Source organism: Phaenicophaeus curvirostris, chromosome 1 (genome assembly GCF_032191515.1).
Source record: "Phaenicophaeus curvirostris isolate KB17595 chromosome 1, BPBGC_Pcur_1.0, whole genome shotgun sequence".
NCBI classification, from domain to species: domain Eukaryota; kingdom Metazoa; phylum Chordata; class Aves; order Cuculiformes; family Cuculidae; genus Phaenicophaeus; species Phaenicophaeus curvirostris.
In genome coordinates this window covers 35,022,660-35,166,838 of record NC_091392.1, presented here as the reverse complement: position 1 = coordinate 35,166,838, position 144,179 = coordinate 35,022,660, and the positions used below count along the sequence as shown (strand labels likewise).

Sequence of the window (144,179 nt, the reverse complement as noted above, 5' to 3'; positions counted from 1 at the left end):
CTAAAAGCAATATGGAAAACACCTGATCAGCTGTGTTATTCTTTGCTGATACCGAAGCACAGCTTTCTGCGTGGCTCACCCCATGCACACTGTGAGCACACACCAGCACAGCCTTCCTGGGGACTGGGTATTTTGGAAGGAGGGACGATCCTTGGTTTTGTCCTTCAATCAAGGAAGGGAAATGAGTATTTAATTTCCTAGCTCTCCGGCTTTGTCACCAGCAGTAGGATTTGTTCCTAAGAGGGTTGCAGAACCTGCTGATTAGTGGCCTTGCTGGTAACACCAGCGGAAAGGCTGGTAATGTCAGCAGTGCAGAGGAGGCAGACCTGAGGCTTTTCCAGCCTGCAAGCAGAAATGCAGCATCTTTGGCCCAGGGATCAATACAGACGGCCACTTGCTTTGTTTCAAACGACCTGGATCCACCCTACTTTTTTCACCTTATTATAGGACAGCAGTGAAGCGCATGTTAATATGTGGTCTCCTCTCAAAGGCCAGTGCAGCTCTGCATAAGGAAAAGGCACAAATCTTCAGTACAAAGGCTTGTGAAACACTCTGACAACTGACAGCAGCAAACTGGTATGGTTGCTTGGTGCCGTATTCAAATGCGGGTTTTGTTTGGGGAAGGGCAGCTCTGCTTCCTTCATGATCTCCTTCAAGAGATCAGTCCTCCTTAGACCTAATGTTAGTACAGTGAGTCCAGATATATTACTCATCAATTAAAAATTCAGTAAAAATAAGCTGTCATTAGCATAATCCTTCATACTGGGAAATGTGGAGTTGACAGCTTTGCCATCCTGGCCCCTGACAAAAGCCCCAAAGACTGATGACTGTGGTGTTAATTGATTGGTGTCATTTATAAGTAGTCTAACAATCCTGAATAATTTATTTTGCAGTGACATATGCTGAAAATGTACAGCTGCACAGATATTTGCACAGCTTCGGAAGAAATGGTGCTAAACAGGGCGTAAGGCAAAGATTAAGATTCCGCGATCTCCTTAGGAGCACTATCTCATGTGCTCCACTCTCTGGTGCTTTTATTATGGCAGAAGTATATAGATCTGACAATAGCAGTGTATAGATCTGGGTGGTCAAGACATATAGGCTCGATATTTTCTTTCACAGCAGATTACCCGTAATGAATTTTAAAAGCGAGGAAGGTGGATGCTGAGCAGGAAATGTGCAGCGCTGGGGACAGCCTTGCCCAGCTGCAATAAAAATTTGACCGATGTATTTCCACAATAAGGGTGCTGCTGATGGGGAAAAGTCTAACAATTTAATCTCTCTCTGGCCAAAACGGAATGAAAAATCTTGCCGTTGAGTGACTGCGGAGTGGATTTTCCAGGGGTCACTTAGTGGGGAGTGACTCTTACTAATTTGCATTGTTTTTACAACTGCATGAATAGCCCCAGCTGATATGATTTGAAATCTAGAGGAACCACCCCAGAGCATCAGAGAGATTGAAGAGGCTGGTGCTGAAAGCCAAATCTCTTCACTTACAGATGCACAAATGAAAAGTACCCGTGAATTTGCTTAGGCAAAGCTGCCAGTGAAGTCAATGGCTGATGAGCTGGGCTTGTTTCAAGTCCAAGTCACTGCTCGCTCAGGGTGAATCCCACCCCCACAGGCCAATCTCTTCTTTTTGTTCCCTGAAGCTCAGAAAGCTTTTCCCTAAATTCCAATTTACTGAAACGTTTAACTGCCTTGCTGGGAGTTGCTCTGAAAAAGGTTTATGTGCTGTAACTGAAAAGCCTAATCCCATGGAAGTTCGTAAAAGAACACAGAAATCAACCTCAAAACATGCATGATGAAAGGATGGGCTTCTTACAGCATCATTGCTGTGCTGTCCTATCAGATTTAAAAAGTAGAGAATTATATACTTGAGACCCAATTAATGTGACTAGCTTAAAATTGCGTTTGTACAAAATATTTGTATTTTAACAAGTGTTGCAGGGCAGGGTATTTCTTTCAGAACATTAGTTTTTGAAGTGAAGTGATCATGTGGAAATCCTAACTTTCACTCCACAAAGTTTTTAGGTCTTCAATCAGCTCCTGGAACAGAGCCTAAAAATACAACCAAATACAGCTAAATGCCTCAGAAAGTAGAATGGCAGAAAAAAAAATGTGCAAGCTTTTATTTTAGAGGGCTTCTTTTTACCCCTCCCTCCCAACTTCGACCTTGTTTTGAGGCCCAGAGGGTGATCTTTCTAACCCTGAGTGTGATAGCTCTGCCTTCTCTGTGGGGCTTTTCCGTCTGCATTCCCAGCTCTGCTTGTTTGAGGAGAAAGCTGACTGCAGGCAGCAGATCCCATCTTACTCCAGAGAAGTCAACAGCAGAGCTCTCTCTGACTTCAGTCAATGCTGGATAGCATCCAAAGAGAGCAAGGGCAGGAGGGAATAGACTTGTTTTCATTATTCAAGTTGGTTGTGTAAACAGAGCTCATTTCTAACTGAGAAATATGTGACTTTATTCCTATCATTTTTTAGAAAAAGCATTTACCAAGAAAATAATCATTACTACACACTGATTGCTCTTTTTTTCCCATTACTCTGCACGTCAGAGCATGCATTGGTACAAATACAACCAATCTGGGTAAGTGTTTTAATACACAGGGGAGTAAATTGTTTGGGATGAAAGAAATTCATTATTCACAGTTTGTAGGGCTGAAAGTCTGGCTGTTTTAATGTTACTGCCGAGTGAAAAAATTAAAAGTGCATGCTGCGACAGGCTGAATACATCTTTAGAGTCTATTCTAGTAGAGCAAGCATATTAATTAGATTATTGTTCAGTCTTTCAGTAATGCTGAACCCAACATGGCTAGTAGGATAACTAAAGGTAATCAGCCAAAGAATAGCCGTTTTTCCCTAGATTCTTTTCTCATTAATTTAATACGCAATGGTGAAAACTCCTGGTTCCCTCCCGAGACAGGGAAAGCCTAAGTGATAAAGACAGACTATCTTGAGGGGTCACACATGAATCCAAGAGATGATAATGTGTTTGCACAAGGAAGCAGGGGAGCGTTAGGCTGTGGACTGCAGCAGCATGGGAGCCCCAACACCAGGCGACACAGATGAGATCCTCTCCTCCCCCTGTGGACACAGGGCTCCTGTAAGCAGCAAACACAGCCAGGCCTTACACAGACCTCGGCTATTCGGACAAGAGATTCTGCGATAAAATTAAAGGACCTCCTCAACTAGGCTTTTGCATCAGCATTTTCTTATAGGACCTTTATTTTTTCCATACTACCTCCCAGCTCCTGTATTATAAACGAAAGAGAGGAAACAGTCATTTACTTATTTGTTTATATTTCACTCCTACTTTGGCAAAGTCTTGCGATCCATAAAACTTACCTTGCACTGGCTGAAGCAATTCCTCTTCATGAATACTGTGGGAGTAACATCTTTAGAAATTAAACGTTTCCCACCCGGGCTTTTGTATGGGGGCTGCTGCCAGATTCCCCTTTGAGGCCTGAGGTCAAAACATTAAAGAGAAATTACTTCCAGTTCATTGAAAAGCTTTGTGGGGTGGCCTATGGTTCAGCACAGCTCTTTTTGTAAAGTTAGGTTTGCCAGTGCTGAGTTGGTTGGCTTCAAAGGAAATTACCTTCTAGGATTTTTTTTTCAACTAGCCTCAGTCTGTTTCTTTAGAAACAATAGCTGGACCATATAGCTATAAAGCTACAGAATCACTGTGCACAACATGCACTAGAGATGAGGTATAAACTGTAGAAGACCATATAGGTTTTTGACTGCCTTGGGAAAACTATAGCCCCTTATAAAAAGCCCAGACTGTAAGTTCCACCCCCAGCTCTCTGCCTTGCTCTCTGCCAAAATTTGCCACCTCTGCCACAGAGGTGTCAAGAGCAGCCAAGTTCCTCAGGCTCACCCTGGCTTGAGCTGAGCCCAGGCAAGTACAGATCTGGAGGAGATGTTCCAAAGGCAGCCCCCAGCTCCAAGTTTCTGTTTAGGTAGATCCTGTATATAATAGCCATCCCAGACCTGCTGCCTAGCACTCAGCGTCTGAGTCAAGCCCTTCCCTGCATCACAGCAGAGCTGCGTGTGGAACCATTATCCCTGCAGCTGAAAATGTCTTGGGAAAGGTGCTCCAAGAACCTGAGGTAGCTAAGTATTCATGGCATTTCCTTGTGCTGCTGCACAGGCGCTGTCAATATCACTGCCTGGCCCTGCACTGGGCTGTGTGTTCACGTGAGGGGGGTTAGACCTTGGGAGTGGGACTGAGGTGTCGGACAGAGAAACGTATCTCATCAGTATTTGAGCCTCCCACCCCTCACTCCCTTTCTGACCCAAGGGACTCTTTTGCAATTGTGCATAAAATGATAATAAGCTCAACCGAGTGAAAGGCCATTAACCTGGATGTTTCATGTCTCAGTTTTTGGGTGCCTAAGAGATGATGCTCAGCTATGCCTGATATTTACAGTTGGAAGCTGATGTCATTCCAACAAGCATCAGTGGAAACGTGGTGCATCGTGGTACCTGGAAAAACATGTAAACAATTCATGTTGACAACCAAAAGTAGGGGCTCCCAAATCCAGTGGTGATGGTAAAACTGAAGACGGCTGTGTCTGCTGAGGGCTGCACTGATGCTAAGCCCAGTGCTTTGCATTGAAGGTTACAGAGATGAAGATTGTTGTCCTTGTCTGTCTCACCAATTCTTGTTTGGGGGTTCTTGGTTATATTTAAATGGAAAGCCTAAAAATAATCAAGTGCAGAAGTGTTTCACTTTCATGACTCTGACACGTCGTCTTTCTCAAGCCCATCACAACAAACTGGGTTTGGGCTGCCAGAGGCAGAGGAGGATACGTGTCCTTTCTCTCCTTCTGCATTATGTTCTCTAGACTGTGCTCTTCTGTCTGCCTCTTGTCTGTGTACTGAAAAGTGCACCAACCTCTGTAATTTAAGTGTCCTGATCTGATGCCACTGGCAGTTTTATCTCCACCTCCTCACCCCAAAGTCTTTAGCATTTGCAGTGCCAAAGAGTCAAAGTCCTCTCCTCTCCTTCTGGTTCCCCCAGCTGGAGAAAAGGGCACAGGATTTGCTCCTTAATGAAGGAAAAACTAAAGAGGTGAAAATGCAGCTCCCAATTCCTCTCCAAGATTGTATCATTTCACAATAAGAGCTGCATAACCCTTCTTCAGCCAGGAGCTGCGTCCCTGGCCCATATCAGGTATTAACTATCATAGAATCATAGAATACCAAGTTGAAAGGGACCTCAAGGATCATGGGGTCCAAACTTTCTTGGCAAAAGCACAGTCTAGACAATATGGCTCAGTACCCTGTCCAACTGAATCTTAAAAGTATCCAATGTTGAGAAATATACCACTTTGCTTGGGAGAATATTCCAATGACTGATTGCTCTCATTGTGAAAATTTTTCCTTGTGTCCAATCAGAATCTCCCCCAGAATAAGTTGTAGCTGTTACCCCTTGTCCTTTCCATGTGACTCCATGTAAAACTGGAATCCCCATCTTCTTTGTAGACACCTTTTAAATACTGGAACATGGTGATAAGATTTCCCTTAACCTTTCTTTTCTCAAGGCTGAAGAAACCCATTTCTTTCAGCCTTTCCTCACATGGCAGATTTCCCCGTCCTTTGGTCATCTTTGTGGCACTTCTCTGGACCCTCTCCAGTCTGTTAACATCTTTTTTGTACAGTGGAGACCAAAACTGAACACAATATTCCAGGTGTGGCCTGACAAGGGCTGAATAGAGTGGAATAATGACTTATTTATCTCCAGTGATGATGCCCTTGTTGATGCAACCCAGCATCCTATCGGCTGCCTTTGCTGCAGCAACACACTTTCAGTTCATACTGAACTTGTTGTCCACCAGAAACCCCAGGTCCCTTTCAACAGAGCTGCAGTATCTAGAAGGACAAAATCTAGGAGGACAATAGCCCAAGGAATTTTGTTTGCTCAAGTAATGACAGACTATTATAGAGCAACTGTACGATACCAAACATGTTTAATAATTAAGCAATGAGATATGAGGAGAGGCAAATTCCAGCACAACTGTTGTATGCCATGGATTGTAGGATAAGGCCAAAGGCCAAGGAATTTTCATCAGAGGGTCAAACTACTTTGCATTTGAATCACCTATTCTGTCTAGTTTTCTGCACTCTGTAGCACTACAGCAATATTCTGTCATAAATATTTTAAGCATAAAAATTCTCATGGTCAGAAACCTTGGAATCTATTCTTCCAATTATATATGTGTATCACCAGCATGCAGAATGGTGGAATACGCCCCTTTGTCCATTATTAAGTCTGGAATTGATTTTCAGACTGCAGTTAACAGGTCTGAAAAACAGGTTTGCTGGTGGAATTACTGACAGATTAACTACGTCGATGCAAGGGACACCACCTCAATGCCACAGCTGCAAATTCTCAAATATTTCTCCTTATGCCATAAAAAAAAAAGAAAAGAACTTGAGATTTCAAGACGATGCTTGTTCTTATCAGTCACAAGTTTGATATGTGTTCTGTTTGCTTCACACTTGTCTCTGTGCTTTGGAACTTGAGTGCATTGTTATGAAATGTAATAATTTCCACAAAAACATCACACAAATGCAGTGTCAACTTTGAGATTTTAATCCTATAAAAATCAGGCAAAGCCAGAATGAAGATTCTCACAATAAATTCACAACAAGCTCTTTGTGGTATGTTTTGCAAGGACTTTCTTTACGCAGAAAACATAATACTGGGCAGTGTGACATGCTGTACAGCAAATATTTATTTTTGAGATAAGCATGGAGGCTTGGAAGGTCTAATGAGCTAATTGAAATAAATAAGGCTCTGCTGGAATGCGGGGCTGGATGCACGTGGCAGTGATGGGGAAGCTGCCCAGCTGCTCTGCCACTCCTTCTCTCAAAACCGAACTGTTGGTGGGCATGATAATCTAGCTTTAGACTGCCACCCCTCCCCACCTCTATTCTGGGTAATCCGTACCTGCAAGAAGCCATTTCTGGTGTTAATAGGCATGACATACTAATATTTAAGAGAGTAGCTACTTAATAAGTCCCATTAAAAGTAGAATCCTACTCTTTGTAATGGCCAGAATATATTGTTCAAAAGGAAAAGAGCAAGCCTAAAATTTAAATGTTGAATATTCTGTAATATAGTCATAGATATCTGTCATGTTCACTAGAGATACCAAAAAATGTAATTGAAATTCCTGCCCTCAAAAGCTTCTACTTAGCAGCAACTTGGAAGTTCAGGATGCACTGGAGACCAAACCATAAGAGTAACAGGCAACCTCGTCTCAAGCCAGAGATCCATCATGCACAGACTAACCATGGCTGGGTTACGTTAAGTGGAGACAGACCAAGCAGGTAAATGCTGTATGGTCATAAGTGTTGCCCTAGAGCTGCTCTTAAACATAGTGTAGATGAAGATCTGATAACCATACAGAGAGGCAAGGGTGAGGAAAGAAGGCACCAATTAAGATATGATCATCTGCCTGCATGGTTAGGTATTTGCATATCTTCCTGTGAGCTCAGCCAGCTGTGTGTGTACAGCATCTGGAATTAGGAGGGGAAGTACAGCTGGGACACAGTCCTTTCCTGATTCCTGCAGATAATCAGCTTTTGCCCTGAGGCAGTACACTTTGCCAGCCATCTTCTTCAAATCCAATTTTAAATGGACTGCGAGATCATGCTCTAACACTGCCTGGCCGGTACAGCATGTAAATGCATAAACTCAAGGTATAATCTGTATGTTACAATGCATTTCTGGCACTGGGGAAGTGCAGAAGGAAATCTATTATATTAAATAAGACAACAGCATTCTTTCTACATGGCTATTCTTCTTATTAAATGAAATATCTGGACTTTTACCATTTTCCTGAAGAAATAAGGGCCATTTCTCAGAAGCTTCGGGGAAATGGCTGCATTTTAATACAGTCTAATTGACTTTAATGGTTATCTCTGAGGAGTCCTGGTCATAAAAGCTAATTAAATTATACTGATCAACATATTCAAGAACCATTCTATTTCTCACCCTTGAAAAAAAAAAGAAAAAAGAAATATCTGAAGGCTTGTACTCATGATTAGGACACGTTACAATCTCCTGACACCCTTCTTCGTGCAGTTTGATTTGCTCAGGATTGCAGGATATATTTAACCTTCCTGAACAAGTGACTGTCCTAACTAGTTTAAGGAACATCAGTTATGTTTTTTTCAGATCTCTCATTCTGCAAATACACTGAAAGATCTATATACTCCATTTATAATTCTGCATTCATCTAGAAAATTCTCTAGAGAAGAAGTTACCAACAAAAAAGAGAAGCCAAAAGTAAATCATCCGAATCTACATGGCAGGGTCTTTACAAAGTAGACTTTCTGCATTTTCTTCATTCTCTTCCTTTTTTTTGGGTGGCTGGTTTTTGTTTCTACTTTTTAATTCAATGTACCTTGTGAGAGATTCTGACTATGTTGTAGTAAGTGTTTAACAGCATGCCAGCCCTGATACTGTAAAAGACAAAATTGCTGGGTTTTAATCTGTACTCCTGTTATTTTTGTGTATTTATTACACACACTGTGCCAGATTTCCAAGATATTTAAGTGTGAAACAAATCAGACATGTGCCAAGTAAAATTTCTGAAGCAGACAATATTTCTAAAAGTCTTAGTGGAAGCCTAACTCTATCTTTCAGCACCTAAACACCTTTCAAAACCCAGCCTAAGGCAGTAAGTAAAATTCCCATGTAGAGTTATGGCCATTTGCCCTGACAAAGGTTGCAGAAACCAGTTCCTCTAGAGTTAGTATCAACATATTTCAACCAATTTTTTAAAAAGCCTCCTGAGCCAATGCACCATTCCAACCTCTGTCCAAATGCCTTCATCCAGCTAGTACACTGCACACTAAATTGTTGCCAAGAACTGCCCAGTTGCAGCTCAGAGTCCAGCAGGCTCTCTTGCACTTGTACTCACCCCTTCCAGGGGTACAAAATGATCTACATTCCAGCAGCAAAGTACTAACGTCCCCCTTTTTCTCTTCTATTATGGATCACCTGAATAGCTCTGACCCTCTCTTTTACCTTCCACCAACCTGTCTTTCCTACTCTCAACTTCTATGGCTCCAAGTATCCTGGGAACAGCTGTTAACATCTTCTGGTTTGTATCTCAGAACTATATGGCAATACAGAGGACAAGCATTGTCATTTCCACCTCTTCTCTTAATTCTGCCCCATATTTTTTTTCCCAGCTCCAAGGAGCTTATAAAAATACTCATAATGTGATTTTTAAAGAGTTCACAGAATCACGGAATCACAGAATCACTAGGTTGGAAAAGACCCCTATCAATCACTAAACCATGCCCCTCAGCACCTCATCCACCCATCTTTTAAACACCTCCAGGGATGGTGACTCAACCACCTCCCTGGGCAGCTTCTGCCAGTGCCCTGTGACCCTTTCCATGAAAAAATTTTTCCTGATGTCAAGCCTGAACCTCCCCTGGCAGAGCTTGAGGCCATTTCCTCTTGTCCTGTCCCATGTCACTAGTTCATTAGTTCATTCAGTAAACATAAAGTACTAAGGGAAGATATCAAGGAACCAATGCACTTGGCATCAACACCATCAAATCCCTTTCAGAAGACCCTCAGTACTGTGGGAGTTTGCAATGAATATGAAAATCTAAAGGTCACTTCCAACTGGAAAAAAAAAAAGAAAAAAAGAGAAGCTCATTTGTCAAAATAACCTACCTTTTTCTACAAATATAAAAAATTGACTGAAGTTTGGCAAAATGCCATGAACTTCCATAGGAAAATCTGAAGAAAATTATGTAGGACCTCTCGCTAGTTTAACCAAATAGTAAAATACTGGCCACTGCCTGTGTTTCACGCCCAGTCAGGCCACACTGAGCAACAGGAGCCACTTCATTATGTCAGTAGCTGCTGACCAGCTATTAGTCACGTTAGGCAGAAGAGCTGGGGATCTCCATTTCTTCAGCAAGGACAGACTGATAACAAAGCTCCATTGTGCTGGTGCCCAGCAGCCCTGCCTTGTGTGATGGAAAGATTTCAATGCCAACCTACTAGCTAAGGATCAGATTGCAAAAGAGAAAATCCCTTTGGGCTGAGAGCCTGTACAAAGCAAGGGCATTGTGAGACAAAGAGTAAGGGCTCCTGTCAAAACAGTTCTCGTCAACATGCACGTACAGCATCTTGGTGAAACCAAGTTCATGTGCTCTCTATTGCTTTCTCAACTTCGAATTACATAAAATTCAGGGTCCTGTGCCTTGTCTGAGAAATTACAGTTGTCTGGGAAAGCTAGACAACTGCCGATGCAAGAAGTCCCTGTTTACAAAGAGCCTACCCAGCAGTGCATCCTTGAGTGCCGCTGCAATCCAGCAGGGAGTTGTGGTCCCATGCTGACAGGACTTTGCCAGGGTGCTGCTTAGGCTGACACCTCCCTTGGGACCAGGGCTTGCTGGAGCAGGGCAGCTGGGTTCAGCCAAGGGTCCAGATCATCGGGCACCTCTGTGGTGCTGAGGTGAGTCCAAAGTCAAGCCAGAAAGCCAATACACAGGCCAAGATCAAGGGTGTTCATGCTTGAGCACAGCTGTGGTGGCACTGGAGATTGGCACCCCAGCATCACAGTTCACATAGAGGTCTAAAGGTCTGGCTTAATTGGAACCCCTGGGTAAAGGGTTGGTCCCTTGTGAGGCTGAGCAGGTGTAGTTAGGCTCTTAGCGCACCCACCCACAGCCTTGAGATGCTCTGTCAGGAAACCTTGTTTATTCAGCTGGTTTTAAGGATCTGGGCCTATTCCTGTGGTCTTCATGCCTGCCTTGTCTTTCTAGGATGCCTGTGATCTTTCTTGCTGCGTTCCCTGTAGGCACACAGAGGCACAACTGAGACTATTGCCTGCACTGTTGTCTTGTATCAGCGTTCCCTTAGGCATTTTCACTCCAGCTCCACTCTGACTTCTGCAGAGGCAGAGGTCCCTCCCATTCCAGATGAGCTGTTGGCTTTTTTGTGTTCATCTTGAAAAGAAAACAGCTGATACCGTCGTGAAGTTTAACCCAATCCAGAAAACCTTTAGCAGGGACTAGGAAGTCTCACATACCATCTTAGATTTATTTTCTTAGCATCAAGCCCCTCAAGTGCTAATAAATAGTAACATTTTGAGGGTCGGGCTTCAGTGATGAGTTTATGCACATAAAAGAGAAAGGATACTAGCCCTGCAAAAGGTCTGGTAATCTGGAACGTCTTTGGTTTTACCTGGAAGTCTGACTCCCCTAGTTTTGTTCTTGGCACGGCTGAACTGCAGGTACTGCTGAGAGCCACGGCAGCGTGCCCAGTACCTCTCAAGCGATTCCCAGTGACCTGATCAGGCAGGTCAATAATTATGGCTGAGATATTTAAATTGAGTAGCTTCACAGGCTGGTTATGTCCTTGTTCTTAGGTGGATTGCTAGGGAAGAGATTCACAACTTTTCTTATGAAAAATATCTGAAGCCGTTCACCACCACTGCCTTAACTCAGGAGGAAACTACCCTAGCTGGACCTTTTCCCCTTTAGCAAAGCCACTGATCTGTGTGTATTTGATCTAAGGACAGTTATATTGTATTAGCCTGTGGGATCTGATAAGTGGAGTGGACAATAAGATTAGTGTCTGTGGTGTTGACAGAAAGACAGTCCCTCCAACAAAGCCTGTGCAATGCTTAGTGAAGACTTGGAGAGTCCGTTCCCCACTGATCATATCTTGCTTCTACCTCCTAACCTCCCTCGCCCACAGTTCCAATTCGCTGTTGTCTCCTTCCCACAAAGCACCACAGTTTCAGTAAAGACTTTTATCACAAATGCTTTTCTGAATGCAAAGCCAAGTTGCTGAAGAAATGGTGAGGCAACCACAGCCAATGTTTTTATTTCTTCCAGAAACATCTTCTAATGCACCTCTCAGAAGAAGAGGAGGTATATCCTTTTATCATAACGGCTCTAATGTTACTATGAAGTTTATTGGTCTTCTAGAAAATCTATGCATCATCCATTAATGAAAGCAATACAAACCCTCAAGTTGTTGCCTGAGTGTACTGTGCCTTAGGGAACAGGGAATACTAGTTTTTAAAAAAGAATTCATATTTGGGAGCCTCCCTTCCTAGTGGAATTGGAGTATACCAGTCACTTAAACAGGAGCTAGGAGCCTAAATGCCATTTACAGTCTAATCCTTAGCTGCTGCTTCTCAGTTGATGGCCTGCCCACAGGGATGAATGGCATGGGTTTACTTCTAAACTCACTAAACCTGTAGTTGAAGGTGATGAGCAAGATTCTGTGCAAGACAGACATGCCTCCTGCATAATCCAGGCTGTTACAAGTAGATCAAACCATGGCTCATCTATTCTCTCTAGACCTCCATACCCTTTGTTAAGATTTTGGTCCTGATCACAAGGATGTTTCTAAGGGTAGATCTAAATCCAGCAAAAACTGAATTTAATGTATTAACAAACTGTCACAGCTGATTTCTGTTGTGCTGGAAGCCAAGGAATGGCAGTCTTTGCATGAGGCCTTCTTTAAGTAGCCCATGAGAAGACACTCCTGACCTCAAAAAAATTACAGCTTAAAGTTAGGAAAAGAGGCAGCAGGTAGACAGAAAATCAGAGATGAGAACAAGCCTAAGGAAGTGATGAAAGACATATTTGTCAATCTAGTAGGTCTCACGCATGTTCATGGAGGCAATGTGGCAAAAGGAGAGTTTTGAGGCAGGATTGGGGAAAGATTGTGAGGCAGATGTTTACAGAGAGCTTCTCCTGAGTGTTGGGGACAGCACAAACCAGAGCATGGAGGCACTATGCATGTGTTGAAAAAGCTATCAGGAAGCAATGGACACAGATATAGTGGGCTGGTCAAAGGCAGGAGTTGATTTCTCAGGCCTGAAGGAGATGGTAGGTAGGATGAGGGCAAGCCATGTTTTTTCCCACATCCCCAGCGAAGCACAGAGGGAAGGTACCCACAGAGACACTCCTTTCGAGCTTTACAAACACAGTCTGTCAACAACCAGAAAGCCCCCCTTCTTTTTGACCTGCCATGAGGCAAATATACCTATAAAGCTGAAATGGAAACAGATGGAGAGATAACGGCTGAAGAAAAGGACTTCATAAAAGCAGTGTAACGATGCATACAGTGTTTTTCAGTGCTTTTCAGACACCATCTACTCTGCCTACAATTCAATACGAAGATACTGGGGTTAACTTCTGATGTTAGTGAGGAGTTATCTAGCCATTGAGAATAAACTCTTATTTTCTCACTTATCCTTTGAATTGTTTGTGTTTATTTTTGTGGATCTTCCTTACCACGCTGTTTGCATTTTCTAACATTCAGCAAACACTTCTTGCTTTAGCTGCACTTTTTTGTATCAGTGCCACCACTTTTCTCATGATCTTTTGGTGTTTGTTCTCTGCTTTGCTTGGATTAAAGAAGAAGGTCTGGCACTTGCAGTCCCACCAATTGCTACTTGACTATTTACCAGTACCTACTTGTAAATTCCTGAAAGTTTTAGTGAGTTTTGCATAATCGTTCTGATTATTATCTCTATTGTCCTCTATAAAAGAGAACTTGTGCTGGTCATCACTATTCTGCATTCTTCCAGCTCCAGGAACAACCCTATAGTCAGACAAATGGCTGGGTTTGACCCTGTTGTTGACAGATGTCCAGGTTAAAGCATAGCCCAGAAGAGAAGAAGTGCGACTGGAGTCGCAAGGAAGAGACAACCTTACCTTGCTACACTAGGGACACCACATTCAGAACGTATTTCCAGACCTCTCTGAGAAACAAAAGAAGTCTGCCTGACACTGCCAAAGTCTGTGCTCTCTCTGAGGAGATGCTCTCTAGGGGTGAGACAGGATGAAATCCTGAAAAAAGTTATGTTGAAGTTCAGGCACAGATCAAAAAAAACCTGTTCTGAATACAATAGTGTTAACTGCCACACAAAGATCGACGGTGCTTTTTTATCTTCATTTTTCTGTTTATTACCATCATCCTAAAAGGCTACTGGAACTTACAAGCAAAAAAAAAAAATAATCCAGAATTATCATTATAACTTGTTCCTTCCTGACTCTTTTGGACTAACTGATCTGTACCATCTGTGCAGCGCACAGATATTTTTAGCAGTTAGAAACTACAGTGATGGGCCAGAAACATGGAGTTTAGTACATTTTGGTCAGAATCAGAAATTGTGCCATTCGGGTCAACCACATGCAATGTGAGTGTTCATGGTAAGACACATACACCAGCAATATATTTGTCCTCTATTAAAATCATATTATGTGCATTCATGTACGACAATTCCCTTTTTTTTTAACTTCCTATTCTATAGTTACGGTGACGCGACCGTCACAAGTTGTGGCAGTGTGGTAGGTCAGGACATTGGCTGATACAAGCTCTATTCCATTAGCTGAACATGAATAGATTGTATGAATTCACTGGGAAGCGTACATCCTAAGGCTCAAAAAGGAGCCCCCTCTCACTGTTCTGTGACTAGGTACTGATACTTAGCCAACGTTCCTTTAACTATAGGAGAGAGAACATTTCAAAGGGCAGTGTTTAAAAATGGCTTAGTCACTTCATGGGTTTTTTGACTTATTGGTTATGCCTTATGTATAACCTACAAGTATGCAAAAGGTGAAAACTCAGGATTCAGAAGTAGGTGACAGCAAGATCCTTCACCACATTTCAGTCCCTTTATGCCAAATACCATATTGACAGCACAACAAAAGAGATCCACAAACCTGGCAGCAGTAAACATTCACTTGGTGAAAGCACTGCTGAAGACAGTAGTAAAACCTGGACGCTTGTGCCTATACCTTCATAAGGGAATGTTAGGAAAGGGGATCAGGTCATGGCTGGCTCTTGATTATGTTTTGGTCTTTGGGTTTAAGCTGCAACATCTTTGAAAAGTCCTGGGAGCTACCCAGCACAGGCCACTAATGGTGTGCAGTCCGGGGAGTGCTCCCCAGCTTATGTCATTTATATCAAGTCTCCTGGAGATGCAGCACAGAATTTTACCTGCACATTTTGGAAACCACTGCTATACAATATTGACAAACAGCTGAATTATCTGTTACAAAGGATGAGAAAGAATTGGTCCAGCTGGTATCAGCATGGGACTGGGACTCAGGATGGTTGGTTACATCCCAGCTCTATCTTTAAAAGGGCTGTTTAATTGTATAATTCTCTCAGCACACATGCACATTGTCATATCCTTCTTTTAAGTAACAATGCTTGCCTGCTGAGAAGCTTATATAATTTCTAAGAAAGTCATTCAGATACTTGGCTGATGGGAGCTACAAGCATGAATTGCATTACTACAGGCCCACGTGGTCTGAGGCTATTTCCACTGAAACATTAAGCAATGATCTCATTACTTATTCTTATGACTTCTTGAGCTGAGCCATAACCCAGAGTTACATGTCTTATTTGATGATTTGACAAGATGCCTTGAAGTGGGTGCCAGGTCTCTCTCTACTTCCAGAAACCTTAAAAAGACACGGTTTCATGCCTAGAGGTCTACAAAACAAAAGGTCACTATTTTGGTGCCCATGGGTCAAAAAACAGATCTCTGTCCTGGACTCTTCTCAGGGCTTGTTCAAGTCTTGTGCTTACTTTGGTTTTTATCCTTCATCTCTGTTTCTTCACTGCTGGTCTGTGAGAGGGTCATCATTTCTTTCATCTGTCAAACATATTTCTCTTCCAAAAGTGTTATCCAGTACGTGCACCTTCTTGTAGGTGATGATCTCCTGACTTCTTGTTTTTCATTTGTAGAAACTCTTAGTTTTGAAGTTCTCCAACTTCAGTGAAGTGCAGCCTTACACACAATGTTTGCTTAATAAAGGCCCTTTTATTCCCCCTCAGTATTCCCACTGACTTCAGCAATAATCTCACTGCAAACTGAGATCAAAATTTGCCCTGCATTTAGGAGTGCCTTGACTTAGCTGCCAGTAGAACCACCATTTTTCAAATAAATATGTACATTTGAGTTGTATTTGTGGTTCTATGGGACACAATTACATGGATTCTTTTACCAGCTAAATCTAAATGATTCATATTTGGGGCTAAAGAGTTCATTGCACAATTTTTCTTGCTTTGCTATATTTTTATTGCTGAAATCGTTATGTTGAAGTATCATGTGTGTCAGAAGTAGTCAGCAGGCAACTTAATCAATCATGAGCATACAGTCCTGAACATCACATGGATTGTCTGAAGAAAGCACAGACAGCATCATCAGAAAGATGGCAACATCAGAAAATGTTCCTCTAAACGACTGGGAACTTTCAGGACAGATAAAGGTTTTTTTCACATTTAAAAATAACTTCCTAGGTAATCATTCTGCCCTTATGTTGAAGGATTGCTGCTTTGTCATTTCCTTATGTTTGTTTAGTGTATATGTTAGTATACACAGTATGTTGATAGATTATGGATTGTTTTCCTGACTTCAAAACTCTGAAGTTTCTCCTAGAATTTCAAAGGGAATATTAAAGTTGCTTTAAATGGGAAAGAGATACTATTGATATTGATATTGAATAGTATGAGCTTTCATGCCTCTGACTCCAAGTGAACGCAAAAATCATCAGACAAGCCACTCTTAATGTTGTGAGTTTCTTGATGTTCATGGCGAACCCATGAAAGTAGAAAAGCAAACTGCATAATCTTTTTACATAGTTAGCTACAAGAATATGCATTTCAGGGAACATGCACACACACAATCTAGACACCTCACCCCTAGTCCTCATGCTAAAATCTGCTGAGGCGGTGGGAAACTCCCATGCAAAGAAATCAGGTAGGTGTGGACCTTATCTTTGTGCCTTTTGCACATCAGCTCTGTTTTCCCAGTTGCAGACTCTTCTGTCTCCCTAAAATTTTTGTATTGAACTGTTAATATTTGTTGATACATATCCTATTTGCAAGTGTAACATTGTGCATTTATTTTATAAAATTCTTTACTCTTGGTACAAGAAAGATAGTGTTAAATGGATATTCCATTGACCACCTATGCAGTCAGGGCTTTAATTCTGCTTTCAGTGCAGTTTCAGTTTTCAACAGACACAAGAACAGATCTGCATTTGTGGCTGCTTTTTTGTAATTAAACCAAAAAGAGAGGAGCTGCCATTAATGTAATGCAGTTTCCCAAATCAATATTGTGGCTTCTTCCTCCCTGATCCGCTGAAATACAATTTCAGAAAGGCAGAGCACATCACCGCTTCGGGGGAGGAAGGCGTAGAGTACCTAATGTTCCCTCACTGTCTGAAAAAGTAGCATCTAACTTGGTGGACCTTAAAGAAGAGAGGCCAAGGGGAGCTGGTAGAGCTAAGCAGTTTTATAAAGTAAAGGACATCAGCTTAAGCCACCGTTGTGCCTGCGATGGATCGCTGATGGGGGAAGGTATTATCAGCCTCCTCCTTGTTTCCTCATTCATTATTTTTGGCTCCAGACCAGCCCCCCATTCCTCTTTACTAAGAATGCTAGATTTCCAGCTCCATAAGAACTTCATAAGAAGAACAACAGCAGCAAAACAATATGCATGCCTGGGTCTTCTACAAATAGTGAAGCTCAAGGATAGAAATTGTTGTGACATTTTAACAGAACAAAAAGGATTTCTAATTTAGCAAATGCAGTTATGTCATAAAATGTTGCAGTGGAAAAGAAATAACATACTTCGTAAATACATTTTCCAAGTTTTCCCAAAGTCAGCTCATGCTATGCATATTTCATCTTGTCATTTTGCAAGTTCAAGAAGTAATGTGAACTTTTCTGTAACAGTAGGGCCTGACACTGCGAAGTACAAAGTGTTTGAGAAACCTGAGGGGAACTATATTCCATCAGAAGATCAAATTCTATCAAACACTGCAAAACTGCACTAACTTTACCCTTTTCTTGTGCATTTTTAAAAGAAGATAGAGAAACTTGTGATTAAACAAAAAAATAAGCAATTAAATACTTGAATTAAAATCAGTTTTTCAGAAATTATTTTTTGTTATTGGGGCATTATTTTTCACAAGAATGAAACATCCAAAATCTCTGTGGAATTCATATCATGCACCTGTGCTTTTGGGCTTTAAGTCCCTGTGTCTGAGCTTCTCCTGAACAAAAGTCTGTGTCTACATCATGGATGTTTTCACCTGAACCTAAGTTCTCTGCATAGCCAATCCCAGTGAGAGAAACAGACCCTTCTAAGAAAGCAGTTAGTTTTATCCCAGACTAGACATCTAAAATAAGCCTAATAAATCAAGCTCATTTAAAGTGCCTTTCTATCTGTTGATGGTAAGGATAGCCCAAGATGCCAAGCTCAGATGTAGATGTTTGAATTGTAGATGACTCAAGTTAGGTGAGATAAATTCTGCCTCATACGTCTTCTTGATATTACAGGCTCTCTTGGAAGTAGAGGCTGGAGTAGGCAGTGAAAATACTGAGATATTTTTATTCCGACAACCAGAAAGTTTGGTCTTCCCCAGGCAGGTCTACTCACCATATGTCTTTACATTTGTTCTGTACCACAAAATTGACTTCTTGTTGCTCGGTTAAATACAACATTTCTAAGAAGCTAACATATGGTGGCATCACGCCGCTTTTCAGAAATGGGATGCTATGGAGAGCAATGGGGAATTCTGTTTAAAAATTGGTGTTAAGAGCTGTCCTCAAAAAATCTCTGCTAAATGGGGAAAAGGAGATGATGTTTTTGCCAAAAGCACCTCTACTTAAAATATTGATAAGTTACCTAACGTACTACGAGTTAGTTGTATCAGAAAATGCTTATGGTAGTTGTTGAGCGTTGTGCAGAGGATTTGGTTCTGTGCTTCCAAATGCATGAAAATTCTTTACACGTAGACAGTTGTTTAAGATGCAAATACATTAAAGCTGAACCTGTCAGGTCTAAAAAAATCTTTGCTTGCTGTTTTTTATTTCACATCTTTCAACTAACTTTAATTTAATTATTATTTTTATGTTCCAGGGCAAGGAGTAAATAATGTAATGGCAACCAGCTGCCTCACTGGCACCAGTCTCCCTGCTCCCTGAGGATTCAATACAGTCAGTAGGTGTCCCATGCTGTGCGAGCCAGCACAAAAGACATCAGAGACAGGAAAGTATCAGGAGGAAAAATGCCTCTCTGGTTCAGATTCAGCATGCTTTGGACCAAATTCTTGCCCTCAGGGTACAGAATGTGAGTCTCCAGAGTTGTGATGCTGCTCAAAGGCAACCCGTGCGTTGGGCACTGGCAAAAACAGAGGCTGCATCTACACAGCTCCCGAAGGATGAGGCTATTTTACAGGAGTTTCCTGAGTGTCACTGTTCCTCTCTGGACTAGGTCACACAGGTTGCACTGCACCACAACCAGGAGTAATGTGGTAGGAAATATCAACAAAGCTTTTTGCTCCTGTGTCATAATACTACTTACATCCTTCAGATAACTAGTGTCATCTTCAGAGCTTTCCACCCACTGCCTTAACCTCCCTACATCTGAGCTGAGGAAGTCTCAGCCACAGGATTCCCCATCTGCACCAGTCACACCAGACCTTGTGTTCAGAGTATCCGATCCCGCTTCGCACAGGCTCCCAAAGCTCTCCTGGCATGCCAGCATTGCCGCTGAATCATCGACGTGTCCTAGTCAGCCTGCTTAAAACAGCTCAGCTCTGAATTGTCTGGTTGCCTCCTCCGAGCTGCAACTGACTTTCTGCCAGTCCCACTCTCATTTGTAGCAACGGACCTCACCTCTGAATTTGCCCCCACACCCTCTTCGAGACACCTGTGCTCCAAAGGTCGTGCGACCATCTGTGGCCCCTTCCTCTGATAAGGTACCAGGGTTTTCCTACATTTGCACTATCAGACCATAAAACCTTCAGGGAAAGGGCTGATTACGTGTTAGGCACTGACCTCTTCCTGTACCACATCATGTACATTTACAGCACTATCAATTATTTAAAATAGCTCTGTCTTCAGTTCAGCCACATGCTGAGTTAAGCTCCACAGCCTTTGGGTAGTTTGAAAGCGATTTTATTTTTCTTCCTCAACGTTTCACAAATTGCTTGCTGCTCTGTAGCACTTGTTACTATTTGCTAAGGGAGATGATACGGTGCATTATCACTCAAGAGAAGTGTTTTCATGGAGATAGTGTTAGCTTTCTTCCTAAAAATTCAGATATGCCTACATGGCAATGGAAGCTGAAACCCTACCCCCAGAGGGGCCTTGACTTCATTAGCACTTTCATTTAGCTCAGGCAAGTAATTATTAATATCAACATGCAGTTCTAGCAAATCTAGCTGGATGTGCCACAAGGTGACAAGATGTAATAAACATAAAACAATATAGACTTAAAAGAAAAGAAAATGTTCCTTTCAGTTAACAAGGGACAGACAAGACAGCGACAGCAACAAATGGTGATGCACATAAGTAGTGTCATATTTTTTTACTTAATCTTGTTCACACACACAAAGTTATTTTTTTAAATGCTTTTTCCCTTGAAATGTTGGGGACCATTTTAATTATTTACTCAGGTTAATGAAGAAATTAAGCTCTGCTTCTTGGACTGTAAATACCAGGATGTTAGATGACACAAATGCTATTTTTACTTAGCTCAGGAATAGCAGGAGACTAATGCACAGCTCATGGGGCAGTGCTCTGCTAGGCTGCTGCAGCCAGCTCTGTCCCCACATCCACTCCATAGGCTCTCACATCTCCAGCTCTACTCAAAACCCAGAAACCTCGCTTCTCCTGGCAGCCCTTCAACTCAATGACTGGAGCCTGTCGGGGCGCACCCCACCCACTTTTCCGTTGCCTCCTTACATCTTCCTCCATAGGGCTTTCCACTCCCCCACCTGCAAAGTGATTCCTCCCCTCCCCAGCATCTGCTGGGGGCCAGAGCAACTCCCCTCATCTTCTCTCCTGTGCGTGCCGAGTGCTAAACCCTGACCCAAGGACACAGCAAAAGCCAGACAGGATGAGACAGACCTTTCTTGCACCGTGCAGTCTGTGTGTGTGTGTAAAGACTTTTACAGGAATGTCTGTGCTGAACATGATCAGCTGTTGCTTAGTCCCAACTCCCAGACTCACTCGACTCAAGAATAGGCAGAAGAAGGGACAAAATCCTGAAGCATAGTTCTTAAATTTTGTTTACATGTAAAAATCTCTGGCAATTCACACCAGGAATAACAGAGAAGAGTCTCTGTCTCCCTCTTTTAGCCTTTCTCTAGGATGTAGCAGATGTGATGTGGCTTGGGGCAGGGCTCTCTGGGGTATGGGTGACTAACATTGGTTGTGATGCTGCCTGGCTGCATCCTCAAAAGGAGTACAGAGAAAAGAGGAAAAGCCTGAGAAATTAGAGGGCTCCACCAGCTACTTAAATGGTGCTCTTCAAGTCATCTTCTCTGTTTCTTTAGGTATAGGCAAGTAGGGCCCCTTTATGTCATATGTCAAAGGCTGTCATCATTAGAAGTGCTTTCAAATATCTGAGCAACTAAAGCATCCTTCTTGTAGCAATTGAAGCCCATTTCATTTTGTCCGACTGGCATACTTCACACTTACCTTCTTAAAAGATTTAACATTTTTTTTCTTTTTCTGCCGTATCTCCAGTATCTCAATGTAATTTATAAATTCTCAACCTCTCCCCCAGTGTATTAACAGTCTGTCCTCAAATGGGGTTTTCTGCAAATTTACCAAGCTGTTTCATCATCCAAGATGTTAACACATCCTTTTAATAGTATCAGACCGAGAAAAACTCCATCCAAAGCTACTGCATACCTCTGTACAGTCTGTTGGTCAACTATCAATCGCTATTTTCCAGACATGGTTATACAACGAACTTGGCTAATCATGCTGTTTATCGCGTTCAGGGTCCCCAGTAACTTCACCACCGGTCCGGTGAGTTGACTCAAGTAAAGATGCATCACCAACTTTCAGGGTCACTCTGCTTTCCTAACAAACTCCTCATACTTTTGCTGCATTCCACACTTTCTCCTGTCCGCCACCTCCCTGACAGAGTCATCACAGCAGGACAGTTATTGCCACTGCTGCTCTCAGGAGCACCTACCAGATGGTTGAGCCACACACAGAAGACCTTATAGCACCAGGCTGAGGAACTCAGCAAGCTCTGTCCTACGTTTTGTCTAGGGGAGAGCCTGTAAGTCCTGGAGAAGTAGTTAAGAATGGAGTAAGCTTTTACACTTTCACCCCAGGAATCTGACTCTGGGTCCCTACGGTGAAACACCCAAAAGAAGAACTTAAGCAAAACCAGACCAGAGACTGCAAATGCTGAATGAGGAGAAAATCTTGCCACATCATTAAAAAGCTGCAGAAGCACAGCAGAAATAAGGCCTCTAAAGGCAACACTATAAAACTATACTTTTCATTTGACCCATGGCTTAGAGTTTAGGCAGCCTGGGGCTAGCAGCGCATGGTGTTCTTATCCAAGTTTTAAGTAATCTTCGTGGTGCATTTGCCAATTTTCTTATGGCTGACCAAAAAGATCCAGTTGAAACTGCTCACATCTTTCTGAGGTTGTTTTTAATCTGTTATTCCGTGAAGCCAAGGTTTTGCTCATAGTCCCTTAGCTCAAAAAAGGGAAGCAACAGAGGAAGAGCAAGGAAATACAAGGTTATGATTCATGTAGATGGCTGGTCCTCTATGTATTCCCCAAATCTCTTTTACTTGTCTACTGGCTTCATACTGGCCTCCTGAAAGTTGTATGTTTCAATGAGGAATTTGAGCAAAGGGAACAGTGGCCTTAGTGACTCCTTAAGGCAACGGTTACAATAATCTTCTCAGATGAGGAAAATACACATACATGTAACTTGATTAATATTATACAGGATAAAGTATTACTTTCAGAATGACTTCTTAAGTGGATTGCTGGGCATCCCCTAACAGTCAAAGTGGTTTTTTGTTAAAAGCAGTGTGTGAGGCAAATAGCACGACCTTGTAGAGCACACTGATTACAGGGCACACTGCTGTGAAATGCATGCAATATCAACAGTCGCGTGAGCAAATCTGTCCCGTATGGATAAAGTTGTATGCCTGAAGTATTTGATGGGTATAGCCCCGTAGCTGCAGCCACTGTGGAAATTGTTTTATAGCCTGTCTTTCCAAAGAAAATAATAAGCTTTTCTGAGAATAAAATACTACAAAAAACATGCCTTTTTTATCAAATTTTGGGTAAGAAAATAGTGCTTCTCTGAGGTATAATGTGAGGGTAATTGTGTGCTGGGAGAGCTTTTCTCAAGCTCAAAGTCCTTTTTCCTCCTGATCAGGGGTCTGTTCAGAAATGACTGGCTTTCAGTGACTCCAAGAACCAGACAATTATATCCTTCCTACAAGAACAAACTCTTCAGGCGTGTTTCTATGTGCCACATTCCTCTTCAGACAAAACGGTTTTGCAACAGGCAGTATTAAGCTAGTTAGCAAGCGTAACAAAAAGTGGTGGCATGGGCAAGCGACTGCTAGATGTGCCCAGGTTTCTTGTACTGCAGTTGCCAGCCTGCACTGTCATATCTTTACTGCTGCTGTTACCAGCATGAAGTATATTAAAATTAACACAGGTAGCTCATAGGTATGTCAGATCTGCCTTGAGCAAATATTTATAGTCTGTGTAGACACATCCAATTCAAAAGCCAAAAAAGAAGTGGAACAAATGTCTATAAAGATGCACTTTTCCTACTCTTTTTTGCATATTAGCAAAATAAGCTTCCTTTGTGGAAGTTCTTTTTATAGTCTTACTTAGAATAGACTGGCAAGTGACAGGCTGAGTCATATTGGGTTTGATCTCCCTTATATGGCAGCAAACCCGGAGTCACTCTGCTGATGTTCACTGGAATAAAACTAGGCTAAACTGGGATCAGAATTGGGCTCACAAACTTGTACAATAAGTACAATGATACATGTATTTTGGAGTTCACCCTCACCTAATTCATCACCATCACAGTGACAATAACAGCTCTCAGAATTGAACAGGAGTCCAAATCCACATGGAAGGGAATACACCAGAATTCTGAATACAAGCTGGGAATGAGATTTTCCTTTAGCATATGATGCATCAGAGTCTCAAACACACACTTGATACTTGCATCCCGTAACAGTAATGGGAGTAGAAGCATAAGTAAGGGTTACAAGATAATCTCTGACATAATTTTACTAATGCTTTACACTCATTTTTTTCCGACCCTCTAGGCTGTCATATAACTAAGTATTAAAAACTACCAGGGGATTCCTTGTGATTTAGCTCTAAAAGCTGGTTCATGAATCTTGTGAGCTGACTAGCTTAAAAGGCTGGTTGTTCCCTGACATGTAAGCAACATTAGAACAACATTAAACAGCAAATTATCTCATCTTCAGACAATTCCAGAGCATGTATTATTGCTCAATTCTTATCAGTTTTGTTAGCAAAGACTATACCAACTACTTTCTGTGGTGTATTCATTTCCAACCACTTTTATTGCAGTCCCTGCTGTTCTTCTTCATTATTTTTATCCTCTGTGGGCCATGCACCATTTTGCTGAATCCAATGTCTTTTTCTTAAAAGCCAGTTTTCTTTGCTAAGTTGTTAATTTTTTTATGCTGGCTTTGATGTCTTTCTTCAGCTTCCCAGTGCATCTTCAGAACCTCAATTCATTTCAGGCTTTTATTTCTGTTGATGCCTGCTCTTTAATTTACTGCTACATATACTAGCAATTTACAACTGTCTGATTTCTTTAATTTGAATCTTTCACACAATAATAAGAAAGAAAGTCGAGGTAGCACTGTCAACCTAAGTTAAAAAAAAAAAAAGAAAAGAAAAAAAGGAACATACCAAACAACATCTTCAGTTGCTTTATGTTTCTAAGACTTCATGGCATTTTTGGTCTTCTAATCTAAAGGTAAGGACAAAGATATGCAAATTACAAACAGCAACAAAAGTAGCCTTGAAGGTAAGTCCAGTGTATTTGAAAACATAATTGAGTTTAGCAATGAAGCTAATATACCCACTTTTTTTTTTTAAAGGTATTCTGAATTTCAGTTTAAGATGCCCAAGGCCATTTGAAACTCAATTTTAGGAGTTGTTTGAAGGTGAACTGTTCTGTTGGGGTAAAAACCCCAGCCCAGCTATGCAGTGCTTGCACAGAGTCAGTGTTAACACCCTTCATGGGGGTTACAGAAAGAGGAGAAAGCATAGGGGAGAAGGAGGAAGGAAGAAACAAAGGCTTATGGATATTAGGAAAAAATTCTTCACAGAAAGGGTCATTGGGCACTGGCACAGGCTGCCCAGGGAGGTGGTTGAGTCACCTTCCCTGGAGGTGTTTAAGGCACGGGTGGACGAGATGCTGAGGGGCATGGTTTAGTGTTTGATGGGAATGGTTGGACTCGATGATCCGGTGGGTCTCTTCCAACCTGGTGATTCTATGATTCTATGAAAACTATCCCATGATGGCTTCCTAGGTGTCCCCCGGAATACAGTCTACACCCCACCGTTCCCCTTTATCTCACTACAGAGTACAAAAATATAATTTCTCTGTTCTTTGTAGTTCATCTTTAAGACCGTACTCTCCTGAAGTTAAACTCTGGTTATTCTATGATTCTTTGTAAAGCAGTGGAACAGGCTTAGGCTTATATTTTGTGTTGATGTAAGCTATAAAGGCAGTATTTCCTGCATGTAGTTAAAACAAAGAATGGAGAATTTAGTATGCCTAAATTCACAACAAGAAAACCTGAACTTACTTCTAAAGGAAAAAAAAATGTTGGACGCCATTCTCCTTGTCATGTTCTTTAAACCATCATTTCTGTGTGATTCTTTTTAAGTTCAAAGCACTATGTTTTTTAGTAAATGAGACAATGGGGAAATGGTGAAAACAGTTTCCCTGGGGAAAACTATTCCCAGGTTCTTAAATAGTTTGAACGTATTGAAACCTTAGGGAGATGAAAGCATTTTCCATTATGTTTGTGCTTTTCTTCTTGCTTTTTTTTTAAATTATCTTTACAGAACATAGTATTGCGAGAGAGAAAGGAGCTTTCAGATCCATGACGCAGCTCTTGCTTCAGCTGACACCAGTCTCATCCTTCTCACAATGTTTTGGAAGGTTTCCCACCATTTTCAGTGGTGTGGCATGGTACCTCTTGCTGTTCTCACACTGGGCACTCATTCAGCTCCTTCAGGGCTTTGTAGATGTTTTGTGCCTGGTGTGTTGATTACGGAAGAAAATTCAGCACTAAAAAGAGCTAGGAAGAGTAGTTTCAGTTATGTCCCAGATTTTTTTTTAATATATTTCCATATGAAATGTGCTGGAAAATTTTATATATAGTGATAGACTCACAAACAGCAGGCAGGAAGAGACCTCTGGAGGTCCTCTAGTCCATCTTATTATCTACAGTAGGATTGACCATATCTATGCCACTTCTCACAAATGCTTCTCTAGCTTCCTCTTAAAGATCTCTAGAACTCAGAGATCTGCATCCTAGGACTTATACTCTAGTCCTTCACTATCCTTGCCATTAAAGATATTCAGTAATACCCAAACTGTGTGTTATGTGTACATTATCCCTCTTAGCATATTTTTCCTGGTCTTATCTGACATGAACACATAGGTTGGACAATTTCCTGTCCTCTCCCTGGCAGGCCTCAATGTATCTGAAAAAACACATTTGAAGGCTGACATCATGTCACTCCTCTCATTTCTCCACAGAAAATAACCTCGGTTCCTCCTGCCTTTCCTCAGTGTCTGTGCCCTCATGATTATTTCTTGACTCCGATCGCTCTTTTTGCCTTTCTCATGAAACTCTGCCATTAGTCCCCTACTTTTCTGAAGTGAGATATCCAAAAATGGATTCTGTTTGGATAAGAAAAAGATCCAGCTCTTGTCAGACCCTGCCTCTCCAACTCAGTATGGAATATCAATATGGAAAATCTTCATCAGCCACAGTAGAAACAAATAGTATTTAAGGGTCTGTTAAGCTCAGTTTTCAGGAAACTGCATTTTGGCCTCATTGTGTCGTTTGCAAACATTAATAAGCATTAAGTCTAGTACCACAAACACTAGTATAAGTGAGTGTTCTTCCAGAGGGAAAGAAAGTTATAGCTGCTGCTGAATCCAGACGTGGAATTTCTCTAACTGCCACCTAAGGGCCTCCACCACTGTGTCCCACTGTTAAAGGTCATTCAGCTTCCTCACACATGAAAAAAAGAGACACAGAAAATCTGAGATGAGAGGGAGAAAGCGCTGACCTGCTGTAACTCGATCAGCGTTGGTACGAAATGATGCTTGGATAGCAGTATTATATCTTCATTCTTTCCTTCTTTTACAAAACTCAATCCAGTTCACACTCAATTAGTATAAAGTTTGATGGAGACTAACTTTCAGAGCTAATCTTCTGAGACGGTGGTCAGTAGCTTTAATAACAAGGAATCTTGTGCTGTGTAGCTGCCCAGGGCTCCTCCTGTGTAGTATTTAGGATCCCATTCAAGAGCAGTTCCCCTTTGTCTGCTGCCTTCATAAATTATGGATACATCTTGCATTAGAGATTAGCAAAGATTGTTAAGCTTCCTTCTTTGCATGTGTAAGATTTGGAGGCTTTTGAAATATTGATATAGTTGTGCAATTTAGTGCACCTGTTATTTTCTTAAGCAAGAATTAAAAAAAAAATCAGAATCAAAAAATGTGAACCTTCCATTTTTAAGTTTATGGAAAAATAGTTGCATTACTAACTTTTGTAACATTCTTTTAAGAAGCCTCTACAAGGATTGCTGTAGGTTTCGAAGCAATTATGGTAGGAGGTCATGAAAAGCCTTCAGGAAATGCTGCCAACATACTGCACCATCTAAAAGGAAGAACACAGTGCTGGAAAGTTTTCAAACCTGAGAGCAGGCAAAGGAAGACAAATATTCAAAGTCTTCTTTACTTATTTCACTGATTTAATTTTTAATGTAATGCTTTGCAGGTACATCTTCTCTCTGAAAACATTCTCATGTTTAGCCTTAGTATTTCTTTTTGGAAAAAAACCCGCAGACAGTTCACTGCATGTTTTGGTGGAAACCAGCTTTATCAAAACCAGTGACTTTTATTTTTTTCTTTTGTGTGCATGCTACCAAGTTTAACTGCATAAGCAGTGACATTGTACTTGTTATTGTGGTTGTTTGCATGCAGTGAAGTCCTATTTCCAGCTCTCTGGCCCATCCCTTCCTCATATCCCACAGACAAGACTCCTAAGTGCAGCTTATTACAGGGATGAGTTAACTGGTAATTTCATTGTGCTCCGTGGCTAGGATCCTGAAATGCAGGCTGCCTAGCCAAAAAAAGGGTGAACAAAAGCTGAAAGACTGCATTAAATAATCATAAAACTTACAGGGTCTGATAATACATACAGTTATGGCAAAATTATTGCTTTTATGCTGTGGCCAACGTGCCATTATCCAGAGCTATGGTAGAGGGAGAAGAATAGAGGCCTGAAATAACCTAGCTAATGGAAAATTGCAGGCAATATGGTACTGAGCCACTCGGTGCCAAGGCATTTGAATGGTTTGTTGCGAAGTAAGCCAGGATGGCTGGTGCCACATTAGCGCTAATATGCCCTTCTGGAGCATGCTGATTCCTTCAGGACCACACAAGTGTGGCCTTTTGTCTGTGTTCCACGTTGCAGGGATGCTCGGAGCTGGCTAAGGAGCACAGTGCAGTTGTATTCAGGGCTCTGCAGGAGTCAGCTCAGGTCCAGCTGGACTTAACGCCTCGAGCTTAGTGCCAGACGCGCTAAACTGAGGCTGGCTTCATGCAAAACCACCTTAAGCTGCGGGGGTCTTGGACATCCAAGCTGCTTCTGTGCAGAGGAACCTTCAGTCTGGTGGGATTAAATAGTTCAGTGTACAAAATGTACAAAACTGACTAAGCTTCCTCAAAAACAAGGTTACTTGAGATAGCTGTGCCTGCAACACTGCCTAAACTACCAAGCCTGGCCAGATCCAAACCGCCTTTGTAATCATAATGTAATTTAGCCTGAAATCAGAGATCACTGAGAATGGACTCCTTTAAAGACAGATCATCCGAGACACACAACAGATATTATCTCATTGCATGTCAGTAAGAAGTCCACATCTGCTATCCCAACTGTTTTCCAAACTTCGGATCTTACTCCAGGCTACTTCATGAAAACAAGGCTAGAGCCTCCATCCTTGCCGTCCCCAACCACAGGGAACAGGAGGTTGAGGAACTCTTAACTTGTGAAATGGAAACTGCAAGACTGAATGTTCAGCAGACAAAGAGCAGAAATAATGGGACTGAGTTAACAGGGACCAAAATATTCTCGGTTTATGAACACTCAGGGATAGCACAAAAATTATCAAGAAAACAAAGCTATTTGGAAATCAGAAAGCAGGGGACAGGTACTATATCCCCAAATGGATGAGCTAAGGCATGACTGACTAGAATTACACATGCCTTTTTGAATCACTCATTTAGCAGCACTAGGGATGTAAAGAGAGCAAGAGAGACTGACCACATTGTTTTCTTTTGACTCGGAGGCAGACTGTTTGGACTGGAAGAGGATCAGGGCTTGCAACAAGCTTTTCACCCTTCTAAGATTCATCAGGTTACACACAATGCATCCAAAAGTGACTTAGCCTCTCTCATCAAAAATATGTTATGTAAGGAGAGTGGGAAAATACATAGAGAAATTACACTATTTGGAACTTACTTTCAATTTTCCTCTTGGAGACCTCTATTCATGTTACTCTGCGAGTAACCATTTGATTCCTCTTTTCCTATGAAGGAATGTGAAATAACCCACAGAAATCTTCCAAAACACAGAGACAGGGACCCCAAGTCAGGGAACATCAGCACATCCCAGTGTCTTGTTTCTAACAGCGAGCAGCAGTAAATGCCTAGAAAAGAATTTAGCAACAGAGCAAGTGCGTGATGTTGTTCCCAGAATATCTGTCAAGCACACAGCAATTTGTGGTTCAGAGGATTCCTGAACCAGACATAGTGATTTTGCATTTAATAGTCCCCAATGGATTCATCTTTCATTAAGTTGTCTAGTCATTCTGGAACCCATGCTAATTTTACTCATCTATAGCATTTTGGGGGGCGGAGGGGGTGTCACATCTTTGGCATTCTGACCTCCACGTTGTTGCTTATGGTTCTCAGTTTTGATCTTTGAAGGAGATATTCCAGGAAATATTTCAAGAATTGACAAACTGGTGTTGATGTTTGACCTTGAGAAGAAGAGAGGAGATATGATCCTCCTTCAGAAGACCAGATTAATGAATCTCTACCTTTAAACAACAAAAAAACACCCCACAATTGAGCACAATGGTAGCATATGTTTTTTACACGGGGAAAGGATTTGAGTCAGGTTTCAGGTGCAAGCCTATCATCATGTGGAGTTGATGTGGAGTTGAATCCATTAGGAAAGTTCTCAAGAAGTGATCTAAACTTGGCTGCATAGTGGAACTGTGCAGATGTACTGCTTTTTTACAAGAATTGAACTGAATTTATGCTGCAGTGTGGCTGGACAGACTCACTCCTATGGAGCTTCATAAGCAGCATCTTCTGTTTTCCACCATTCCTTCTCACCAAAGGAGACAGTTCCCTGCGTAGTTCCTCATGACATTCAAAAGAATTCACAACAGAAGCATGACTTCTATTATATACTGAGAAAAAACAAATCCTTTACGCCATAAGCTAATGGAGCATATCTAAAATAATACAGCACAAGCATTAAGCTCAGCAAGAAAAATTCTGTTTTGTTATCACTAGCTTATTGACAGAAAATTAAGCTGAAAAATTTGGCTGAGCGTACTTCTCTATTTTCTTCACGCCTGATTGTTGTGTTCAAACAAAGGCCTTCTCTTTTCGACACAATATAAATGCTCCTTGTTCAAATCTAGAGTTCATGACTTAAGAATTTGTTTCTAGGGAAATTGTTTTATTGTTATTGCCAGTGCTACTGAGAAGTAAAAAAAAAAAAGTTTTACTAAAGGATTTAGGAGTCTGTATTATATTACTACATACAGAAATTGGGGGAACATCAAAGCAGTGAGATGACTCTGGACAGCCTGGTCAGAAATAGCCACTGCACCCTGCTGGCACAGCCAATTTGACCTGAGGTCAGCTGGGAATTGTCACAGAGGTGCTGAGATTTGGACAGAAAGCTCTGGTAGAGAGGCATAAGTCCAAGATACTTACAAGGATATGCCACCTGATTTTGTGTAGGTAGATGAAATTACACTGGGGCAAACATGGACAGGGAGAAGAAAAGACCAGGGAGCATTTGTCCGTAGGACCTGTACAGAGACCTGGAGGAGGGAAGGGAAGTGCTTCAACAAAAAGAATCATAGAACCATGGAACCATAGAATAGTTTGGGTAGGAAGAGACCTTAAAGATCATCTAGTTCCTACCCCCATGCCATGGGCAGGGACACCTCCCACCAGACCAGGATGGCAAATGCCCCATCCAACCTGGCCTTGAACACCTCCAGGGATGGGGCAGCCACAGCTTCCCTGGGCAACCTGGGCCAGTGCCTCACTGCTCTCATGGGGAAGAAATTCCTCCTTATGTCTAGTCTAAATCTGCCACTCTCCAGTTTATACACATTGCCCCTAGTCCTATCACTACAAACCTTTGTGAACAGCCCCTCCCCAGCTTTCTTGTAGCCCCTTCAGGTACTAGAAGGTTTCTGTAAGTTCTCCTCGGAGCCTTCTCTTCTCCAGGCTGAACAACCCCAACTCTCAGCCTGCTAGAAGAGAAGATGAGAAAAGCAGAAGGATAAATAAATATGATGGATGAAATTCAGTATGACATGATCTAGCACAGAACTAACTAGGAACAGAAAGTGGTTGGAAAGGAATCCAAAGTCCTTTATAAATTTGCAAACGCATTCTGTGAAGATGCAGGTCAAGAAACATAATAATAATAAAAGGGTCAAAGACTCATACTTGTCACTGTAACATGTGCAAGTATGGTCCCTTACATAAAAGTCTATCTTCCCAGTGTATTGTTGTTTGCTGCAGTGATGAACAAATTCTGCTTTTGCAGTTCAGAGAGGGCAAGATCTGCTTCTACTTCCCATTGAGGACACCATAGCCCCAGAAGCAGTGGGATAGTGAACAGCAGTGGTGCAAGGAGGAGAGGGCCAGGATGGCTTCATAGATTACCATGGTCCAGCAAGAAGGGTTTTGCAGAGTAAGAATGGGCAACTAGACCACGGGGCTGTTGTTCAGCTGACTGAATGCTTCTCAGCAAGGCAATGTGAGGTGGGACCTGCAAGCAGCCATGGACCATAGCTATCTAGAGAGAGAACCAGAACATCTCATGTCTCTCTGAAGTCATAGAATCACAGAATCATAGAATAATCAGGTTGGAAGAGACCCACCGGATCATCAAGTCCAACCATTCCTATCAAAAGTCCACACTGAAAGGAGAGAAAATGCCTTCAACCACCACCTCCCCAAGCATCTCACCTAGGTTTCTGCACCCTCCATTTGAGTGGGTAAAGATTTTGCCCTGAGGAACAAATGTAGGTTGTTCTTCAGGCACTACTGTCCCGCTGTGCTGTTTACTGTAAACTTATATTCAAAACAGAGCTGGACTTTTGAACTGGAGGCCCCCAGGGAGGCAGAGCTACGCACCATTACTAAATTTAGAGGCTTCTCAGAGGGGAAATTGTAAAATGTTTTGCAAATAGCAAACTTTTCAGGATGTGGTGCACAAGAGTTGTTCCACATGCTCTGGCTCCTGCAAACAGATGATTGGGAAACAGGCAGTCATTAATCTCCTTCTGGGAAGACATATAGATTCCTGAACTGTTCACAGATGACTTCAGACACAGCCAGAATGAAAAGCCTGATTCAGTCGCAGAGTGTTTCACACTGGCACTTCTGCCTAGGAATTGCTGATCCCAAAGGAGGCATTTAAACTTTCTGCCCTAACAGATGAATCTATATAAAAGCTGCCACATTTCTGGTAATATTTGGGAAGGGTATTTTTACCCTAGATTTGGCACTACTTTTGTTTTTTGAGAAGCTTTATAGATATCATCAAAATTGGTAATATGCTATTTCAGGTAAATGTGGTATTTATGGCCTTTATCACCCTCAGTTCAGAGTATTTAATTATACAGATGTAACTTACTTTCTTCAAAGTCATTGTTCCGACAGCAACACATAGCCACCTCCTCGAATAAGTTAATATTACTTAATACTGGGATACATAGTGCTACTTAGGTTGCCTTACTACTTTGTGTCTTGCCATGGCTTGTTTACAAAGATCTGTAAGAAATCTGGCTTTGGATTTCTTGATTCTTCTGAGAAATCTCATCCACTGCCTTGCATTGACAACATCTGCTTCATGTAAGGTCTTTGAAGTTCACTGGGACTCAGCGTAACGAGTATTAACTAGGGGTTAGCTTGGCTGGTGGAACTTCACCTGCAGAACCTTTCTGACAAGCACTGCGGACACTGCAAGTGATTTGTGTATTTCCATGGATATTCAAAACAGTAAGTTCTAGCTGCTCTCAGGATCTACAAACTGGAATAGATAAAGAGGAACAGAAAAAGCCCAGAGCTATGCTTTCTCCTTTAGTTTTTATTCATTAACAACAGAGAAACTAGATGCAGTGAAAGAGAATGAGCGTAGTTATACCAGAATGCTTTACTATTTAGATAACACACTTATTTAACAACAAGAGATAAAATAGTATAAAAATCATCATTTTGCCTCTCTGATGTGAAAGATATGATGTAGACTGGTGGTTCAGAGTAAAACTAGGATAGTACATTATGAGACAACATAATTTAAGAGAAAATGTAAGTCTGTTGCAACACCATCTCTTGGCGTTGCACAGCAGGACAAGGGTTTCCTAAGACAAATTTGATAACCACCATAGAGGTTTTTTCTTTTTAGTTGCCTAGTTACAGAGTTTGTAAGCATATATTACAAGGTCAGCCCATTTGCAAGATATCCTAATACGTTAGGCCTGAAACTATAGCCTTGGCAATGTACCAGAGACCAAAGGTTTCTCACAGAGGGCTCTGATATACATCAGTTTCCAACAAAATCTACAGATTAAGACAATTTTTGGCATACAAAAAGGTCCACTCTAGACCCACATGGACAATGACCCAGTGTTTCTCCATCATTTAGTCATTAGGTTTCTTTGTGATTCAATCCTCTTGATATCTGTAATACACAAAATAAACTTATTCTTTCTTCATTTCTATGAAGACTTTTAAGATCTACAAATAAAAGAATCATATAACTGAACTAAATACTATTATCCTAAGTAACTCTACTGCTGTGTCTTATATAAATATATCTATACTCCGTGATCCATAGATTTGTTCTCTTTTTAGTAATAGTTTATACAGTTTTTATGGGGTTTTAATTATTTTCATTGTTTTCTGATGTCATGCAAGGATTCACTTTCCTTGGGATTTGGGTCTAGAACCTGAACTACCATGTTATCTTCTCTCCTATATGGTCAAGAAGGTAACCTTGAAACTGTGATGGCATCATCAACTCGTGCAGTAATGTCTTCCTGAAGCTGCAAACAGTCTGAGTTAGCACAATAAAGTGCCTCTTAGTATTCCAGATGACCATGTATATACTATGATTCTGTAGCAAGAGTATAAAATTTGTCTAAGAAAAATCATGCAGTGATTTTTTACATTAAAAATGTCACCTTCTCCAACCTCTTCTCTTCAACACTTTGTCTCCTCTTCTGCCCTACCATGACCTTTCTGAATCTGCCCTTTTTTCAACCCTTTAGGAGCGAATTAATTGGATGAAGGGACTCATCCTCCAACTATCACAAAAGGAAACACTGTTAAAGATCCCATCTGCAGCTGTTCTGGCAGAAGGCCACGCAATGCAGGAGGTAGAACTGGGCAGCCCAAGGACCAGCTGAGAAGCCGGAACCAACCGAATCCCAGCATGGAGCTCCCAAAGCCATATAAAGCAACCTCTTGCCTTTGAACAAATGGAGGGGGAAAAATAGACGCTGACTAAACATCGGCAGAGCCAAGACCCAGGGAGCAGAGCTTAAGCCAAATGCGAGGTGTAATGTAATAAACTCTTCTTCTGATATGAACTTTGTTGAGAAAAATCACCAGTTGGTCTCACTGTCAGCTTCAGCAACAGTCAGCTATCAATTAGCCATTACTGATTATCCATCCTGCTCTTGGTAACTCCTCAGACAGCTCTGCACAAGCCCAGGCTGGGTCTAGAAACAGTATGGTCCCCTGATGGGAAACTGTGTCTGCCTGGTAGGCATAAAGCTAGCTCACTGTTTCTTCCTATTGTATGTCTTTGTAGCCTACTTTAGATCTGTTTGTATTGCTCTTTTTTTTTCCTTCAAGCTAAGTGTTCACCTCTGTCTTCCCTGTCTGCATTTTCCTAGATAATTAGCAGCTGTGTGAACCATATTTATGGACAAAGGTGGGCATGGAGAGCTGGGAGCAAAGATTAAAGCCTCATTCTTTCACCTTAGAAACGGCATTTTGTTTCAAAAGAGTCCATGAATGTTGCTATGGCACTTGGGGATTGGTTTTGTGCTTTGGGTTCCACTGTGAGGCGACTTACTTAGAGCTTCTTTTAATTTCCTGACATTTTCAGTGGTGAGGCTAAACTATAAATTCTCAGATCCCTGAACTTTGCTCCTATTTTGTGGCTTGAGCTCATTTTATTGACTGATAATGATTTTGTAATAAGACAATTGTTTCTCTTGTTAGCAGTGCAGTCACTGCTGGAGGTCTGTGCCCAGCATAGATATTTAATCCAAGCTGGCCAGATGCTTAAATCAACCATGCACTTTAGCTGTTTCAAATGAAGACTATTCTCATTGAACTGTTTTCTATTAATTTTCACTGCTGTCTGACAGCTGCTGCATCAATATTTCCTTTTTGTAACTAGTTATTGCAAATCTGTATATATGAACAGTTTTTAAATACCAAAGGTAGCTGACACTGGCACTGTTTGCAGTGCCGAAGCGGTTAGCCAAGCAGGAAAAGGAGTGTAGCAGCAAAAATATGGGGGACCTTACAGAAATAAACTCCTGCCACCTCGAATGTCGTTTGAAGTAATGAAAGTCCTTAGAGTCACACAGTGATCACACAGTGTGCAAAACCCCCCCAAGCCCACCACAACCAACCATCCTTGGGAGCAGCTCCCTTGCACTTTCCTGGACCCCTCTGCCATCAAGTTAACTCTGCTGCCATGCATTAGCAGCCCAGATAGACCATAGGCTGCAAGGAGTAGGTGACACAAAATACTAGTTGCGAAGAGTAAGGTCATGAAGAAGTGAGGCTGCAGGCTAGGCAGCTCTCTCTACCAAGACACCTCCAACGGACAGGTCACCCACCACCTGCCAGCACGGCAAATGGGTAGCTTTTCTACTGGTAGTGACAGCTGAACCAGGTCTCACCGTTTCTTTTAGCCTCTCATTTCTGCCTTCACAAAACTCCGTCAGCAGGTCAGCAAAACTTCATGGCTGCTCTGTGACCACCAGATCAAATGACCAATGTGGACTCACAAAAGTTCTCCTGGATTTTGCAACATAATTCACTGTGCTCCCACCACAGCAGCTTCGCCAGCACTAGTCATCCAACAGCTCAGAGGGGCAAGAAGGCAAGAAGACAAGAAGAGCTGCAATTTAATTAAAGCCATCACTGACAGCAAAGGAAACATCTTTGGAGCCACTGCATACACACTGACTGCAGAACTAACCGAACACCCTCTGCTACTTGACCCTCTCTGCTAACTACAGACAGAACCTAGGAGACCTCCTCGGGCTGAACACCTAACTTTGAGATAGTTAGATTAAAAAAACCCACAGAAAACATGTCTGGGTTTTTGGTGAGAAAGTACCACATCCTGGTATCTTGCTTGCTAAGAAATTTTTGGCTACCAAACACTGTTTTTGATCATGCATCTCTCTTGGTGCCCTCTCGTTACCTAGTCTTTTTAAACCCCATCCTTTCAAATCATATTTTGACTTTTTCATTTACTCTTGCTTCTGTTGTACTTCTTCTGCCCTTTCTTTTATGTTTTTATCCTCTCTTTTTTTTCTCCTCTGGTTTCAGTTTTACGTGTTTGTACCTTGTTTTCAGTGCACTACTGCCTCATGAGTTGTCACAGTAACACCTTGTACGTAATTAGCTCCTGTGCTCTTCATCTTACTGTCACGCAGAGGTCTAATTGGCCTCTTTGTTTCCGCGCTACAACTCCACGACCAGGCCAAAGACAGCCTTGGTTGTCCCTTCTCCTTTGCGCTAGCTATGCTACCTTTCTTCACCCTTACCATCCACACGCCTTTAGTGAGGAAGGCTGGGAAACAGCTGTGGTAGCCCTTGAGCCAGGTGGCCTCCTGCTTTGGTAGCTCGTAAAAAATCTCAAAACCTAATTTGGAGCTGGCAAATCCAAAGCTGAGCTTCAGCAGTTAGGTAAGCACATGATTTTGGGCTGGTGTCACTGAACAGAACCGTCCTTTGGCCCTCAGAACCGAAACCTCCAAAAGATGGAAACAGAAGTAATTCCGAGAATTGAAGCAAGGATTGGCTGGGAAGAAGGGGGAGAAGAAATGGACACGATCCTTGGTGTTTGTGAAGGGACAGCTTGCTGTTCAATCTGATTTGTAACCATTAGCTTATAAAGAGGAACTTCTCAGTTCTGCTGTAAAATAAGCCCAAGGAGTTAATGCTCCCCAAGCTGCGAAGGGCCTATGCACAGCCAGCTGTAATCACACAGTGCATTGGAGACATTTTCTCCAGGTATTGTCACACATAAAAAATATCCCAAACTGTTTAGCTCCATTTAAGAAAGCAATCACACTGTCTTCATTCAGCTGGACTGGCAGGCCAGCACTACTGGAAAGGAAATTCATCTCCAGGATCTGCAAACGACAGAGCTGGCTCCCCTTCAAGCTTACTGCAGCAGCATTAGCTGCAGTACCTTTTGTTACATTCTGCTTACACTGTACAATATTGGGTAACTTGATATTTCTCCAAGTGACATTTAAATTTAAGTCTAGAAGAAAGCCGATTGTCATCTTTTGTGAAAACATTACGTGAGAATTTTTGACCCCTATGTCACTTGATGTAAATCACTTCTCTATATAAAAAGGTACCCTGAAAAGACTATAATTTTCACATAATTTTGGTGTGATTATTGTTCAACTATTTATGTGTGACTTATCATAAACATACTCCCTTGGAATTAGTCCATTTAAAACCACATTTCCATGATCAGCTTGCCCTTCTTACCCCTTCTTGACCCGCAACTTAGTAATTTCTTCTAAGTCATTTTAATCATCTTTTATCATTACAAGGCTGCTTAATAGGACAGTCTAGTCTTTCCTTCTGACTGCATGAAACGCTACTGCTGGAGCTTGATTTGCATGACCTAAATGATTTCTGCAATCACTGCTCTCCAGTTGTTTGTCCTGGAGGGACAGTGAAGGATTATTCTGCTTTAAAAGCATTTCTATTTAGCGAATACCTCATTTGCAATACGACATCAGCATTTACCACATTCATAATGCAGCTCGTCCTGATAATAAATTTCATTTCTGCTTCAATTTTCTTGCTTCGCAGAAGACTAGAGACAAAGATTGCATAATTGAGATCCAAAAGCAGGTAATAATTCCATCCTTTAGCACTCCAACTGCAGAATTGTAAGCCTGTTCAAAACAGTTAATCAACAGTTCGCACCATCCATCCTATCACAAGGACCTCACATGAGGACTTCCACGTCCCACTGCATAAAAAGGGAGGAAAACCGCTTTGCTGAAGCCTTGAAGTTCTATCGCTCATGCTACTGTTCCTTTCTGCCTCAGCTTCCCTTAATTTAAAAATTAAGAAAAAAAATTAAAAAACAGAGGCTTTTAGCACTAAAGGTGATACTTCTTCTATTTGAAGGACTGATTCTATTAATAGAAATCTCATTATGGAGTTAAATCACTCCTAGTTCAAACCCATTTTGGGGAATGAGGAGCAGAAAAACTGTGAGGTGAGGTGAAGGAATGGTGTTCAAGCCTTTTCCAGTTGCTCTCCCAGATGAGCTATTCTCAGTACCAATTGATAATATAGGTAATACTTGCTAGGCCAGGAGCTATTAAGCTCATTTCCTTCCCTGCCACCACAGAGGTGCGCTGAGGAAGAGTTAGGTGAAAGGAGGAAGGAGCAGAAGTTTCCCCATCACCCTGCAGCTAAGCAATACAAGAGGCACAATTTTCTTCGTAACAGTAAGCTTAATGAAAATTTGAGTTGATTAATGACCATAACCAGAAGGAACCAGTAGTGAAGACATTTATAAGTCACTGTATGCCTTCCAGTCTGGCTAAGGATTCTTAAATTAACTACTTCATGCAGCGATTGCTGTTAAAGGGAGGCATTTGTCTTGCATTGTTGATTTTGTTTGTTCATACAGGTCTTCACAGTAATCACCCATGTCATGTCATGTCATGTCATGTCATGTCAAAAGCAGCAATAGTGGATTTCTGTATTTTCTTGAAATAGCCTATGTCTTTCTTAAAGCAGGATAAGTCTTTGCCACATTTCTGTAATACCTAGGACATTGATATAGGACCCATTAGATCCCAAAACAATAGAAGGAGCAATTATTTTACAATCTTTGTAAGAATAATATAACTTCGCAAAATACTGCCTTTTCCCAGCTTCCATATCTAGATGATGCAACAGCATCCAGCTCCATAGTTCTTCCATAAAACAAGTCTGTTTCTGATAAAGGGAAAGAACTTCTCTAGGGAAACATTTATTTTTTTCCATCTGTTGTTGAATCTGAAACAGCGTTTCCCTCAAGACCACCAGCAACCCAGAATATTGCTGCTTGGAGCACAGCGCTCTTCCCTCCGCACTGCAGGCCTGCCTTTGTAGGGGATAAAAAAAGCAGCTGAGCCAGCGGACACTTGTTGAATTCTGAGCATTCTCCATCACCCACCACAAGCGGTGGAGGCAGCTCGGCTTCTGGCTGCAGCAGGGGCAGCACAGAAGGCGTATTAACAGAATAGACCATAAGGCATCTTATCAAGTTACACAAATGCTCACACACAAGTATAATACTCACACATGCTCACACACAGAAATAATAATGGCCCCAGAGAGATAAAAGCAATTTATAAGGTTTGCCCTTGCAGTGCCACAGCAAGTCAGGAGATAGACAGCTCCCTAAAACATGGCAAATGGCCATAACTGGAAGTCTCGCTATTAGCAGTCTGTTCCTCTGCTAAATTTGGTTTAAAGGGGGAATCACAAAATCTGTTGTTGAAAATAGCAGAATCCCCTATAGAGTCAATAACACTCTCAGAGCAGGTGAGGTTCACGGTGCATTGATGCAGCTCATGCAACATCAGGCAATACAAGGGGTCATTTACAAAAAGAAAGGTATTTGGCAGATAACTTAGGGTCTGTTGGCTGAAGCAGAAAAAGCAATCAATACATGTTGGCAATATTTACCCACTAACAGTACTGCCAAATGTGAATTTGCAGGAATGTATCGGCTGTTTTGAACTGATCTTTGACTTTGCCTCTTTGCAGACTAACGTGGACTGAAACTAGAATAATCCACGTTACAGAGAAAGAGATATGGCAGGAATGCACAGGGTCACCCCTATTATTTGTTCTTGCCGTAAGAGTCACTGCTGAAAAAATTAGGTCAGATACAATTTCCAAAGGGATTAAGTGAGGTAAATCAGATTGATAACAGAATACGAGTCTGAAAAACTCACTGTGTCAGACTTGATCACCCTTCCACCTGGAATAAAACCTAGATCTTTAAAAAATTAGAACAGAAATTTTGGATTTTAAAAGAACAAGCCTACATTTGGCATGTTATGTGTTTCCAGCTCTCTCTCTCCCTGCCTTTTTCCCTTCAGGCAGTGGCTTTTAGATGCACTCCCTCAGAAATACAGACTGAGACATCAAGAGTTATACGATGTGCTGCAAGTGGACAGTAAAGAACACCTAAACACCTACAAAGACAGAAACACATTCTATGGCAGTAAAAACAAGGACAAACATGATTTCTGCTTATTTAATTTGATTCCTGATTGCTGTTACAATCCAAGTGCTATGAAAACTCCACTGAAAAACAATAATAATTTCAAACATCACGTCCCACTAAGTTAAACCAATGATCCATCTCATCCAGTGTTCCGTCTTCAATGCGGGCAGTAGAAAATGTTGTTCATGGAGAGCATGTCTAGATACTTTCTGCAGTCCATTCTTCTCCACCTCCCATCAAGCAGAACTGATGTTTGAGGGACGTTAGATGGTGTGTTGCTGCCTAGTGCTATTAGCACCTTTACTGACTTTTTATCCGAAAATTTGCCCCATCTCTTTTTGACCTGCTGATACCATCTGCCTCCCTAGCATCTCGTATCACTTGTGTAACCTCCCATATCACTTGCGCAACACAAATCCTTTCCACTCTCTGTCCACGGCTTTGCAAGGAAGGACCAGCTGACTCACGGAGACAGACCTTGGGCCACAAATGCCAACATGTGAAGCCCTTCCCAGAACATCTTCTTTCTCATTCTGTAGAGGCTGAGAAATAGTTTGAAACTGAAAAGCTGGTTTCTGTGGGAGAGCAAAGACAGGAGAGGAAAATCAGCCACTTGCAAGTTGCCAACAGAAACAGGGCTCTCCTCTGGTCATATAGAACTTTAAAAAATGAAGCAACAAGCCTGAGACATGGAATAAATCAAAGGAAAAAATAACTATTGTTCCAAGGCTTTTGCTAGCATTTCTAATTGTGGAAAGAAATTAGAAAAATGTCAAGTGGAATCTCTCTGATACAACTGCATTAAAGGATAATTTCCATTCCCCGGATGCATGATCTAACTCCTAATGAAAGGTGTGTCCTGGAGGACAGAATTTCGCCTTATGTGAATCTAATGAACCCAACATCTTCAGCAGGCTTCTCAAATACGCCTTTGTTCTGCAAAGTGCTTTACTGTACTGTTTACATGAAAGAAGCTGTACAAAAAGAATGAGTCAGATTAAATGCTCTAGGGACAGATTTCATCTGACCTTCCCATGATACCCTAGTAAAAAATTAAAGGGAGGTCTTGTACAGGGAATATTTCTTTTTACTGTATGAAGCAGCAGGTCTGCTCCCTCACTGGGAAGGCAATGAGGGCTCAGGTCTAACTTCCCTCAGCACAGGAGGAGCTACTGAAAAGCTGAGACTATCTGCATTTTTACAGTAGTGCCCAAGGTACAGCCTTACCTTTCAGTAACACCTAGCATATGAAAGGATTGTGGCTTTCCCTACAACCGCATCCACAGGGCAGAGCTGCTTGCAGACCATGGGGTTGAAACGCATATAGGGAAGGTTGATATGACTGTACAAAATTGGACAAAAAAAAACCCCAAAATAAAATGAAGCTTTTAATGAATCACAGAGCTATACTGTCCCAAGCAGGTGATGGATTCTGAATAATTAAGAGCTTCATTCCTCTTAGGATGCAGATGTATTCATTTTTAAAATTTCCTGCAGTTGTACTGATACAACCTTATAGTCCACCTGCTTCTTAAAGACAAATCTGCATGGGTCCCTGGAAGACCAATTTCAAGACAAACAGAACAACAGGCACCAGGCTTAGAAGGAACAATAGTTGACATGTAGCACTCTCAAAGAACTGGGGCTAGGTCTGAGCTCTGTTCAGCAGCAGCACAAGGCAGATTGGGAGAATGATGGTAAGGCAGACTTTGGAGGTGCTGCGTGCTCCCTGGGGAATGAAAAGTATTTTGGAGGTGATTTTTAATTTAGTGGCAGAATACTTTAAATGTGCGTAGTAGAGAAGAAGATATGTTTTCTGCAGTCAAGTTAATAAATTAAGGTTCTGATTTCCATAGACATTCATTATGAAGGACTTGACTTAAGCTGTAGATAAGGCCAGACTCTGTTTAGTGGCAAACCTGACAGAGACCAGCATTTGTGCTCTATATTCCCCACTCCTCATGATCGCTAACAGCCAGATTTAAAGCAGCATGAAAACTACTGACTATACCTCAGCAGCAAAGCAGCACAACCATAAAGCCAGGCAGAAGGACATGCTGTTGCACAGCACACTGTGTAGCTGCTGGTTCTGGTCTGGTTGAGCTACCCCAGCTGGTTTGTGCCCTTGTACCTGGCTTTGGGACCCAGACGGGGAAAACCCTCGCTGTGCCTTGCACTTTTCTGCACACTGAGGAAGGCAACTAGATGGACCTCCATGACCTCATGGTCCTCACAGCAATGTCTCTGAACACCTCCCCCACATGCTGCCCTGGTCCTCCCTGGAGAGGTCTTGGTATCATAGAATCACAGAATTGCAGAATAACCAGGTTGCAAAAGACCCACCAGATCATCGAGTCCAACCATTCCCATCAATGACTAAACCATGCCCCTCAGCGCCTCATCCACCCATCCTTTAAACACCTCCAGGGAAGGTGACTCAACCACCTCCCTGGGCAGCCTCTGCCAGTGCCCAATAACCCTTTCTGTGAAAAACTTTTTCCTGATGTCAAGCCTGAGCCTCCCCTGGTGGACCTTGAGGCCATTCCCTCTTGTCCTGTCAAGACATTGTCCTTATATGATCTCTAGAAGGACAGCAAGGACAAGGCTCTCAATAGGCTGACCTCACAGCAACCATAATTTGTCTGCAAGTGAGGGACGGACATGTGGCACTAAATCCTGAGACCACTTCAGGCACCTGATCTGGTGCCTCCTCACTTGGCCACTGAGACTTACTAACGCTTAAAGGTCTGAAAGAGACTACCGGTGCCTGATGGGAATCAGTAGATTGCCTCTGAATTTTGGCTTTGCCCATCCCCATAACTCTATATTTTATACGGTGTTTCTACTGACAACTGTAACAGAAATGCGAACACCAAGCTGTTTGCTTTACAGGATAGTTTGCGGTATGAAAGGAAACATCAGCACAAGGAACAGGAAAGAACAGAAAAGAAATAGCAATCCAATTTGCAATCTAATATGCGAAAAAGAATGGGAAAAAAGGAAATATGTACAAAGGTGGATTGGGAATCTTGCAGGGCTCAAACAGCAAAAGTAATATGATGAAGTGTCAGAGGTAAGAGAGGGAACCAAGTAATTTACAGGGAAAAGATATAGTCCAAGAAGCAAGAGAGAGAAACTGATTTGTCTTTTTCTATGACTTGTCTTCATGCTGATAAAACTGCAACTATTTAGTGTATAGCACTAGTGGCGAACCTTACTCTAAGCTTTCAGGTATTTTCAGACATGTAGTCAGATTCCAGCTGACAACAGCTGAACAACTTCCAGGACATACACAGACAACAGGTCCATAAATAAGGTTCAAAAGCACCAGGTACCTTCCCGCACCACCCAACACAACAGTTCTGGATGCTGGGGGTATATGTGAGGAACAAACCACAGAAAGAATCAGGGCTCGCTTGCTCTTCCACCTGTATATCTTCCATCTGTGCCAAAGGCAGAATACAGAACCAGACAGATCACTGGTCCAGCCTCATAGGGCATTTCTTACATACTTGTGCTCTCAAGTCTTTTCAGAAATGTTGTATTAGATGACAGAATAAACTTCAATTTAAGCACACAATCCCACTGTATCAATTGTAGTGTCCTATGCTATAAGTGTACTGAGGGCATTCAGGAAAGCTTCTGTTGCACTTATACAAAGATTTGCAGAATGGCCACAACAGGCCACATTGCCTACTTGTCTTCTGATCCAGAGGAATCTTTTCAGCAGGTCAACATCTCAAATTGATCATAGGGAAAACTTAATGAGCACAATACAGAACATGTGGACTGGAGAAATCCAGAAGGAATACTAGATTACTGTGATAGGATAGGAGAAAGGGACAAAGTTTTCATTACTTGAAATAAAACAGGCATTTTCTTCCACCTCTTTTGACTACTAGTATGAACCTGAAAATTCCTGCTCTGCTCAAAAGAGTCGGTAGTTTTCACACAGGGATTTTTCCTTAGCATTGCTGAGTATCTTTGATTCTCATGTTAATACTTTATCAGTCAGTAAGAAATGAGTCATGTTAATACTTTATCAGCCAGTAAGAAATGAGTCGGCACCACTTTACAATTGGCCCACAGGTTCCTGTGTGAGTACAGAGTACTCATCATCTCCTACCATTGCACCCAGCAATTATCTTCAGGATAATTAGCATATGTATCCTGGAGATCTCCATCAAGACTCTTCTTTCTATTGTGGACTATAACTATTAGTTTGGGTCTCTGGCTGGTATGAACTGGCATAGCACCCTTAATTAATATCTTTTCCTCTGAACTGTGAAGAAGCCTTAGGAATAGATGTTGTTAAGGGATATTCAAGGCAGCTGTGCACTGAAGATTTGAGTCTTTTAAAACCTGATTATGCATTCCTTGTGCACTCATGGCTCTGAAAGTTTTAGCTTGGTCATAAATATGAGATCAGACCCTTGACTTGTTTAAATGGAAGAATATATGTTACATAGAATGCAGGTATCATTAAACTGCTAAACGTTGCACTGACAGAAATATTTTTTTAAAGACTGGACAAATTATTTTCAGACCTTAAAACCTCACAGTCAATATCTATGATGCTGAAGTGCTTGGTCTGCCATCATTCTCATTTCAATCAGTATAATTATAATGCATTGCTTTGTATCACTTAAATAAGTTCACATATCATCATCCTGCAACCAAATTATCAGTGGCACTTCACGGATCTATCTCAGCTTGAGACCAGCTGAGGTCATAATTATTATTTCTCTTTCTCTGTTTGTTGTAGCTTGGGCCTGCTTCGTGTTTGCAGCTGAAACACAATTACAGCCTGTTGTGGCAGCAGATCTATGCACAACCTGGGGAGCCAGCAGTGGGATCGGGGAAGTCATGTCCTCACTTCCTTTCAGTGATAAAAGCCTCAGGATAAAACGTCTGTAAAGCTGAGTGCTTCTGAATGAGTGGTTCAGAGGAGTGGAAGCAGGCTGGGATTGATGTCTAGACATTTATCTCTTCCTACAGCAGATTTGTGAGTGTTCACTCTGGGAAGAGGAGAGGCTTCAGAAGCCGTCAGTGTTCACAAACCACAATGGTAGAGCAGAAGGGTTAACGCCTTTCTGTGGCGAAGCCTTGTCTTTGCAAAAGCTCAGTAACTTCTGCCTTCAGATAAATGTTCACAATGTGCATCTCTCAACTTGTGGGGAATCTATTAGTAATAATCATAGCATTTCTGTACCTCATAAAATTTCTCTGGATTAAAGTAAAATAAGAATTTTAATTATAACAGCAATTCCAGTACAATTACAGTTTCAGGCACACATAATCCACTATAGTAATTTTAGTTAATTTTCTCTCTGCAAATAAGTATCACCAGTAATAGCTAGCATGTTGTTACAGTCCTCTCATAATCTTTCTCATCACATACACTTACACGTAATTGTTGTTGTTGTTTTATTATTATTATTGTTATTGTTATTATTACACAGCCCTATATAATATTTATACTTGCTATAGGTATGTATGTGTATTATGTTGTTAAAATAATGTGTATTGTATACGTGTACATGTATGTGCTTTTATACATATATGCACAAGGGAGAGAGAGACTTTGACATAAAGCGTGGTATTTTGAATCATACATGAATAAAAACTTGAGAAATAAAAAAAAAGGTGCTATGTTAGTTCAAATTAAATTCCTCAGAGACGAGAGAGAAGATCTCATTAAAAGCACTGCATAAAACATGGGCTAGACATAGATTCTGTTGGAAAGTCAGTGCTATAGGTATTCTACCAATATCCAAATTCGTAGTGATAAAGTATTTTTGAGGACAGATTATTATAAAACTTCCCCAAAAGAAACAAGTGTAATCAACAATCCAATTATATTTTCTTGTCTTTCCCTTATAGAATTGCTTTTATTCTTGCCATATTCAAATAGATCCCAACATCCAGGAACCCCCATCAGGCCATTTGTTTTTTCGTGGGGAAATAGAATGTGTCGTTCAGTAAATTAAACGGGAACATCTGATATTGCCAGATATCAGCAGCTTCACTTTTATTTAGATGCATTTAATCTGAAAATATGGTAAAGTCCCAGGAAACCAATATTTCCTTAGTTTTATGCAGCAGAAATAAACGTCATTTGCTGCAACAGTAGCCTCACTTACGTGGGACAGACCTTCCAGCTGGAATTTCCAAGCACCTCAACATTTCTACTTAGCCAGGCTTCCTGCAGGGTACATATCCATTCTCTGTGCTGTTGGTTACTTGAGCTATGATCTCTAGCTGCAGTGACACTGGGTGCGTAGCCTTTGCCCTTCAGCAGGGGGGAAACTGCAGGGCATTTGTGCGAAATTTTGGGTGACGTGCAGAAGAACAAAATGGTGTGTACAAAGGAGCAAACACACCCTGCCAATCTGAGAGGCAGAGAGAGACTCATATTCAAAACACTCCTTGTCAACAACACAAAGTTTCCTGGTCCAGTGGATTTACTGTCCTGTTTTGAATCCGTGTGGTGGTCCTGTGAGGCTTAGAAGCTCCTCATTCCTTAGACCCGCTCTCTGTCAGGACTGCAAGGACAAAGGTAGCACCTCGCTTTGAAAAGCTGCTTAATTGCAGGGTGAAGATACCTACTGAGATGACTCTGTGGAGCATTGCATCTTAGCTGCTGGCAGCTGTTAATGGCGCTAGCCAGCACCAAGGCATAAATAAATGTCATTTACTGTCTCTGGATGAGGTATTCAAACACAGAAAGGCAGGTAACCCTCTAGCCTATAAAACTCCTATGAATATATTGACATTTAACTATTATGACTTAATCAAGATTTGTAAATCTTAGAAGAAGTAAGTGATACAGTCAGTGTCAAAACAAGAGAATGACACAGCACTGAGTTGATACTAGCCAAAGATACTTCCTGATGACCTGAAAGCCGCACCTATCTACTGCTGATGCTTGGGGCAAATTATTTCTGTAGGCTTAAACAATTAGAGATATCCTTCTGAATGATGTTTATCTAATGCTGCTTTCTTCACCGTAAAGTCTGTTAATGCAGCAGTTGAGCAACTCCAGGAAGGCACAGTTATCCTGAGATAATCAGGAGCCTGAGGGCTCGGAGGCAGTCATCTGTGTTCTCTGCCCCAATTTCATCGGTATATTAAATGAAAAAAAAAAAATCTTTATGTTAATACGTCATGAAGGTCAAACATTTCATTGCAAAGGAGTGTGGAAATTCACAAATAGGATTCCCAGAGCAATCCTAACCTTATGTTTACATATATATAGGTACAAAGCATTTTCCCAAATATTATCACTGCTGTAACTCAAAATCTATTAGAAATGTTGATAAATTATAAGGAAAATGATGCCTCAAAAATCGTGTGTTTGTTTATTTTCCTCCATGTATGTGTTTATGAAATGTGTGGATAAGCAAGTAATCAATTAGTTCAATTTCACTTTGGACGTGCATTTAGCCGTATTCTTTGATGATTTTTTGTAATTTGTTGATATATTACATGATTGCCTACACAGGAGGGCAGAATTAAGTTTGATGGATCAATCTTGCAACACAATGTTAAATATTTCCATGTCTCCATATAGGTTCAGCTAGTAAGATTTTTGCTGCTGACATACTCTGGAAGAAAATGGGGTTGAGATTTATTAGTGGTGTTTAGGATTCCTAATTATGTGCCAAGCCACCTTGGAAATATACTAACAAACCTGAAATGAGCTGTAAGGAGCTGACAAGCATCTATATGACAGAATGGTTTGTGACTCTGTTGTGAACAGGGAGCTTATTACGTAGCATTTAAAAAAATCCATCTGCAGAGTGTAAATTGGACTGGTACATGCACAGCTTTTCAACACAGGGGTCATGAATGTATGTATGTGACAAAGAGTCATGACACTGTCCTCCCTCACTGCCTCAGAGAGCCATTTAATCACATCCTGGCTAGATGAGCAGAAATCCTGAGTATGGAAAACGGTGAGAAGTACTGGCCCAGTGAATTGATGACACTCAGTGTTCTCCGTACATTAAATAACGTGGGCAGCTCTGTTCCCTCTCTGGAGTACATGTGCCCATATACTGCAATCCCCACACATGCAGCCTTCGTGGAACAGCCTAAACCATGCACAGAATGTTCCTGGGAACTACAACTCCACGTTATGCTTGGAACAGGGCAAATACACTGAGAGCAGGACATGTGTCAGCCTGGGAAATCCTGAAGCACCATAGAACTTCTACAAAAAGGATTTCCTCCTGAGGGCTTTTCCACCATTATTGACTGTCCAAAGACTGACAAAAAAAAAACCACTTGAACGATAAAAAGCTATCCACAAAAACTGGCTATAAAATGACTGTTATCTTTGAGGCACTGCTCTTTCTCTGAATCCACTGTTATGTATCAAAATTGTTAAATAACACAGTACTAATCTAAGAGTGTTTTCAGGGAAAAGAAGAAAAAGGTACAGTCCTCTCTTTTTAGATTATTGAAGGAGTATGAAGAAAAGAAAAAAGTAAGTGCTGATCTCTCAGCATAAATTTCAGTATTGTAGTAGATGAAAGGAAACTTAAAGACTATTTTGAAGCTGATTATATCACACAACCCCACCCCAGAACTAACTTGCAATCTTTAAAGTGTTGTGTTAAAGCAAAAAAAAAGAGAGAGGAGATAAAAGATAAAGAAAAGAATAGAGGGTGAGGGGGACAGTGGCTGTTTTATAAAATAATGGAATGACACATAATAAAACTTAGATGAAATTACATGGGTTAGAGAAAGATGTAATGAAATCCATTACTGCAGTTCATTGTGTCCTCATTGGAGTCTAAAATTCCCATAATTTGTTAGTTTTTTACAGAAAAAGAAGAACAGAAGGAAAAGAAACAACGTAGAAGTGTTAGGAAAAGCAGGGAGCAAAACTAACAACTCAAGAGGCAATATGATTTAAAAAGAAGGAAAGACTGAGAGTTTTATTTTATGTTACATTGCTAAAATCATGGCCCTGTGCCTTCCTTCGCATGAAGTGAATCTGGAAATGCCACACAGCATCCGCAAAGCAGCCACACAACTAGCATAGCCAGTGGAGTATCACCTGAGCACATGAAACACAGCACCGGAGCAACAGGACTATCACCTTCACACAAGGAAATGCAACACCAGTTTCCACTTGGTCCCTATCTTCAGTAGTGATTCACAGGACTCCTTACTTCACCCAGCCTCCTCTTTACGCTAAAATACTGTCTAGAGCTCAAATGCGAATAAAATTAGGCTGCTCGAGGTTGTAATAGAAGATTCTGTGTAATGCAGAGGTAGCTAAAAGGCTTGGGACCTTGGAGCAATTCTGAATTTGTAAGAAATGTTTGGAAAGGACAGCATTTTCATTTCAAATGCGTATTTTTATTAATAAAAATTGAATGTAACAACACAGACAACTCATGGGAATAGGATATTATGAAATCTTCAATTTGAAGTTCAGCAGGACTTCATGGAAGAGCAGTAGTAAAATGAATGGATTCATAAAATAAATCTATTACACAAACAATCTATTCAGAACCTCAGGCCAGTTAAAGAACAAGAAGGGATTTGACCCTGGAGTCCTTCTCAAATTGACAGCAGAAGAGGGTAAATAGGTTTTTGGCCTACTAGCTGAAAAAACACCCTGAAAGATGGGCTAAAATGAACCAAGCAAGCTGTGAAGAGGATAGTGAGAAAGAGCGAAGGGACGCAGAGCGAGCCATTGGCGTATCTCTGCACAGTTCAGATGCCATGGACCATAATAGCGCTCACAGGACACGAAAAAAGTCAAAACATTTCCAGACTGTGACCCACAGCCTTATTTGGAGATAGTTTGAATATACGCACTCATGAAAAAACAGCAAGCTTGTCAACATTTTCTTGGTTTTACATTGGTTTTTGGGGGGATACAAGGTTTCACTAAAATATTACATTCCAATTAAAATATACAGTTGGATTAGTGGTAAAGACTTTAATGAAATGGCTGTTTGAGAAGTTAGCCACTTAAAGACTTGTTAAGAAAGAAAACAAAGAATTTTTTATCAGCTAGAAAAAACCACAATGCATTCTTTTTGCAAAAAAAAAAAGATCAATGAAAAAAATTACTCTGCTGTTTTGTTAGCTTTAAAAGGCAAGGAATATGTGTATTCCTTGGTGTAGACTCTAAGAATTCTCATTAAGACCTCTCTCCTGACTGTAGTTTCAGCAACAGCTTCCATGACCAGAGGAAAGATGTGGCAGAACAAGGCCATATTTACAAAGAAAGCTAAGAAGAAAATGATCTAATAAACTTACGAAATAAATTCTCCTTCCCGTGCAGTACATTTTGTTCTTCTAACCAAACTGATACCAAAACTAATGAACAGCTAACATAACTAATGATTTCAAGAGATGCCTGCAAAAGCTTTTGGCCCATTGCATTAATTAAGGCTTGATTCTGAAGTGGACAGAAACGAAAGGAAGCAAAGAAAAATTATATCTATATTTCAGTGTAAATTGCTGTGTTATTTGGGATATAATTCTGCAGCTGGGAGAAGCAGCACAAAAAATACTGCGCCTTTCCAGATATGTCATAATTAAATATACTTGTTCCTGTTTAATATTGATGGAAACCAGAAGTGAATATATATTTTAAATGCAAGTACTGTTAGATGTTGCACATCCCTCAGAGGCTGAATTTAAGTCCTGGTATAAAGCTCATTAAAATCAACAGTAACTTCTCCTCTGTCTCCAGTAGTGTCCGAATCTGCATATAAATGAGTTTTCGGAAAAAGAATAACAACGAAAAAGAAAAAATATCAAAGAACAAAGAAAGTTACAATAGTTAAAATGTAGTATTTACATTCAGTTTTAATTATTTTCACTTTTCCTAAGTGAAACACCTTCCCTGGAGGTGTTTAAGGCACGGGTGGACAAGGTGCTGAGGGGCATGGTTTAGTGTTTGATAGGAATGGTTGGACTCAATGATCCGGTGGGTCTCTTCCAACCTGGTTATTCTATGATTCTATGATTCTATGATTCTATGAAAATTCTGTACTTTCAAATTCTAGTAAACAGAGTCAAAAGCACTCACTTCCCGTGTACTTGATTGGGACTACCACTACGGTCCCAGCGCTGTCTTTGCTCAGCCTATTCTATTCTGCTCAGTGCATTTCTCTAAAATATCTGGTAAAAGGGTGAAGAAGGACATTCCCAGGACGCCTGCAGAATTATACAAGGGGTAAACTAAGAGTTAGTTAAGAACTTTATACTGCCATGTTATCTAAATTGCAAACGTACCAGTCATCACCAGTTAACTGCTGTGGCACCCAGTCTTTTTATGGAAGACTTTGAAGAACTATCCAGATATCACAGGAGCTGGTGATTCAGAAGGCAGTAACCTTCTTTCGGCATCATCTGCTGCTAAAAGTGTTCTTCTGGAAAAGGGAGGAAGTAAAACATCTGAAGATTTGAAACTGTTGAAACATCTGCAACTTTTAAGAGAAATGTTCATCCATATCCTGGACAGATTCTGCTCCTGGTAATTACATTTCCTCTCTAGTTCCAATAGGATACACTATTCTTCTTTCACTCTTTTAAAACACTTATTTTGCTGTGACAATCTCGTATCTAGTCAGCCAGTTGTCCAATGCAATTTGAAAGATCTTTTCAACACAGGATAAAATGAACTAGGTTTTTCCTTTTGCCAGGTTAATCCTTAATTTTAAGAGTTTAAATTCCAAAACTTGGGGCGTTTTCTTGAATCTGTCAGCAGTTCTGAGTACTGTGCTTTCACAACACTTATGTTGTGAAACAGCTATTCCTTGCTTTATCTGAAGTAACTGCAGTGATATAAAAAGTAGTCTCTCAAAGGCAGGAGAAAATAGATTAAAAAATGAGACCCTGGTAAGTAAATGTTGACATTTACAATTCAGATTGCAGCAGCGTCCATTGCTTGTTCTTCCCCACCTTAGAAAAACAAAGGCAAATTTTGCTCCTCGAAGTAGTTATCATGGGGTGGGAGGGAAACAAATCAGAAGATAAAGGGAAGGCTACACTATATGAACAATCAGTAGGATTTGGGCCAATGGCAGGGAAGAGGTTTAGTCCAGTATAAAATAAACTGGAAGAGTCATGGAACATCCCTAAAAGACAAGAAAATGCATTAATTTCAAGACAGTTTGGAGGTGGAAAAGGAGCAGAGAAGTGACTTGAGAGTCTTCCTCAACTGTGAGGTAAACAAATGGAATGTGAAAAAGACTTGGGGGGGAAAAAATCTCAGGGTTAAGTTTCAGTCAAGCTTGCAATTAAACCCCTGGCTTTAAGCACTTTGATTAGTAAATGGCAAAGCATCAAGAAGATGCAATAAAGAGAAATTAAGATTCAGAACTGTATAATAGAAGCTATGTCAGAAGTGAAGATAATGAACTGATGGAACTGATAATTATCAGTGTGAAAATCTCAGGCTGAAGCTGTATCAATAGAGAGGAAGACACAAAGAAATAGCATCAAGTTTGCAGGGGAAGACATACCTCTGAAAAGTCTCACGGAGCTGTTCAGCAGGCAGGAATTCCCACTGTAAGTGACTAAATCTTCTAAGTGTGGAGAAATATCAAATGAAACTCATGTTGAACGATAAAGAATGATAAAGATGTCTCACACATGTATGTCTCAAAAATAAGAGACATTTTTTCTTTAGTGTTGGAGATTATGTCTCCTTACTGCTCTCACAACCCAAAGCACATTCTGATCTAGTAAACACTCTTGTGCTGGAACAACCAAGTCTCTGAGCTAAGAATGGACCCCTTTCAGTCCATTCACCAGAAAAGACAAGAACTCTGCTTCCTCACTGAAAGCAAAGCATCCTCCTACATTAACCAAATGACATTTCTTTTCCCTCTAGGACAAATTTCTAGAAAAGTTCACAGCTAGCTGGCATGCAGCCAGTGCAACATTCCCTGGCACCGCATGCCCATTGAAGTTCAGAGTTTGCTGGCACGAGTCCGCACTGCATTCTGTCCCAGAGATGGCTGAATTTCAGCAGTAATGAAACTGCAATATACACAGAGCCACATTCTTCGCTCCAACACCCATGCAGCCCCAGTGGAAACAATGCAGGCAAAGTTAGAAAAATTACATGGAGGTGATCAAAGGCCACTCTGTCAAGCTTTTATTAAAGCATTGTTTAAAAAAATACTCCTTTTTTCCTCCAAATAACCTATCAATTCCCCCCAAAAAAACAATTCCACAGAACTTTTTAACAAAATCTGTCAGCATTCTCCTCCTCTTCTTCTACCAGACAGGATCTTACATGTTCCCTCATAGGTGTTCCAGCTGTAGCCAGCGATGAGCAGGCTGAATTAGCTCCAGCTAACCACTGGTCATTGAAAAAAGATGTTTTTGAAGTACAGGTAGGCAATGGGTAAACTGGGAGACGGAAGTTTCAAAGGACAAGTGGTACAGTACTTTGGAGAGGTCTATTTTTCATTAAGGTTTGTGGGAAAAAGCCGGTCTCTCCTGTTTTTTTTCATTTGGTGAGCAGGTGGCTGGACGTTTGACCTCCTTTTAAAAACTCCAGATCTGTGCTGGGCACAGGCAGGCCTGCTAAGAAACGCTGATACGTCTGTGTTGTTTCCATTCAACACAACACCTCTTTGGCCCCATCTCTCCCATTTTCTCTACACTCCTGGTTCTCTGGGGAGCTGCTCTGTCACAGGGTCACCTCCGTACTGGCACAGTTGCTGGAGTGACCGTCAGCGAGAGGCTCAGGCACATGTGAAATGCTTAACACGCTGGGCAGAACAAGCCGTGTGGAACATCAGGTGAGCATGCCTAACAAGCACACCAATTTCTATTCGCCACTCACGCTGACATGAGTAAAGCTGGTTTAAGAACTGCACTGAGGGTTAGATGATTCATAGGAAAATCCAAATGTAAGGGCCCGATTTATATTCAAAGTATGCTGCTGCGAGAGTTGGGGAAAGGGAACACTTTATCTCTTGCTCAGAATGGATCCTAATTGCCTATTTCTTCTAGTTGCAGTGATCAATCTCCAAGCATGTCTATATTAAGTAAACCATATGTGTATATACGTGTACATACACTTCTTTTAAAATATTGAGTTTCCGATTCCCCTGTATGAAACTCAAAAGACCGAGATCTGCTCACAGGAGATTCACGCAGACTCCCAAAGGCCCCTTCCTGTTTTCTCGTTTTATAGCAAAGAGCCATATTTGCCCCACTGCCTATAAACACAGGGCAATTAAAGGCACACTGTAAAGTATCATTATGATAATGACACACATCTGTTCCCAGGATGCTGCCTGTTATTTGCGATTAATCTAGTTCACCAAAGAAAGTTGTGAGGGCAGCAGATATATCTTTCTGTTTGTTCTTTTCCGCTGTACAATGAATATTGCTGGGAGCTGATAATAATACCTACTGACAGAAAAAAAAATGAAGAAACAGAGACGTTTTCTATCTGGTGAGCAAACACACTACACAGCAAATAACTGCATGAGATACTCTCATGATTTTTACTTGATAGATTGTATTAAACTTATTTTGACACCTCTCATTAATGACTTTTGCCCCAGTATAAGATTGCCCTGCTGGAAAAGGACTGGTTTCTATGTACTTGAATTCTCACAATTTGAGCTCTCTTGCATTATCCATCATTCACAGGGATTCATTATCAAAGTACTGCACAAGGGTTTAAGCTGTAAAACACCAAGAGATTTGTCTGGACTTTGGAAGAGATTTTACGACGCATTTGGGAGCAACACTCGAAAGAAAAATATTTTTTAAATGCGTCACTTTCAGTATGCTTTGAATCTACCTAAAGCTTCTCTTACCAAAGGAAGTTGATTTCTCCAGTCAGCCTTTCCCTCCCTTTGCTCTGAGCCCTAGCCTCTCCCACACAATCATTTAGAATCATAGAATCACAGAATAACCAGGTTGGAAGAGACCCACCAGATCATCGAGTCCAACCATTCCTATCAAACACTAAAGCTATTTGAAGCTATATGGTCTCCAAACATTTTAAGCAATGAACTCTCCATCATGTAATTTGGGGAAATACGACCTTTTTTTTTTTTTTTTAATCCCTTTTCGATCTCTGTGCTACAAACAGAAAGCCTGTGCTTCCTCCACACCCACTTTCCTTGCCAGAAGCCTCGCTGCAACTTCCTGTCAGTTTTACACACTCTGCTGTGGGCTTCCTCTGTGCAAAAGTTTTATCTGGCTGTACCACATTAACTATTTGCTTACTAAGTGTTTCTTAGAAACATAAATGCTCATTTATTTTTAACCTTCATCAGTTAAACACTTTGCAGCTGGAAAATATTAGCCACGCTCGGGGCCGAAAAGTGACTAACATTATTTAGGACTGAAAGAAGAGAAAGGCTAAGAAATACTATAATTATTTGCAGGCGATTGATATCCTGCTTTGTATCAGCAGGGCTAATGATAGGCTGCTCACATTCAGAGGTGAAATAACCCACATAAAACCAGTAGTGTGTTGCATTTCTAAATCACCCTTCATCAGTGGATCTCAAACCCCTTTCAGAGATGTAAGAAATACTACCTTGGCGCTTATGGTTCCAGCTCTAGATGCTCTAAATTAACTTCAAGCAGCCATAATATACTTTCGACCCACCTTTAAGGTGTGACTTAACCTACAGCTCCTACTTGGGCCTGACAAGACCTTAGGAAGAGAGGGACCACGTTATCCCAATGGCAGTCTGGGGAGAGAAAGGACCTTGTTTTACTGACAGGTTGTGGTGGAGCACAAGGCATCTTAGTGGTTTAGTAGTGGACAGGTATGGTTGGGGACTTGATCTCAAAGGTATTTTCCAACCAAGTGATTCTATGATTCTATGATCTTCAGGAATGTCCGACAGGGTTGGAGATGGGGTACAGACCATAGGCACAGCAAGCCAACCCCAGGCTCTAGACTCCAGCTTTAACAAACTTTTCCAGCCCCTGGCCACTGAAACGGAGCATTTGGCTCACGCTCCATCCTCGTCTAAGAAGCTCCTAAGCCGGTGCCCAAGGGGCAGGGTGCGGGGGGCTGTCAGTGCCCCAGGTGTGGGGTGCTGAGGGGGTGCCTGTGCCTTGGGCTTGGGGTACAGGGTGTGTCAGTGCCCAGGTGTGGGGTATGGCAAGTGCTAGTACCCCAGGGTTGTGGTGCGGGGGGTGTCAGTGCCCCAGAACTGGAGTACCGGGGTGCCCGTGCCCCGGGTGTGGGGTGCTGAGAGGGTTCCTGCACATCAAGACTGGGGCATGGGGGATGCCAGTGCACCGGGATTGGGGGGTGGGGGGGTGTCAGTGTCTCGGGACTGGGGCACGGAGGGGTGCGAGCACACCGGGGTTTCAGTACAGGAGGGTGAAAAGTGACCCGGGATTGCGGTGTGGGGGTGCCAGTGCCCAGGGGTTGGAGTACGGAGGTGCTAGTGCCCTCGGTGTGGGATGGTGAAGGGGTGCTTGTGGGTCAGGATTGGGGTATGGGGGGTGTCAGTGCCCTGGGGTTGCGGTGCAGGGAGTGCCGGTGTCCCTGGGCTGGGTGGTGAAGGGTACCAGTGCCCCGGGGCTGGGGCACAGGGGTAGAGGGGTGACAAGCGCCTCGGGATTGGGGCACGAAGGGTGCCAGTGCCATGGGCTGGGGCAGGGCGATGCCTGCGCCTCAGGGTCAGGGTACGGGGGTGCCATTGCCCCGGGATCGGCGCCCGGGGTTGGAGTGGTGCGGCTGCCAGTGCCCCGGGGCTGGGGTACGGGGGGGCGGGGGCACAGGGGTGTCGATGCCCCGGGGTCGGGGCCCGGGCGCTGCCATCGCCCCGCACCCCCCTTCGCCGGCAGCCGGGGGGGGGGGGGGGGGGGCCAGGGAGCGCTGGGGGAGGGGCGGGGCCCCGCGCGCATGCGCAGAGGGAGCGGCGCGGCGGAGGCTGCCCCACCCCCTTCCCCCTCCGCCCCGCGCGCCGCCCCCGCCGCGCCAGAGCGAGGCTGGGCGTGCGGCGTCACGGCGACGGCCCCAAGCCGCGCCCCGGCACAGGCAGCGAGCGCAGCGGGCGCAGCGGCTCGGCCGGCGAGGCGGCGGAGCGGGGGGCGCTGTCTGGTAGGTCGGTGGCGGCGGCGGCGGTGGGGCCGGGCGGGGCGGCGGGGCCGGTGCAGGTGGCGGGGCGGGGACGCGGCGGGGACGCGGCGGCGCGGGGAGTGGGGGGAAGGGGCGCGAGCCCCAAACATGGCGGAGCGACCGGAGCCGCCGCAGCGTCCGGGGGGAGGGGGGGGAACGCGGGACGCGCACCGGGGCGGTGGGGGTTGGGGGGGGGGGGGGTAGCGGGGCAGACGCCGCCGCCGAGCCGAGGGCCCGGCCCTGCCCTTGGCCAACACCTCCCCCCCCGCCTTCCTCCTCCTCCTCCTCCCGGTCCTCGGAGCAGAAGTTGGAGCGGAAGCGGAAAGTTGTAACCCGGCGGGTTCGGGGCCGCGGGGAGGGGCGGGTGACGCCCGGCTCGGCCGCGGGCGGGGACGGGGACGGTCCCCAGGCTGCCCGCGGCGCTGTCAGCGGGGAGTCCGAGCCCCGCCTAGTCCGGTCCTCGGCGAGGAGCTGCGCGGCGGGGAGAGCGCGCTGAGCGCTGCCCGCGGCCGCCTGAAGGGAGGGGGCGGCGGGGTGGGTGTTGGTCTCTTCTCCCGAGCGATTAGGCCGTTCCCTCTCCTCCTGTCGCCTCGAGCTGCGCCGGGGGAGGTTCAGGTTGGACATTGGGAAAAATTTCTTCATCCAAAGGGTTATCAAGCGCTGGAACGGGCTGCCCGGGGGGTGGTTGGGTCACCACCCCCGGAGGAGTTTAAAAGACCGGTAGGTGATACGATTTGAACTGGTACAGCCAGACTCGATGACCTCCCTTCCAACCGAGCGATTCTGTGATTTTGGGAATGGCTGCCAGGGTTGGAGGTGGGGTGCAGACCACAGGCCTGGCACAGAAAGCAACTCTGGGCTAGAACCTAGCGATTCCATGAGAAGTTGGGTGCGGTCAGTGGGGTGCAGCACCCCGAGACCAGCCGGACACCCTGCGCACCGCAAATACGTGTGCCCGGGGTAGCCACAAAGTGGGACAATTGGGCGATGAGTTCCCCTCCTGCTTGTTCACAAAAGGAAAAGGGAGTGACAGGGATGTTCTTCTCATCTAAACAATTTTCCCCCGCCCTGTGTCAAAGCAAATGGAAGAATTTGACTGACGCTTCCTGGGCCAAAGCAGTCTTGTAACCTTGTACCAGTCTGCGTGTGTTGGTGAAGATGCGGTAGAAGGAAAGCAAAGTTTGTAGAGGGATGAAATAAACCCAAATCCAAGTGGTTTTGAACTGTCCTTGGATTACAGAAAGAGGATAATAGCCCAAGGTTTTCTGCAAGGAAAGATTAGTGTGCTTTTGCTCCCATTTCTGCCGTAAAGGAATGAGGTGTTCTGTTTCTGGTAAAACAAATAAAAAAGTATTTTTCTGTACTGTTGTGAGGTGTGATAGTCAAGTAGCACGGTTCCAGGAGGGGAGGGTGTTTCAGAGATGCCCATCTTGAAAATTGCCCGGGTTGAGTGTGTGTGCTTGCATTTAGATGTTTTGATTAGTGTAATTTGTTTTGTCTTGAATGTAACAGCTGCATCTTACCCCTATATCAAATGTGTGGACGGTGTATAACAAAGATTTTTTGGTACTCTTTCACAGTAAAGTATACATTGAAATTACTTTTACAAAAAACAAGTCATGAGATGCGCTTTTTTTCATAAATTATGATTAAAAGGCAAAGAAGCAATCACATTTTCTTATATAGTAAGTATTCAAAACCAAATGTATTTCCCTTTGGAAAGAGATTCTTTTGTCCTCTCTGGAAAACTTGCAAAATGAATCAGACTGTCTTCTTTTGGATTACTTGCCTCTGTGTTAAAATTCCAAGGTTTTGCAAAAAGAAACCCAAACAACTTGCTGCAGCCAAGTGTTTAACTTCCTTTATTCATCGTGTCTCTTTTGACTCTTGCTTAAAGGCTATCTTGTAAACTTCATACTGGCTAAGAACAAGCTGGGTGAATAGTGGAGGTTGCCATAGCTGTTCATATCAAAGGCTTTGCAAATAAACTTTTTAAATATTTAGACGCAGTGTTGTATTCCTTGGTACCTGCATGTTTTCAGGGATGCTTCTTGTAGTGGTATTAACTACTTCAAGTTCAACTTGCAAGTGTAGTGTAAAGCTTTAAGATTATCTGTAGCTAATTAACTGGGCTTTGATTTGCACTGTACAGTGTAAATGTTGTGTATATTTTTTTCAGCAAAGCTGATCATACTTGGAGCACCTGTCTGCCTGGTGAAGTAATCTGCAAAACAGAGTTGAAAGACCATGACTGTTAAAACAGAACTTGTATGTGGGGTAAAAACCCCCAAGTAGTCTTTTTACTGTCTGCAACTGTGTCTCTTAGTACTACATACATGCTCCAGATAATTTTTCTGAGTGGAATTTAACTTGTGCTATTTTGTACAAAGCTCTGCTGCAGGACAGTTAGTCAAAAATAAATTTGAAGTGAGCCATGACAGTTCTTTGTGCTGTGCCAGTTTTGCAGACTGAAAATGCGACTGCCTTCTTAATTGAGAGTCTTTCTGGAGCAGAGGCAAACAGATGGGAATCTAGGTGAGGGCATACAAAAGGAGAAGAAAATTACTTACATGGGTGAGGAAGGAAGTGTGATGAAGATTACACTGTAGCTTGTGATCTAACAGTAAATGTGACAGGGAATGAAAATAAACAGTTGTCCACCTATCATGTGGGATGTGGGAAGTGCAAGAGTCACAGAAGTACTTGGTACTTACAGCTATAGTGCCAATCCTGTCATCCACAGAGCTCTGCTAGCTGCTCAGAGTTAGGTACAAAGAGGTGCTCTTAAGGTTAAGAATATCTTTTAGATAAAACAGGCACTCTGTTGTCCTTGGCTGTGTGGTAAGAGGTAGACCGGTCCTGTATGAATTGGCCCATCTCAGTAGCACTTAGATGAGTTTCAGATACCTAACTGATGTTTGAGAGTGTTCTTTAGGATAAGCTCAAGTTGCTGCGGGTTTTAATTAGAATTGCTCTTTTAGTAAACACATCACTACTGTGTGCGGCAGAAGTTCATGTTTATCTTGTGATTGCAAGCACTGCAAGCATCATCTTTTGCCTCAGAACAACTACAAAAGCATACTGAAATGCACTGTGTAGTGTAAGTGTGTGGAATCCCTGCTGAGTTGGGGGCAGGCTTCCGCTGTGTTCTGTTGCATCTAGGTCAGATAGAGGAATATTTCAGACAGCCTCCTTGTTTGGAAAAATTGAAGGAGTATCTACAGTAACTTCATCTTCATATTTGAAGGCAAACTTTGTTTTCTTGCTCTGACATGGTCAAGATGGTCTGTTTCTATTCTTCTTGCATAAAATTGGAGGGGGGTGGCGGGGAGGAAGTTCTTTTTGTTACCTGAATGCCATTATGCCATTAATAGAAAATCTGTTTTCAAGTTGATTGTGTGTTCAAAGTTGTTCAGCAGTTGGCTGCAGTAGAGCTTTGTATCACACATGAACTATTTAATGTATCACTTTCTCTTTAGGACCTGTCAACCATGAGAAAACAGAGTGGTACAGGTGTGGTAGAAGCAATGTTCTGATGAAGCTATGGCAGTTTGCTTGTAGTAGGCAAGCACTGTTTGGAGAAAGTCAATACCTTGTCTGCTGGCACAAACTGTCTCTTCATGGAGCAGTTGTATGAGGCTACCTTGAAAAGGGGCAGTAGGTTCTGGCTTTAAGCTCTTACCTCTTGAGCTTTAGAATGCCTAAAGAAACACTGGACAACTAAAAGCAAAAAAGGAGTTTTGTATTATTGGGGGTGTATGCCTGTTTTTGTATGCCATTGTGAGCTCCTGACATTTGTCTCCTCTAGCAGTAAGGAAGGGGAGGAAGACAGTAAGTGCCAGGTTGGAAATCTGCCTGTTAGACAGCTTTTGAAATACCAAATGATTTGGGGGCCCTTTAGCTCTTCAGAATATTCTTTTTCCAAGAGCAGTGTTTTAATAGTAATTTTTACTACAGCAGCAGTAAAGTGAAGGTTACTATGAGACCCTACAGGAACATAAGAGTTAAAGGAGCATCATAGGGTTGAACTAGGAAGAAGAGGCATTTGACAATATCTTGTATGTTGTTGCATTCGGCTTTCTAGTTATTAACCTGAAGACTTGATCTTATTTGAAGTAAAGCCCTACTATGCAACTCTGAAAAGAGACTGCCAATTACAGTACACATGGTTAGTTCATTCTTGGCCAAGGGAGGAAGGCCAGACTGTAGTGCAGGAGTGGGACAGCCTAGCTCTTCTAACAAGACTGGTGTTTGCATCCTGAGGCAGAGAAGCAGCATCTTGTGTTTCTCTCCAGCCTGAGATTCTCTTCAGGGAACCCCTAGTTTCTTAGGTCATTTTATATCATTCCTGCAGCTGTTGCAACACAGGAAGGTGTCCTAAATCTAAATGACTTGACCAGATCTTCTGCAAAAGGATATTGTCTGCTGCTGTTACTCATTCATCAAGTAGTTTTCAATATAGTTCTAATTGTAGAGCTGTGAGAAACTTTCTATCATTAAATTTCTGGATAATATCGAAGAACTAGAACAGGAGAACAGTTTATTTTCATAACCAAAGACAAACTTAAAGCAAGGATCTGTAGTTACAGTTCTTTTATTTTTTTTCATAGAACACATGAGGAGAATGCTTTTTGTATTAAAATTTGATGTGCATATTACTGTTACCTGTTTTAATTATAACAGTTAAGTCTTGATTTCAGTAAGTAAAGGCTAGCCCCCTCTTCAGTTAATCTAAAATAATTTCGAACACAGTCCCTGCAACTGATTGGTTTTGTTTCTTTGTATTAGTTGTCTTAGCTTTGGAAATCTTGTTATGTTTTTTTCCACTCATAGTCTCTGTTTCTACAACCTAACCAGTGATGCCTTCATATTTTTTTTTTTTTTTTTTAATCTCTAGAACGAAGAGAAATTCCTTAAAAGCATTTTTTATATATCGGGAGGAAGCAAAAAGAGTACCATCACGTCTGCATTAAAGATGAACTGTGGAAATATGCAAGTTACCTGTGTGGAGGTTAAGAGGGGAGTTATGGGAGACAAAAGGAGGACCTGTACGTTGCTAGGTGTGGCACTTCAGCACTGCTGAAATCAAAGCGTTTTCAGGAGTTGCGAGGCTAGATCAGCTGCTTGTGTGTTTTTTGTTAAGGTTTCATGCGTGGTCGGTATTTTTTATTTAAGATGAAGCTACTATGCTGAACAGCACTTGGACTGCATCGGAACCCAGGCACCAGTGATAGTTGAGTGTGCAGTAGTACAATCCTTGCTGGCAATTAATAAAACTTTTGTAACATCTGGCCTCAAAAGTGACTCATTAGAAGACTACTGGAAGATTGCATTGTGGGGGTTTTTTTGAATGTGGAGAAAGGTAAACTGAAATGTAGAATGGAAGTAATTTATTAAGTGGAAGTTATCTAAGAATCTTATTCTTTCCAGTGCTGTGTTTAGGATTAGATTATTTGTTTATGTGATATTTACAGCTGAGGCTGACCTGTGTGTGGCCGTGTCCAGGTGTTATGTGGTTAGTTAAATGTGGGGTTGGTCCAGGAGTGTACAGAGCAGGAACTTCTTTTATTAATCTTGCAAATGTGACACAGTTAAGGCAAATTGTTACACAACGTTAAGATGCAGTCAGTAACCCTCCACTGATTTTCGTTGTGAAGCTATTTAAAACATTCTGAAAGCTTTATATGCAATATGACCTATAAGAATGGCCTGCCTGGCTTCCCGTGATTGCTTTTTGCATACAGCACTGCTGAAGGATTTTCTTGGAGTTGGGAGATTATATAGGTGAATACTGCAAGCAAAATCTTGACTCTTATGCATACTAACTATATAACTTTAGAAGCGGAAGGATACATTGTACTGTCTTTCTGTGAACCTTCTGACTTGTTTCAATGTGAGTGTGATGGTCTTGTTGCCTTTCAGGGAATGGTCCTTTTGTTACTTACTGCCTATTGTTAGTATTGGTGCAGGTGTACAGGAATGGATTTTATGATGAGCAGCATTGGAAATGAGCTCTTGGCAAATGTGAGTTCACTGTCAGAGTTCTTATACCTATTATACCGCTCCATAGATGAATTTACAAGATAATTTCATATCAACAGTATTCACTGAATACAAGCATACAATTTGAGATGCGTGTTCTTAGTGTGCTGCAAAATGCTGTGTTCAAAATCTTAGCTTCTGCTGGCATTAGTTATTTTGGAATATGTCATGCTTCTAGAAATTGATGTCAAATTACCATCTTAGCACTTGATGCAACATAAAAGCCTGTGTAATAGTCGCGTTGCATCAAGAAGGAGCACTGGAAGAGGCAAGAATAGCTGACTGTCATGCTGGAGAATCACTCGTCCATTTTTCTGACATACCTTTTTTGACATAAGTAGCAGGTTACGTGGGATTTCACCAAGGAAGAGAGACCCTGTTACTTGATATAGATCATTCTGGGCATTGAGTAAGTTTGGAGAGCGGTAGAGAGAACACTGTGATGCTATAATAAACTGTCATTCATAACTTTTTTAACTGGAGGCTCAAGTGTTCTTACTTTTGGTGTACAATTTTGTACTAGCTTTTTACATCTGAATGGTAGAGAAAAACAAGCATTTCTGAATGATACCTGTTTCTGTTCCCTGTACGTTCTAATAATTTATTGTAACCTTTTCTCCTTTCTTTCTTTGAGCAAGCCCATTGCATTTTTTTTATGTTCCTTTGTTGGTTTTTTTTTTTCTGATCTGCCTAAACCTTTTATTTCAGAAACTCCCAACACTAAACAGGTTCAGCCAGAGATCCCGCAGAGGAAGCTTGAGTGTGATAGTTGTAGTCCTGCAAAAACAGAGTATCTCAAAACAAGTCTTTACAATTAGGCTTTGGGCCATTGTATGTGCTGGTGTTTGGCATCGTTTTGATCTGTGTGTTGCTTTCTATCAAACTGTCTTAAGAGTAAGCACAGCAGAGAAGTGCTGTAGGAATTACAGTGAGAAAATAGGAATATTCCATATGAACCCTGGAATGAAAAGATAAAGTAGGTTATATGGGTTTATTCTTGACGAACAAAGAAGTCCTGATGCTACCTCTTCCTTTTCTGCTAGAGATCTGGGTCCTGTCTATCCAGGAAACCAATTAAGAAGCAGCATTAAGTGCATGTTAGTTTGGACTACAGTAACCAATATTTTGAACAGTGTGTAGCCTTGCTAACCGAAAGTACATTCTGCTTCTGGCCAGAGGCAAGGTATTAAGATGTATTTTGCAAATACTTTTTTTCAAAGGCAAATGTATCAATTTAAATACTTGTATTTTTGGGTAATGTAATTTTTCCATTACTTAATCTTATTGTGAACTACTTTTTAAATGAGATTTGGTGCTCTTAGGTTTCGCAGAGGAAAGCTGAAGCTTCTTTTCCAAGCTGGATGCTCAGTCTGCTCTGACAGAAGCGAAAACGAGGAACCGTTCATAGCTTTACCCACAGAAAGTTGAAGTTGTAGACCCCAGAATCTAAACAGAAGACTCGGTAAACTGGGAGTGCCCCAGGCAATGTGGAAATACAAGACTGGTTTCATGAAGGATAAACTTTCTGGAACAGTCAGGTTGGACTGAAAAGTCATTATTCCATTTCCACTCGAGCTGTGCCCAAAATATAACTTGTTTTGAGATGCATGTAACTATTCCTCAATGAAAGATGTAGGATGTAGTACTAAGACTTTTTCATATGCTGTGGAGGTTGTTAGAGTCTTGTGATTCTTAGAGGACTTGGCATGCTGATTTGTATTTAGAAGGGTCTTCCCATCCAAACTTCTGGAGCCTATTTTAAATTACAGTGTGCTTTGGACGTCATCATCCATTGTCAAAGTATGCATTTGATTTGACTTAACAGCAAAGCGAGTCTTAAGACAGGTTTCTCCAGAAAATGGCAAGCTTTGAAGATGTATAGGAACAAAAAACTAGGGGCTAAACAGGAACTAGAGTGATGGTAAGAAGATTCAAATAAATTCTTCCTGACACTTGATTAAACAGGTTGAACTCTCATTCATTTGGTAACTCTACTAAAGATCTGATCCGTGTAATAAAGTGGTGTGGGGCTAAGTTTGATTCAGATTAGTTTGGTTAAATTTATTCAGCTTTGTGTGTAGGTGTCATTGTGTCTATGAGCTCAGGCTTGCAAGCATGAATTGCTTACCTTTGGGTTCCTGCTCATAACTGAGATTTATTCCCGCTTCTAGACATTACTGACCCAGTAAATGACAGTTTTGGGGGTCTCTCAAAAGTGCATCAACTGCTCACAAAGCAGATGCAGAACTACAGCTTGGCATGTTAAGATGAGCCAGCTTTTCATGTAGTGATTTTTTTTTTTTTCTTTTAAACACCCTCATCTGAAGCTAACAACAACAGTTGCCTCGGAAACAATGGAGTTGTATGTGCATCTACATACGGGCAGGGATGTGGAGGTCAGCTTCTGCAGCTGTCATTTTCTACTTAAGGTGTGTTTGTGAGTTGGACTTCCCCTGAGGATTTGTCATCCCCAGGTTTGAGATGCTTCTGCCTTGCTGCCAGAAATGGAGCAGGGTATTCTGTCCATGTTTCAGCCACTTTGTTTGAGCATTTCAGACCTTGTACAAACCCACCTTCATCAGTGGATTCAGCTAATAAAGTTAACTGAAAAAAAGCAGTTAAGGTTGCACCTCCGTTATTGCAGAGGGAGCAAAATCATGTGGTAGGTGATGTTAGTTATTGCTGTGTGTTGTTGTACGTGTTTTTCAACTTAACCTTGGGACAGATGTCTTGGTCTTTAACAAAAGAACTGTTTGTGAAATTATGTATAATTTGGGTGACTGTGAGTGAAATCTGCTCATGTTCAAATACTGTGTTTCTGTTAGGGAAATATTGATTGAGAGGTCAAAACAGACATGAGTTGCAATTACTAGAGAGTTGGCTGCTGCAGTTCATTTATCACAGAAGAACTAATTTTATTCATGAATGCTAGTAGCTAGTATTCTCGATTTGCATAGAATCAGTGTCCTTTTGACAGATAAAACTTCTAATCTTAATTAAAATAATGTATGGGAGTTTGTAAGACTGCTCTCAGGCTACCAGCCTGGTTTGTAATAGAATAACTATAAATTGTACTGCGGAAGGATATTTTGTATGTAAAGGGCCTGTACTAGCCAGTCTTAAATGACTGGTAACAAAAGATCATATAATGAAAGAAATGTCCACATCTGTGCCTTGACGATGTGTTAATAATCTAAACAAACCTGAATTGAAACCAGTCTTTTACTAATGAAGACAGTGCAAGTGATGGTACCTTGGTGTGCAAGGTCTGACTTTGCCAGGGATGTTTGATGTGTGGGTTGTAGACAGCAGAAGGGACAGAATTTCAGGTGGCGTTGGAATTGCAGTTGAACGGAGCAGTGCCTTATGGTTGTACAAGGAAACCCAATACAACGCTTTACTGGTTCAGCAGCCAGTGTCACAATCAGAGTAAAGGTAGGATTGCCAGATGTCACGTAGATAATGCATGGAATTGGAGACTAGGTCTTGTTTCTGCAGCAGAAGCTAAGCTGCCTTTTTCCAAAAGAAAATATCTTAAGCCAAGTGGCAAGTTTTATTCTTGAAGTTACTTTCAATGCAGGAGTGCATTTTTACAAGAGAAGTATCTTGACTCTGAAAATTCCCTTGTATGACTCGTAGTCCTCCTGTTTTTATCTGGTTTTGTAGCTTGAAAGATAAAAATTACTGTAACCTATGGAGAGAAATCATGCTTATATTTGCTTTTAATCAGAAGGCTGCATATCAGCTGAAGCACATTGGGCACACCATGATGTGGCAATCCACTAATTGGTAAAATTTTAGAGCTAAATACTGATCCTTCTCTACAATGATAGCAGAGCCAGATTCACAGTAGTAAATTAGTATCTCAGTACATGAAGCTTGCTGCATGGTTAAATACTTAGCTTATGCTTGGCAAGATATAATAATGTGGTAATGATGCATTCTCTGCATTTAATATACTTGCAGTATTTTAAAAAATCTTGAGTGTTCTTTTTGTTTGTTGTCTGCCTGGATTTTTCCTTGGAAGCAAACATTTGCAGTTCAGCTTCTCAGGAATCATTTTAGATGAAGATCTGACTGGTAGAACCATGCGCAAACAACTGCATGGGGGATGGCAACTATTTTACAGAAATAGGGAGAAAATGTAAAACCATGGCAAACAGTCATCAAAAATAAGAATAAATCTGGTAAATGTTACAAACTCCAGTTGAGGCTTAAATAGCCTCTGCAGCTTAGGGGACTGCAAATTTGAATTGAGAAATTGAATTTTTGCACTAAGTTGAATCTTGAGCACAGCAAGTATTGAAGTGCAGCATATTTTTCAGTACTTCAAGAACATTTATTGTGTCACTTGCTTTGAAATTACTTTTTACACTTTGTATGAAACTACTGCAAGTTGTATATGTTTGTCTTGCACATTAGGAGGCTTTCATCTTGAGATACAGCTTCAAGCAGGCTGATTTACATCCTTAGGTGCATTAGGTTTGTGTTCAGATTTATGCTTTTTCAGCTATATTAATTATAAACAACAAAACTCGTCTCTCAAGGTAAGCTCACGTTAGCTGTTCTGCAGAAAATTATCCTAGTTAAGGTGGCTCCCTTCAGTGGAAGGAGGCAAACTTGGTTAAATTACCTCTATGTCTAAGTGTCCCTATGGGCAGTTCACGGAGCAACTTAAACCTTGGTGCCCTGTTTGTGCTGCAGTAACTTGTCCACAGGTCTCTGCCTTTTTCTTAGGTGGGTAGTATGATTTACTGTCACTGGATAAACAATCACCCAGACAACTTCTTGAAAATCCTCTGAAGATTCTCTGGCATGAGTTGAAATATTTGAACATGATTGAAGTAATATTTTTGTCCAAGAAAAATGATTGTATTAATGCCCAGAAGGACTAGCTGTCCAACTGACAAAATACTTTTGTCAAAACAAGCCCCTATCAAAACCAGATAAAAACTAGAAGTAAAAATTGCTTCTGACTTTAACCAAACAGTTGGTTTGCTCCCACAGTCTGCCTTGGTAGTGAATTAGCTCTACTTAAAGAATATTAAGCATAGAAGTGTTAGATCCAATGAGCTTTTCAGTGTAACTTGTCTTCAGAATTCATTTCTGAATAATGTTTTCTATAAATTAAATGTGACAGTCAGCTCTGGAGTGTTTTGGTTTCTGTGTTATAAGAGATACACTTACCCTGTTGAGTAAGGATTATCTGAGTTGCTTCAACTCTTAAAGCATCTAAAAGTTTGTGAACGTGAAGAGGTTTCCACTTTGGATTATGTTGTCAAGATGCTGCTTAGACACTGGAAGTATTCTGGAGGAAAAAAACCAAATGAACGAACAACTCCTTGGAGTTGAAGGATTAGAATTTAAGACTTCCCCTTAGGTATAACTATTCAGGGAATATTAAGAACAGTGCACATCCTCTGCGATTAGTTGCCTTCTTGAAGAAGAGGTTTTAAACCAAGAGACAAAACTTACTGGAGTCTGGATGGTACAGACAATTAGAAAGGTTTAGATTTGGCTGAGACTGCGCCTGTACCAGAACTGGGATATGTCTTATCTGGCAACACTTGATCCTTGGGTCTTGGTTGGTCCTGTGATAGAACTATAGCTATTTTTCCAAATATCCAGCTGTTGTTGTCTTGTTCCATCTCCAGGCTTGTGTCTTCTCCCTTCTACGGCTAGTCAAAAGCAGGTAAACCAGTTGGTTAATTTGCTTTATCTGTCATTCTAATGTTTGAAACTTTTTTCTCATGCAAACAATTGAGATTGTTTTAAGAGTACTATTCCCAGAGTGGTTCTAACAAAGCATCTTCCAGAGAGGTAAATGTGCTGAGGCAGAAGCATTATGAAAATTTTAGTGACTACACTGCAGTTTCACAATACAATCAGAATGTCAGGGTCTGAACAAGAATCACAGTGTCTGTAAAGTGCTGAATAATCATTATCCCTTCTGAAAATTAGTAGCTTCTGGGAGGGACTGTTTGTTTAATTCCGTACCTGAACAACTAGTTCACATAAGCAAATCTCAGAAATACCTACTGTATTTAGTTATTGTCTTTGGCCTGGGGCAGAACTTCAGTTATGCCTTCATTTGGTTTAATATCACTTGGAAAGATTGGATTATTAACTTTCCCATTCCTTAGACAGGTAACAAAGTTGAATCAGAAACCAAAGTTTGAAGCTGAAGGACCTAAAAGAGAACTAAATTTTACAAAAAGGAAACCAACCCACTTACCTAACTGTCATATCAAGCCAAATTACCAGTGGTATTTGAACTTCCCTGAATTCTTCATTGTGTGGTACTTTTTAGGAAAGCTTTACAGGCCATAACTGTGCAGTTTCTTCATTCACCACAGCTTTCTTAGCATCATCGCTTTTTTTTCCTTTTCCTGGTGACATGCTTTAAGAAATTGTTCAATAAAGTGTCTGGGAGGCACTTTTTTCCAGTTTATTCCATAAGGGCAGAAGCAAAAGCTAAGTTCCACATTTCATGGTCCTTGAAAGATGTCAAGCTTTTCAAGTACTTCATTTCCAGTAAGTAGTGTTGGTTAACCTTTCTTCCTTGTGTTCAAATGGTGTTTATTGAAAGGTCTGTTCATCCTTCAAAGATAATTTTATTGGAGAATGTGTCCATTTTCTATAAAGCTCCTGCTCTAGTTTATCAAGTACTTTGGCGTGAAGAAGTAGAATCAAGCAGTTACTTTAATACACTACACTAATGCATTAATACATGCATTAATTAGAAAAAGTAATATGAACAGACTGGTGAGGGGGGCTGTACAGATGTGGTATGAACGATTACATTTGGTGGAAGTGTCGATCTGCTGGAGGGTCGGGAGGCTCTGCAAAGGGATCTGAACAGGCTGGACCGCTGGGCAGAGTCCAATGGCAGGAGGTTTAACGAGGCCAAATGCCGGGTCCTGCACTTGGGGCACAACAACCCTGTGCAGTGCTACAGACTAGGAGAAGTCTGTCTAGAAAGCTGCCTGGAGGAGAGGGACCTGGGTGTGTTGGTTGACAACCGACTGAATATGAGCCAGCAGTGTGCCCAGGTGGCCAAGAAGGCCAATGGCATCTTGGCTTGGATCAGAAACGGTGTGACCAGCAGGTCCAGGGAGGTTATTCTCCCTCTGTACTCGGCACTGGTGAGACCGCTCCTCGAATCCTGTGTTCAGTTCTGGGCCCCTCACCATAAGAAGGATGTTGAGGCTCTGGAGCGAGTCCAGAGAAGAGCAACAAAGCTGGTGAAAGGGCTGGAGAACAGGCCTTATGAGGAGCGGCTGAGAGAGCTGGGGTTGTTTAGCCTGGAGAAGAGGAGGCTGAGGGGAGCCCTCATTGCTCTCTACAACTACCTGAAAGGAGGTTGTGGAGAGGAGGGTGCTGGCCTCTTCTCCCAAGTGACAGGGGACAGGACAAGAGGGAATGGCCTCAAGCTCCGCCAGGGGAGGTTTAGGCTAGACGTTAGGAAAAAAATTCTTTACAGAAAGGGTCATTGGGCACTGGCAGAGGCTGCCCAGGGAGGTGGTTGAGTCACCTTCCCTGGAGGTGTTTAAGGCATGGGTGGACGAGGTGCTGAGGGGCATGGTTTAGTGTTTGATGGGAATGGTTGGACTCGATGATCCGGTGGGTCTCTTCCAACCTGGTTATTCTCTGATTCTGTGATTCTGTGATTTTGGGAAGTATACAAGGCTCAAGTACTGAAGTGCCACTCGCTGTTAATGGAGGCAACCTGAAAGTGAGGTCTGTGCTTCTGAGAGATTGTATGCTTGAGACAGTGTTGGAAACCAATTTATGTGATAACCCTGTTTCTTGAGGAGTAGTTTGCCTTATCTTTCTCTTTCCAGTTAAGTCTTTCATTAGACATATCCAGAGTTCACAGTTATGGCAAATATCTGTGCGTATAAATACTTGACTCAGCTCTTCAAAGCCAGTACCCACTCCAGTTATGAGGAAAAAAAGGTCTTTCTGGCATGCTTCCTATCTTCTTGTTCCTTAACACCTACGTAGAGACCACAGTTGACAGTGTTTTCCTGCCTAAAAATGGAAAGGCAGAAAAATTAAAAAGCAGTGTAAGTTGGTATTGCTCTCACTTCTTGCAGGTCTGTTGCTTTAAAGGTAGCTGACCTTCAAAGCAAAATTTGCTTTATCAAAATAGACTACACTAAATGAAGGATTCAAACAGGTTACTTGCTTTATTTGATAGGAATATATTTGAACGTATTTGTATCTAATTGCTAGGTGATCTGGTGGATGCTTCTCATCAACCATCCGTTAAATCAGAGGTGATTGTGTGGTTGCTTATCTGTTACTCACTTACCTATCATAGTCTCTTCATTTCTGTTGTGCTCCATTTTTGAGACTAGGTGATCTTGGGAGTACAGACAAATGCTGTTGTTGGGCTTAACCCTATCCTATTTCAGAAACACTGGCCATGTTGTGATATAGCTCTAATTTTAGAATGCTAGGTTTTAGACAAGAAACACGTGAACCTGTCTCTTTACTTGAATGGCTGAGGCTGTCATCTGATGATCCTTTTTCCTCCTTTTCAGTTAATGTAATTGTTTTCTGATAGCTTATACTGAAGGGTTTAATTGAAATGACTGGTTAGTGTAGTCTGCTGAAAATTGTTCTTGAGGTGCTATATTGAGCTCTGTCTTGACTGCACAAATGGTTTCGTAGCTGCATATTCTTCCAAAGTTCTTCCAGTAATTTATTTTACTTGGAGGTTAGAGGGGATGACAATATATGAAATGCAAGGCACAGACTTTATGAAGAGATATTGCATGCACAATGTACAGTATCTGTTTCAGAACAGCTAGTGCTTTTTTTTTTTTTTTTCTCCTCATGCAAAATAGGAAATCCACCAGAAGTTTGAGCTTCCATCTTGGGTTTTATAGTTTACATCTCTTTCAACAGTTGAATTTTTTACTTCAATGTCTTGCTTGAAGCGTAATGGCCTCTGTTGTTTCAAATGCTATCAGGTAACTGGAAGATGGGGTTCTTTATGGCTTAAACATCCTCTTTTATGCTTTATCTTCTTCCTCCTCTGCCCCCACTCGTTTGTCATAACTGAGTCAAAAGGAAATCATGTTGGCACAGAATGAAGCTGAGTACAGTATTTGTTTGAGTCAAATGTGTCAATCTGAAAGGAGAGAGAGATCAAAGTTTAGAATGCAAGCAGTCTGTACATGTGGTATGGAAAAACTGGTTTGAGCTAGAGCAGGGTCAGGTCAGGCTACTTTAGAATCACTGGGAAGTCAGATTCAGGCAGGATCAGAGCCCTAAGTCTGAGGCACACTTGATGCCAACACACATAGTGGTCAGTGGAAAAGTGCATGCTGACTTCTGTTACGCTAGTGTGGCAAGGTGCAGTGTCATAAAGCAGCTCTTAGCTTAGTGGGCTAGTGTCCTCTTAGCCGAGGAGGAGGCAAAAATTTGTAATCAGGAAAGCTTGCTTAGGAAAGCTCTCTTAGTGAGGAACTGAGTTTTTGTTTTGTGTTAGAAAACAGTAAGAGTGAAGTGACAAAAGGGCTGCTGCTAGGCCAGTGGGATATTAGATGTAAGTGGGAGCAGGTGATACGTGGTGTTTCTGCTGCTTGCTTTGGTAGAGATGTCCAAGTTGGCTTTCTTAAAGCATTATAGAGAATATGTTGGTTTGTGTTTCACTCCAAGATGTCATTGCCAGACTACCTAATAACAGACCTATACAGAGGTGCCAAGCTGCCCCTATGCTGTATAGGGATACGTGAATATAGAATCATAGAATAACCAGGTTGGAAGAGACCTGCCGGATCATCAAGTCCAACCCTTCCTATCAAACACTAAACCATGCCCCTTAGCACCTCATCCACCTGTGCCTTAAACACCTCCAGGGAAGGTGACTCAACCACTTCCCTGGGCAGCCTGTTCCAGTGCCCAATGACCCTTTCTGTGAAGAATTTTTTCCTAATGTCCAGCCTAAACCTCCCCTGGAGGAGCTTGAGGCCATTCCCTGTGCTTTCGGTGAATGAAGAGCTAATTGTACAAATGACAAAACAGTTGGCAAGGGGCAAGAGGAAGTTAGTACTTAACTACTGCTCATTGCCCAACTTTGGAGGGAGGCTCAGAGAAACTTTTGAGTGCTGCAGTCTGGCTTTGCCTCATCTTCATTGATTGTAAAAAGACTTAAGTGCTTCAGATATTAAGAAAATTGGTCAACTGAGCTGTAATAGAGTATGTATCTGCTTTAGTTATGTACTACCACTTAAAGCAGTGAGATCATCTCCAGACTGTTGTACAGCGATTGGATATTTAGGACTGAACTTCCAAATCCTTGGCTTGTGTTAAATTCCAGAATCCCTGTTGGAGAGCCACAAAGGAACTGTCAATTTTTCACTAAAATGAAGATGTTGGCTCCTTATTTCAGGATTTGGAGTTTTCTTTTAAGGAGTTATAGATCATTCAGTAAGAAAGTCACAAATTGCTCAGTCCACTAGGTAAAACCTATATTTGGTAGTTGCTGCTTAAGGTCTGTTATTTCTAAATTACTGTCAGCCTTCTTTATTGGTGTCTCCAAATTTAGTTGTTAACTTCAGAGTGAAGTCTGAAAAATTGAGCTTAAACTGCTTTTCAGGATGGCGAGATTGCTGCCGTTCACCCAGATTACAGCACTGGGACTTCCCTTACACCCACTATGTTTGTGTCATTCTAGTGACACCTTTCCAAAAATACAGTAATAACTGAATGTTTGTTTTAAAGAAATTATAGGTAATGTAGTTATAGGCTTAACTTGTTATGATTTTGAAAGGTGCTTTTCAGTACAGTTAGAGACAATCCTTTCTCCTATTCTTTGTAGAAAGGCTGGACAACTTAGGAGTTTGGGCCCAACAACATTTACAGCAGTACCAAAGAGATTAAACTTGTGATGTGAATGGTTCTGAGGGTCCATTTTTGCATAAAATTTTGTGTAGGAATTCTGTGCAGGAAACATAGTTTTTGAAGTTGGGATGACAAGATGTTCCAGTAGGTGTGAGAATCACTGTCTATTGCTTAACAAGACGGTGGAGAGACCTGCTTTGCTGGACACCAGGTCAATTATTTCCTTACATCTTTCTCCTTGTGTTTGTTTTACTTGCTTACCTTGCTTAAGGTTCAAGGAACAGTTTATGTAAGTTGAAAGATTGCTCATTATGTGCTTGCAAAAAGAAAACTAAATATAGGACCAGGCCTCTTGATTTCTCAAGTCTTCTGACAATGTGGAATTAATGAGTGATGGCAAAGATAGATGTTAATGGAGTGGTGCTCTAATTTCTGTTTATATCATCTTAGCATTTTGTGCTAAACACCTAATGGTGTCACTCTCGAAGATGCTGTGAGATTACTGCTGATGAGAGGGGCCTTTCTTATCTTGCTCCTGCTGTGTTCCTAGTACAAGCACCTGTGTTGGATTCCCTGCACTTCCACTCTTCCCTAACCCCTAAGTAATTTGTCTATTGGGGAGGATTTAATCTTTCTGCACATGCAAAGAGGGTCGAAAACAGGTAACTCGGTCTAATAAGTGCTAGAGCCAGTACAGGAGTGGAACTGAGACCTTCCTCCCAGAGAAGCAATAACAGTCCTGTTTGCTCAGTCGTTAGCAGGACCGAGAGGCGTATTTTCTTGAGCTGTATGACACAAAGACATGTCTCAAATCGGTGGCCTTGTTTTGGTTTTGCTGGATCAGTTTTCAACAAAGATGAGCAAGCAGATCTGGCGGACTGCTGTAGGTAGACACCAGCTACTGTGGAACAAGGCAACAGATCGGGCATTTTAGAGAGGAATGGTCTCGTTGCTTCCAGTTATTCATGAAACTGCAGTCATTATAACTGCATTTAGATATCTCACAAAACATTAATCAACTTTCAGACTTGTTTGAAGGGGTTTGTTCTGTTTTTTTTCTGAAAGATGACGTCTGTGTTCCTGTGGCTCTTTTTGAGACACGCTTATTTGCTGGGAAGAGGTTGGTTTAATTTTCTTACACGAGTTTCTGTGATTCTCTGTTTAGCATTTAAATGTTTCAGAACAAGAAAATGCATATTATCTCCTCTTGGATAATTGTTTCTTATCAGTAGTAACCGTTAGCTTTACTGTAGTAGGGTTTATCCAATATTTCTTTATGGAAGAGCAGTAATGAGGTAGATGAAATACTGCATCTGATGGTTTGCTGCATTTTGTTCTAGCTGCATTAAGAGTTGGTAGTTTGAAAATGGCCACTGTATTAAAAAAAATTAAGCTCTTTTATCAAACCCTGCTTTGTGAACTGGATTGTGGTTGTGCTTTCTGCATATAGATCAAACTTTGGGTCAGTTGATACAAACTTTGGGCATTATTTCAAGTGAATGGCAATACAAATAGAGAGTTGCTGTGCCTAAAGAAATTCCCCATCCTGTTTTTTTTTTGTCAGCATGCTGGTGCTTTCAGAGGAGGCTGGAGACATTTAATACATGTTGGCTTGTATGAACAGAATCATTTACGTGTGTATGTGTAAACACATGAGATTACAAAGCCTTATAAGATAGCAAATAAGTTTGGGGGATGGGTGAGGAGAGGGTGTAGCAGCTGTGAAACTTGAAGATGTTTTTAGAAATATTAGCAGCTGTCTACCCAGTAAACCTATTCAGAACTGTGAATGTGGTCGTTGCAGAACTGCAAGATTTTTAAGCATCTGTGTGACTCTGTTGCAAGACACAACGCAAGCGATGTCTTGTGAGTGATTGAAAGATCTTGAGAAATTCATGAAATACCTTAATGCTGGCTGTGACTGTAGCTGAGAGGTGCCACCGACTTGTTTGTACAACTAGAAGAGATTCTGTAGGTTTCTGGAAAATGTTATGAAATTAATGCACCTCACTGGATAGGATGCTGTAATTCAAGTAATTGGCCTGTCAATTGCAGTAAATTAATTTCTGTGTCTTATTCCTTCCTGCTATAAGTAAAGGAGACACATCCATCCAGAGGCCTCTGAGGAAGTGATATGTGTACATGGGTGCGAGCAGTTCTTCCAGATGCTTACACTCTTTCTTTGAAACACCTGTGATCTTTTGGCAAGATCATGATACAGAAGCCTTTGTTATTACAGAGAGTCTTAATCTGCTCTTGCCTTTTCTCTAAGTTACTGATTCATGGAATATAAAAATCTCCATTTTTAAAAACTTTCTAAGTCTGTACTATCTTCACTATGAAATTGTTAGTTAACTCACAAATATATAATGGTTCTTCAAGTGTTAAAATCTATCTTGAATAAAAATCCATAGTTTCCATAATATGTAGTAATTAAAGTGGGATCCTGCTTAGGTTATGCCTGGATATAATGGTATATCTCCTGCATTTATCAGTTGATATAAATACGTAACTGTTCAGTCTCATATATGCAATCTTACAGAGGCTGTAGTATTGCTAAAATAGTTGTCCTGTTGATCTAAATGGTGAACAATCTATTGTGTGTTTCAGGTGTTGAGGGTGATTTATCTCTTGCATCATGCGTGAATACAAGCTAGTGGTTCTTGGTTCTGGAGGTGTTGGAAAGTCTGCTTTGGTAAGTACTCTGTGAGGCAGTTCAAGTACATTTTCTCAGGCTTCCTATGTCTTATTTTCTCTAATATACTGAACTAACCCATTTGTCTTTTATGTAAGCATGCAGAAATAAATATAAGTAATGACTGCGGAAGGCTCCTGGCTGGAATAGGTACATTCTTTACTGGATGTATCCACATCCATTGGTGCACTCTCACATGCCAGTATTTTTTGTATGGGGTTGGTTGATGTTACTTGATAAGATCCTTGTCTGTCTTACGCAGTGAAGTCCATAGCATTATGAAGCTCTGTTTTCACTGGGTAACCCAGCCACAGGTCTCTGGAAAGTCAAGCTTCTTCATGGAACTCACACAACGGTTGGCTTTACTTGCATGTGGCCATAGTAACTCTTATGTCTAGAAAGATTTTCAGGGTGCTGTTGGCTTAATGTTGGATAGCAGTCTCTAAAGCACTGATTTCTTTCATTCAAATACAGCTAGACGTCTGCATGTTTGGAGGGTGGTTAGTGTGTTTCTATATCTTTCCCTGCAAGCAGGTGTATAGCTACAGCAGGTAGATGATTGTAAACTAAAGAGCTTGTGCACTTTAGTTCAACAGTTAAAGGAAAGTTTAGTCTCACGTAGACTAGCACTGAAAAAGTTCAGAGAATGTGATATTCTCAGCCCATCTAAGAACTTTACATCTTTCCATTTAAGTACTGTAAAGTAAGGTCTAGAGGTCCACTCTATGGGGTAAGGACTGTTCTCTTACAAAGTGGTTCCTAAATGAAAATTTAAATGACAAATGATCTTAGACTGTGAAAGATCCTATTCCTTCACCTCTGAATTCTTTATCTTACTGCAGCATTTCTGGATTTGAACCTGTCTGCTCTGACTTGGCCATTGAGTCAAAGTTCCACTTGACTTGTGCTAAAAACGTCCTGCGTGCTAGGTACATAGGAATATCCTACTGGTCTAGTTAAGACTAGTAAATGCTGGCAGTCGTTTTTTGACTAATTTCTGTGCTGGCAGAAGATACCGTAGTTCTAAATACAAATGTAAAAGCCATGCAGCTGCATACAGTATGCTATTCAACTAATAGCAATTCCAACAGTTAGACAAACCATCTTAAATCAATGCATGCTTTAATTCTTACTCTCTAAGTGAGAGTGGATAAAGGAAAGTGTAGCATTGCTTCATCTAACTTACTTAGTACTTAGTCAAATAGGCATGTACATCTAACTTCCTGTTGTTTCTTATAATTTATAGTTATGTCAATCACTTAATTTGCCCTCAAAACTGAGTATACACCTAGAATAGTAATTTGTGTACCATGTTTACAAAATGTCACTATACAAGAAGAATCTTACCAAGAACTTTTGTGTTGCAGACTGTACAGTTTGTTCAAGGAATATTTGTTGAAAAATACGATCCTACGATAGAAGACTCCTACAGAAAGGTATATGTAAAAGACCTCTGTAGTGTTACAGAAAATTAAAACTGCAGTAGACGTTGCCAAATATGTGAGGCATTGCTTGAAAAAGGGTGTTCCTAGTAGCTTAACTTTGAAATGCAAAGGTGATCTTAAAGGCTGTCTGAAAGGAATAATTGAACACTGGCTTTTTAATGTTTAAGCATAATACCTTACTAGCTAGTCAGCAAAAAATGGTAATGTCGTTCTCAGAATTGGGAACATTTTTTGGGGTGAGAGTTTCTTTTTTTTGTTTGTTGTTTCGATTTTGGGGTTTTTTAGATAAAATAAACTGCCAGTTTATTTTTTGTAAAATGTTTTATTTTGCGTGTATGTTGGTATCTGCAGGTAGATTTGGACCTGTGTGTTGGAGGTTCTGAGCTGCCTTGCTACTAGGAAAATCTGCTAAAAACAATTCAGGCTCACCTTTGAAACACTGGAGGCAACATACTGTGTTCCTAGTTTCTCCAATAGCTTGATGTGTTTCCATTAGATGGGTTGTTGTTTTATTAATAAGTTAACACAAACCTATTATAAATGACCAAATATTTACGATGGCCTGTTAACTTCTCTTCATCTCTGCAGCATGACAAGCTGGAAAGGTCTGCTTGCATCATCTTGAATCTCCATATTGCTCATTTTTCAGTTTCAGCTGAGACCATGATTAATATTCCAGACTAAGATAGTTTTCATCTGGACTGCTACCAAAAGAGTTAACCCTTTGCTGAAGCATATTAACTTCCTTTTTCAAGATTAATTACTTTTCAGATGCATTGATGCCCTGATGTAGCTCACCACATGGCCACAAAAATACCAGCATCTATACAGGGAGGCAAGATGTACAAAATCTGGTTATGGGCAAAATCCACAGTACCTCCTCTTTCAGCACTGGGCTGCATTTGTGTTGGAATAAAGAGGCTGCATTAACAGCCATTGTAGCCTATCAATACCGGAATCTCTTCTGAACAAAACTGGAATTCCTGAGTATAAAATGGTAGTTTTACACTCGTTTTCTTTGTCCTTATACAAATATAGATGTTGGAGAAATCCTAGTCTTTCTTAAGCTTGTGGGCTCCCAGCTAAAGCTAGAACTCTTTTCAGTAAGTCAACAGCAACAAAAGAATTCATACAGCCACCTACTTTTTCTGTATTAGAGGAGCAGGAATTTTGGATCCTATCCCAATGTTTGGTGCAGACCTTTGCTGTGTCAGGCCCAGTAAATGACTCCAAAGATATTCACAAGCAGTGCTGAAGTGAAAAGGTTCCTTTGTTATATATTTCTTTTCTTCAGGTCATACTAGATTTGAGCTGAATTTTTCCAAAGACTGTTTCCACAGAGCCTGAAAAAAGTAAAGCCATCTCAAGAAATTTTGTCTTTTGCTAATTTTTTTAGCAAAGATCTTATGTTCCTTTTGGGTTTGGTCCTGAAATGACTAGGCATGCCTCTGTGTATTCTTCTGTTCAAATCAACCAGATTGTTGAAGTCGCTTAAGTCTGTACAACACTTATGCAGTCGTTTTCTTCCCCTCACTACTAGTTACAATTCTAAATTGCTGCTTGACTTTGGTGACTTTAGAATGTATTAGTTTGGCACTTGCAACTGTGCTATTAACCCTAAGTCTAAACTTATCATATTTGAAGTTGAAAGGATGTGGCTTTAGGTAGTTTGTTTGTCTGGAACAAAATAGTTGGAGCATGAAGTCTTGAATCATAGAATCACCAGGTTGGAAGAGACCCACCGGATCATCGAGTCCAACCATTCCTATCAAACACTAAACCATGCCCCTCAGCACCTCGTCCACCCGTGCCTTAAACACCTCCAGGGAAGGTGACTCAACCACCTCCCTGGGCAGCCTCTGCCAGTGCCCAATGACCCTTTCTGTGAAAAATTTTTTCCTAATGTCCAGCCTAAACCTCCCCTGGTGGAGCTTGAGGCCATTCCCTCTTGTCCTGTCCCCTGTCACTTGGGAGAAGAGGCCAGCACCCTCCTCTCTACAACCTCCTTTCAGGTAGTTGTAGAGCACAATGAGGTCTCCCCTCAGCCTCCTCTTCTCCAGGCTAAACAACCCCAGCTCTCTCAGCCGTTCCTCATAAGACCTGTTCTCCAGCCCCTTCACCAGCTTTGTTGCTCTTCTCTGGACTCGCTCCAGAGCCTCAATGTCCTTCTTGTGGTGAGGGGCCCAGAACTGAACACAGGATTCGAGGAGCGGTCTCACCAGTGCCGAGTACAGAGGGAGAATAACCTCCCTGGACCTGCTGGTCACACCGTTTCTGATACAAGCCAAGATGCCATTCGCCTTCTTGGCCGCCTGGGCACACTGCTGGCTCATGTTCAGTCGCTGTCAGCCAACACCCCCAGGTCCCTCTCCTCCAGGCAGCTTTCTAGACAGACTTCTCCTTGTCTGTAGCACTGCACAGGGTTGTTGTGCCCCAAGTGCAGGACCTGGCATTTGGCCTTGTTAACCCTCATGCCATTGGACTCAGCCCAGCGGTCCAGCCTGTCCAGATCCCTTTGCAGAGCCTCCCTACCCTCCAGCAGATCAACACTTCCACCCAGCTTAGTGTCGTCTGCAAACTTGCTAAGGGTGCACTTGATGCCTTCATCCAGGTCACTGATGAAGACATTGAACAGGGCTGGACCCAGCACTGAGCCCTGGGGAACCCCACTTGTCACTGGCCTCCAGCTGGATTTCACACCATTTCCCACCACTCTCTGGGCCCGGCCATCCAACCAGTTTTCCACCCAGGAGAGTGTGTGCCTGTCCAGGCCAGAGGCTGACAGTTTCCCAAGCAGAATGCTGTGAGAAACTGTGTCAAAGGCTTTACTGAAGTCCAGGAAGATACATCCACAGCCTTTCCCTCATCCAGCAGCCGAGTCACTTGATGCCTTGATTTACTCCCCACCTGTTTCCTCATAAAATTTACATGCTGCTTTATTAGCTGACTAACTTCATAAGCAATACATGCTAGAAAAAGGGCTGTTGAAGGAATCTCCATCCGTCTATCCCTAGGGGACATGGGAGGTACAAGAGGAATGGAAATACTCCTCTTCCTTGCCTTTCAAGGTCAGATCTAGTTAGAAAAGAAAAGCTCACAGATAAACTAGTGATAATTCATAGATCAGGAATAGGGGATATGAAGTTCTTTCTGAGTGCTGATCTGCCAGCTAGCAGTTTTGTGTGCAAATGGAAACAAGGGAAGTGCACCAATAGCTTGAAAGGGAAAAAAAAAATGTGGATAGCCTGCTTGAAATGGCTTGAGGGCACTTTCATGTCCTTAGATGCCCTCAAGGCCTCTTTTTAGGTAGAAACTAGATGGAGGAACTCTCAAAATAGAAACAGAAACTGATTTGGCTCCTTAAACCTTCTATTTTTGGCAAATTTTTCTAAGCTGGATCAATTTCCTAATTAGTGTCACTAAAGGCATGTTTTGGGGACGCCACCTTAAACCAGTTCACTTAGTTTATTGTTTAGTGTTATTTTTGCTACTATTTCTCATGTTGATGTTTTTGCTACTGTTTCTCGTGTTGATCTAAATTACTATTAAATGACCATTAGTACGCCAGTCCAACTTTCTAGCTTTGACCTGTACTTTTTTTTCAATCTGTGAATAATCACTGAAACAAGCAGAAAGTAGTGCTAATTGCTGATAACAATCATTACAAATTTAGCAACATCATTTTTAATAATCAAAAATCCCTAATCACTTTGCAGAGTGGTACTTGGCTGCTGACACTGCTTTTGAAAATGTCACCAGGGCTCTTTGAAAGGCTTTGTCCTGCTGTTTTCAAAGTGTATATCCACATAAACTTCTTAAGCTATTACGCTGCTTTATGCATTATGAATTTGCTTACAAAATCACACAGTTCATGGTGTCTTTGGAAGGGAGAGTTGCAAGAGGAAAAACTAACCACATCTTTCTCTCTTGACAGCAAGTTGAAGTAGATGCACAACAGTGTATGCTTGAAATCTTAGATACTGCAGGAACGGTAAGTAACACCGAATTCAGGAAAGTTGATTTTAAAACCATCAAAAGCTATAGGGATGTAAATGATGACACATTTCCTTCCTCGTTCTCTGAAGTCTAACTGTGGTTGATGCATTGTATTAAAGGATGTTCTTCAACATAAGTGTATTTAAACAAAATTTGTGTATCGAAGCAGAAAATGAATTGCAAGTTTCCTGTGAGCTCATGTTCCGTAATAGGGGAAACATGAGGTTGAGAATTCTAAAAGAGGTTTTGCTGCTGTTTTTTCATGTTGCCTGGAGGAAAATTTAGATCCAATGGTTACTTGATACGATTGTAGAGATGCTGTAGAGAATGTGCTTTCTTCTTTCCTTTTTCTTTTGTATGAGAGATGCCCTCTGACATAGGGATAAAAATACTATTGCATTAGTCAGCTTATGTGAACTCAAAGCACAGGGTTTGTGCTGACCTTTTGCATATTGGTCAGGTTTTTCTCTGACTGGTTGCAAAATCTAATGTAAGCAGTAATTTCCTTCATGGTTTCCAGTGAGTGCAAGCTCAAGACCCTTGGATTGTAGCGTCTATTCTCTGAACTATAATAGTAAACTCATCCAATAATGATTCAAATAAAATTCTGTATTAGAGTAAGGCCATGCAGAGCTACAGAAAGATAGAGTGGCTGTTTTCTCAAAATACATTGGGCTTTTCATCTGACATACAGCGAGGAACATGGTGAGTGAGTGACCAGTCACAAGATAGCAGAGTCTGCCATGGGGGAAAGGCAGATGCTGTTCCACAGTCATACTGGTGAGAGTTTTCAAACAGGGAACAGTTTCAAACTGCTGTACAGTGCGCTAGCAAGTTTTCATAGGCAACATTTTAATTGCATTTTCTAGACGTTGGTGACAAGTCTACTCATTGTCTCTATCCTCTAGTCAAATCTCCTTGAAAGTGGAAGTAGAATTTAACATAGGAAAGTGCCCAGACTACAAAATGGAGGCTGAAAAGAGGTGTATTTACTTTGCGAAGAATTTTAAAGAATGGTCAGGAGATGGGGGGGGAAAGTTGGTTTGTAAGGAAGTGTTCAGGAGGGGTATGACATCTGAGACCTACGAATTGCACTGTGCCTTCTACTTACCTCTGTTCACAGAAACTAAAGTAGTTTTGAAATATTTCCACCCCCCAGGTTATAGCCCTAGGCATTATCTAGATATTGTTCATCCACCTCAGATAATATTCCAAACCAGATTGATTTAAAAGCAGTTTAGTTTACTGGAATACTTATAGTCAAACAGGAAAATATTGTCCAGTTTAAAAAGGGAGGAGGGCACAAATGCATCCTGGTTGTGATCCATTTGTGACCTGAATCATACGGCAGCGTATATGGGGAAAGTGCAAATTGAATACAACATCTGTATTTTTTTTTTTATTACAGGAACAGTTTACAGCAATGAGAGACCTATACATGAAAAATGGACAAGGTTTTGCATTAGTATATTCCATCACAGCACAGTCCACATTTAATGATTTACAGGATCTAAGAGAACAGATTCTTCGGGTCAAAGACACTGATGATGTAAGCATCTCTGAAAATGCCTAATACTTACATTTACTGTTTTCATTATAGGTGTAATGTGTACACTGTGATTGGACAGCTTCCAGGCTTTAGATTAGGAGACAAATCAGCTAGTAAATGCCTAGTACTGAGATGCAACTCTTAAGGCAAACTAGGGAAATTGTAAATTGTTGTGTGGTATATTAAGATATATAATTTTGAATCTCTTCCTTTAAAACACTCTATTTGAAACTGTATGTAAGATTTTTCACTAGTACTGCAGAAAACATTTCTAAAGCAACTCTATTCTTACCTGAGTTACTATCGATGAAGGTTTAAAATAACTTGCATGTTCTGTACCTTTTATATTTTGTGTGTGCTTGCAAGTAAGTTCAGTGATGATATTTCCACACAATTCCAATATGCATTATTAAAGCTATAAAGAGAAGCAAAAACATTTAAGTTTATAAATGATTAAAAAAAACTTACTGCAGTTTTAAGAAGTGAATACTTAGTCCCTTAGTATAAAGGAAGAAAGGTGTTTTGAATGTGAAACAGCAGTAAACTATGTGGTTTTTAACAGAAACACCTTGTAGATTGTAGCAATCAGCCAGAAGGTCTTCCTTGGGAAAAAATTAAATGTAAGCAATGAAAGTTTTTAAATGTGCTCATCTCGTTTAAACTGTGCTCGTGGAAACTTTGATCCCTTCCATACTCCATGTATCCACATATGCTTTTGCTGCCCCTAGACACAGGATGTGTTAAATGCTTCTATTTCAGGGAAGTGACTCTTGTAATACAAACCACCTTGCACTTTCTTAAGCGTAAGCACTTGCCGGTCATGCCTGTGGTCAGCAGATATCTTTTGGAAGTGATTTTTTGCCCATTATCACAAATGCATCTCAGAAAGGTGGTATTTAAGTTACATGTGGTGTTCCCTTCCAGACCCTGCCAATTTATAGCCTTGTTTAGCATCAAATTAATTTTGTAAATTAAGGTAGATGTGATGATATTTGAAACCTTAGTTTACATGGTATACTTATGCTGATTTGCATAAGCTTGTTTTGCTAGTATTTCCTTGGACTTGTATTGCTCTTTAGAACCCTCCCATCCGTCTTGAAAGCCATTCCAGAGTATCAAGAGAAAGATAATTGGCTTTAAGTTGCTGCTTTAATTCTCACCAAAATTTACATAGCACCTATGCTATGCCAAAGCTTAGGCTTAACTGGCTTTCTCAGTGTGGGGGAATTATATGATCAAAATATCGTAAACATTTTTTTCAACACTAACCGTGGGAGAAACTTAGCTATGTTATTAAATTAATAAAAAGAATTTAAAAAGCAACTTTGTCTGATTGCCATTTTTTGCCACAAAAGTCAATTCAATGTTTTCTGTAGTTAGTAATTTTGATAAGCTAGCATGTTTCTTTCCTCTGTGTGCATCAGCTTACTAATAAGAACTGTGTGAGCAAGCTGCTCTTGAAAGGAGTGCAGATATGCTGGAAGCAGAGGGATGATGAAAGCAGCTTTAACATCCTTAATCATGCTACCCAGTACAGACTGCTTTTTACTGGATTTCCGGACATGTAAGATTCTTGTAGCAGATTCTTCACTAGACTTCTTGATGGCTTAAACATCTAAAAATGAAATCTAATTGGGTCTTCTAGAAGATGTGAAATTTTCTTAATGGAGAGTGTACCAATCTTCAAACCACTCCCCCACTGCCTTGCCAAACAGCAGGCAAAATGCAGTCACTTTGAAGATTAAAGTCTCGCACAACCGTAAACTTAGGTTTCTGTTATACCAGAGCTTGATTATTCTGCAGGCTAAGATCATATATGTATTCAGATAGGGTTTTAGACATGCATTTACATTGTGCCTTCCCAGAATGTTAATGAATTCATTGCTGTTTTTGTTTTTAGGTGCCTATGATTCTGGTTGGCAATAAGTGTGACTTGGAAGATGAAAGAGTTGTGGGAAAGGAACAAGGTCAGAACCTAGCAAGGCAATGGAATAACTGTGCATTCTTAGAGTCTTCTGCAAAATCAAAGATAAATGTTAATGAGGTAAGGCACGCTATTGTTTGTCAAGAAAAACTGACAAATTTGTGAGTACTTTCTGCTTTGGTGAATAAAACTGTACAAAACTGTTGTGAGGACTTTTGAGATGTTTCTGCTACGGAACGTAGTTAGCTTTGACTTTAGACTTTAAATTTAGTATAATTTTCAAATTCCATTCATGTGAATTTGGGATAAATAACTTTTCATATTTCATTCCGTAGTTGATATAATCTCTATTCATTGAGAATGTACTACTAGACTACTTTTGTTATTAAGAAAAAGACCTTTAAGAGAGAAATCCTTAAAAATAATTGATTTAAGTTATTTGGCATTAAATTATTTGAGATAGCAAGGACAAAAAACTCTTAAGGGTATTCTCCAAATTAAAAACTGATTAGAGAAGAGATCTAAGTAAGTGCTCTGTGTCAAAAAAAAAGAAAAATGCAAAACCCACTCAACTATCTAGCTACTTATTTAGTAGGAGCTGTGTGACTGATGAAATACATACATTTTTTGGACTTGCCCTAGCATGTGCCTTCCTATCCCATGGGGGTGCCAGCATAAAGAAAGGGATGCAAAAATTTGTAGAAAAAGAAGTTGTGTTAGTGTTTACATTTCTGGAACAGCTTGAATATGATAAACACTGCAATTTGTTGTGTCTTCTGGAAAACATTGTTGGCAGCATCAGTCAAGTTGAAAGGGCCTCTGTGCAAGACTTGCGTGTAATCAGATCAATGTGGTGGTTTTAAGCACAGCTGATTTTAAAAATGTGTGTTTAATTAGTTGGGAAACTGGAAAGTGTTCAGTTTTTCTTGAATACAAATTTATCAGCTTAACTATGTAAATTCATATGTTTAATAACTTGAACCTTACTTCCATCACATACTAAAGCCTGTGTTGAAATGTTTGCTGCTTTGCAGCCTGTGCTTAGAAAACTGCTAGCATGGCTTTTAAGGGAGGACTTCCTTGATTTAGGAGATGCAGAAATAATTGGAACAGTGTCAATTATGAACGAAACGGATGCTGTTTAATTGTAACATGTAGACTTGTTTTAAATTAGCCTTTCAACAAAATCATGTCCTAATTAGAATTCTAGGAGATTCAAAGTGTGAGAGTCTCATGCATGAGTTACTTTTCTAGGAAATGTTAAGCTTATGTCATGCTGTAGCCCTAGAGAGACTGCTGAGTTAGTTCTCTAGACTTTAGTACTTTTGAAGTATCTGGAAAAGCATGATCTTGTTCAAATACAAGAGACTGTTAAAGGATATGCAGTGTACTTGAGTTGCCATGAAAATGTGGAGTTAAAACTTACTAGATCTTTCTCTAAGACATCTTTAGAGTGTTTTCAATTAGAAGAAAACTGTGGCTTGACCTCGGTGCTAAATTGCAAAGCAATAACATATAGTAGTTGATCATTATAACATATCGTGCATGTTCAGATAAATTTGACCCAGAGATTAAACAGCTGCAAACTATAGATGCCGTTTTCTTCATTGAAAGCAGAAAAGCCTTGACAGACGATTATCTTAAACAGAAAATTAACAGCTATTAAGTACACAATTTAACCTTCTGGTTTTGTGATAACAATGTCTACAGGGATTCTTGGGTATGTGAGTACATTATGTGTGAAGATTCAAGGTGTAAAGTTATGAGAGAAGCCTCTTCATTCCAATAACCAACTGATATTTATATTCTCAGATCTTTTATGACCTTGTGCGACAAATTAACAGAAAAACTCCAGTGCCTGGAAAAGCACGCAAAAAGTCATCATGTCAGCTACTTTAATACATAGCTGTACTGTAGCTCTGAGCCAGGTAAGCCTTGGAAAATTTTCTGTGTGTTATGGCTGTTAAAAACAAACAAAACAACAAGATGTGAGCAACTGTGGTAGCTGTTGATGCAGAACAGCATGGAAAATTCTTAATTGACATTGTCATAGAAATTTTTATGGTCTTTATTTTGCCATTCCGAAGTCAGAACTATAAATATATGCAAGATGCACTGTTCACACTAGTATAATTTTTTTAAAGCTTTAAGGCATTGGTAGAGCTCATATTAATGGTGTTAATTCTGATACTTCAGAGTTCTAGGTTTTGGAAACAAGGTTTTCTTTTTTTGAAGGCGAATAGAATATACTGCAAGAGCTGAATTACCGGGAATGCACACTGTAAAATATTGCAGTTTGCATACTAAAATGTCATGTCCCACTTTGAGCTCCTGCATATGTTTACATGATGTCATAGGAATTTAGCTTGCTTTCTTTGGATAGATGGATATTTTATGGGCTGCATTGCAATTAGTGCACTTGGAAGAGAATGGTGAAGTGATCATTATAACACTCCAAATATTTGACCTGGAGCTATTGGCTATTAGATCAATTTCTTACTCGTTGGCAGTTGGCTAATGTTCTACATGACTAAATCCATGCTTTGAGAATGCTGCTGAAGGCTCAAGCAAGCTCCAGCCTGCTCCTCAGCAAGCCTTTTCAGAAGTTAGTCAGCAGGCATGAATTTTTTTCTGCGGCTTGTTCCTGGGCAGGTTGTTTCCTCCTTTCTACTTCTGAGTCTTAGTATGGACAGAGGTCTCTCTTGACCTGGCATCATGCAAGTTGCCTGGTCGTCTCTTTAGTTTTACTGAACAGATGGTGTTTCGGTTGCTTCAGTGCTATGATCACGTATTTTGTTATCCGATAGACCTTTTTGGTGTACTGGAGGATTCTGGTGGGACATTTCACTGTCAGAAGTTGCAGACTTTCATTAATATTCTTGTAGTGCCATGTTTAACTCTTTGGATATCAATATTAGAACTTAATTTGAACAAATTGAATTGGATCAGATTAAAATTGAGAGGGTTCCAAAAGCTGGGGATGACAGAAGTGACTGCTTCAGTTCCTTAACAGGGTTTCTGATTCAGGAACTTTGATCCTCCAAATGTTTCCGATTTTAAAGCTACTGGAACTGTCACACTGTAAACAAAAGTAGTCTCACCCATCAAATACCACTTCAGAAGTTCAGCTGGGATTACCATATGTATCCCACTTCAGTTTTTCTAATTGAGGTAGTCTTTTGTTTGTATATGGACAGCAGAAATGATACTCAGAGAGGAGAAGTGATGAGGTTATTTTCTGTTTGCCAAGAACTTTGCTAGTTCCTGCTTTAGCTGTTTTAACTAAAGAGCAATGCCTGATAGTTGTTACTGATACTAACCTCTTGTTTTGTTGTTCCAGGTCTGAAGAACTGTTGCCCAATTCAACAGTGCCAGCATTCCAACTTTATTAAACCTATCAACATCTTATATGGACTTTCCTGTGGTGGTACCCTTTAAGAAACGGATGAAAGCTACTACATCAGTTTGCACATTCTAATCACTTTCCAGTGTCACGAGAGATTTTTACTTATAAATATTCTAAGTGTATGCAACTGGTAAAACCAGAGCCTACATCCAGTATTACTGATAAGAGACATTGTTCATCCACCAATGTTGTACATGTATGAAAACTGTGTACTGTATACTTCAACAATCCCCACTTTCTATTGGAGAGTACAATAATGTAAATCCTAAAAGCACCACTATTTTAGCATAATAAAAGAAAGTCCAAAGAGCTCCTATATAGACTACTCCAGATAACTTTGCTTCATCGGTATTTGTAGCTTATTGTAACTTTTTTAAAGAAATACAGGATCATCATCATCGTATTGTACAAAAGCGCTTTGATTAACACAACAGCTATATAGTTTTTTAATTTTAGGAAAAACCTGTGGAGACAGTGATCTAGTCTTTAAGAGTCCTTTCAGTATAATGTCTGACTAAAGACATGGCCTTTAATATCTGTTGGGAAGGAAATGTCCAGACTTTTCAACCTTTTATTGTATGTTTCCTTTTCCTTGTTTACATAGGGAACAATGTTTATAGTTGTGTGTACAGTGGGGGTCTACAACAAGAAGTGTATATTTTAAAATGATTTTTTAATGATTTAACAATTTTTTGTAAATCATTTTTGGGCTTCTGCAGCTGTAGATTCTCACTGTGAATTCCCTTGCTTGCTCATGCATAAGTGTATTTGCAATACCAAATATACAGGTTTAGTACTTTTGCCTGTTAGTGATTGTTTTACATGTGTAACGTTTTGGTTGAGATGTTAAATGGTGGAAGAGTACTGTGGATGTGAATGTGGGAAGTAATTTTAATCATATGTAATTGGTCACAGGGCCTAAGTTGCAGTAATTAACTTTTGCTGATTTATTTAACAATGCCTTGTTGCTTTGTATGCATTAACGTTTGGGTGTAAAGATTGTGTGTATATCCAACAGGGAGCCACAGTATTTAAATTGACCAACCTAATGTTACAACTGCTTTGAGGTGGCCAAATGTAAACTAAAAGCCTTAATTAAAGTGGTGCAATTTTGTATGACTTAGCATCAGTAGTTCAATAAATTTGGATTGCCATGCAAGGGCTTGCATTACAGTTATATACTGCTTGAATGTTTTGTGGTTTAGTAGCGCTAGTCAATATTGATTTTTAGATCTCTCGCACAGTGCAGATTCGTACATCTTAGGACAAAAAAGGAATCAGTATGACTTTGTCTTCTAACAAATACATGCTATGGATATTTCTACTAACAGTATCCCATGTGCTAGGGTGGATGCATTTCTGACTTAAATTCCACTTACAGTTTTGAACTTGGAATATTCCAAATTCTTATGTAAGGTAGAGTCTAAAAAAAAAAAAAAGTACCTGTCTTCAAAGGGGAGACTATCAGTGGCTCTTTTGAGAACTTGAAAATACATTGCCTGCTACCTTCCTTCTTTCTAGGAAGAATTCGTTGTTAAAATTGACTTAGTGTAGCTAGTCAAAAAAAACCCCAAAACCTCTCCTACGAGAAAATATGATTTTTCTGCATGATTAAAACATATTTGTTTGGTTTCAAGGAAATCTGCAGAAGCACATTCTTGCAGTATTGAGTGTAGAGATTTTAAGACTTTAAATATCCGTTAGCACCATTGGACTGTGGAGTGGAATGTGTGGACTGGACGATTTCCTGATCTTGGCTGTGCTGCTGAAAATTAATGTCACACCCAAATACTTGGTACCTCCTGTTTCTCTGGCACAGAATTATCAGAGCTTGTTCTAATCCTTTCCTGCAAATTCAATCAGATTAGGTTAGCTAATGCCGGTAAGCTTTGAGATAGTTTGTTGCCCAAAGTGAATTTAAGGAGCCCAGCTGATCCTTCCTGCTGTTAATTTCATCAGTTGTCACCATTGTTTAATGGAGGTAATACACTCTCACTGTGCAGAGTCAGAGTTGAGGCTGAAATTCCTTTTCATTTATCATTAGAAACCGGAGCATGTGGCTGATGATATCCATAAATATCTTTTGGTGCTTTCTCCTTCCTCATTGGTCCCCAGAGTAGATGAGACTGGAGTACTGCATATTCTAATTCCTTTTTCACTAGTTACCTTCCTCCTTGATGAGCTAATCAGTATTTTTCCTCTCTTGACTTTCACCCTCTGTTTATTCAGATCTTATGACACTTCTGTGTCCCAATTGTCCTTTTATCTGTGTTTTTAACGCATCTCTTTTTGAGGCAGCTGTACAGAAGGCAGTGGGTGGGAGGGAGAGAAAATTCATTGATAACTGATATCGGAGAGGGGGCCGTGGTCTGGTCTTGGTGTCCAGCCAAAGAGTAGTGATTTCAGGGAACATCAGGCTTCATTTCAGTACAGAGCTCTCAGAATATTCTTAGTTGCTCTGTGAAATAGTACCTGTGCAGTTCCTCAGCACTTCAGGCAGTCAGTTTACTCAAACCCCAGGAAAGTAAAATGTTTAGCAACTCCAGGCTTTACCATCCAAAGATTGTGCTAAAAAAAGATGAAATGTACTTCTTCCCCTCTATATTTAGAAATTAGGCCAGAATTATAAAATCAACACACCATAACCTAGGTAATACCTAAACTCTAGTATTTTTCTCCTTAAAAATTTAGTCAGGCTTCAAGGGAGCAGCATCTTGGTTGTTAAAGGGAAGATGCATGACAAAATGATGCCCGTGAAGTGGCCATGAAGTGAAAGGGATAATGCATGAAATAATTTTCTTCATATCTAAGCAATTGCAGCATAACAAGCTGTTCCCACTGAAGAAGTGACTATCCAGTTCCCCACAGGAATTGGAACTATGTAAGCAGTTACCAGTTTGAGAAAAGAATCCCGTCTACTGAAATTTTTAAATGAACTTTACATGTCTTCATGATAACTGCTTTGTGTATCAGTGCTTAAGAAGTTCACGCTTGAACTGCTTGCATATCAACAGGGCACTTCTAAAGCTCTGGATGAAAACATGCATAACTCATCTTGAGAACTAAGGCATTAATTTTCCAAATGCAGCGTTAGTACACGTGTACTGCTGCTTATAAAGTTAGCTTATGCTTACAGTGCACACAAAGGTGGTGACTGCTTTCTTTCCACCCTAATCTGAAGTTGGTATACATCAGTGTTTAAATGTCTAAGCTTTCTATGGAAAAAGTAGTGTTTATGTCCTGAAATACAGAAGTATTGTTTAATGGAATTGCACTCTTTCTATTAAGACTCTTTCCTTGCAGTATACATTTTTCTTATACCTTATGTTGTTACTAATGCCTTTTTTCATTCTCAGATTATTCCGTGAAATGAATGTCTGATTGCGTAATTTACAAGAATATTTTGAGACTTTGCAAGATGTTTGCAGTTGCCCAAACAAAACGACTGTAAAATCAAGCTACTATTGCTCTCTTGCATAGCAGAACATAACTTCTGGCTAAGTATTATAGATGTACTGATGCTACAATGCTAGAAAGGGGAGGTGGGAGAAGAATCTTGCTGGAATTTGGATTAAACTACATTTTTTCTCCTGGTGTAACTAGAGTGGCGGTTTCCTCATGAGTGAACACTAAATATGAGGATTTTCTTCTTTTAAAATGCTAAACAAACTACAGATGAGTCAAACTTCCCCCCCCCCCGCAGAGTTTTCTAATCTCTGCCAGTTTGGATAATAATAATAATTTAGAGGAGTAGATATTTTGCCACAATAACATACTAATTCAAGATAGACTTCAGTTTACACCTATCAACAACAGAAACTTATTTCCAGATGTAAATGGTTAAAGTAGTGGTCTATATACAACTGTCTGCAACACCTTTTGAATTGTAATATGAAGGTGCAGCCAAGCATCGGCTCAGACAGAAAGGTTTTTGTCCAATGTTAAATTGCCGTCCCAACAGCATTAGGCTGTACTTCAATTTATAGCTTTTATTTTGCTTGTGTAGAGGAAGGATAGTAAAAGCAAAGAAAAAGTTGCTCAAATACATAACAATATGCAGTTGTACGCAGTTCTCTAAGGCAGCATTAAGGAAGCCGAGCTTTTAATCACATTAGGTTCTTATTTCTGAGTCTCAAGCACCTTATACTTTTCTCTGAAATTTTGTTTATGAACAACTTGAAGATTCTTAAAACCCAATTAATCTTCTCTGTTCTAGAAAGTAAGATTCTGGAATGGTATTTGTCACAAACTTTACATTTGTAGTCTCGAACTGTAAGCAAAGTTGTTTTGTAGTCTTGACTCTGCTCCCACTGTTGCAATATCTGGGCTTCAAACAACAGGTGAATGTGAATTTTGCTTCTTTTTGTGGTTTTCTTTTTTAAATACCCACCAAAACCATTTATTTTCAGGATTTTTAATCATCAAACAGAGGGTGGTGTCCTGTTTTCAATAAGATGCTCTTTAGAGAGAGATTTGTAAATGGAGAAAGGAATGTCTTCCTAATTCCACTGTGCTTACTTCAGCCTCAAGAAATGTAGTACTGCTGAACCACAAGCTCTACAGCTTCACTGTTTCAAGAAAATTCACTGCCACCAGGATTTTTTTTTTCTCTCTCTTAGGTCATGCTGGAGTGAACTACTTCATTTGAAATACATTGTAATTTGTAATTAATTCATGTAACTTTATTAGGCTATCATAAACTTGGAGGGCAGGGGCATGTCTGCAGTCTTGGATACAGAGTGAATTTATAGTAGAAGCTACAGTTCCTTCTCTGGTCAGCATACTTTACTTTTTCATACTCTGGTATTTTTTACCTTATCCTCCTAAATCTAGGAGGGAGGAGTCAGACTTCACTCCTGTACTAACTATAAAAATCTACATGTGAAATCCCAGCTGTCATAAACTGGGTTTAGTGCTTGTAACATGCCCAATACAACAAAGAGCCTTGGCACTACTGTCATAATTTTCAGACAAAAATAAAATGACGGTTACAAATTTGTCTCTTTTTCCTTTTTTAATTAAAAAAGGGTTTTAGCTGAGCTTAGTCAGTAAGTGTAGGCATGGGAATCGATTTGTTTGGGGTAAGACCCACAGAAAATATTAACTTGCATGTCAACACAGGTGTTTTAATACTAAGCAAGCATATAGACACTTCAGTTTAATTTTTTATATTTGTTTTTTTAAAACATTTCCTTACATTTAGATTTTAAAAAGTGTCAAATTACACGCTTACAGAAATGTTTCAACTAAGGTGAGCTAAAACATGAGCTTTCATCCTTCTCTCACAAAAAGGTGAGGTATAGCATAGTTTCCACGGTTGCCTTTGTACTGAATGCAGTTGTGCTACTATTACACATTGCCCAAGAACTCTTGCTTTTTATAGTTCTGAATTAAGACGACAATTTTGTATAGGCAGATGTCATGTTTGCAGCTTAGTGATGCATTAGGGCAATTTATTTGATTTGTAAGCTGTCTATATTAAAACATAATTTGTAAAGGGTAATTGAAGTGTTGAATTAGTTTACTTGTTAATCTATTACAGTATATCCTGAGATTTAACCTAGTACATCCTATAAATGCTGCTAACTTCACGGAAAGCTAGTAGGGAGCAGAGGAATGTTAGGCATTGGCAATAAACCTGCTGTGTTTCTGTGTTTGTCATGCTGGCTGCTGAGTTGTCTTTGCTTGTCCTGCCTATAAGTGTGGAGAGTTACTACCCCTCATGAGATTCTGACTGCATGGCTGAGATGCATTTATCATTTTTAATTACAGATTTAAAGTCAGGGTCCTTTATATCACTGAATGAAAAATTCACATTCCCTTCTTGGAAGTGCAAGATGTTTGCATAAGACTTCCAGTTCTTTTTTTCTCTTTCCCCCTTCCCCTCTTGTTAGATAAATATGAAGTGGGATGCTTATCAAAAAAAGCTGCCTGAAAACCCACCTCCAGGTTTTTGCTCTGTTCCTCACCTTGCCCCCTTACTGGAGCCAACTTGAAGCCTCTGAAGGTGCTTCCTCAGCCTTCACCTAAAGAGGCTGTATCTACTAAGACAAATTATATTGAGGGCCCCAAGTCTTTTACAGGTTGGTTTGGACTGGGTTTTGTTTGTTTGCTGCTCTCTTAGTTTCTCTTCTGCCGTTTTTCTTTGCTTTGTTCTCATCTGTCATTGCTTTGAATAAATTGGAGGCAGCAGACAAAGGAAGCATTTTCTCTGACATCATTGCATCTTTCATTTCTTTACCCTTTTCTGCCTTCTCTAAGGGCCAAGCCTGAGAGTGCGAGCTGTTGGGAAAGAATTAAACCAGGTATTAATTTGTGCGTTACTCTGAATTTCCCACTGCACTACAGAGGCAACAATGCTACGCTGGTTTGTGAGGATGCGTTGAGAGGCTAAGTCTATTAAATAAGTAGTACTGAATTAAGATACTATAGTTCCTTTAATATTCTTTTAGTTTTCTGCTGTAAGGAAGGTTGTTGCTTTCACTTGTGCTCTCGTGATGTCCTTCTGTCATGTAAACTCATTTTTAAATCTAAAGGTACATTTCCCAGAGGACCAGCCTTTCTAAGGGTATAATGCTTGGTTACGTTCCTGCATGCCCAGTCTTCATCAGGCTTCGCAGCTTTCCCCTTCTTGTGAAGCCTTCCGAGGTCAGGCCCCCCACCAGCTCCTGTGAAACTTCCATGAAACACCAGCCTTGGGAGCCACGGCATTTTCATCAGTTGCTTAAGCAAGTTATGGGACTTGAGAAGATATAATGGTTTTGATGCCTTTTGCAGTTGTTTTCTAATTCATCTCTCTGTACGATTAATTTAAATACGTAATATGTTCCAAGTACTACCTTTGGCCCCAATATCTGAGTATTTGAACGTGCTTTTAAGACTTGCCCTGTCTACATTAAAGATGTAGTTTGGGCAGCCTTCTTTGTGCAAGAGTACAAGTAAATGAACTGTTCCATAGCACCCACTCCCAGCTCCTGCTGGAGTAGTAGCAGTGTTTTCCTCTATATGAAAAGAGTGCAAAATCCATCTTGGGAAGGAAGAGGAGAAGCAGCTTTATAAGTGTTGGTCCACCCAGGGTGAGAAAGGAGGTTGCAAAGAGCCGGGGGCTGGTCTCTTCTCCCAGGTGACAGGTGATAGGACAAGGGGGAATGGCCTCAAGCTGTGCCAGGAGAGGTTCAGATCGGACATTAGGAAAAAAGTTTTCACCAAAAGGATCATCGGCCACTGGTAGAGGCTGCGCAGGGAGGTGGTTGAGTCTCCATCCCTAGCGGGATTTAAATGATGGGTAGACACTTAAGGTCCTGCACTTGGGGCACAACAACCCTGTGCAGTGCTACAGACTAGGAGAAGTCTGGCTAGAAAGCTGCCTGGAGGAGAGGGACCTGGGGGTGTTGGTTGACAGCCGACTGAACATGAGCCAGCAGTGTGCCCAGGTGGCCAAGAAGGCCAATGGCATCTTGGCTTGTATCAGAAACGGCGTGACCAGCAGGTCCAGGGAGGTTATTCTCCCTCTGTACTCGGCACTGGTGAGACCGCTCCTCGAATCCTGTGTTCAGTTCTGGGCCCCTCACCACAAGAAGGATGTTGAGTCTCTGGAGCGAGTCCAGAGAAGAGCAACAAAGCTGGTGAGGGGGCTGGAGAACAGGCCTTATGAGGAACGGCTGAGAGAGCTGGGGTTGTTTAGCCTGGAGGAGGCTGAGGGGAGACCTCATTGCTCTCTACAACTACCTGAAAGGAGGTTGTGGAGAGGAGGGTGCTGGCCTCTTCTCCCAAGTGATGGGGGACAGGACAAGAGGGAATGGCCTCAAGCTCCGCCAGGGGAGGTTTAGGCTGGACATTAGGAAAAAATTCTTCACAGAAAGGGTCATTGGGCACTGGCAGAGGCTGCCCAGGGAGGTGGTTGAGTCACCTTCCCTGGAGGTGTTTAAGGCACGGATGGACGAGGTGCTAAGGGGCATGGTTTAGTGTTTGATAGGAATGGTTGGAGTCGATGATCCGGTGGGTCTCTTCCAACCTGGTTATTCTGTGATTCTATGATTCTATGATACGGTTTAGTGGTGGATAGGTATGGTGGCACTCAATGTTATCTCAGAGGTCTTTTCCATCCCGGTGATGTACGGTTTTATGGCTCTGCACGGTGGCCACCGCGCTGCTCCTTGGCGCCAGCAGCCCAAGCCACGCTGGGAGACACGGGAGAGGACGAGTCCGCGCGCTCAGGGCTGCTGATGGGGGAGGCCGGGCCCCCGGGGCCTGGGGCAGCCGGATCCTGGGGGAGGCGCCGTTGGAACCGGGGGATCCTTGAGGTCCCGGGACCCGGACAAAGGAAAGGGCGGGACGCAGCTTCTCTGCAAAGCGATAACCTGAGCGGTGCTTGAAACACTTAAGTTATGGGGTTGTTTGCGGCCTTTGCGGACCAACCCCCGCTCCCCCAGCCCGCGCGCGCCGGAAGGATCGCCGGGCTCCGCGCGGCCCTCCGCCCCGCCGGCCCCGCCCCCCGCGGGCGGAAGTGCGCGGTCCGCTTCCGGGCGGCGGGAAGGCGGGCGGCGGCCGGCCGGCATGGACAGGTGGGAGAGGCCTCCGGGGGGGCCTCGCGTCCGGGGCCCGCGGCGCGACGGGCTCCTCGTGCAGGGGGCGACACCGGGGGTCGCACGGGAGCCGCCGGGCCGGGCCGTGGCGCGTGCTCTGCTGGCAGGGCCGCCCGTAGCCTCTCGTTTGCGCTCCAGCAGTGGCTAACGGCTGTCTCCCCTCCTGCGGGGCAGGGCGGGATGTCGTCCAGAGGGGCCCGGGCAGGCTGGAGAAGCGGGGCTGTGAGAGCCTGCTGAGGCTCCTCAAAGCCAAGGGTCTTACGCCTGGGTCGGGGCGGTCCCTGTTTTCAGTACAGTTTGGGGATGATGTGATTGAGAGCAGCCCTGCAGAGGGCTTGGGGGGTGCTGGTTGATGAGAAGCTCGATATGAGCTAGCAACGCGCACTCACAGCCCAAAAGGCCAACATGTCCTGGGCTGCATCGAAAGAAGCGTGGCCAGCAGGGCAAGAGAGGGGATTCTGCTCCTCTATTCCTCTCTTGTGAGGTCTCAGCTGGAGTATTGTGTCCAGTTCTAGAATCCCCAACATAAGAAGGATATGGAGCTGTTGGAATGGGTCCAGAGGAGGGACACAAGGATGATCAGAGGGTTGGAGTACCTCCCATACGAGGACAGGCTGAGAGTTCGGGTTGTTCAGCCTGGAGAAGAGAAGGCTCTGAGGAGACCTTACAACGACCTTCCAGTACCTGAAGGGGCTCCAGGAAAGCTGGGGAGGGACTGTTCACAAAGGCTTGTGGTGATAGGGCTGGTGGCAGTTTATACTAGGGGTATAAACTGGAGAGGGACAGATTTAGACTAGATGTTAGGAAGAATTTCTTTGCCATGGGAGCGGTGAGGCGCAGGCCCAGGTTGCCCAGGGAAGCGGTGGCTGCCCCATCCCTGGAGGTGTTCAAGGCCAGGTTGGATGGGGCCTTGGGCAGCCTGGTCCGGTGGGAGGTGTCCCTGCCCATGGCAGGGGGGTTGGAACTAGATGATCTTTAAGCTCCCTTCCAACCCAAACTATTTTATGGTTCTGTGATTCTATGTGCATTTACAGAAAATCACTGTAGGCTAAGAATCTGAAGGAAAAACCCTAATAATAAAAACATGCCATTCTTTCAATTGAATTTTTCAAGGCAGAATTGAATGTCATAGTGTTATATCTCTCGGTAGTTTTTTAATAAGAAAATGTGGTATAGGAGGAGCAAAGTATGGGTTTTCAGACAAACTCATTTTTTCCAAGCTGCCGAGCAATACTAAATGTTCTGTGGAGGAAACTGCAGTACTGGATTTAGAGGTGATTTAAGCTTTGTTTAAATCTCCTGCATGAGGAGTTACCTGAAGCCATAAAAAGATCTTGTTGTATGTTCTGCTTGGGTTCACTTGCTTACTTTGCGTCTGTATTACTGTTCCCTAGAAACATGTTTGAAGATGTGTCATCCCCCCGTGATGCGGAGGCGGCCAGACTTGGATGGAAGCAGAATGCTAAGAAAAGAGTTTCTGGTATCCTTTTTTCTGTAAAGACTGTTTAGTTGTTGCTTGCTGTGTTTGTAAGGTGCATTTATTTTTACCAGGCTTTGATTTTTGAGCATGTTGAGAATGATTTTCAAATATACAGCAAGTTACTCTTTGTTTATACCTGTTTCAAGTGAGGTATATGTGAATATAATATGAAATTGTTATCTGCTTTGCAAGGAATTCTGCAGTCAAACTTTTGCTATTGAACCATCTTGTGTTTTCCTCTTCTGTAGACCGTTTTCTTTTCTGTGTGGTATTTTCATGCATTAGGGAGAAAAGTTGGAAAGCAAAACTGTGATTGCAGTATTTTAAAACTAGTAGAGAGGGATGTTGATGACTGACTGAAAGGGTGACTTGTAAATCTGGATGAGCTTCATTTAGAAAAATGTTGTGTGTTCACCGACATGGTACATTACTTGGCCTTTGCAGCACTTAGGGATGAGCCAAAAGAGGCAATTCTTTTCATTTTCACAGAATAATATTTTCTCTGAATGGTATTTTTGCTGTCCCCTCCCCCACCCCGCTGTAGTCTCAAACCATGTTAAAGCTGTTGTAGAGATGGCTCAGAGGATTATTCACTAGGCTTCTAGGGAGATAAGACATAGTCAAAATGTGTGTAAGGTCAGTTGTTTACTATATTTAGATTATTTCAGTTGTGGGTTAAATATGATTGCAGGGATGTCGCATTCCCATCACATTTGTGTAGTGTGGTATTTTACATTTTTTCTTGGGCTTATGAGCTCAAGGTGATATCAGCCCAGGGAACTATGTGAGCTACAGCTGTCTCCAGCCCTGAGTTTTTGAAAAAATGAAGTTTTCTTCACTCCATTTTATCTTAGCCTTATGGTTTTATGTTCTTTTGCATGTATTGTGTTATCATAATGTTGTGACTATTTAATGTATCTTAGCTTTCCATCCACAGTAATAGCAAGAAGAGTGCACAGGCATAGATTTAAAATTCCACAGATTTCCCCCCTTATTTACAATGAGAAAAAAATAATGTAATTTGACAGATAATATGGTGGTATTTTTCTGATTATGGTGGCAAAGAAATCCAGTGCTCATCCTTCTCTTTTTTGCAAGTAAACTAGTGAGAGATTTGCCCTGATTGTGTTGTCCCTGAGAATAATTATGTTCTCGGACACTAATATAACATAGGATACTGAAGCTTCTGTGCAACTTCTTCTTAGTAAATCATATCCAGAGTGATGAACCTCATTGTTAATAGAAAGAAGCAAAGTAGAGCAACAGTGACTTTGTTGAAGTCGTCGCATCCTGGAACAGAGAGTGAACTGTTTTTTAAATGCACTGTCTCAGATTTTCTTGTTATAGTTTATGTAGCAGTAAAGTGGCTCCTCATGGGACAAAAGTATTGTTTCTGATTTGAGCAGTTACAAGGAGTCCCAGACCTGTTGTGCTCACGTTTCTGAGCTTTGCCTTTTAGCCCTCCCGCTTTTAAGCTTTAAATGAAACATTTTGTGACCTAGCTCATGCTTATGAATGGGACTTTCTGTTTCAGCCTGAAAGACAAGATGTGCAATCTTCATAGTATTTGAGCTACAGCAAAATATTTTTCCTTTCAAAGTATTCACAATTGGTTTGAATAGAGCTGAAAACATGTTTAGGGGTGTTTCTTAACTTATTTATCAATCAGTTCTTGCATCACTGGATGACACTATTGGAAACATGACACCCAGAGGCCAGTTGATCTCCCAAACTCCTAGTTCATTTCTTCGCCAGCCAGGTAAGACTACTTCCTTTCTTTGGTCTTTAGTTAAAGAAATAATCCTCTTGGACTTCGTGATTGATAGCAATTCATAAGGAGAAGACATGGAATCACTATAGTGGTCCAGTGAAGGGACGTGAAGTCAATGATCTTGTCAATGTATCTGACTGAATACCTGATGGGAGTGAGTAAAAAATCAGCCAGACTCCCCTTGGTAGTCCCCAGTGAAAAGACAAGAGGCAGTAGGCACAAGAGGATATACAGGGAATTCTCTTTAAACATAACAAATAACTTTTTTACTCATAAGTGTGATTAAATGCCACTAGTTGTCCAGATATTCTATGGAGTCTTAGTCCTTGGAGATAACCAAAGTTGACTGGACAATGTCCTGAACAGTCTTTTCTAGTTGACACAGTTTTGGGTAGGGAGGTTGGAGAAGATAATCTCCAGACGTTTCTTTTAACCACAACTACTCGGTGATTCTGTAATTCTGAATCACAAGTATTCACGTTTATAAATATGGACAGAACACTCAGTAGCAGTTAAGATGTATATTTATATGTTACGTATTAATGCCAGGCTAGGTTTAGACTGGGTATTAGAAAAAATTTCTTCACCGAAGGAGTTGTCAAGCATTGGCAGAGGCTGCCCGAGGAAGTGGTTGAGTCACCATCCCTGGAAGTATTTAAAATGCTTGTAGGTGTGGTGCTTAGTTTAGTGGTAGATTTGGCAGTATTAGGTTTATGGTTGGACTCCATGATCTTAAAGGTCTTTTCCAACCTAAATGATTCTATGATTCTGTGATTCCATTTATTTATTCTATTGCTGAATGCCAGTGGATTTTTGCCTTTCAGTTTTTAGAGGATATTTGAGCTTCATTTTCTTTGTTTGGCACGAGAGTATGTCCAGTATCATTTCAGTTTGTCTGAAGTACCGTGTTGAAACAGATACTCGCCTTACTTGTCAGCAATCTAGTTTGTTCCCTTTCCTTCTCTTTTGCAGTCTTCTTTTGTTTTGCAGTAGCTTGTAGTTCTTCAAGACTTCTGTCATGTACTGTCTCTTCAGGTATTTTTTCCATCCTGCTGTTTGTGCTATGTTAATTCTGTTGCTGACTTTTCTCTCAGGTGTATTTATTGGTTGCATCAGTAAATGATTTCCCTCTCCACCAGCTGCAGGAGTTAGATGGCACAGCTCACAGGCTGAGGAACCACACATGGTGGCTGGGGTCAGGTTGCCCTGAAACCTCCCGAAGTCATCCCTTGTGTTGTGCATCAGCTGAGCTGTATTAGGAGTGTCTTAGGGGTTATTCCCAAACTGGCATTGGTGCAAAGATACAAAGTTCCATAGAGACTGATTCGTCATGATTTCTCAGGGTTCCTGGCAAGTTCTGTTGCATTGTATCCTATAGGTGGGGGGTTTTATAGCACTTATTTTCTGGTACCACAGAGGAGAGGAGAATGGTGATTAACAATTTAAATGCTTTGCTTTGCATCTTCAGACTCAGACTGTTAATGTTGGTAGCCATAATTCTAGTTCTGCAGATTGAAAATTGATTTGTCTCTTTGATCTTCAGTATGCCTGACTTTAACATGTCAAGAGTTTAGGGAAGATTTATTTGCAGTGATTTGAGATATGTGCTAATGCAAGGACACAAACCTTGGGACAGAAACCTGTGGTTCTTCAGCTTTTCCAATCCGCGTGAAAATGATGCATGGAAAACTAAATCTACCCATTAATATGAAGCCTTCTGGAGTCCCTGTACCTGTTTGCAATGACATTGTCCCTTTACAATTTGAGAGTGTCAGAGATCTGACAATCTTGGTGAACTTCAGGAGTGGCGACATTCCAGGAAAATCTATTTACCTCAGGTACTGAAAAAAAAAATGTCATAGGCATTTGACTTTTGCTTCCAAACTGGATGGAGTCTGATGGAAACCCTGGACATGCTCTTTGTTTTGTGATTGTTTATGCTGTTGTAGGCATCTTTGCCTAGATTCTAGCAGTCCTCAAGTTCAAAAGGAAACATTAACAATCTCAATGCTGACTGAAGCTGTCTTGGTATGGAGAACTGCTGTTGAGGGTTTTACAGGCACTTCTGTCTCCAAATCTGGTTACAGAACATTGGGACTGTTTGTCATTCCCTCTTCACCACTGTTGACACAGCTGCTGATTTGACTGTACTGTCTCCTTGAAACCCGTGTTTTCAGATGTTTTCCTGGGTTGCTTGTGCTTGATAAGAGCAGCTACCATCTTGATGCAAATTCTGTGGGTTTCAGGCTGTGTGCAGGTCTGTTGTGGTGGAGCTTCTGCTTGTCATGGAAGGTGGCAATTATCATCTTGTAAAGCAGTGTCTCTGTTTTTAACGTGGGTTAGATATTTCTGGGAACGCTGGCTGCTGTACTGATGTGCAGGAATTGCTGGAGCAATTATAGTGCTTGGTAGAGCAGACTTGAGGTTGCCTTTTGCTGGAAGCAGATTTCCGGTAAAGAGTGACTGGGAATTTATTGCTCTTTGTGCTCATGATGTGAGTGTACCAATGTACTCTTTAGTAATTGTAGGTATGTCAGTTATTTGATGCATATATACATTCCCATTAAATCTGGCTTCAAACTTCTATTTGGAATGCTGCTGCACATGAGGAAGAACTGAAATGACAATAGGTATGCTTTGTCTTTATGTTTATACATGCCCTACTTTGAAAACTAGGGCTTGTGAACACTCCAGACTTGGTTAGCAGGGGTGTTTCATAACTAGATGTGTAGATTATTAAGTTCTATTATTGATAATTAATGTCCATATTTTTAAATGTTGTTGGGCTTAAGACTTGGCTTTGGTTTATAATTGGCATTTGTGGTTTGGTACAAGCCTTCTGATGGATGGAAAATGAAGATGGACAGGAGCGAGTTACTTCGCCATCAGGTTGGTTTGTCTGTTTCTTGTGTGACTGTGCAGGATTTCATAAATAACTTCAATCTCATAATGTTATAAGATTTCCTTTGGAGCTCCTTGATAAAGCATAGTGGTCTTAAATACTTTTTCTTCTCTTTTTCAGTTACTGCACTAACTCGAGGTTCCATGAAACCATTGGATATGTCTGCCATCTTGGGAACAGGAGGGAAATCCCCTCTGATTCTACCTAATCCTGGACTTTTCAGCAATCTGTCAATGGTAGGATGGTTACAGCACCTTTTTCTCTTTCATAAGTTTACAGTGTTTCAGTGGTCTTTGCACCAAGGACAAACTATGGGTAGTAAGAGATTACTGTTACTGCTATTTCTGCCTGTTGCTGGTATCATTGTTGTGGTGCCCTTTGAGATGATGCAGTGAGGAATAATAGAAGGCTTTAAGGACTTGCTAAATACACCATTTGTGTATTTAGTAACATGAGCTCCTAGTAACATGAGCTTGTGACTGCAAAAATCTTGACTTTGCTTCTTTACAAATTCTTCAAAGGCAGTTATTCTGTCAGCAAGTTAAACCTTCAGAATTTTTCTAATTTTAGTACACTCCAGTATTAAGGTTCACTTGGATGTTAAAGTTTGGAGTTCAAAGAATAAGCTTTACTGATAACTTTTCAGAGGACATTAATTAACTTCCACTGTAATGCCTTTGGAAAAACCCTGATTAGAAAAGGAGGGATGTCTGACGTATTTGATCTCTGTTTATTTTTAACTCACAACAAGTTAAGATGTCTTTCTGTATGCACATTTTAATCCATTCTCCCTTTGGGTTGTTTCTATAGCTTGTTACAGCCTGTTTGCTTCTTTAAATTATCAGGTTCTGGGGCCTAGTCGATCATCATGTATACAGCTTTTAGCAGTGGCACTTTTCTACTGATTCAGAGCTTCTTGTCATTCTGTAACTAGTGTTTTGTAAGTGGAGTACATTTTAGATTAGCATTTGATACTCTGACTTGAATCCAGTTTAGATTAGGAGGGGTGAATTTGGCGCTTGACAAAGGCTTTCACAGCAGGTTGACAGGAAAAAGGACTTCAGATTATGTTTACTTGCTGGTAGATGAGAACACTCATCGGCCATTTTTGTATTTCCTGCAGAGGCCTGATATGATTTTACTGGAACTGAGTTTCTTGTTATTCTTACTGTGCTGTTGGAGTGCTGTAGCATTCTCTTCTCACTGTCTAGGGGGTGATAATGGCAGAACATAATCAGGCTAGAGAAGTACTGTGGGGAAGAACCAGGGCATAAAAGGAGGAGTAACAGGTGTGTGTTGACAGGTTTCAGGTATGCTTAAGAGATTGCTGCTGCAGTGTCATCTGGTTCCCTGTTAGTGCTTGTTTGGGTGGGACTGTTTTAAGACTCTCAGAAAAGAATCAACCAGTGGCACCTCTCTAGGTCTTTGTGTAGCGTTAATTGCTGCTGAGAAAGCAATTGCTGTCATGGAGATGGCTGTAGGAAGCTGTCCTGTCAGTGCAGCGTATGTACAGTCTGTCTTCTCTTTTGGCTGTTTTGCTGCTCTGATGTGTTACTAGATACCCACAGCTTTATTTCCCTCTTTAATTCTGATCCTTGCTGTCATTTTAAACACGTGTTTCTTCATTTGATTAAATGCTTTTAAGCAATGCACCAAGAAGGTTGAAAGACTGGTAAATGATTCTGATTAAAATTTTAATTGTTTTGCTTAACTTTGCTTAATTTTAGTTGGATGAAAGTAACTGGACAATGGTGGCCTCACCTCAGCAGACAGGAATGTTTGCAAATCTAGACATGTCCAATATAACAGAAGATGTCACTATGAGTGCTGTACTGCTGAGTGAGGATGATCCTGGGGAAGCTGGTGAGACAATCTGAATAACTGACTGCATTTTTTATTTGTGGCATATAAATGTATATGTACTTTTTCCCCCTGTATTATTTCTCTGAGATACTTCTTTGTCAAAAAACAGTCTAGTTTAAAAAGTTCAGAAAATTAATCTCTTCCAGTCATTGGGGTTTTGAGAGTTTGTGCCTTCTGTGGAACCACAAATGGGATGCTCTAGTGACGTAAGACACAAACTGGATTAGTTTTGCGGAGATAGACAGATGAGTTTGTTGTTAAAACTTTCTCAGATTACATGTTTACAGCAGAAGTTTTATAATTATTTGACTTACCTCGTAGCTTCTATATATTTGACTGTCTTAGCTGGTAAGTTGTTGTGACATTTTGAGATATAAATAGTTCATAGAACCATTGTCCTCATTTCAATTTACAGATGATGAGCTGCCTTGTTATCAGAAGGACTTTTTTGTAGTGTGTTGAGGTTTTGGTTTTTTTACCAAATTGTATCTGACTAATATGGCTCTTTCTTAACTCTCTTCTAGCTACTATGAGCATGTACACAGGTTTTCTGCAGTCCTTCCTGAATCATACATCAACTACCATTTTCGATCTTCTGGGTGAATATGAAGATATTTGTAACGCTCAGGTAAGTAGTTTGCTTGGGTTTTTATTTTATTTTATTTTACAGTCCTTTTCCCAACTGGTTTTGCTATTTTTTCTTTCTTTTTCCTTAATGTAGGTAATTGAAATCTTCCAGCTGGTTGCAGTCTTATGAGTCACTGAACACTAGCACTGAATAGCATCCCTCTGTCCTCATACATTACTTAGGCACAGGAATAGCCGTTGTGTAGCTTGCAGAATACTAAAAAATGCCATCTGGCTGCCATTCCACTGCAAGTGTCAAGAAACAATAAACAAAATCAGATATATAGATTTTTTTGCTGATGATCGTAAGATGGATTAAAAAGTACTTATGTATCTTGGGTATAAATAAATAAAATCATTGTGTTATGATGCTTTAAGAGTTTTCTGCTACATTCCTAACAAGCTGGCAGTAAAGGGCCCAACGTTAGGTTTAAGGAGCCTGATTTTACACAGTTTTTTATTTGATTGGCTTTTGACTGAGAGTTCAGGTTCAGCAGGGATTGACGGATTGAAAGGAAGAAATTATGCTTCTGTTGATAAGTGTTGGTCACAAAAGAGGGAGGTAGTCAGATAATTTTTTGAGATTCAAACCTGTGTCTATGTTAAGAAAATGTGTTCTTGGTAGAAAGTTGCTAGCCCTCTTTCATACAAATTTGTTGTTGGGGCTGAGTTGGAGGATATAAAGATCTTTAATGAGATGTACACCATAGTTGTATTCCCAAGTGGGAAGCAGGCAAGAGAGGGAAAATAAATGTGAACTTGATTATTTTGTGAGATAGTGGAACTTCAGAGCTGAAACAGGAAAGAAAGTCTCTTCCATTCTTCCTGTTTGAGAATATGAATGGCATCTACAAGATCATGGAATAGAGAGTGATGTTTTTAAACTGGGAGGAGTTGAACTCCTTTCATATTTTCTGGGAGGTCAGAGAAGAGAACAGAAGATCATGCTCCTCTCTTGCATGATGATGGTACACCTCATTCTTTCCTCCAAATCTGTTGTTCACCTCCCACTAGAAAACTGATGAATATGTTGATGCCTGAGAATGGGGTACTCCTAAAACGTAAGAGTTTAAGGCTGTTCTCAGTAGTAGGAGCTCTGGAACTACTATTGAGGGAGAAGTCTTTATTGTCTAAGTTTTCTTCATAATAAGTAAAGGAAAAGATAATAGAATTTATTTTTGATAATCCTGTATATTGTGTAGTAACCAACAGTTTGGGTTCCCTCATTTAACAGAACTGGAAAGGAAAGAGTGTCTTTCAGGCCCTGATAAATGCTGTTGCAAATACCAATAGGGCTGACTTTGTTTTTGATGTGTATGGGGAAAAAATCTGGAGGGGGCTTGGTGGTTTTTGGTTTTTTTGTTTGTTTGTTTTCCAGTGATTGATTTCTCTTCCTTGGAGTCTTATGGTGCTTTTTTAATTGTTCAACATGAGCTGGTTTTGTTCTGGCTTTGTACAGTGCCTTGCAAAACAAAGCTGCTCTCTTGGATTATGGCCTCTATTTTTATTAATACTTAAGGTAATTTATGATGTGGAGTATCATCTACCTATTTTGAAGCGATGGTAACAAACTTGGTTTTTAAAAGCATTCACAATAATGAAGAGATGGCTATAATGGCTTAGGAGAAAAAATACAATAATGGGCAATATAACTATGTATAAATTTATTTACCTCAGGTGAACATATTAGGGAAAATAGTTTATCGAGCAACTCCTGGACAGCAAAAGTTTTCAAAAACTGCAAGTGTCTTGTGGCTTCTCAAGCAGGAGATGGTAACTTGGAGACTGTTATCCTCACTTTACAGGTAATTCCTTTGAAAAGCACATGTTTTTGCACTGAGCTGACTTTCTTGGGTGTATTTATATATGGAGTGAAGCAACTAAATACCTAGCAGTAATCTGTTTATGGAACTGGATGCTGATATATATGTCTGTTTACTATCCATTTACAGAAATTAAAGTTGTAAGTGGGCTTGTTTTTATTACCTTTGCAACTTCTGGCAGGCTTTTTAAGAACGTTCTTATAAAGTTATTTTTAAGCAGTTTCATTTATTATGCGTTCTGCTGAATTTTCTCAGGTTTATTTTAATCATTGTTGTTTTGCATTTTTATTTCTAGAGACAGAATACAGTCTGCACTGGAAGATGAAACTGCACTTGACACCACAGTAAGCTTGGACTTGTTTGGGTTCTTTATCAATATAATAAGCTAAATACTAGCTAAATGTTTATAGTCTCAGTATTGCAGCCACTCAAATTCAAAGGTGAAATAATGTAAACAAAATTGAGACTGATTTGATATTTATCAAGAAAAATAATAAATTATCACATATATTGTGAAGCATGTATTTAAGTATTCAATTCAAAAGAGAATGCTAGTGTACAAATAGTAAGAACTGTGTTTTATTTCCTTGGGTATTCCACATATACTTAGAAAATTCAGTAGAAATAACAATTAATTTCTTTTTAAAAGTTGCATCAGTAGTAGTAATGTCCCCATAGGTCAGAGAGAATTTTTTCTTTGCCTAAATGAAGAACATGTGGTCTCAAGCTGTCTAGCCTTTACAGTCCTGATTCCAGTTTATCTCAAGAGAAATCTAAATATTTTAGCTTTTTTTTCTCAACTGTGGTCGTCTTGTCTATGTCAATACAGGGCCTCCAGCCTTTCCTGCCAGAATACACTTAGGAAGACAAAACAATAAGCAAAGGACTCTGGCTTTGTAAAATTTATGATCACAGTTGCTTTTTTCTTAGTCATAAAATAGCTTCCTCTAGTGTTCCCATGCTAAGTTGTCACTATTAAATTAAACCCTTTTGTGCCATAACCCAATCTCCTCCTACCTGTGCTTTTTAGGAAAATGCATCTCTGTTCTCTTTTTGTTGTGAGTCTAATGAAAGCTAAAATAATGCAGAAGAGCAGATGGAAAGATCAGGGTTCTGTAGTAGAGTTCTTTGTTTTTCACTTGTTCACACAAAATGTGCGTACGGTCAGAAAATGACATCTTTTTTTATGGATAATATGGGTGCAGTCATTAGATCTACTATATGGGATCTTTCTGTGGTTTTACATTTGGGAATTGTATTCTGAATCAAATTTTTCCACGTTTTAGTGTAACTGGGCATAAAAGATCATCCAAATAAAACAAATGCATAGTGTCATCTGTGTTTTAAGGAAGGGTCATGGGAGAGGCAGCATACTGAGCTTGTGGCAAGTTTATGAGATGATGTGTTCAGTTTGGTGGCAAGTTTTCTTTTCCATGAAGTAATAACTTTTTCTTAAATAGGTTGTAAATACTAGTGAAAAGACAAATATAGACAACTTCTTTCAGAAAGATTCACTCGTTCGACAAAGTCAGGTATGACAAAGTTTTTATTATGAGAGCATATGTAACGGTAATGCATTATGCACTTCATTAAGCTGTTTCTAATACTTATATTTTGTATTCACTGAAATGTGTTATTCTTTTTATGCAAACAAATAATACTATTTAGTTTCTAAAGATCAGAACTGTTTTTTAGGCTAGCTTGGAGAGGGTGGAAGGCTGAGAGTTATTCCCATTTGGAGCATCTGTTACTGTTGATGGTGGTTAATAAACCATTAAGTAGCACTGTAGTAATTGTAGCGTCTAGTAAGAAGCAGAGATGAAGTGTCTAAACAACCTTCATATTGCATACTTGGAAGTGGAATAGTCTTCAGGATGTGTACACCTTTGGTTGTCGTGTAGATAGTGAGTAGATCCAGAGACAGAGGAAGGCAGTTAAAATATTACTTGCTACTTTTTTGTTTAAAAAATGCAATTTAATTTTATTCCAGCTGGTGGTTGATTGGCTGGAGAGCATTGCCCGGGATGACATTGGAGACTTCTCCGATAATATTGAGTTTTATGCAAAATCTGTGTATTGGTGAGTGCAGACGTTCTTTGATTGTATACATACTCCCATCAAATGCAAGAGTCACAGGAGCTGACACAAAATTTCTCTTAAAGAAGTGTTTTTTTAAAAAGTTGTTCCGCTCATTCACTTCTTTTCTATTAAATCTTGGATTTACCCATTTAAATCTTGGACTTACCCATTTAAATATGTCTTCTCAAAAGTCTTTCTAGCCTTGCTTTTTAGGAGGCAAGGACAGAAGGAAAACCACCAAAGCAACTTAATTTAATCTTAATCTGGATGCGGATTTTATTTTTTGCAATAAAGCACAATAAAAGATGGTCACTTGCTGATCAGCCTGTTATTTATGCTGGATAAAATTATTTTTATTATCTGTTTCTCAGCTGGTCACTTCTTTGTCTGGATTTCTGTTTTGTCTGGCTTTAACTTTTGCCTTGTCTTCACTGTGTCGTTGACCCTTCACCAGAAGCTGTTATTCTCAGCTTTATTATCAGTGTTGGGTTTTATGGCAAAAACCAAAGCCTACCTGTGGTGCTAGATGCCTCGAAAAAAAATCCTGCCTTTAGTGGCCATTGGATACAGGCTTTTGGAGTCATGTGTTGATCCTAATTTGAATTTCTGTCCTAGACTGGCTTTGTTGTGAATGCTAATGGGAGATTTTGCTCATGTAGAAATCAACTCATAGTTAAATCATAGAATCTTAGAATGGTTTGGGTTGGAAGGGACCTTAAAGATCATACAGTTCCAACCCCCTTATGTGGGCAGGGACGCCTCCCACCAGACCAGGCTGCCCAAGGCCCCATCCAACCTATGCCAGTGCCTTACCACCCTCATTGTGAAGAAATTCCTCCTTATGTCTAGCCTTAATCCGCCCCTCTCCAGTTTATACCAGTTCCTCCTCATCCTATCACTACAAGCATTTGTGAACAGATATATGAACAGACATATAACAAATACATCATACTGGATGCTTTTGAAAGAAATCAGAGGCATAAGAATTGATTCTAATATTGTACTACTTGTGAAATGTTGCGTTTTCACAACAGTAACAGAGCAACCAAACCAAGCGTGTGTTTCTTCTGTAGCCATTATTCCATGTGACAAAAAATATCTTTCAGTATTTGTGTCTTATCAAAAAATGCTTGCTAAAAATTCATTTTTCTCACAAACATTTCACTGTTTTCAGGGAGAACACATTACATATCCTGAAGCAGCAACAGTTAAATACATACCTTGGAAGTTCTCGAGCTCTGGTAACGGAGCTGGTGAGTATTATTTAAAAGTAAGGCTTGGTTTCAGAATGGGTTACAGAAAGCATATATGCTATTTTCACAGCCTCCCACCAATTTTTGAATTTTTGTGTTATCCAAAAGTAGTTGTACTGTTTAAAAATGGCAAAACATTTCAGTTGGAAAAGAGGAAAATCAGTACAGGAACTGTGAGGCAGGATATCTCTTGAGATCCTTTCAGGATGCGTGGCTTCCTTTTTATTTTCAGCAATTGCTTCCACAGCCACACCTCCCACAAGTACCTGTGGTATATTTGGTGAAGGAAGTGACCCTATTAGTATTTTTTTTGCCTGAAACAAACACACATACCTTATAAAGCTTACAAAAGTGGTTGGAAGCACTTTCAGATAAGGGCATGCTGTCTTTATAAAGAACTAATGCAATGAAACCAAGCCCTGGTGGGGTTCTTTAAAAGCTACCATAGTAAAAGCTCATAGGAGAGAAGTCAAGGAAAGAAAGGAGTGGACAACAGAAGGAGGTAATGAACTCTCTCAGTGACAGTGAAGCAGTAGTGGAAGATTAGTTCAATTGGGGAGTGACCCGAGATGTTGGTTGGCTTGAGAAAATCTGTTTGGATTAGGTAGGAGCAAGTGCAGCTGTTGTGAAAAGCCGCCTTGGCTAGAAAGTGAGGAAGGAGAAAGAGTCTGGTAGACAGGCAGAAGGGCAAAGGGTGTTTCAAGGTGAGAAGAGCTGGAAGATGAGAAGTCGGGGCTAAAAACAAGGTAGTGGAGCAAATCAGTTGCAGTCGTTCCTTCTGAAAGTGACAGTGACAGAAGAAGAATAAAAGAAATGGCCGAGGAAAGAGGGGAAGTATGCTAGATGGGATGTGGGTGGTACAGATTGTTGTGCCGGTGTGAAAAAGTGATTCCAAATTATAAAATAGGGCAATAAATAATTGGAAAAGACAGGTAAGCATTGTGTAGATGGATGGTGACTTTTCTTGCAGGATCCAGATGCTCCTATAAGGCAGAAACTGCCGCTTGATGATTTGGATCGAGAAGATGATGCAAGGTTATTGAAGTATCTCTTCACTCTTATCAGAGCAGGAATGACAGATGAGGTAAGATGCAGAAAGTTGAAGTATATTCTTGGTTAACTAATTTAACTTATAAGCTAATGAAAAGCTATGTTCGAAAATATCTGTTCACCTTTGGCTTGTAGTTATTTAATTTCCAGTTTTTTATCAATACTGACAGTGGTGGACTGCTAAACTATTATTCTAATAAAATTAGTTAAGTAATTCTAGGTGTAGAGTAGATGTTATGGAAAAAATCTTTGTGTTTTTTTGTTTTCTAACAGTATTTTTTTACTGCAGTGCTTGGTACTAAATACTGCTGGACAAACACACAGAATGTTTCAAAGAGCTTCCTAATTGCATCTCTAATAATTGGTGTATTATCACACAGGCTTCCTTCTAGATATATTAGAGTGGAATGCATTTGCGGTTTTAACTGCAGAGAGGTTTGATGTATGCTTTCCTTAGAAACAGCATTAAACTAAGCAAACTTTACTTGCTGTGCTCCTCTTAATGTTCCCTTGGGTGTGTGATCTGAGTGGAGTTGAGAGAGAGTCAGGCCAGGTTTTATCACCTGTTTTAAACAGTTGCAATGGCACATTTGGAGGTGTGTCTCAGGGCTGAGAACTGGGGAGCGGGACACAAGCTCCATAGGCTAGTACTGCCATCAGAAGGAACGTAGTTATTTACAGTAGTTACTGTTATTAGTTAAAATAACTTTGCTTGCTTCTTTTCTGCCATTCGCTTTCTTACCTTTATTGTTTGGCAGGTTCTTCAGCAGTGAAAATTCTGTTAGACTTTATCTGAGTATTCTAGAAAGCCCATTACTACCCTCCACTAACTCTTTGACTGTAAGTCTGCTTGTTCCCCTACCTTAGAGAGAATGTATGATGTGTATACTTTGCCTTAATGTTAGCTGAGTAGCATCCAGGCAATTTTGATCCTAAAGCTGTTCTGAATAACAATTTCCACTTGTGAAGTGGCTTTCATGATTTAATCATGCAAATACTTCTTCTGGAGTGTTGTCTAACAGCCTTAGCTGGAAACTGATTCCCTTATACTCTCCTCTATGTATACATATATAAAGACATTTAAATAACAGGGGGAGAAAAAAGGACTCGAGATTATTGTGTGCAAGACCTTAAGCTTAGGAATATGGTTACTTGCTAGTATTGTGTTCCACGGTGGTGCACATCTGTTCATTTTCTGATAATAAGGGTACACGAGCATGTTGCCACAGGGTAATAAGATTATAAGCTTGCAGCATCAGGCTTGATAAGCATGGGTTATATTTCATTACTGAAAACATAAATTAAAATGCTTTGAGTTTACTCTGAGTTAAGAATGATCCTCTGTTCATTTACTGTACCATTGGTAATAAACACGAGTAAGGTAGAACAACTTGCTTGTCTGTCCTTTAAATTTACTGTTTGTCACTGTTCCCAAAATGCCTGAATGTCTGCAGCCTTCCGGTGTGAAAAGTACAGAATTTGGCTAAAACCAAGACTGCATATTGCAGTTTCTCTGGGTGTTTGTACTGTTTTGCCATTCCTGGAACGGTATCAGTCAGACTAATTAGATAATCTTTAGCTGACTTGTTTGTTAGGGTTTTTTTGCAAGGGTGTAGTGTTGGAAGAGTTATAGGCCAGCTGCTTTTGCAGTTTCTGTTCTACTTTCCGTGCTATTCAAAGTAACTTTGAATTAAGCTTGTTTGTGGTAGTGCATAGATTACTGAATATCACTATGGGAGAGGTGGGATTGTTATTTTTAGAAGTGTGTCAGGGGTTTGCAAGGCTAAATCAACTGGAAAAGTAGATGACTGCGTGAAGAGATGGATTATACATCTGAGCAGCACAACACGTTAAACTAAGCTTATCGGAAGGATGCGTAACAGCTGATTAAGCTGGCAAATATGAGACTAGTGTATTTCTCACATTGCCATAAATACTGACTGAAAAACTAAAATGTTTATTGAAAAAACACTGATGACATTTTATTTACTTTGAAATCTGTCAGTTATTTTGAATTTAAGGTTCTTTGCTTATTTTTTGCACAGTAGAATCTCTACACAAATTAACTATTTTAATAACATTCAGATTTTTAAAGGAGAAGCCTAGTGCCTTTCCTACCTTGAAGTCTGTCACTGAGAAAATCCATTCTTTTTCAGGCACAGCGCTTATGCAAACGGTGTGGTCAGGCTTGGAGAGCTGCAACTTTGGAAGGGTGGAAATTGTACCATGATCCTAACATAAATGGAGGTATCTACTTCAAAGTGCATTTGAGAAAGATGTGAAAATAGAGCAGAAGGCTTTCTCTTAATATCTGCCTGTGGCAAAGAGAAATAGCTCTTTCTGTTCGCTTTAAGAGCAGTTATGGTGTCTAAAATATTTTGCCATGTCTGTTGAATGTGTAAAAACTAATATGAAATTACTTTAGTTGTAGGTATGAGTTCACCAAATCCACTCAATGTTTCATTTTGAAGATCAAGCAGAATCAGTACGAAATAGATGTCTTAGGGTCCTGGGCAGGTGTTCTTCACCTAGTATTTCAGTGTGTATTTTCTCAGCATTTGAGTTGTGCCACCTAGTAAACATTTTGTTGCTTCCAGAGTCAAAGTTGGACTTGATATCCAACTTCAGAAAGTTAGAGCAAGGACTGGAGTTCAGCAAATGTAAGCGCAAGAAAAAGATACAATTTTAAAGTACTATTTAAATTGCGTTTCTCCTAAGTTCTGGAGTTCCTGGCACATGGTCCTGTTTATAACACAGACCCTCGCTTCTGTTCTTTCTCAGGACACTGCAGGATTTAGCAAAGAATTTAAGTACGTGTCTCAGTGGTGTGCGTAGCTGGGCCTGGAAGGCATGATGCTCTCCTACTTTTCAGATCCTGATAGCCTGTTATTTTTATCCGCATGCTTCAGTAGTGTCCTAGCCTTGCTTTGGATGTACCTACCTAGCCTGCTGCCATGTGGGGTTTGATTGCAGGGACACCTGCCCTTGTGAAGTATCACAGCACTGAAGCAGTGGCAGGACTTTGTATTCCTTAAGAGATAAAATTTCCTTTTTTTCCCTTAACTTTCTGTTTTTCAAATGTAAATATTGTAGGTATTTTCTGGTCAAAACCATTCTTTTCAAAGCTAAATAGCAGCTAAGCTTTCAAAATAGTCTCATTTTAAGACGTGCATTCATCAGAATTCCCAGAAAAGCCACTTTTCAGTCCAGTCAAAATCATCAAAATGCTTTGAGAAGAGGTTTTTTAGGGGTTTTTTTTTGTTTGTTGTTTTTTTTAAATTATCCTTTGCATGTAGGAAAAGAACTGGAGCCTGTTCAAGGGAATCCATACAGGTGCATTTGGAAAATGAGTTGTTGGCGTATGGCTGAAGAGGTAAGATAATGCTGATTTTCTTGACATAACATATAAACTCGAATTTTTATGAACTGTAACATGACTTTAAGTAAACCTCCCCCCTCTGTGTTTGCCGCTTATGGGATTCACAATTAATATTTCCAAGAGGACTTCTGAAATAATGTATTTATGTCTTGTAATGAGAAATCTACATGATCAGCACCAATTTTTCAGGCTTAGGAAATATCTGGCTTTTTTTTTTTTTGGTTTAAAGTGAAAGTGCTGACATTGACTTTCCCATTAAGTGAAGATGAAAGTCAAAGTAAAGCGCTGCCTCTTTCCAGATCGATACAAAATTTTCCAGGCAGTTACAAGGGGACACCAGCGAAGGGAAAGTCACTCACTGTTCTTATTTTGGCTTCTGATGTGACTTGTGATTTTCCAGCTTTTCTTGGAAACTTAGGTGGAACAATCTCTAATAAAATGTAAAGCGATTGGAAAACTTCTGTGCTTTGTAATTAAAATTTATATTGTTTTACTGTTTATTTAGGAGCAGTTTAATAGATATGAGAGAGCAATCTATGCGGCACTCAGTGGAAACCTCAAACAGGTATGTCAAGCCTCTTAATTAAGTGATGTTGGGCAGTTATGCATGTTTTTTTCTGATATGTGATAGTGATTTCATCAGAATTACTGCAATTACTGGTTATTGTAGTTTTAAAGATGTGGTAAACAGAACGTTATCAAGCATTGGTGCTTTAAAAGACCTGTTCTTTGTAGGTTTGATGTGCCTTAATTAAATACGTGATAGACTTCTCTTAGTATTATTTCTGCTGACTTTCAGTGCAAACAGTTCTAATGTTGGTTTAGTTCTTTCAAGTTTAGTATAATTTAATAGCTTATATAGTCATATTCCTGCTCTGCACAATGTTCCTATAGATGAGTTGGTGCATGCAAAGGTTATTCTGTACCTGAATTTCATAGAATCATAGAATCACTAGGTTGGAAAGGACCCACAGAATCGAGTCCAACCATTCCTGTCAACCCCTAAACCGTGTCCCTTAGCACCTCATCCACCCGTCCCTTAAACACCTCCAGGGAAAGTGACTCAACCACCTCCCTGGGCAGCCTGTTCCAGTGCCCAATGACACTTTCTGTGAAATAATTTTTCCTGATGTCAAGCCTGAACTTACCCTGGCGGAGCTTGAGGCCATTCCCTCTTGTCCTGTCCCCGTCACTTGGGAGAAGAGGCAATTCATTAACAATAGCTCTTAGATTCTGGACAATGCTTACTTAAATATTTAAGTAGTTCTCTCTTTTTATTAATTTTAATACTCCAGATATTTTTGTGCTCTCCTGCTCTTAGCTAGGGATTTTTAATATTTTTTTTTTACTATTTTTAAGAACAATGAAGGTCGTTGCAGGCTAACATGAAAGTGTCCTTGCTGTTACAGTAGTCAGTGGGAAGCTCTAATGTAAGGAGTTCGATTTGCCACTTTCCCCCCCCGCATATTGGTATGACGATTCAGAATGTAAAAAAAGGGGGAATAGTGAATGTCTTCAGGTTTTATTCATTGAAATTTAAAGTTAATTCTTTCACAGGAAAAAAAAATGTTGTGAAATTATACAGGCTTATAGAACAGAAGATACGTACCTTTTTTTGACAGAGCAAAGTGACATGTAATAAAATTAAATTTCAGTAAAATTCAGTACATTACTGTGAGAGAGAAGTGTTTAATGAAACACAGTGTTTTCTCTGGAAGTTGTCCCAGGGTTTCACTGCTGAAAGAGCCTTGCAAGATGTAAGAACTGAATATAAAATTATTGGATTGGTTTTCTGAGGTGGTGCACAGGTGGGTGAGTGCTGTCAGAGTGGTGCTGCCTCTGGAAATAGGATAGGATGATTTCTGTTGGCTGCCTTCGATAGAAAATAATCAAGCAACTGGAGCATTAGTCAGTGAAAGGATTTTATATATCCTCCTTTAATGAAGGAAAGGCTGCTGTTCAGGATGGTTGTAGGTCTGCTTTGGTGCCCAGAAACCTGATCCTGAATTACAGTTGCTCTGTTTGGATTCTGATAGTTCTCAATCTCTTCATTTTTGCTCTGTTTTTTTTTAATATGTAGCTTCTTCCAGTTTGTGATACCTGGGAAGATACTGTTTGGGCATATTTCAGGGTCATGGTGGACACTCTTGTTGAGCAGGAAATACGAGCTTCATTAATAACTGCAGAAGAGATGGAAGAGCTCCCTAGAGATTATTTAGAAACAAGGTGAGTTTTAAGTAATGTTACATTCCTACACTCAATAAAGGATCCTGTATGATCTGTTTGGAATATTGAAGGTAACTTCTTTGCCTTTTCTTTCCTACTTTGAAGCTGGACTACAGAAAAAGTTTTTGAAGAACTTCAGGCAACAGACAAAAAGGTAAACATTAATTACAGCGGCTCTCCTCACTATTTACCATTTTTAGCTATCTACTGGGCCCTACAAAATGCTTAAATATGCAAAGTGACTGATTTGCTTTAGGTTTTCTACCTCGGCAATATGTACTTTCTCGATTCAAATAGATTTTTCTGTATGCTGCCGCCTTTTAATGGTGAAAAAGATACAGGTTTTGGCTTGCCCCGTATCTGCCAAACTAGCTGGCTGTGCTAAAGAAACAGCTGACTGTGAAGTATTGCCAGACATAGAAAGCAGACAGAGTAAATTAACTATTTAAAACTTTGATAAAATGTCTGAAGACTGGTAATGTGCTGTTTTGTTTAAAGGAGGTTTCAGTTTTCTTTATAGGAGGATTGTGTGCCTATATTAAAACAGGCATTTCAAAATTTAAAGGAATAATTGCTTAAACAGTACTTTTCACAGCCAGGATACTTATTTCATTTAAGATGGAATCTGTAACTTCCATGTTAATTTTGCACAGATTAAATTGAAACTACACTTACTTTTATTTGATGGAATGGACATACAGAATTATCATATAACTTAGGCAAAGCCATGTTGAAATACAGCTTACAGATTGATGCAGTCAGCCCGGATACACCTGACTGCTTTTGCCTTTCTAGTGCAATCCTCACTATATATAGCAAATTTTCAGGTTCATCTGAATTGCGTTTCATGTATTTGTTCCTCTACCGAAACAAAAAATTAAAATCTCTTCCTCCTCAAGTGAGTTTCATAGCTTTTTATCTTAAAGGTTTCACACACGTTGCTTGTTCGGTGACTGTGGAACCTATTCTCTGTAACAACCTTAGGTATTTTTCTCTTCAGAGCAAAAAGCTCTTAGTCTTGGATCTCTTGCATGAAGGTATCAGCTCCACAGATCTATATTCTAGTTCTTTCTCTCAGTTTGTCAATATTCTCAGATTGCAACATTGAGAAAGCCAGTGCGTTTTCTTCTGCTCTTTATGCAGAATATTTTTTGAAATAGGATAGCTTTTTTTTCTTTTGGGAACTTTTTCTTTATTGGCGAGTTTGCTTTCTTTATGCTGTAAGATTTTATTCAAAGTTTGAACTTTCTTTTTCTCTCCCCAGAGGGTTATAGAGGAGAATCAAGAACACTATCATGTGATTCAGAAATTCATTATTCTGGGAGATGTGGATGGTGAGCTTTTCTCTAAGTGATTTTTAAATGTCAGCTGTGACTACATTATTTCTAGTGACCTTGCCAGAAACTTGTATGTGAATGGATTTTAGAAGGACTCAGTAGGCAAACTCCACCTAAAAGCTAAGGTGCTTCTTTAATCAGGAACTGGGACTTTCTGCAGTTTGACATACGAAGTAGTTTCTAAGGGAGCCATGGAATCATGTAACTGGATCAGAATGTGAGGCTATTGCCATAACTTTTCCTGATAAATTACAAAATGTATATATTTCTGTGAATATTTAAGCCAAACAACTAAATCTTTCCAAAACTGTTGCTGTTCTGTCTTGTTGGGCTTTTGAGGCTAAACTACATTTGTTGAATAAATGCATAACTTTGAAATATTTCTTAGGGTTTTTTTTCCCCACGATATGGCTAATATCAACATTTCGTTGGTGGCTGTAGGTTTGATGGAAGAATTCAGCAGGTGGCTTTCCAAAGACAGAAATGTGCTCCCAGGACACCTTCTTCGTTTCATGACACATCTTATTCTGTTTTTCCGCACTTTGGGTCTGCAGACAAAGGTAAGTTCGCTTGTGTTTGATTTGTTGTCATTGCAATAGTTAATCTTTGAAGCAGAAACGCTTGTGTGTGAATATCTAAATGAGAAATAATGATGGTATGTTACTACCAGGCTGATGGGGGGCTTCAGGCTTAAAAAGTGTGTTTGCTGATCTTGGGGCCTAAATAGAACAGTTAAAATTAGAAAAGAGCATCCTCCTCCCCTCTGGTTCAAGTATTTTTTTGAGCATGATGGATTCTGCTCATAAGCCCTTCATTAAGAAGGACCTGACTCAAACTTCAGTATTAGGCTTATTCTTAGAAGCTGAGATGCTTTGAGTATACCCTGATTTTACACACCGTCTTGAAATTGTACCTATTGCTCTGAACTCATAGATGTTTTTGCTTGTTGTTTAGTATAGGCTATTACAGATGAGCCAGGTGATATTTGTACCCTGTACGTGGGAACATTAGAATTTTCTATAACACAACAGTGCATGTAGCACACTGTGGTAATCATCTATTTGCCTGACAGTTAGTTTATTTAGTAATAAAAATCACATGGGAAAATATAACAGTTTGAAAAAATGGAAAGATTTGAAATACAATTTGAAAAATAACTTTCCAGGTAGACCAAAACCCACATTATCCAGTTGCTGAAACACAGACTCCTTAGAACACTAAACCTTTGAATCAGAAGAAACAGTTCTTCCAGCTGAGCTCGTCCAAATGCATGGATTACTCAATCAGGAAAAAGCAAATAACCTTGTGTCTGTGTACTAGTGGTAGTCTGTAAAGTATCTTTTTCTTCCCCCACATTATCTAATTTAAAATTGAATTTATGTTTGTTTGCAATAAGGGGGAAGTTTCTGTCGAAGTCCTAAAGACCTACGTTCAGGTAAGCTTTCAAAATATACTTTGCTTTCTCTAATGTAATTTAGAGGTAAAGGAGGAATAAAAAGAGACTTAAAATTACAGGACAGAAAGAGCTATGACACAGTTGATGCTCTCTTCTCAAGCGATACGTGGAAACTTGCCTAATACGCAAAGGTTGCCAGCAGTGCTTAAAAAAGACAGTTTTATTGATGCTTGTTTAGAAGCCAACAAGTGGAATCTTCCTACATCAGGACAAAACAATTAGAAATTTGTTACACATTTCTGGTTTCATGTGTGTTTACACAGAGGAATATATTATGTTTTTGTAAGTATTTCCTTCTTATTCTGCAGCGGATGATATCTGAGAAGCACACAGATTTAGTAGCATATTATGTTAGCCACTTGCCGCCAGAGCTAGCTGTTGCTCAGTACGCTTTATTTCTTGAAGATGTTACCGACGGTGAGCAACGCCAACACTGCCTTAAGTTGGCAAAAGATGCAGGTGAGTTATGCTGATGTTTGAATTGCATTTTGTACCCTGGGTTGTTTTGTCTTTCGGTAGCTTTTAATGCAAGATGTAGCCATGAAAATGGTATTGTTTCCTTCACGTGTCTCTTCATTTCTCAATTAAATAAAATCAGTTTGCTGATCACCTCTTCAAGTAGAGGTATTTTGTGGATTTTAACTAACCTGGAATTGTAGTTCTTTTTCTGAATTAAGCTAAATATCACTTTTGCTTTTGGGTTATGTCCAAACACAACAGGAAGCAAATGTTGGCTGCCTGTCTCAAGTATATGCTCTGAAATTTGACGTGATTGTATTATTTCAGAAAGCTGATTATAAAAATATGTACCTGATCGTGAATTTAGAAAGGTTAAGTATCTTTATTTTTTGTCCTATTTATAGTGCTCTTTCTTAGCCATGGTGGGTTGCTTGCATTAATTGTAATCTTCATTCCAAGGTCTTCATTCCAGGCCTATTCATCAAATGGAAGGGGGCTACAGTGAAGCAGGACACTGTCCTTTGTTCAATGCCTCTGTGTCACTCAAATTCACAAAAATATATTTACTGTGGGCTTCACCATCTAACTTTTCTTTGGTCATTTTTTAGTCATTTTCTTTTAAAAGCATGGCTAAGGTTTCAAAAATAAAACTCACTACTTCAGCCTCTGTAAAAGGACTATTCTGACTTCTCCTAGTACAGTCGTGTCAAATCAGATAGTCTTGCTTGTCAGAATTGTAGGAATCGGTGGCCTTAGCAAATGTATGTTTACATGCTGGTCCCCAGACTGAAAAGTTTGTTAGTTGCCATCTTCTTTTTCCCGTATTTGATGTCTTCTGTTATCTCAAATATCCTTCTTCTAAAATACCTGCAATAACTTGCATATCTCAAAAGCTTATAATCTAGTCTGACGCCGTGAGTGTGAGCAGACCAATAAGAATTACTAGAATTAAGGAATAAGCTCAACAACGAGACTCTGAATTTAATTTTGTGCAAGTCTGAATTCATGATCACTGTTCTCTCTTAACCTAGGTCTGGATGTTGCAACCATAACAAAAACTGTTGTTGAAAACATCCGCAAGAAAGATGCAAGTGAATTCAGTCACCATGATCAAATGCTAGATACAGGCACAACAGAGGTTGGTACTTTGTAGGGCAGATATTCCAGTTTGTCATCAACTACAGAGTCCTTTGCCATGTTTATATGATCCGTATTTCTCCTTCAACGATGGTGGAAATTGCCTTGAAAAGGGCTTTGAAGGCCATGCGATCAAGTGAGGGGTTGAATTGTGTGAGTTCCTAACTTCTGTTTCTAAGTCTCCCACAGTGTATTCATATTAAAGTTTGAGGAAAACGCATGGTAGGTCATAGAAATTTTGAGAGCTGATGGTCATCCATTGGTCAGAACATATTTGGAAATGGAGTTTTTTTGATGATTCTAGACAGCAGAGATTGTTTTCTAAGCTTTTGATAATACTGACGTTGTGAAGAAACCTATCATTATTAGTGTGACATAATGCTACCCAAAGATCTCTAGAAACTTGTGTCTTTCATTGATGGGATTTAATGTATCTGATATCAGCTGTGTGCTTGAAATGTTAGCGAATCTAATAAATATGTTGTTTTTTACAGGCAGATCGGCTGAAAATAGATGTAATTGACTGGCTCGTATTTGATCCTGCACAGAGGGCAGAAGCACTTAAGCAAAGCAATGCAATCATGAGGAAGTTCTTGGGTACTAAACTTCACAAATACTGTAGACGTTTTAAATGTTTTTGTTCTCATTGGCTCTTGGCACTGTATTCGATAAAACTTTGAATCGGAACTATTGAAAAGCATGGGTTTGTCAGTTTATAATAATGAAGTATGGAAATTGCAAGGCTCTTGATACTCAGTTCACATTTTCATAGCATCCAAGAAACATGATGCTGCAAAAGATGTGTTTGTGAAGATCCCCCAAGACTCTATAGCAGAAATATATAACCAATGGGAAGAGCAGGGAATGGATGCTCCACTTCCAGCTGAAGATGACAATGCTATACGGGAACATTTATGCATTCGAGCGTATTTGGTGAGTTTCAAATGTGCTGGATTCCGGGTTATTATTCACAAATAATGGTGACTTTGCCTTGGTGCTGAAACTTTAAGCTTTGTTCATTTGATTTAACTTCTGGGTCCTGGATACACTATAGCTGAGAGTTTATAAAATAATGAGTTTCTTTTTATATTTAAAAATAACTTTTAGCTTTTGTGCATTTAATTACATTCTTGTAATTATGTGAATTAGTCAAAATGATGAAAACGCTGTTTCCAACGCAATCCAGGAAGCCCACGATACCTTCAATGAATGGTTCAAACACATGAACACATCTCCACAGAAGCCTTCCTTGTTACCACAAGCAAGTTTCACTGAAAAAGTGGCCCATGAACATAAAGAGAAGAAGTATGAGGTAGGCAAAAGTTCAAGTTATTTATCATGAGCATTTACATTCTTGCTTAGGAGGCAGTCTTAGTTTAATGAAACAGAGTAGAAATCTACTAGTTCTTATTGCGTAAGAACTCAAATTATCCTATTCTTATGTTGAAAAGAGGGAGTGTGAGATAGAATAATAATGCCACTGCACAATGAATTCTGATGCATTTTATCTTATATGACTCAGCTTTGCATATAATATTGTATAATGCAATGGTAAATATTCGTTGTAATGTGTTGATTGTCAGTGATATTAATAGTCTGAGTACCTGATTTTGCTATTAACTCCTCCCTGAAAATGAAGGAGGAAGGCTATCTTGCGTTCTTTCATTTGTCACATTTTCCTTAAAAGATGCTGCAGTTCTGTTTGTTTTGCTCAAAGTTGGTTTTGTGTGTCTGGCCAGTATGAATAAACTGTCTTCAGTTATTATAAGCATTTGTTATATAAGCATGGCAGAATAAGTTGTTAAAAATTATCTTCCTTGAGTGGCTTTGACTGCTTCTTGAACAACCTATCTGACCCTCTGGGCAGGGAATTAAGTAAGGGTGGAAATAGCTGTTAGCAGCAGGCTTCTAGGTTTTGGTAGTTTGAGAAGATTGTAATACAAATTAGAGCTGTGCTGGTTATCGCATGCTAGGTGAAGGGTCTGTGTTAAAATAGCCTTGGAAATTACCCTATTCTGTAGCATTTTATTTTTTGTTTCTTTTACAGATGGACTACACTATTTGGAAAGGCCTCCTGGATGCTCTCACAGCTGATGTGAAAGAGAAAATGTACAATGTGTTGCTGTTTGTTGATGGCGGATGGATGGTTGATGTTAGAGAGGTAAAATGAATTTTTATATCATGGTGTAGACTACGAAGCATAGATTATACCCAGCTGTACCTTTGCCATCTTTAGTTTGATACTATTCTGTTTACTGTGTTATAATTCCCTCTGGCCTTGCCATGACCTCTGTAGATTGCTTCCCCTTCAGTTACACCATAAATTGGATTAGGCTGGTTAATCCATTTTTTTGACGCTGCTGATGACGTGGTTATGCTGAGCTGCCTTTGAAAGGTAAATGTTCATAATACTGATATATTATTTTGCTCTGGTAAGGATGCCAAGAATGACCCTGAACGAACGCACCAGATGATTTTGCTGCGAAAGCTATGTCTGCCCATGATGTGCTTTTTACTGCACACGGTGTTACATAACACAGGGCAGTATCAGGAGTGCCTGCGACTGGCTGACATGGTTGCATCTGAGCGACACAAGCTTTATACGGTGAGTTACTGAGAGCTGGAAACAGCTTAGTTCCATTTAAAAGCCCTTTGTGTTGACTGTGGAAAAAGAGAGGAAGATGCCATATGTTCCCTAATGTCACAAGTTTCTTCACCTCTTCCCATTCCCCGGAATATTAAAGGTTTTCCTTGTATGCAGACTTAAGGAATGAAAGAGTTAACTTTGAAACGCTGAAGATGATGCCAGTGTTTTGACCAGCAGTTCCTCTGAGTCACTACTCAGTGACTGTGCAGTTAATAATTTTTGGGTGGAGGCTATTGAATTTTATTAAGTTGAACCATGGAACTGTAATTTCTTTTTTTATCATTACATTTCAGAGCTTTGTATGAGTAGGCTTTGTTTAGGAGACGGTTTACCTGACCTTCTCTCCCTCCAAAGGCCAGAAAAATAAAACAACCAAAAAACTTCGCCACAGCACTCCCTCTCCCAAAAAAACAACAAGGACTAGAAATCTGAAAAGAAACATCAAGGCAAAGAAAAACAGTGTGATGCATTCATAGAATCATAGAATCGCTTGGGTTGGAAAGATCATCCAGTTCCAACCCCCCTGCCATGGGCAAGGACACCTCCCACCAGCCCAAGGCCCCATCCAGCCTGGCCTTGAACACCTCCAGGGATGGGGCAGCCACAGCTTCCCTGGGCAACCTGTGCCAGTGCCTCACCACCCTCATGGTGAAGAAATTCTTCCTAATGTCTAGTGTAAATCTTCTCTCTCCAGTTTATACCCATTGCCTCTCATCCTATCACTACAAGGCTTTGTAAACAGTCCCTCCCCAGCTTTCCTGGAGCCCCTTGAGGAACTGGAAGGTCGCTATAAGGTCTCCTCAGAGCCTTCTCTTCTCCAGGCTGAACAACCCCAACTCTCTCAGCCTGTCCTCATAGGGGAGGTGCTCCAGCCCACTGATCATCATTGTGTCCCTCCTCTGGACCCGTTCAACAGCTCCATATCCTTCTTATGTTGAGGATTCCAGAACTGGACACAATACTCCAGATGAGGTCTCACAAGAGAGGAATAGCATTGCTTTAAGATCTCTGCCAGCAATAACAGGAGCATTAAATTTGGCTGTTGAACAATAGTGTTTGTAGTTGCTGCAGAGCTATTGTGAGACTATTTTTTTTTGGGGTACTGATACAAGCTTGCAGTGCTTTAGTAAGCACCGTTCTGAAGTGTCTAGTGTTCACACAGTCTTAAGCAGAAAGAAGGAAAAAAGGAAAAAAATACAGTAACTTCATTGTATCTGTGCCATTTGTTGCAAATAAATATAACTTCATTTTTTCTTTTTTTTTATTCTTAGGTATTTTCTAAAGAAGAACTCCGAAAGCTCCTCCAGAAGCTGAGGGAATCTTCTCTGATGCTTCTTGACCAGAATCTTGATCCTTTGGGATATGAAATTCAGTCCTAGGAGGAGTTCATGTAGGTCCGTACAAGCAAGCCTGAACGTGGACATTTTGCTTGTATAAAAACCACTCGAACCGCGACTCATTTGAACTGTTCTGATCGTTGTGGGGGGGAAAAAACGTTAAAGCGTTCAGAGTTCAGTTTCAACTTGAGAAATTTTGACTAATTTCAGCGAGGATATTTGTTCTACGGCCTTTTTTGGGGTTTTTTTTCTAATAAAAGCGCTTCCCAAAACAGAAAAACAGCTTAAAATGAACAAACAGCTGTTGGATAATAAGGGGGGGTGGGGGGGCCTCTCCTTCCTCGGTGCCAGAGGCAGCAGGAGGATGGATGGGGGAGATCAAAGGAATTGGGGAATAGGGAAGGGCCTCTCCCTCAAGCTATAGCCCCGCCCATAAGACCTTTGGCCCCGCCCCCTCCCACGTGACCCGAAGTGGCGCCCTCCGGCGCCACTTCGGGTCACGTGGGAGGGGGCGGGGCCAAAACGTTTCTGTGCGTGGCTATGGCCCTAGGGGCGGAGTCACAGTGCCGCTTCCGCCGGAAGGGGTCCGTCCCTCACCGGAAGGGGCGGGCCCCCGGCCCCGTGAGGCGATGGGGTGGCTGCCGGCGCAGGGTCGGCTGGCGGCGGGGCTGCTGGTGAACCTGGGCGCCTCCATCTGCATCGTGTTCCTCAACAAGTGGCTGTACGTGCGGCTGGGCTTCCCCAACCTCAGCCTGACGCTGGTGCACTTCGCCATCACCTGGCTCGGGCTCTACGCCTGCCAGGTGCTCGGCGCCTTCTCCCCCAAGAGCCTGCGGGCCTCCCAGGTGCTGCCCTTGGCCCTCAGCTTCTGCGGCTTCGTCGTCTTCACCAACCTCTCTCTGCAGAGCAACACCATCGGCACCTACCAGCTGGCCAAGGCCATGACCACGCCGGTCATCGTGCTCATCCAGAGCCTGGCCTACGGCAAGACCTTCCCTCTCCGCATCAAGCTGACCCTGGTGAGGAGCGGGAGGGACGGGAGCCCCCTGCGCCCCTGCCGAGGCCACCGCCTCACGCCCCCCCCCCCCTCCCTCTCCGCCCCCGCAGGTCCCCATCACGCTGGGCGTCTTCCTCAATTCCTACTACGACGTCAAGTTCAACCTCCTCGGGATGGTGTTCGCCACCCTGGGCGTCCTGGTGACCTCCCTCTACCAAGTGGTGGGTGAGGGGGGCGGGGCGGGGGGCGCTGGGGGAGCTCCCTTGTGTGTTTAAACGCACCCCCTAGATTGTTGTGACCCACCGCAGGAATGATTGGCCACCCCCCGGGTAAATTGTTTAAGGAATCGATCAACCTGGCGGCAAAAAATTGGGGTATTGTCTTATAGAGTGTGTTTTCGAGAGGTGAAGGTCCCTGTCGGTCTTTTCTAGAGAGCACAGATTTTCTCATTGCAGAAGCAATGAGTGCTTTGCCTTTGAGCCTTTCCCTAGGAAGGATGTTTTCAGTTAATCCCATGGTTTGTCTTTGAGCTATTTAGATTTTAGCAGCGTTTGTCTTCAGTTTGGACTATCAACAATCTAAGGTTTTTTTTTTTAGGGGGTGCATTAATACACATCAGGCAGAATCGTAGGATGTCAGGTTGGAAGGGAATTCAAGAATCATCTGCTCCAACCTCTTAGGTGATCTATAGTTTAAACGAGAAGGCCCCAAACCCTGTTGAGCTGAGCCTTAAACGTGTCCAGTGTAGAGGAATTCAGCACTTCCCTGGGGAGATTATTCCAATGTTTAACTGTTCTTATGGTGAAAACTTTTCTTCTGGAATCCAGTCAGAATCTTCCTAGGAGCAGCTTATACCCATTACCCCTTGTCTTTTCCATGTTGCTCCTCGATATATATTATAATAATATATGCATGATGTAACCTTTTTGGCTGAGGAAATAGATGTGTCCAAGGAACGCCCTTAGCCTTTTCCCCTGTAACATAGTGCTAACAGCTCACACCAGGTCATTATCGACCGTGACTGTAAAAGCTTCCCAAATTAGAGTCCTCTGTCACGCTGATGCGATAGTCATCATCAATTTAAAAGTGGATTTCTTTGTGACGTATACTGTGCCCCCAGAAGAAGTGATGTGATATGCAGGATGGTAAATAATGGTTTCTTTTCTTGTTTTGGAGCAGGAGGAGATGCTGCATAGTAACTTTTAAGTGATGGTGTGTTTACTGGAGAAATTATAGTACCTGAGTGAAATTATTCTGTAATTTTAAAACAGAGCTTAACAAGTTTATATGCTGGCACCATGTTAGCAATTAACGTGATTTATGAAGTATTAGAGCAGACATAATTCTTCAGTATGATATAAAGATATGTCTTTTCACCTGTAACGCCTGTCTTCATATCAATAGGTAACTGATGTTCTCTTTTAAATGTTGAAAATCAAAGTTATAGTCAATATTGAAATGAAATCCAGTAAAACTGGAATAAACTGGCAATGTAAAGCCAAACATTTACTGATTCTCTTAGCTTCTGTGTGCAGGAAAGTGAGAAGGAGCAAAAGCAGATCTCTGCTCAGGCAAGGGTGCTCAGCTCCATCATAGACAGGATCTGAAATTTGTCTGGAGAATAAAAGGGAGCTGCTGTGTTCTTTCCAGCTCTGCTACATTTTTGTTCTTCCTCAAGTGTAATACCTTGCCCCCTGGCTATGGGAATAGGAAAGTTGAGGCACTTAAGAGAGTTTCACTGCCCCTTCATATGCTTTCCTCCTCACATAAGCTCTGCAGCTTATGTGCTCACAAGAGACAAACATGTAGGCCTCTGGGTAGGCAAAGGCAAATGATGGTGCTCTGAAGTCCATTTATGTAGTATTGTCTGTGTGAAACTTTCTTTGTGCTAGTAGCTGGTTTGCTTTTACTTAAAGTTTTCAATTTATGGATTTTTTTCCTCACTTTTAACAGCTTTCTCTCTTGGTTTTAGTGGGTAGGAGCTAAGCAGCATGAATTGCAGGTAAACTCTATGCAGTTGCTCTACTATCAGGCACCAATGTCCTTGGCTATGTTGTTGTTCATCATACCCTTCTTTGAGCCAGTCTTTGGAGAAGGGGGAATATTTGGTCCCTGGACGCTTTCTGCTGTGGTAAGGCTTTTATCAGCTTTATTTAAATAAATAATTGTTGGTGGTGTACTTAAATTTGATATTTAGGTCTGTTTCTTCGTGAGACAAACTTTTTTACGGTCCTTGACTGCGACGAGATGAGGGGAGCAAGAGAAAAAGAAACCTTGTTGTGTCTGCCCCGGTTCCTCCTGGAGGAGTCTGTCTGTCAGTTGATTTACCTCCTTATTCTTGTTTCTGTTTAGAGGGCATTTGAGCAACAGGGAAGTCTGACAAAATCCAGAAGCTTCCTTTAGTGTATTAAATTAAACATATGTAAGTGTCCACTCAGAAAAGAGATAGGCATGCTCACTTTTGATGCTCTCAACTCCTCTTCCGTGGAAGGACCCCCTGCATTGGTTGTTCTATAGAATTGCTAGTTTATTTTCACCAAGAAGGCTGTAATTTCTCTCTCTATCCATCTGTCCAAAAAAGAGCCGTATTCTTGGCACTGCAGATCGTGCCAATAAGCGATGGGTCATTTCTCGTAGCGCTGGAGGTTATGAATAGTATAGCAAGTATTTACAATAATAAAATCAGATATTTTTGCAGAATCATTGTGACAATAAATAAGAGTTTTTCTCAAAGGTAAAGAATACAGCCTCTCTGTGTAACCGGGGTTCCCAAATGACTCTTAAATGTTCCCCGAGAGTAAAGCAGGAGAGGCTTGTGGTTATACCACTGTATCTTTATGGACGTCATAACCTGAGCCACTTAAACACACCACCAGTGTCTGTACTGATTTGAAGCAGTTTCTATTTTTGTTCTCCGTATGTTTTTCTTGCCTGATATTTTGCATTTGGATGTAAAGGGAACTTAACTAACCTGGAATGTATCTGCAAATGGCCAAGAAGCTGTCAGATAACTGACTGTATCCATTAATCCACAGATAATGGTATTGCTGTCTGGCATAATAGCCTTTATGGTAAACTTGTCCATTTACTGGATCATTGGAAATACGTCACCTGTCACGTATCCTTTGTAACATTAGTTGTTTTTCCTGTTGCCAGATGAATTATGTTAGCTTTCATTTGAGCTAGTTTACAGTAGAAAAATTGTTTGGTAACCTGCCTGCTTTATCTGAAATTATGAAACTGGAAAAGCACGTTCATCTTTTAGTGCATTTTGTTTCTTTGCTCGGGGTTTGTAAAGATCGTGGCAGTTATCTGGCTGTGTGACTTTCATACCTATAAAGAATACTTACACACACTTTGGCTGCCTTGAGGAAGTGTTGGCGCATCCGTGTACGATGGGTGAAAGAGTTTTTACAGGGAGATTAGTTTTCACAGCTGCAAAGATGACAGAAGGTTGCATGAGCTGAAGTCAACATGATGTACTTTCGCATGCTTTTGGTATAATTAATGAAGTTCCTCAAGTGTTTCTTTTTACAAAAAAGTAATGCTGTTATTTGCTGTTATCCTTAACAGATGTCTAGGTATAACATGTTCGGACATTTCAAGTTCTGCATCACCCTCCTGGGAGGGTGCCTCTTATTTAAGGATCCGCTCTCTGTGAATCAAGGCCTTGGGATTCTGTGCACATTGTTGGGCATTTTAGCTTACACCCACTTCAAGCTTAGTGAGCAGGAAAGCAGTAAGAGTAAATTGGTTCAGCGTCCATAAAGCAAGGGTTTCTGGAGATTAATAATATTGTGAAGGAAAATGAGTATTTAAATATGCATTGATTCTAGATGCACAAAATTCCCTCGTTCATTTAGATCTATGGTTTTAGTTTAACCACCAGAATTGTTATTCTGTAACTAAACCAAATGAATTGAATTATGTAAAATGCTGAGGGTTTGCCATCTCAGTCTGTCCTATCGTCTTTGTTAAATTTAAATAGTAACTTAAAAGAGAAAAAGGCACTTCATATGGCTGTAGAAATTGTACTGCAGTCATTACATTTTTTGTATACTAAATGAGATCATGATGGCTACAGCTGTAATACAGAGAAAGAGAAAGAAAAGGATTCCTGTCTTTGTGATCATGCCAGTATTACTGTTTTGAAGAAACCTGGAGGCATTTTTATGCAGATATTCTGGTATGTAGTGATGCTTCCTGCTTTTTGTCTGGTGCAAGATGGAGAGGAAAGATAGAACCATAGAATGGTTTGTGTTGGAATGGACATTAAAGACCAGTTCCAAACCCTCTGCCACGGGGCCGGGACACTTCCCACCAGACCAGGCTGCCCAAGGCCCCGTCCAAGCTGGCCTTGGAACAGCTCCAGGGAGAGGGCAACCTGGGCCAGGGTCTGACCACCTTCTTTGTGAAGAATTTTTTCCTAATGTCTGACCTAAATCTTCCCCCTTCCAATTTAAAGCCATTCCCCCTAGTCCTATCACTACATGCGGTTATAAAAGGTCCCTCCCCAGCTTTCCTGTAGGCCCCTTTCACGTGCTGGGAGGCCACTATAAGATCTCTCCGAAGCCTTAGTAGTTTTAAAAAGGGGTGCCAAGCTCATTCGTGTGTCTTCTGTACATTCTTATGTGTGTTTGGCTTCCACATATTGATAAATTTTGGCTGAAGAAAGTAGACAAAATGACAGGTAAAGAGAGACTAGAGGAGACATCGGAACACTTGAAGCCACAGGCCAAGCTATAGAAAAGTAGGAGTTCTGATCTAAACAATTCATCCATCTTAGATTTTTTTTTTTGGTCTGCCAGGACATTAATGAAGCCATTTGTGTTTTAGAAAATTATGTTGCTGCTTTATAATTTCTTTGATGCCAAAACCAGGGCTTACCTGAGATACTGTAAATACTCATGAGCCTGATAAAATCTCTGATTTTATGGTAATAGCAAATGTTTCACAGCCCCTGCGTGCAGCCACCCATGCTAAAAATGTTTTTGAAGAAATTTTCATTAATGTCACCATCTGTAATGGACATGAAGGTTACCCGGTTCTCTCTCCTGCCTTCAGCCTCACCTCCCTGGCTCCCACACCTTTCCCCAAGAATTCCATTTGGATCTGCAGATCTGCCTGTCGTTGTGCTGGGGGGAGGCCCAGGGGCTCTCTGGGCGCTGCTGGGTAGGCAGCGTCTCCTCAACAGATGGTTCCTGGAAACCAGTCGAGTGACTGAAGAGCAGGAGGTGGGACCTGTTTCTGCTCTAATTTGGGAATGCTTTGAAAATTATTTGATGCCAGTATCGAGCACTTTTTTTTGACAGCATGGAAGGAAGGAGTTGAGTGCTATTCTTTTTAAAAAAAGAGAGAAAAAGTAACTGCTTTCAGTAAATCTGGTGAGAACATATGTTCACTAGATTAGCAGGGTTAGAATTTATTTGCAGTATCTTATTCCTTACATTTTGGGGTTCTTTTTATCTTCATCTACCTCTAGTGGATTTAAAGAGGGGAATTTTATGTGAACAAACCCAGGTGTTTTAAGGTTTACAACCACCAACACAAATGATATTTGGTTCCTCTAAGCTTTTTGCAATATAGGCAACAAGTCTTTGTGTAAGAAATAATGCAGATCTTCTCAAGCCTGTAAATTATTTATTTTGTTTCAGAGTTTTTGATTTAATTAAAAGTTATTTCTCTGTGTAACCTAAGTTTACACCGTAATACTCTATGTCATTTTAGAGTTAGAAATACCTGAGTAATTTTACATCTTTACCAGCTGTGTCTTAGACATTGTGCTGGTCCAAGGATAGTTTTTTATATACTTTTTTAATAAACCTATAATTAGTTTTAAAACACAGCCTGTGCTGCTGAGGGATGTGTTCAGCCAGTCGATCTCTGGATGCGTATCCTTCAGTACGTATACTGAGAAAGCCATTTGCATTAATTTGTGCTGTGCACAAGTTCTTCTAACCTGTAGATAGACTGCAAAGACTCTTACAGTTGGAAATCAACAACCAAATTAGAAGCCTATATGACAGCAACATATGGCATGAGACTGATGTAAATAAGAAGTGATGGAATGAACAAAAGAACCATGTCTGAAAATACAAAAGACTCCTTAAGGAGAGGAGATCTGTGAGAGAAAGTGTCAAGTAAAACGGTACATTGTAAGTACAGTCTGTTGCTGGAATGTGTAAGTCCCGGGGGTCACTTAAGTGACCTAATTTGTTTTCATGTGTCCAAGAACTCTCCTTTGAGATGTACCTGTTGTATCTAACAAATAAAAGTATCTTGAACTTTGTCATATGGTTCAAAATATTAAATCCAGAAGGCTTGTGTAATCATGGGATAAATAGATCTTCGTATGTATTATTTGGATACCATGTGTAGGGTGGGAATAAATTTTTAATCACTTGACTGATATCTGCTTATTGCAGGGGAGTATTGTTCTTGTCTTTTTTCATCTTCTGCTTGAATTGCCTACACTTTGAGGGTCTGGGTGTGTAATACAGAATGATGCCACGTGGATTTCTGTCTGTGTAAATATTTCAAGGATCTTGTTTGTTTTGAGGCTGAACTCATGACAAAAATGAGGGAGGCTCTGTGCCGCCTCTCCCCGGGCAGTTGCCGTATGTGTGCACACAATTTCCCACTGGCAAGATGCCCATGGGCTTTCTCCACTGTTTCTTTCCTCCATCCAAGTCCTTCTTGAACGCTCCAGTCTGTGCATGTTCTCCATTTCCTTCCCTGTCCTGCACAAAGGTCCGCAGTTCCTTAGTCTCACCCACTGCTCAGATCTCATCCCCTTCCCCTTAGCTGAGAAGTCCCAGTGCCCTCCTAAGTGGTACCTGAGAGAGGAGCAGGAGCAGAACAAAGTGAACTTTTACAGTGCTAGAGTAGGGTAATGGGCACCAGCCACCCCTTTTCACTGGCAAGTGCATATACTCCATATATAGAGAGAGATTTGTATGTTAGGGGGACTGAGTCTTTCTTCAGGAGATTGTAAAACAACCAAGAGAAAGAAGGGAAAAGAGGGATTTACTGTGGATGTATTTACTGCAAGCGCATAGCCAGACTTAAATCCTTTTAAATAAAAATTACAATACTTACCTGGTGGGAAACTTGCTTATTCTGGTTTTTACTAAATCATTTTCATATCTTTCCCTGCTAATTATATGTATTTAATTCAGGTTGAGCTTTCATAAAACAGTAATTGAAGACTTTGCATGTTTAACAGTATGTGGTCATCACCCTATGGGTGCTGTTGCAATTGGAGCTGTGCTGTACAAACCCTGGTGCTCACTTTCTGCTTTTCATTTTATTTCATATTCTGCACGCGACTAAACTGTGATAATGAGATGGACCTTGGTCCTTTTCTGCCATAGAGCGCTTTGCTGCTTATATTAGGATTCTTTACTTTAAAAAGCTACCATTAATATAGTTCCAGTGGAAAAACTAGCATAAATATCAGGGTGGCATTTAAAAATTAGAGCAGATTCAGATGATTCTGATTAAAATACGTGTCTGGCGATGCTATGTTTGCCAGCCTTGTCCCTGAAAACACTTCAGAAGAACACACACAAGGTTTTTCTCATTTTGCCCCCAAAAAAAGGAAGGGTGCCTTCCCTATACAGAAACTCAGTCCAAAGGTTTGCATTACCTTTCACTTCAGCAGCTCAGCACTTGCTTGACAGATTTTCTGTCTGGTTTTGTACGACTTGCTAAATTCCTGTAGGCTCTGGGTCACCGCGCCAGAGGAGTTTTCCTGCTGGTGAGTGAACAGCTGTCCTCTCAGGCTCAAGGCTGAAGGAGAGCAGTTTGCTGCTGTTACACGTATGAAAAGGAAGTTTGTCTTCCAAGAAGACCTACATTCAGGACAGAGCTGCAATTCAGTAGGAATGTATTCTCTCTGTGTCTAGTTTTGTGAAATAAATATCTACAGTCAGCCTGGGGCTAAAGAGACATTAAAGCCTTGTGTGGCCTACCCTCAATTTTTATTAAACTTACAAAAATGCCAGTGGTAGTCAATGCTAGTTAAGTATTAAGGTTAAAAGTCTCATTTTTATAATGCCTTATACCATGGGAGCTTCAGAAGAGTGTTTTGTAACATTTTTGAGCACAGCTAATGTCTAAGCTGTATCTGGCTGTCACATCTTCCGAAAAATCTATCAAAAGGCAGTGATGGTTTCTGTGACTTGCTGTATGTGTTTACACAGTTGGGCTGCTGAGAAGGGGCCTGCTCTGAACACTGGCCTGCTGTTCAGCAGCATTTAACAGTGATTTAGAAACATCCAGGCTGGATTTACCAATGCACTTAGGGAGGGGGAAGAGAAGGCTCGCTTTGATAGGTGAGAGAACTTTTTGTCTTCTAGCTTTTAATGATAAATGTTAGACTTGCAGTTCATGGGAATTTGGAGAGCAGACTTTACTGTCCCTCAGCTCACCTTTCATTGTTAACCTTTTCTCCCAAGGTGTTTGCTCCCGCTTACATAGTTGGTGTCTTAGCTGGATTTTAAAATAATAGAGTTTGGATTGCAGACTTGCAGTGTTTGCATCTGTTATGGGTTTTTTTTACATTAGTCATGCACAGCCTTTCCTGTTAAACTTTCCTATTTAATGAGAAAACGAAAAAGAAAGGAACGTTGAATACACGAAAGGCAGACTGGATATATAGCAAAGATACATTTTGTTTCGCACAAGAATTTCGCTGTTCTTCAGCAGGAGCTGATACAATCTTGGATAATGAGCAATCCTGTTCTAAGACATAGAGACACTGAAAAGACCCGTGCTAAGCACTGGGGAGAGGTGTGAGTTTATCTCCAGGCAGGTATTGTAGAGAATGTAAGAGTTGTATGAATTCTTGCTATGCCACAATAGTTGACAAATTTAGTTTCATATAGCCTTTAATAATATAAAAATTGAAAATATAAATGCCTTACTAAAAAATAACTAGCTGGATTCAGACAATATAAAATCTTAGCCAGATTCATCCCACAGGTTAACCTTCCTGAGAGAAGGAAGCTATTATTCCACCTCCCCTTTGCCCAGTGATGCTGGGCTTGGTGCAGGACAGTTTGTGTTCCTGAAAACTGCTGCTTTTTTCCAACTGCATCAGTTGGTCCAGTGAAAACACCTCGCGTCTCCCTGCAGAGCTTATCTTACTCAAGTTACTGTTTCTGCTTTCATCTGCCTAACTTAGATCAAGCTCCTATCTTCCTCCGGTAGCTGAAAGGTCTAGTGGACCCTGCGGAGTAGAACCTACTGCACTGTCTTGTGTAACTGCAGTGCCCAGTCAGCCCTGCTGTAGGGAGTGCAGCCCAAAGGGCCATGGTTGCGATCTGCCGTCCAACAAGAAATAAAGAGAGGGGAAATGCAATCCGTTTTCACCATTTTAGTTGCAAAGCAGTTAGTAATCCTTTTGAATTTTAGTCTTTGTCATTTCCCTTCAGTAGGTACATAAGAAAGCTCCTGTTTCTTATGAAACAGCTTTCTTGTTTCAGTCTGCCCTTTCTGTATAAAGTATAATTACACTATATTTTAGGGAATTCTGGAATTGAGACAAATTGTATTCACTGCCCATAAATATTTTGACTTCAGCCAGTAGTGGGTTTTTTTTTTTACCTAGGAGCCTTTTACTGTCTTCCAATCCAGAAGAAAAATAATTGCTTAAAATACAGGACAAGTCAGCCTGAATTAAGAGGTAATTTGCCTGCTCAGGAGTTGCATGTGCCTTCCCAGCTGCAGTAACTTAGTACCTAATAGGTACAACATGCTGCTTTTATGATGGAAAGGCAGGAACAGACATGGATAAATTAAACATAACGTAATGAAAGTGAATTATGTATTCAGCAGCAAGTAGGGGAGATGGTCCGAAGGTTGCTCAAGGATGAGGATTGCAAAAACAAATTCTGATTTGTTAGTGGCTTCACAGGAATATGAATATAAGCCTTTCATTTGAAGACACATGGTTCTATTTAAGGAGCTCCAAGAAGTCCAGCATGGCCATGTGGGTATCTAGCGCATGCAGGATGCACGTGGAGGATGCACATGCAGGCTTGCAATGTGTCAGAAAAGAGCAGGATTATATTTAGAACCGTAGGCGATGTGTCACATCCAGGAAGTGCAGGGAGGAGATCTCTGGTTGAAGCACAGTGTAAGAATATAATTTTTAATGACTTCAGCACAGAAAACAGTTGCATTTTTTTACTTTTTTACAAAGCAGAGATTGAGAAGGAAACTTGTTTAAAGGAGCTGTGTTCTCATCGGGCAAACATGTGGAGTAATCGTGGCTACTCGGACCACAGAACAGAGGTGGCTGTGATAAAAAAAGGAAAAAAAGTAAGACAGTGGATTTAGAGACAACTGTGGGGAGTACATAGCACATATACATCTAGGCAGGTTTTTAAATATAAGGTCTAAGTTCAGATGCTTGACTCCACAATTAGGCATCTGGATAACAGGGCCAAATTTGTCAGTGTGAGCTTCTGTGCTTTCACTTGTACTTAACGGAGAATGGCATGTGCTCGGTATTTCCAGAAATGAAGCTGCATAGTTGACAAGTTTGACATTTTTTTCGTCTCTAACTAAATTAGGTATGCTATTTAATGAAGAGACTGAGTCCTTGTTCTGCTTCCTTATTGACTGTAATGTTTTTAATCCTCCTTATTTGGGGAAAAGTAAACCATTTGCACACTTACATTTTCTGTTGAGTAACTGTAGTGACCAAATAGGGTTTATTTTGCCATACATGGGTGTTGCATATTAAAAACTTCGATTAAGATCTTGTAATTTATCTACCTGGGTGCATGTTGATTCATAGAATCATAGAATAACCAGGTTGGAAGAGACCCACCGGATCATCGAGTCCAACCATTCCTATCAAACACTAAACCATGCCCCTCAGCACCTTGTCCACCCGTGCCTTAAACACCTCAAGGGAATGTGACTCAGCCAAATGGGAAAATCTGCTTGTATTATACACCGTCAACTGTTGTGAAATAAAGTTCAGGTTTCTCTGATCCAAAAGGGTTTAGTTGTTAAACGCATTTATTGTGGTGGTTAGTGAAAAACTGGTTTCCTATTCGTTAATTCAGTTGTGAGCAGAAATCAGCAGTGGTGGTCATATGTCCTTCAGGCAATTATGACACGTTTCTGAAAATACATGATCTCACTTTTCTGAGTGGTAGGATGATTCTTCTGATCAGGATTAACAATGGGTTTTTTTAGCTAGTATTATTCTCCAGAGACCCACCTCTTCAGCATTTCTTCAGGTGCAGTTTGCGTAAGACTTTGGTCTACAAGTAGAAAAGAAGAGGGAAGAGAGCTGTAGCAGATTAGTTTCTCAAACAAAGCCCAAGGAAAACTTCCCTGTAATGGCTATTTGGATTCATGGATAGCTCTGCCTTTATCAGGGATGGATGCATAATCTTTAATTCCTAAACCCCTAAACCTACAATCACAATGAGGTCCAGCTGACAGTAGAGTGGATGGACACATGGGAGGATGGCACTGAGCTGGGGTTGGTCAGCATCCACGGTTTAAGTTGGTTTCATAGAACTAGATGTATGATCAAGGACCCAGCTGTACTTAGGTGTCATTCAAACCTCATCTTGGAAGCTGAAGAAAGAAGTTTTTATACTACAGGTAGTTTGAAAATTAGCAACTTTGGGAAACGAGCAGATTTAGTGACAGACATGCTCTTGGCACACATTATATGAGATAGCAGAGTCAGTGGAATGACGCGTCACTGCTTAAAGGCGCACGTCCTGCTCCTCCCCATGAACACAGCTTGGGCACTTGCTTCTCCCCCTTGATCTGCCTGAGCTGGGAGATTCATCTGATGGTCTGCTAGGCAGAATGGCCATGACTGGTCCAGAGAGCAAGGTGATCCTTATTGTGCAGGCAGGCAAGTTTCAATGCTGGGACAAGGGAAAAGAGCGACACCACACGGCTAGAAACAGGATTGAGGGAAGCAGGGCAGGGTGGGAGGCACCTCCTGCAGTAGTCATAGAATCATTGAATGATTTGAGTTGGAAGGGAGCTTAAAGATCATCTAATTACAACTCCCCTGCCATGGGCAGGGACACCTCCCACTGGACCAGGCTGCTCAAAGCCCCATCCAACCTGGCCTTGAACACCTCCAGGGATGGGGCAGCCACAGCTTCCCTGGGCAACCTGGGCCAGGGCCTCACTGCTCTCATAGTTAAGAATTTCCTCCTTATGTCTAATCTAAATCTTCTCCCATTCAATTTATAGCTATTCCCCCTTATCCCATCACTACATGCCTTTATAAAATATCCCTCCCCAGCTTTCTTATACACCCTCTTCAGATACTGGAAGGTCGCTATAAGGTTTCCTTCTCTTCTCCAGGCTAAGCAACCCTGACTCTCTCAGGCTATCCTTGTATGGGAGGTGCTCCAGCCCTCTGATCATCTTTGTAGCCTCCTCTGGACCCGCTCCAACAGCTCCATATCGTTCTTATGTTGAGGATTCCAGAACTGGACACAATACTCCAGATGAGGTCTCCCAAGAGAGGAATAGAGGGGCAGAATCCCCTCCCTCGCGCTGCTGGCCACGCTTCTTTTGATGTACCCTAGGATACAGTTGGCCTTGTGGGCTGCGAGCGCACATTGCTGGCTCATGTTGAGCTTCTCATCAATCAGCACCCTCAAGTCCTTCTCCACAGGGCTTCTTTCAATCACATTGTCCCCCATCCTGTATTGAAACTGTGGCTTGCCCTGACTCAGGTGTAGGACCTTGCACTTGGCCTTGTTGAACCTCATGAGATTCACATGGGATGTCCACATGCCCTACCTCGGAAGGCAGGTTGTGAAGGAGAAGGTTTCACACACAAACAGAAGGGCAAGAAAGCTCTCTTTTTATGTACAGTTACCAATGTCTCAGCCAGAAACCCTCAAAAAGTTTCTCAAGCATGCCACAACATATTTATGTGCCTACAAGTGTTCTTGAAGTCTCTGGGAGACTGGCTGGCTCTGAGCCTCAGTGGCTCGTTTCCCTCTCATGCAGACTCTCAGAAACCGGCAACTCTCTAGTCTCATCCCTGTCAGAAGGGAAAATCTTTGGAAGGTTTGTATGTTGTTCCTGGTTTTCAGTGTGCTGTATTTAGCTGAACAAGTCTGTGCCACATCAGTTGTTTCTGCTTCTGTGAAGACTGCTTTACTCATTTGTGAGCCTATAATAATTCACAGGATGTCTCGCAAATCAGAAATCATTGGGATATTATTTTTAAAGGCTGGTTAATTTTCTAATCAGTTACTTTTCCCTAAGCAAATCGGGATTTAAATAGCATGTAGTTAAATATTCTTGGTGTTTTCATTGAGTGTGAAAGTAAGATAAGTAGCCCCCCGATCTCCAGAGTTTCTTAAAAATGGATGTAAATCAATGCATACAAAGACATCTAAAGGAATTATTTTAAGATATGACTAACAGGATCACAGAATCACTTGTAACTAGCCTCCAGCTGTAGTTAACTCCATTTACTACCACTCTCTGGGCCCAATCAGGTTAGTTTGGCAGGAGCTGCCTTTCATGAACCCGTGTTGACTGGGCCTCATCACCCTGTTCTCTTGCATGTGCTTCATGATAGCACTCAAATCACCTGTTTCATGACTTTTCCTAGCACTGAGGTCAGACTGACAGGCCTGCAGTTTCCTGGATCCTCCCTGCGACCCTTCTTGTAGATGGACACAGCATCAGCCTCCAGTCCAGTGGAACTTGCCCAGTCAGCCAGGACTTCTGGAAGATGATGGAAAGGGGTTTGGCCAGCACGTCCACCAGCTCCCTCAATACTCTTGGGTTGATCACATCTGGCCCCATAGACTTGTGGGTGTCTAGCTGGGCAAGCGAGTCTCTAACCACGTCCTCATGGATCATGGGAGCCTCGTTCTTCTCCTCTAGCTCCTGAGCGTGTGCACACAGGGAACAACTTTACTTACTATTGAAGACTGAGGCAAAGAAGGAATTAAGTACCTGAGCCTTGTCCTCATCCTTCTCGACTGTGGAAAGTGATGGAAAGATCAGCCACAAGATGAAAAAGGGTCTCACTTCTTAGTTTTCTATCAAGAAGCTGCCACAGGAAAATGTGTGTATTTGCTGTCAGAAAGGAAATTCCCTCAGCATCTGCACAATTGGAATGCAGAATACGTAGCTGAAACATGCTCTCTGCAGATGTCAAGATGTAAATTTCCAGATAACTTTTCCCAGAAGTGAACAGGTTTATCTTGAAGTACAGAGCAAATGAGCTATGAAACAGAAAGGCCTGCAAATTACCATCAGAAGTGTCTTCATCAGTACAATCAATCCAACTCATCTTGCAAAGAAAGCTTTCAGCTCCTTTGCAACACAGGAAAAGCTGGCTAGAATTAGCTAAAGTGATTCTCAGTGGTAACATGTACACTTTACTTCTCCCTAAGTAACACCTGAGGGACACTTCTGGGAACTTGGACTCAGTTCTGTCACAGCAGGGACTTATCAACCCAGGTGACTGATAACACCACAGGTAACAGCAAGACATTCAGGGTGTGGTCAGATGATAAGGGAAAGACCACTGAATAGCTCCATGCCTTCAGAAGGGGTTATTTCCCTATTTCCATCTCCAATTCCCTGCTACCAGCTCTATGTTCCTACTGCTTTCCTTGTGATGTCTCGTGTGCTCATGCATGATAAAGCCAGCTGACATACTAGCAGCGAAGACAAGTAAATATCCTGCTGTTGAATCAGCTAAATCTGCAGTCAAATATGCCAAAGCCAGCTCAAATAAACACTTGGCTGGGAATGCACAGCTCCAGGCAAGGCCATTGTTTCAATAGGGAATGCCTAAATGGGCTTGGGACATTCTTTCAGTGAGATACTTGATGGGTTTTGCATGGCTAGGTGATACAGCTAAGTGGCTGAGTCAATCCAACACTACACTGCTTCCAAAAAAGGGTCTCAGTATCAGAGCTTGCAGCCAGAAGTGAAGAGGTGGGGACACCTCTTTCTCAGTGGTGTGCTCTGAAATGAGACAAGCTTTCTGTAAGCTTCACCTTCAGCAGTACTGCTGCCTAAGCCAGCTGAAGCAAATCACACACACCTTTTCCCCTGCATACCTGTCTGTCTCCATTCTAGTGATGTCCTGGTCCAGCCACTGTGTAGCCACTCAGGATTACTTCAGGGAATATATCTGGCTGAAAAGTTACCTGCAGAAAAAAAATGCAGTTTCTCAAGTGTGCCACATCACTTTATCCACTTGGTGCCACAAATACCTGTGCCAATATAACAGGAGGGGCAGCAACAGGATGGAAGAAGTGGCTGGGAACAGATCTCTGTGAAGCAGCGTGTCAGCCCAAGGAATGCATGCTGAATCTTCACTGTCTCACCATTAAACACAACCATTTTAGTGTGGCTGCTCTAAAGCTGAGCAAGCCCCACAACTGATAGGTTTCTTTGAGCAGAGCAGGTATGGTAGATAATGTGGCTGAGTAGGGATCAGGAAGAGGGTAAGACAGACCCAAGTCAATGAGTCTCGGTAGCTTTACTTACATCCCATCTGGTAGGAAGGAGGAAATTACATACTCAGCATCTGCTGCACTGAAGGAGTTAAAGTATAGGCAATTACCTGCAAAAGGGATGGTCTGTATTCTACCAAGCCTTCTTCAGTGGATCTTAGGGAACACACATGTTCTTATGAATCTTTTTGAAACTCTCTGTTTTGGTGCTAAAAGCCAAAAGACCTGTGCTTTCCAATGTCTCACTACACTGCACTGCTGGATATGTTTGTGTGAGGCTTGTTTCACTTATGTGAGGAAAC

General features: G+C 41.0%; 3 protein-coding genes across 3 annotated transcripts; all 3 read left to right on the top strand.

The window, feature by feature from the left end:
• The first annotated feature begins 57,927 nt into the window (after positions 1 to 57,927).
• Positions 57,928 to 94,548, top strand: RAP1B (RAP1B, member of RAS oncogene family). Its single transcript, XM_069852510.1, has 8 exons — positions 57,928 to 58,043; positions 77,571 to 77,655; positions 79,023 to 79,091; positions 83,035 to 83,091; positions 84,505 to 84,645; positions 86,546 to 86,689; positions 88,382 to 88,497; positions 89,910 to 94,548. The coding sequence occupies exons 2-7, from the start codon at positions 77,599 to 77,601 to the stop codon at positions 88,466 to 88,468; spliced, it is 555 nt and encodes a 184-aa protein (XP_069708611.1). The 5' UTR covers positions 57,928 to 58,043; positions 77,571 to 77,598; the 3' UTR covers positions 88,469 to 88,497; positions 89,910 to 94,548.
• Positions 94,549 to 98,487: 3,939 nt separating this feature from the next.
• NUP107 (nucleoporin 107) lies at positions 98,488 to 127,489 on the top strand. The gene is made up of 28 exons (XM_069852346.1): positions 98,488 to 98,539; positions 99,955 to 100,040; positions 101,710 to 101,799; positions 104,834 to 104,949; positions 106,441 to 106,576; positions 107,101 to 107,204; positions 108,881 to 109,008; positions 109,322 to 109,370; positions 110,487 to 110,558; positions 111,017 to 111,105; positions 112,280 to 112,358; positions 113,329 to 113,442; positions 115,565 to 115,655; positions 116,705 to 116,781; positions 117,293 to 117,352; positions 118,868 to 119,013; positions 119,119 to 119,167; positions 120,278 to 120,347; positions 120,792 to 120,910; positions 121,747 to 121,785; positions 122,115 to 122,265; positions 123,297 to 123,403; positions 123,897 to 123,999; positions 124,175 to 124,335; positions 124,589 to 124,714; positions 125,450 to 125,563; positions 125,840 to 126,007; positions 127,321 to 127,489. The coding sequence occupies exons 1-28, from the start codon at positions 98,532 to 98,534 to the stop codon at positions 127,426 to 127,428; spliced, it is 2,760 nt and encodes a 919-aa protein (XP_069708447.1). The 5' UTR covers positions 98,488 to 98,531; the 3' UTR covers positions 127,429 to 127,489.
• A 513-nt stretch (positions 127,490 to 128,002) lies between these two features.
• On the top strand, positions 128,003 to 134,788 carry SLC35E3 (solute carrier family 35 member E3). Its single transcript, XM_069852485.1, has 5 exons — positions 128,003 to 128,405; positions 128,494 to 128,604; positions 130,356 to 130,514; positions 131,419 to 131,501; positions 131,965 to 134,788. Exons 1-5 carry the CDS (start codon positions 128,016 to 128,018, stop codon positions 132,149 to 132,151), a joined length of 930 nt encoding a protein of 309 aa, XP_069708586.1. The 5' UTR covers positions 128,003 to 128,015; the 3' UTR covers positions 132,152 to 134,788.
• The last annotated feature ends 9,391 nt before the right edge of the window (positions 134,789 to 144,179 follow it).

Bases quoted from the DNA above. Each gene is read 5' to 3' on its own strand.
- SLC35E3 (XM_069852485.1), top strand. From the start codon at position 128,016: ATGGGGTGGCTGCCGGCGCAGGGTCGGCTGGCGGCGGGGCTGCTGGTG. The intron at 128,605-130,355 runs GTGGGTGAGGGG...TCTTGGTTTTAG, and splicing joins TGACCTCCCTCTACCAAGTG to TGGGTAGGAGCTAAGCAGCA. The intron at 130,515-131,418 runs GTAAGGCTTTTA...ATTAATCCACAG, and splicing joins CCTGGACGCTTTCTGCTGTG to ATAATGGTATTGCTGTCTGG.
- NUP107 (XM_069852346.1), top strand. The intron at 115,656-116,704 runs GTATCTACTTCA...CTTTGCATGTAG, and splicing joins TGATCCTAACATAAATGGAG to GAAAAGAACTGGAGCCTGTT. The intron at 124,715-125,449 runs GTAGGCAAAAGT...TTTCTTTTACAG, and splicing joins ATAAAGAGAAGAAGTATGAG to ATGGACTACACTATTTGGAA.
- RAP1B (XM_069852510.1), top strand. From the start codon at position 77,599: ATGCGTGAATACAAGCTAGTGGTTCTTGGTTCTGGAGGTGTTGGAAAG. The intron at 83,092-84,504 runs GTAAGTAACACC...TTTTTATTACAG, and splicing joins TCTTAGATACTGCAGGAACG to GAACAGTTTACAGCAATGAG. The intron at 86,690-88,381 runs GTAAGGCACGCT...TTATATTCTCAG, and splicing joins CAAAGATAAATGTTAATGAG to ATCTTTTATGACCTTGTGCG.